Source organism: Lepisosteus oculatus, chromosome 6 (genome assembly GCF_040954835.1).
Source record: "Lepisosteus oculatus isolate fLepOcu1 chromosome 6, fLepOcu1.hap2, whole genome shotgun sequence".
Taxonomy (NCBI): domain Eukaryota; kingdom Metazoa; phylum Chordata; class Actinopteri; order Semionotiformes; family Lepisosteidae; genus Lepisosteus; species Lepisosteus oculatus.
In genome coordinates, this window is record NC_090701.1 from 25,571,115 (window position 1) to 25,715,293 (window position 144,179).

Consider the following 144,179-nt stretch of genomic DNA (forward strand, 5'->3'; position numbering starts at 1 on the left):
GGGATCTATACAGTTACCATTTACAGGGATGAAGTCGTACAGCTGCTTAGGTGGTGTCATAGCAATAACCTGGACTTGAACGTAAAGAAAACAAAAGAGCTAATAGTGGACTTTCGGAGACACAGGCCACACACTCACAGCTCACTCAGAATTGATGGAACGGAAGTGGAAATAGTCAGCAGCTTTAGGTTTTTGGGAACTCACTTCTCTAAAGATCTAACCTGGACTGTGAACACTGACTCCATCATGAAGAAGGCTCAGCAGCGCCTTTATTTCTTGAGGTGCCTCAAGCGATGGTTGATGCCAATACATGTGTTGGTGAACTTCTACCGCTGCACCATCGAGATCATCCTCACCAACGGGATCACCGTATGGTATGGCAACACCTCTTCGCAAGAAAGAAAGACACTGCAGAGAATGGTCAATATGGCCAGAAGATCATCAGCTGCGGTCTCACCGAGATTAAACAGCTCTATGATTTAAACCAACCATTAAACCATCTACCTCTTTATGATTTCTTATCTATTGCACATCTCCAGTCATTGTTTACACGTCTGTATTGTTTACATTCAAACCGTCTACATGTTTACTTGCACATTGTCTACTGTTTGTTTGTATATTGTCTTGATGCACTGTTTGCACTTTGTTTTGTTTTTTACACTTGTTTTACAATCGACTTTCTGTAAGTAAGAATTCCATTGTACCAGTACCGGTTACATATGGCAATTAAGTTCAAGTATACATGCCAAATCTAACAGTTGGCGTAAAAAGCGTGCCCAGAATCTTTTATTTTCATTTCTTCTAACCATAGAACATTCTTCCTCTTGTCATTCAGATGTTGTTGCTTCTTCTTTGTAACCATATTATGAATGTTACTTTGAATCTGACATTTTGTATCCTGAAGATGCTAGTTTGTATTGGCAATGTCTTCCCGTTGCCTTTGGAATTGTGGTTCTTGTCTGAAGTACTTCTTGGACAACCTGTGGTGGTAAGGTTACACTTTTGACCTCTTCCTGTCATAATTGTGACAATACTGATAGCCCTGCATTTATTAATAATGGCCACTACATTGAGAAAAAGTAGCGTTTTGTTGATTCTTCTACAACCATCCACAACTAGTTGATGAATTTCTATTCACTGACTGTAACCATGATGATGCTGCTACTACTGAATTTCTTCTATGCGGTACCTCCTTTTATATCACCAGGAAACAATAAACTTTTAGATGCCTCAGTAGTTCCAAAAGTTGGATTTTATCCATGTGTGAAGAAATGTGGCGGTGACCCCAAATTTCTGAAATCCAATTAATTGTTTATGTTAAACATGACTTTGCTCTATCCAATGCCATTACAACTACAATATAACATTTTTAGATTTGTGATAGCAAGACACATGAATGTGTCTGACATGATGAAATAGTTGTTACTGCCATTACTGCCTTACAGTGTTTGGGCCCTGGATTCAAATCCAGACCTGATGTGCTATCTGTGTGGAGTTTGTATGGTCTCTCCAGGTGCTCTGGTTTCCTCCCACAGTCCCTATCGAAAAAGCATTATCACATCAAACTTAACACTAAAAAAGTTTGTGTCTAGTTATGATGGTTGTTAGCATGAAACATTTAAATTAAATTAGAAATGCTGAAAGAAAGTGTAAAGCAAAAGAGGTGAATAAACCACATTTACAGTTACTTTGTCAAAGCATGAAAATGAAAGAATTTGATTTTGGGTTGTAGAATTATATGAAGCTTTTCAGACTCAAGCATTAATGCACCAGACTGCGTTCAATTTCAAGTGTTAATGGGGAGGAGACATGAATACATGAATGTTTCTTATTATTTTTATTAGATCCTGGGATACCCTAATGAAGTGTGAAAAGGGTCTAAGAACTCTAGTACCGTTCTGCATGTTTCTGACTAATTCAGGGATTTTGCCATTGTGAATAAAGTTGTTCAAATGTATTAAGGTATTCAGAAAGTGTTTGACACTTTGTATTACCTATTCATTATTCAGCCAGTTGACTGACTGCACCTACAAATTGTATGATGTCTTCCACACTACTTTGCTAATGAACTGTTCATTAAAGCTAGACAACTAAAACCCTAATTTTCCTGCCTGCTTGAAGCTGTCTTTTTTTACTTAGTAGTACGTAGTAGCCCTGTACAGTTATGTTTGATCTAAAAAGCCTTTATCTTTCCAATAACAACGGTCATTTATTTATAGTTAATGATGTACATAAATTAAACTCCAATGTGCATGTACAGTAACCATATTTGATAACAGATTAATATTAAATGCATAAAACAGTAAGATGTTTTCACAGTACTGCTCAAAGGACTGAGACACACAGCTCAGCATTGTTTTACATCCTTGTTGTTCACACTGACCATGCCATCCTGCAACACTTATTTATTTATCTTTTCCCTGTGCAGTATTATGTCTTTCTACTCATCATGATCATGCATTGTGATTTACATATTTCCATATGCACCAGCTGTATATTTTGATATGCATCATTATAATGATATAATGCATAATGATATGCAACTACTACAGTATATAGTACCTTTCAGCAAATATATAAAATATCATTTTTTCATTTTAAAAATGTCTAAGGAATAAGGAGATGTTTTTAAGAAAACAGCAACTGAAAAGAAGTAGTGCATTTTGAAAACATAATCAAAGATCCTGCTTTGCCTGATTGTAAGTGAAGATTATTTCTATGTGTACAGTTTAAGTTATTTGTTACCTACAGTATTATTACTTGATATCAGAGAAAGGTGTTTCTAGAAATGTTTTGTCAGGGTTGCTTTTCTTAGGAAATCCCTTTTTTGTGTTATGTTGTCAGAGTACATATACATTTTCAAAAGTATAATTTTAGGTTGACTATTAAGCTTTTTCATGCCAGCAGCAGATGGGGATACAGAACACCTAGTTCTGGTGATTGGGCTGAAGCGTCATTCAGTGGGAGTTAAGGACAAAGAAGGCGTTCTGCTGGATACAGTCATTTATCTGTATATGTATATTCAGAAATATACTTCTGAATTTCTAAATATCTAAATTCAGACAAATTTCAGCACTTCTACAGAACCACTTTGTGGCATCCATAAAACAGATTCCTTAATCACATCTGAGAATCACATGATGTATGGAGAACTTGGCAGTGAAGCAACAAATGCTTCAACTGTGACCTTGCAGTTGAGCTTCAGACGTTTGTTTATTAACTCTGCGTGTTGCAAAGATTATTCTTGTTTAAATAAGAAAAGCAAATGTTGCTTTTCTGTTTACATTATGCAAATATTTTTCGATAATTCTTATGTGGATTGTATCTGAGTGTCTCTGCCATATTTTCAGCCACCTGTGAAGACTGAGCATCATTTTTATTTTAAATGATGCATTTGCAAATCCCATTAGCATAACATCTTCACAAATGATACATGACACTAAATATCATCATTAATTCTTTATAGCAGCTTTCCAATATGGCATAACATACATGAACATTCATAATAATTTAGAATTTATGTTTATTACATTTCATTTTTATCATGGCAATGTTACAACATTATGGGTTATTATGTGTTCTTATTTTATGGCCTTTGGAAAAGGGCAATAAAAGATTATTTCAGTCTCTTAAAACGTGCTATTTAACTTTCAAGTAATTATGTAGGCCAATACTTCCTATAGTTCAGACGTTTTAAAATTATTTTATTATTCAAAAAGGAGTTATTGAGAAATCATCATTGGGGCCTCTTTTTGATACTTGTGATGCACCCATGCGATACAGGATTTGCCTATGAATCCAAGCCATTGTTGCTCTGTAGTGACCATTGTATTGTATAGCTGATGTGCCTACTGGCCCACAAGATACCAGTTGTGAGTCAGGAATCAAGCGACCCATACTAAACGTTCTCACAGGAATCCACTGCCCTGCACACATTGAAGTAAAGTTATGAAAATGTTGTTTTGAAAATCTATGAACATATGTTGTAAAGGAGCACAGTTTAATAGAGGCATGGCATATACTGAAGGTGGAATACAACTTGGGCACAAGGAATACAGGCACACATATATGACATGAGACACATGGATATAGATTGTGGTCCATTGCTGCAAGATATTAACACTACAGGGATTTGTTAAAGTACAAAGCAAATGTATACTTTCCCTTTACATTAAAATAAAAGTCTGTATGGATGTTTAACCTTTGATTGTTCAGTTGTATTGAAATTTGCTGGATTTCTATATAAAATTCCTGAAATGGAGATTTGACAACAGAAGCAGTTTCACAGGTCCCCTTTTAAGTAATTTAAATACTGTCCCTTACAATTGTCCTCTACTATTGTGTTCTATCTCACCACCTTGTAACAAACAAGCTGGATGGATTTTCAAATTAAGGAAAATTATTTTATGTTTCTGCCTAGGGGGCAGTACAGTAATACATTGTAGGTCAATGTTATATTTTGGTATATACTAATAAATATGTAAATGTTGATTTAAAAAAAGCAGTGTGTGGAATGGGACACAAAGAATCCCTGTGAAAAAGACATACAGTAGAAAATAAAATGCATGTCATTTTCACAGCCTTTCAACGTGCTGAGCCTAAGTGTCATTGAGCAATGTAGCTGCCCTTCAGCAGGGGTGGTTCACTCTCTGCATCTCTACCCAACGTAGCCGTGTTTACCAGCTCTGTGATTAGGCCCCTGCACCCTCACACAGTGACTGACTGGTTTTCCCAGGAATAGATTGAGAGTGTGCTGGGACTGGAGGCATGGTGCTTCATTTTCTCAAACTTGCACTCGCTGCTCCTGAATGCTCTTGCTTTCTTTTCTTTCCCCAACCTAAATAATATATTTAATTTCTTCTTTGAAGAGGTACTCACAACTTTCAGAGGAGAGGCGAGTAACCTTTTTTCTCATGACTTCCTGGAGATGTTGACATCACATTTTGTTACATAAGACACAGTTGTATTGATTTATTCAGTTCTGGTCTATCTCAATGGATTTGTTTTATTCATTTTTTGATCATTCCAATAAATAAGTTATGTAAGCATCTGTTTGATGATAATGATAGTAACAATAAAAATGCTTACAATAGGGGTTCATGAACCATGTGTTATTTTTTAGGTTGGCATATGATAATAAGAAACAATTCCATAAACAAAGTTACAAAAATAAAGCAATGAGGTTATGCATTACACTCTGCAATAACAAACAAAAACAATGTAAATCAAGGCAGAAAATGGGATGAAGAACCAGAAAATGGGAAAGCTAATAAATATGTAACTTTAATCAATACAGTATGTCTAACACATATTGATTAAGGAATGTGTGATCATATTATCTCAAGTATTAAAAACAGTGAAATAGTGAAAACAGTTTATATAGCTTTACAATCCAGGCATGCAGGGCCATAAAATCATATCTTATTGACCTAAACAAGACATACTGTAAACGGCCTGGAAACTATGGGCAGAATTTGAAGTGTTTTCCTAGCTACAGGTGAGCTCACAGGCCACTAAATATGTTCAAAGGGAGTTTTGTGGTTTATTCTAGTTAATTATCTTCTTGATAAATCATTAGAAGCTTCGAACATGGAAACACAAGATAAAAAGACAAGTGAGGTAGACATAGGAAGGAGGAACTTGCATAGGGAGAAAAAGAAGGACAACAGAGAACCTGAGAGACATGTAGAAAAAAAATTACCAGCTTCCACGTCATGTGAGAGGACTTTGTTCCAATCAGTCTTGGAGATTACATTTTGGCAAAGTAACGCAAATCTTGTTATAGAGAGCTTGCTGCCCTATTTATTTTCAGAAATTTCCTTTATTGAACAAACCTGAAGCTCAAAATGTTTTCTCTTAATCTAGTGATGCATTTTTAGTACAAGGAGATACTCATTCAGTCTTGGGCATCCCCAGCCAGCAGCTATATCACAACTGGCAACCAACTGAGCGTAAGCATTATTATTATTGTTGTTGTTGTTGTTGTTGTTATCCATGTTGAAGGAGGGGGCCCTGAGTCTTGAGTTTTTAGTCTTGAGTTTTCTTTTATTCAGGAGTTCAGGTTACAGGGGTAGGATTCTGAACATAGGCCTCTGAGATACATTGCTATGTACTGTAACATGTAATGTTGTGTATTATTTAACATTTTTTGTTGTTTAGTTTTTGTTATTTAATTATGAATAAATATTTTTGTCTTGTTGATCATGTTTGTCCTGAATTTATTACCAGAGCTGTACTAGAAAATATAAAGAACTCACATGCCTCAATTTCTTTCCTACCACTCTGGTTTATTTATACATTTTTCTGCCCTTCCTATTTTGTAACAGTATGATCAGTTATCATCACAAACACATTTTTCATGCTGCTTTTAACAGCTTATAGTTTGTAAACCTTTGTTACCATTATTTTATAAATCACTCTCTCTTCCAGAAAAGATCTGCCTTCCAGGCCCCTTTAGTATACAGTATCTTACACTTCTAACAGAGGTGTATAAAATATAATGAACGATTTAAGCTCTTTTGATTTCCCGAGCTCCCCAGCTTCCAGTTCAGAAACAATTTCCAAGAAACTATGAGTTATCTCAGGGCTATAAGAGGATGTAAAAGCAAGTCCTAGAGTTAAGACAGATTTCTTAATTCCTTATGGGATTAAAAGTAAATGTGCTTTATAGATGACATGTAGTAATTGTGTTTCTACAATCGAGACAACAACACAATCTCTAGTACAGTAAACAATTTAAAGGTGCCACTACTTCAGGAGCAATGAGGTCTGATTCTCTCATTGTCCCACAAGAAAGGTTATGAATGAAAAGGCCATATGGTTCATCCAAGTAGCTATTTAATCCATGGATCACATTCAGCAGTTTTTTGAAAGAAGTAATAGTAACATTTTGACATCATGGCTGGGTAGTTTATTTAACACTGTCCCTACCCTTCATGTAAAGAAAGGCTTCAGTTGTCAGTTTTAAATGCAGTTCCCCTTAATATTACTTGCCTCATGTGGATTGTGTTTCATTTTGTATTTATTTCTTCAAATTTGGAATCAAATTCATGACTTTGGGAATTTGGTATACTTGAATCAGGTCCTCTCATAATGTTTTCTTTTGTGAAAGTATAACATTAGTTAAGTAGAGCATTCCTTTGAGGTCAGGAATGTACCTGGTTTCTCTAGCCTGGACTGATTCCAGAGAAGAAATATATTTTTCTGTCATAAGAGACAGAATTATGAATGAAGTGAATGAATGACAAAATTCTGAAAAGAATGATATTGAGAAGAGAAACAAAAATCTGATGTCAAGGATTGACATTAGTTTGTCTGCAAAAGACCAATTCAACGTATTTTTTCAAACTCACATCACAAAATCAGTTGGCTCACTGAGAATGTTTTGATTGCTGTCCTTCACTTCCAGTTCCTCCTGATGTCACCCCCCTTGGAGCTCCAATGCAACTGCCCTCCTGGAGCTGCTCCTCATCCCCTCTTCACTGCCCTTATCTTCTCTACCCTTCTCTCTGAGTTTGCAGTCCTAACCTGGTTCACTCTCCGATCTACTTCTCTTTCTGCCCATTTCATCATTAGGCATCCAAACAACTGCACCTTCAGCCCCAGCAGTATTTTCATTCTCTCTCTTTTCCTTCCCCAGTCCTCTCTTTCGTTTGTCCCATTCAGCCCTCCTGGCTACTGATACTTGCTCCACCCACTTCTTGGGCCTGAATGCAAATTGTCAGTCTACATCAGGTCCCAGTGCACACTGAGCCCTGGACTTCTTGGCTGCATCCCAGGCAGCTAAAGTGATAGGTTCCCTTCTTTCTGACCTCTGGCATCTAATTAGATGCGGTATCGGCCTCTGACTTTCTTCCCCAAACTGTTCTGCCATTAGCACCAGTGGTCTACCAGTTTCCTGCTCCCATTTGGATGCCTGTCTCAGTTCAGTGGTTCTTCTCCTACCTTCCTGTATCAATGGAGGCATTGTGCTCCTCTTGACTCTAGCTCTGCAACCCTACCTTCAGCTCGGGCCATCGCCTACATGAATCATTGAAATCATCATGGACCTCATCGCCTGTTCAGCAGGAGCCAAGAAGGTTGCAGATGCCTGCTTCCTCTGCCGACCTTTTACATTTCTCCCTGTATGCTTCACAACAGAAAACAGAAGTCATAGTCCAGTTTCTCTTCCTCTGTAGGCTGTGCCATCTTCTCATATTACTTCTCCAGAGCATCATAATTGCCAGGTTTGATCCCTTGAGCACTGTTCCTATAAAGTCAGGAGTTTACAGTATGTCAAATCCCTAGAAACAAATGTTGGTAGAAACATTCTACTAGCACCATGCTAGGTGGGTGTCAGCATTTGATCTGATATATTTAATTACTGATTTGGTTTTTAAATACTGTAAATGGATATATTTATACAATCAGCACTTATGATAAAATGTATTGATACAGATTTGATTTGACTGATCCAAAGGAAATAAACCCAAGTATAGGCCACTTTTTCCTTTATTGATAAACCTTTAAGTGTTTACATAGAAAAATGACAATGCAAAGAAAACATGAAAAGGTCTAGGTTAGCCCTTAACAGACCTTAACTTCACATACTCTTTTTTCTGTAGTGACATTCAAAATGTAAATACTGACCTGCTTCCCACATTAAGAGCTTTTACACAGAAATGCATGTTCTGCCTGATTGGACATCTGATAAAAAACATCCAGGTGCTGTAGCTCCTTGATAATCAAAAAATATTTTTTGAAAATGCCAAGATCATATACAGATCTCACACCCTCCTTTTGTGAAACATCAACATGACCAAATGTGAACTTAATTTATATCCATGTTTAATTGTTTTTTGTTTTAAACGTTTTTGAGGTGTCAAACATCTTTTTGCTATTACTGTTGTGAACATCACAACCTATGATTTAACAAAAAGCTGTTCTAAATGACAAATTATTTACATTCCTGTTTGATAAATCAAAATATTGCACAGTTTTATTAAATGGATGTTCTTTTTTCATCTTATTGCTATTTTAGTTATTATTGTATTTTCACTCTTAAATTAATCTCTTCTTAAATCCAATTTATACATTGTTCTGGTCCTTGTTGCATTGTTGAGCATTAATTTGTTCAAAAGATTGACTTTCAGGATTTTGAATATTCATATCAAGTCCCCTAGTCAAGTCCCAGTGCATCAGAACAGTGATCTCTGTTCTAGTAAAGAGGTTCAACTGTTTCGTAGTGATTGTATGTGAGTGACAAGTTTATTGGTTGGCAGATGAATTAAATTACAGTGTGCTGTCAAATTCTTCCCCATATTTCCAAGGCTAATTGCCAGAATAATGTTTATTATTTCCAATTCCAGGAAGTCTTGTAACACCTCTCCAAAGCTCAGATTCTGGTTTGAAATGGATAAGTCTGCTGTTGGAGTTCAGAATTTTAGAATGTCTTTGATATCCTATCTTGCTGCAAATTACTGAAGAATGTATTTCTATAGAATGTATTAACAATTGTACAATTTCTCATAATGGTATCACTTCAGTTAGATACTATACAAGTAGTTTTACTTACTGGAAGATATGGCCTTTGAACTCCATTTTAATTAAGAGTGTTCACACAATACATAAACAATAATAAATCTTGAAGTTGATTGATGATGAAATCTGTGTCAACCAGTGCCTATCACAATATTCCATTAATTAAAAACTGTTTGCCCTTGAGCCAAACCTTGATGTAAAAATACAATGTTTACGTTTTTGTCACAAAGCATTTTTTAAGGACCCTGTGCAGACGGCAGAATCCAGAGGGGAGTGAGACAAACACGGGGAAAAAAAGACTAGGCTGGAAGAAGAACAGGGGGGCGTGTGAATGGTGTGCTGGTGCTCGGGAGGGGGTGGGCGTGGTCCATGGCAAACAAGTCCAAAGGGAGTCCGTAGGAAAATCCAGGGAATGCAAATGTCCAGAGCAGGGTGGTCCATCCATGACAGAGACATGACAAAGTTAAAAGCTGAAGTGTTGGGGGAATAAAAAGGGGTAATGGGGCCAGGCGCTCCAAGCCGCAGACCCAGATGGTCAGGACACCATTGCGAAGCCTATGCAGTCAAGCCTCTCCTGGACTCACTGGTAGGCAGGCTTCCGGCGTCCATCTTCAAAAGCTGAGCCTGGAATGGTTGGGGGCATCTGGCTTTTGTAGAGAAAAACAGGAAGCTGGAACAGGAGGCAGGTGCAAAAATCAAGATAAACAAGGAAAAGTTGGAGTGTCCTTAAGAGGAGGGGCTTACAATCGTGACATTTTTTTTTAATGAGTTGAATAAAATTGCAAAAAAAGGGTACCTATGTCTCACACCTAAAGAATGTGTTTTTTTTAAGGTTTTCAGGCTGAATTCTGAAGTACACTAACATACAGTTACTGCCTCACAAAGCTGTAAGGACCTTTAGACTACTGTACCCTTTTTGTACTAGTGACATATGTTTTACATTATAAAGTGACATTTTGCATTTAAAATGAGATAGAGCATGGGCCATTTCATTAATAGTGATTTTTTATTACAAATTTAGTATTTATGTTTTAGTTAGGGGTCTATGGCCACAGATTCAGTCAAATGATTTACTTTGTTGGTTACTTTTAGTTTGTAATGTGAAACCTCATCATACTTGGGCTGAAATGGATAGAACTTCTGTCTATGTATAGTTATGGTGGTAGAATTCTAGCAACCATTCCTTAAAAGAACAAACTCTCGCTACAGAGTCTTTAAGTTAAGTTGGTTTTGAACCGTGCAGTATGTGTTTTAGTCACTACTAGTCAAATTCTTCATTATTTATCAATTTATTCACCTGAAAACATTCAGAACAGAGATGTTATAAATCTTTGAGGCCAAATGCATGACTTAAAAACCTTTTTTAACAGGAGGCTACTGGTTTAAATAATATTCTCATGATGAGTCTCCTGGCCAAGTTACAAAACTTTCTCTGTTGTCAGTGATTCTGCAGAAGTAGAAAATAGGAGCATCTGTTAAGCGACACCTATTAAAAAGCACTTCCATGCTTTATCTTCTGTTGTTTTTTAGCAATAAAGTCCTGTCTCAAGGTCACCATAGAAAAATAAAAAAATCTTTTAAAAAGTTTTGTGAACTTCATGACCACTAGCTTTGAAATCTGACCAGGTGGATTCTAATTTCTTAGTCAGTAATTTATGTATTCTAATCAATACAAAAAGATGAAGAAATTTAGAATGATAGTGTACTTTATATTTTAATAATTGATGTTAACTCACCTGGCTGGGGAAATGACAACTTCCAAAACCATCTCACTTGCAAGGAATGAACCAGGTAGATGCTGCATGAGTGAAGATGGGCTGCTAGACAAGATACAGAGTTGTATCTGTGTCAGACAGGTGCGTATTTATACCAAAGAATGTGGAAGTGCGAAATTACAGTTTGACCTTTTCACAAGTTTCCGTTTTCATGAATAAATTGGTCAAGAAATAAAAACAAACAACAGCTGCCATTACATACGGGAATAAAGTTTACTTTTTTTAATTAAATTAGATTTCATGTTTTGACACTCCATTGGCATCTCTGCATGTAGTTAGGCAGACCTCTTGCATGGTTGAAGTCTGTATAAAGTTAAATTGTAGCTTTAACTTAAAAATAATCTACCTGAGGACTTAGGTTAGTGTCAAAATGATGTAAAATGGAAGTATCTTCTTAGACTTCAAAATCTAAAAATCTCATAGAATTTCTGCATCATTCTGGACACCTATTGTTTAGTCTAAGTGCTGAATCTGTGGGTGCTACGTAACCAGATTCAAAGATATCCCAAATCACTATTTTACAAAAATGTCAAGAACTAAAAATAAATAGAGGTTCAGAGTTAGAGGGGGGAAATGTCTAACTCCACCATTTTCACATTTTTGCCACCATAGTGTCAGTCCATTGCAGGGTTGACACACAGACACAGATAACAAATTCCAACTTCTTAACAACTACAGGCCTGTCTCAAAAGTCCCATTTCTATCTATACGTCTTGAGAGAATAGTTGGGGCCCAAATTCAATCATATCTGGATTCAAATAATGTACTTGAGAAACTTCAGTCTGGTTTCTGCCCAGGCCACAGCACTGAAACTGCATTAACAAGAGGAGCAAAGGATATTCTGTTAGCTCCTGACATGGGGAAATGCAACAGTGCTTATGCTTCTAGATCTTAGTGCTGCCTTTGACACGGTTGACCACTCTGTTTTGTTACACAGGCTTGAGTTTGAGGCTGGCTTATCTGGAACCGTTCTTACGTGGTTTACTTCATATTTAACTAATCATTTTCATTATGTTTAAATATCTAATAATTGTACTGCTTTGTCAATGTCACTAGTTCAATTTGGGGTACCCCAGGGATCAGTGCTGGGACCAATATTGTTCTCTCTACATGCTGCTGCTAGGTAGGATAATACGAAAACATAATATTAACTTTCATTCATATGCTGATGACACTCAAATATACATTTCATTTACACCAAACGACAACTCTTCTATTATCACTTTAGTTAACTGCATTAATAACTTGGATGTGTGAACACTTTTTGTTACTGAACTCTAAGAAAACTGAGGTTCTGTTGTTTGGAGGCAACAATACTGATAGGACTACTATAACTTCAGCACTTAACTCAGAGGATTTAAAAATGTGCCTCAAAGACTCAGCACTTAACATAGGCATCATATTAGACACAAGGCTCTCATTTAACTTTCATGTTAAAACAGTATCTAAAACATGCTTCCTGCAGTTAAGAAATATTGCAAAACTAAGGCAGTTTCTCTCTACTCAAGACACAGAGAAATTAATACATGCTCTTGTATACAGCAGGTTAGAGTACTACAATGCCCTACTTTCAGGGAGCACCCATCACTCTTTCAACCCCTTCCAGCGAATTCAGAATGCAGCAGCTAGAATTGTTACTAGGAGCAGAAAGTACAACCATATAACCCCCATACTTAGTTCTTTTCATTGGCTTCCTGTCAGGCACAGGGCGGACTTCAAAATTATTACCATCCAAGTCGCCTGCTTAGATCACAGAATGCAGGTCTTCTTCATATTTCACGCATTAATAAAATAACAGTTGGTGGTAAAGCCTTTAGTTGTAGGGCCCCTAGTTTATGGAACGGTCTCCCACCCCATATTCGGGATGCCAAGTAAATCTCAGTATTCAAATCCAGACTGAAGACCTATTACTTCAGCCTAGCCTACTCACACTTTACATTATAGCCGGCTGCTGGTGCTGCTGTACAGGCCACTGTGTGTCTCTGTTGGCCCACCAAGTAGATAGTTTGGTGTTCTGACCAAACTATCCTATTCTCCTCCCCACATGGCCGGATTGCACCCGGGCTAGGCATCATCTGTTGGATGCTGGATCACTGCCATGGATCCAAGAAGGACATCGTGGATATAGCTATTGTTCGGAGGAATCTTCTGGTCTACAGAGATCTGCATGGAGTACTGACATACAGAAGACAGGATGGATGGATGGATTAATACCGTCCATTAATGGAGGGTATGGATTAAAACCATTTTTTTAATTATATAATGTTAGCATGCCCAAAGGGGTTGGGCAACCAGTTGACCTTGGACCCCTAGAGGTTTTTGGTTCCTTTCCTCTTTTGTCTTCTGGTCTTCTGCTCTGTATTGACAAAATATATGGTCACTTGCATTTTTAAGCACCTTGGGGCAACCTTGTTGTGAAAGGCACTATATAAAAATAAATTGAATTGAATTGAATAATTAAACCTCTGTGCCTGAATTATTACTTTTTTCATCAGAGCTGTGCCAGAGAACAAAGAACTTTGGTGCCTCTAATCATAACTGTATTTTTGGCAAAATAATTTACAACTTGGGGGTTATGATTATTTAATTGGTTAATTCACTTGGTCATTTTCTGATATTCTCTATTTTCATAACCACTAGTTGTAACAATACATACTGACATCGTTACCTATCAAATCAAGTATGCTAATTTCAAAGGTGCCCAGTTCATTGACAGATACTTATAGGTTTTGAAAGTTGGAAATTAAGAAAGGTAGAAAATGTAGATTTTCTGCAACTAAATGTTATTATTAAACAGTGATAATTAAAATTAAATAATCAGCTGTCCTGTGATCAAAGCACACTACACAGGAAGAAATGGGTTTAATGTGCTTTTCCACTTCTTGTCCATCACTAATGGCCACCTGCAGGGCACAGTACAAAGCTCATGTATGATTCCTTTTTAAAGAGTTGATCAGGAGGAAATCAAACACTAATCTCGCCTGCAGCTATCTAATCGTTTCTAGTTCTCCTGCTTGCACATTTTATTTTGCTTGATACCATTCATCGCTTGCTCTCATAACAGTTAGACCTGACCCTGCTACTCTCTGGGGCTCCCTTCTTATTCAACGAGTCAAAGAAAACCAAACCTGAACACACTCCACTGATTCAGTAAAGGCTAATTTCTCCTGGAGTTCAAACTCCCCAGAACTCCAAATCAAATCTGCTCTCTTTCCTACCCAGCTACATGCTCTTCTCATTCTTTTCTCCATTGCCTTTTATGTCTTTGTTTGGTCCCCACAGCAACTGCCATCAATTCTTCTGCACTCTCTCTGCCTCACCAACCAATATCTATTCCTATAGCAGTCACATCAGTCTGCTCGCAACTCTTCCAGCAGCTTCATCTCTTTACCGTCTTCAGTCCTGCAAATCATCTCATTCCAGGCCAGCCTCAGCCTCAGCCTTCACTTGTCATTGAAAAACAAACTTTCCAGAGTCACCATGCCATCTTTCTTTCTCTCTTGGCTCATCTTGATGACATTGCCAATGCATGGGACTCCAGGACAACAGAGTATCCACAACTGCCTCCTGTCCTCTCTAAACCCATCTTCTTCATTCTCTTTTCATCCCCTTTTTCTTTATCAAATGCTGTACCCTCCCGCCTTTGGCCCCAGCAATGTCTTCCATGTTTTTAACCCTTTCCCCTCCCCTCTGCAACTCTTTCCTCTGTCCTGCAGGAGCCTGCCTGGCAGCTGATGCCAACTCCACCTGGTGGTTAAGCTGTGATCTTGCTCCTCCAAGCATCCAGGTCCTGGCTCAGGCAGTGGCTGTAATGTCACCGTGCATCTTACATGGTGCAGTATCAACCCCCAGCTTTCTCCACCAGCCTGTTTACCATGACTCCCAGTGTCCTGGATTCCTGCCTACAGGAGAAATAGTAAGATGACCCTTGGCTATGAAATGGCTATAGTTTTTTTGGGACTCCCCATTGGTATTTTGAAATCTATATCACCACTATTCTTTGGGGGGGCTGTATGCAGACTCATTTGGGCATGACAAAACTACTGAAATATTAAGTGCTCTTATTATTTAATCAGTTGTTCTTCCCTGTAGTGTTTAGAGATCAAACACAACAAAACAAGACACCAATTTTGAGCTTATTTTGTTAAATATTTTATATGAAATAGGAAAGTAATCAATGGGCAATATTTAAGAACATGTTGTGACATTACTTTAAACCTTATTTCTTTTTAAACGTCCTTTTGCTATTTTTCATGTTTGTGTCTGATGTGTTGATATGTGATCGTGTCACTCAGAAATGGACAAAACTACAGGAATGTCTCTTCGAGAAAACTCTCAACTGGTTACTGAATTAATGTAATAACAAAATGTTCAACATGGTTTGACTTCAGACTCCCTTACCTCCCTCTCTGCCCACATTATTTTTCCTCTATTCTTTTGTCTCATCACATTTGAACCACAAAACAACCAGAATGGTGTCACCGCAAATTCCAGGCAGTGCTGCCTTGAAGCTCTTCTCACTGGGAGAAACTGTCTTACAAAAAGCTAGACTATTTTGGCATTGATAGCTGTGCTGTTTGCAATTAGTCTGGGAGGAAACCTCAGCATCAAGCTGATCCCCACATAAATCTTTGAAGACAGAAGTGAGTGCCTGAAGGGTGGACAGACTGGACAGATGGATACTCGCAGCTAGAACAGATTGCAGAAAGAAGAGGTACAAACTAATGTCATTTGCTTTAGACCTGGAAACTAGGTTTTATAAGATTCTGTGAAAACGAATATCTCAAAGTAGCAAGTAATCTTTGAAAAATAATGTAATGGTTTTATTAAACCCATATTCATATTATATTCATATCCATATTAAATTTATATTTCATGATTTAATTAAATTGATATGAAAAATAAATGCAAACTGCTGTTAATTGCTTTAATGATTATTAACACACTGGACAGTATATGACCATTGCTGGAAAAAAGAAAAATAAACATAATATCCCATTCCTAATATTGATTACACCTTATGTCCATGGGACAATTGAGAATATAAAATAAGTAACAATCAAGAGGAGGCCATTTAGCCTGTCTTAATTGTACTGAGGACCTTATGATTTTCTTTGAAGGTGTATCTTCAAAGAAGCCAGGGAATGAACTTCAACAACACAGACAGTAGCTTGTCCCAGACCTCCACAGCCCTCTGTTAATAAAAGGGCTGAGAGCAGGAGGTTCCTAGCAGTAAGGACAACAGAAATGTCACTTGGTGAGGGCCCAGAAGTAATGTAACGTGGAGTTGTGTATCCTGTTACCCCGATGAGGGGGTTAGTGTGATCACCACTCTCAGAGTAGAGAGCGTGTAAGGAACCCAAAAGAGCTTATAAAGGGGTGTGACAGGGGAGATTGGGAGCCTGACCATGCCCAATGCAGCGTCAACTACCCCCATGGCACCACAACATCTCTAAGGTTCCTTTGAATGTATGGCCTTATAGACTTGATTGGCTGGCATCTTGTCCTACCAGCTTGTGCTCTTCCAGGATAGGCCGTATGTTGCTACAAATATTAAGAGGAATAAGTGGCTTAGAAATCATTCAACATTTTCCAGAAAATCAAATATGAAAAACTCTCTCTTTCCTAGCATTAATCCCGCATCAGCAGGCTCCGCTTGTCGGCACACCAGTCTCCATTTGGTGGTTTGAACCAAATCTTTGAGCTGACATTGCCATTAGCAGCGACTGAGAAATACTCCAACCGGCGCATCGTTCCGCCTGCCATCGGAGTGGGAAAGGGGAGGGAGGGAGGAGAACAAAGTAATGTAGCCAATTCATAGAGGGGGATTATTAGGAGCCAATGGGAAATTTGGCCAGGATGCCGGGGTTACCCCTCCGCTTTTCAAGAAACACAGAGAGTCAGGACCTCGGTTTTATGTCTCATCCAAAGGACAGCACTTATTTACAATATGGTGTCCCCATCACTATACTGGGGCATTAGGACCCACCTAGACTGCAGGGTGAGCGCCCCCTCCTGGCCCCACTAACACCTCTTCCAGCAGCAACCTTAGTTTTCCCCAGGAGGTCTCCCAACCAGGTACTGACCAGGCTCACAGCTGCTTAGCTTCAGTGGGTTGCCAGTTGTGAGTTGCAGGGTGATATGGCTGCTGGCCCAAATATGAAAAACATCATATCTAAATTATATTAAATCATTAGAACAATGCTAATGGACTACAAGATAAAAAGAGAGTAGCAATTCATGCCAATTGTATTGAATTTCTCTTGTTAAAAGGGGATCTGCAGGTTCCATGTTGCTGTAGTAACTACGATCACTGCTGATGATAAATGTCTAGGCAGGACTATGCACAATATCAATAACAATAAATTACAGTGAATGGAACACGTGCTGTACTTAGTCCTGCTGACAACAAGCTTGTTTCGAGCAAGTCATGTTTTGTTCTGATATAAAAGTAGAATACTGTCACGCCCCACACTCTCCCTCGCAAACGACGTTACATTCCCGGAACCTCTGTTTCCCAATCTCATCCCTGATTGAACCCAGCACATTCTCACATGCATCAGATTCCTCAAATTCTCACTCCCTAACCAATCATCCAATCACACCCCTTTCCTTTCAGTATTTAAACCCCCTTCGCACACCTTCCCATGCTCACTATTGAGAAGCCTATCTTAGTATTCTCCAGTGTGTGTTTCCTAACCTTTTGACTGATCTCCCGTTATGAATCTTCTGCTTCCGCCTCTTGACCTCGCCTTCTGGATTTTGCCTTTGAATTGTTTTGAATATCTCTCGTTACCGGACCCTCTGCCTCCCTTATCGACCCAGCCTTTGGATTTTGTCTTTTGGATTGTCCCTTTGCTACTCTGTGTCCTGTGGGATTCCGGTCACGCATAAGGATCCTCCTATTCCATGTATTGGTTCCCTGACAAATACCAGATAACAAAACTGCACATCACTGTGTAAAGTTCCTACAGTTCTGGTGTTGTGTGCACATATAGGCTATTTAACCTGCTATGGTATTTTATGGTACTGTATGTTATACTGGCTATGGTTTTATATTATATGGCAACCTGCTACAATTTCAGGGTAGCGATCACTGTTTTGTTGTGTTGTAGAGCAGTAGCTTTGAAAAAGTAAAAAATGCATCTAGTTTTACAAAAGCAAAATCTTAATTATTGCAAGCCAATGGCAATGTTGACCAATGGCTCACACCTTTCGTGTGCTCCTTGCTCACCCAAAGACTAAGGAAAGCCTTAAGGAAAAGTCATTTCCTTGAATTCTTTTAGTGAGAACATGTATTGATTTAATGGCAGGATCAAGTGCTGCTGTTAGCTGAAAGCTTATGTTCTGGCAGAAATCCCATTCGGACAAAGAGTCTGATCCTCTGTGAGTAAACCCATAAACCAGCAGAAGACATATTGAAGTGTAAGATCAGGGAAATATTTACATCATCTTACTGCTGATGAAAATGGAAGACTGTTGTCACTGACATTCCCGCATGCAACATTGATTTTGTGCATTTCATCCAATCTTCTGATTCCTGTAATTTCACCTATCAAGGTGGTTATGTACTGTGTAAACATTGCCAAACCATACTTAAATCCACCAAAACTACATTTCAATTAACCAAAAAATAAATACATTGTCTGGGTTTTTTTTGGAAGGTGCAGAACCACCTTTCCAGGTTTCACGGGTCTGTATTTTGAGAACACTATTATATTGTATATTTTTCCTAACATATTCAATGCTTGAAACGGTAGTAATTAAGAGCTATTTAAATTAATAAGTTGATTAAATTAAGTAATTAAGAGCTGGTATAAAGGAGTATTATTTATGTTCATCATTATATATCCTGAATATTGCAGCATGTTAAATGTCCATAAATGAAAGAAATGATCTGAGCTGAGCACAGTGCAGTCTAAAGAAAATTTAGATGCAAATTCTGATGCTAGGAGAAAGTATTAGAAAGATTGTTCAGAAAAAATATTATATTGCCACAGGAGAAAGATGGCAATAATAATCTATAACCTGTTGCATGTCAGTTCTAGGTGATGAAATTGCACAGGAAAGTGATATGAAGTATTGATAGGAAATGTAAGATAAAGACGTAAAGATCTGTAAGAAACAGATTGCTGTGGGCGTCAGGTCTCATATTTTGGTGTGACTAATTTTGTGGACAGCTGACAGCACACACAATAGTTGGCATAATATGAAAAGTCATGGATGCAGGAAACATCCAAATAGGTTATTCATAAATAGAAAACTTGGTTACAAATTCAAATTTGTATTTTTTTGATTGACTAATGTACAGAACATGAGTACATTAATTTCTTTATATTCTCAGAATATTTCAGATCTGTACTCAAATATTCAGGATAGAGTTCTATAAATTCCATATACTGTATTGCATTGCACAATTCTTTCAATGTTGCAAAGTTATCTGAAGTAGCCTGAAACATTTGCTATTGTAAAATGCTGTCATAAAGGTTATTGAAGGTATTGCTTAGCATAAAAGAATGAGAAAAGAAAATAGCATTGAGATATTAGTAATAGTATGCAAACTAGCTTTATAATAAGACCTTTTGTTAAATAGCTTTGTACAGATTAATGACATGAAGATGCACCTTTATTTTTTTTTGTAAGTCTGAAAGGTGTGTAGAGCAAAGGTTTAGAGCATACCGATCCATTTTGTTAAGGAATAACTTTTAGTTCTTGCCAAACAGCTTTGGGATGATGGATGCTCCACTGTCTGTCATGTGTGAATATTGGGCAAGTACTTGTCCTTCTGTTGAAAAGAGACATGGCTTTACTGCACTGGGAGTTTGTAGTTAGCCAAAGAAATTATATGTATCTCTAGTTCATCTTAAAGGGGCAAAAGATTCCATTCAGCTTGGTACGGACAGAGCAAACCTGAATTGCCATAGGTTTCTTTTATATAATGTAGTGACTAACCTATGATCCATTCTAAAACTACTAACTAACAATTGTTCTTTATCCTGTCTTTCTCATCCTAGTTATTGTCTAACTTATTTTAGTAATTCATGTTGTTGGACAAGAATTTACCACAGATAAATTAATCTTTTTAAATTAAAATTTTAATCTGAAATTTTAAAAAAAATGTCTAGGTCTCCTAGATTTCTTTAAGCATAGCAATCAATGAGACTAACTATAATAATCACCACATGAACAGTGACAAAAAGTTGTAAAATGTTAACATCCCAGTGACAATTTTAAGAAATATGGAATAATGCTAAAAATGCTATTATTTTGCTCTTATGAGCTCTGCTATCCATGCAGATATACTGTAGCACATTGCTCTCTCTTTTCTACTTTGTAAGCTATCACCCAATAAATGACAGTAAACAACATCATGTGAGTTGTATGCTGTTTGTTAAACAGCCTTTACTGATGTACCAGTCTTTCTGCATCATACTATCATGCACGTTAGATTAATCTCTAAAATGATCCTCTTTGGCAAAACACAGACTTAAACAGCACCATGTATAATAAAATCATTTGTAGGTCTTTTTCCCTTCTAGAGCTAAATGCTGCATAATCCATCAACCTGTCTCTTATATAAGATCATTCCTTTATGAAATGTCCTCAGAAGTCCCCATTAACTTCTGTAAACAAGCAATCTAATTTCACTTTTCCTTCCTCCTGCCAGTCACTCCAGCTTTATCTCCCCCTGTATTTCTCATGCATAAATGGGTCATTGTTCCAATTGTTCTTCTTCTCATGAATGTCCTGCATGAAATGTAGAATTGTATATTTTTGTTATTTTCTTATTGCATGTTATTGCATTATTATTTTGTTATTGCATTTTCCATTTCAAGCTAAATTTAAATTGATATGTTAGGAATTCTCTCATCTCCTTAGTGATTTGTTTAGTCTGATGCAGATTTATACATGGTTTGACTGTGCACACTCAGACTCATTTTACTGCCAGAATGGCTCTCCCTACCTCCTTTAATATCAAATTCTGCCAAAGTCCAGCTGTCTCTCACTCACGTTTCGAACAAGAGTCCTCATCCCAGAGCTGTCTGTGACTCACTATCTTCTTCACAGCTTTTAGTATTCAAACAAATGATACTAATCCACTGAAGGACACACACACCCACATGCAATTTAGAGACGTCAGTTCACCTGGACAGCATGCCCCGGTCCTTGTGAGGAAACTGGATTCTCCTAAGAAAATCTCATGCAAATGTTATGACACAGGTATGTTCCACACAAAGTTAAGGACTCTGGTGCTGTGAAACAACGGTACCACTGTGTCTATTTAATGTCTGATTTATTTCAGCAAAGGTAATATGCAAATGTATTCAAAGAAAATTACTAAATTCTATTTCCAACAATGCATTCTGGGATAAATAAAATAGTTACAAAAGTATTTACTCAGTTTGACTTCATAATTGTATTTGTACAATTTGTCATTAGTAATTCAACAATGAGACATGATTTAAAGAAGAGGAATAGTTTTGCATGGTACTGTGTAAAAGAGAATAAAAGTAATTGAAGTTAAATCATTTTTTTTGGTCTTTAGATAATCAGTTCAAATAAAAGCCTTGTTTAGTATTGATTTTTTATATATATAATTAATCTTTTTTTTCATCTTTAGGCTATTAAACCTATTTTTAAAAATTCTGCACATCCTCCCATTCATTCTCTGACCACTTTATACAGTTTAGGACATGATTCCAGTCCATTGCAAGACAAAAACGTACACACACCTAGGACCAAGTTTTCCAGAAGCCTGATAACCTAACAGTATTTCTTTGGACTGTGAGAGGGAACTGGAGCACCCAGAGGAAACTACTGTGAACATGGAGAGAACAGATACACAAATAGCATCCCAGGTTTACAACTGGAACTCAGGGCCTCAGCACTGCGAGGCAGCAATACTAACCAAGGCACCATTGTGCCACCCTGGATTCTGAACAACAGACAATTTTTCATCATATGGTCTGAGAAGCTACAGTAAGTGGCTTTTACATTTTGACTATGATGGAAAATATTTCCCAGTGGCTACAACAGTTCATTGATCCTGTCTGTTTTGTTAAAGCCTTCTTTTATTTTGCCCTTTACAATGGATATAAAGTCAAATACACATTCTGAAGTATTGCTCAGTTGTTCAAGTAAAAAACATTTGCTGTATGGAGAAAAAGTGAACAAAACGGCCTTGTCCTTTACAAAATGGCCTTGTACTTGCACATTTTCAATAGACTTTACCCCACAGGTGTATACATTAACGTTGGGTGTCTAAATTTGTAATTTCATCTGTAACATTAATCATTTTGTTATTCTCTTTAGTTTTTATTTGATGATTTATCACATAATTAAGGAATGTAAGGTCTTCACCAGAATCCATAGGACGTATCAATATCTGTGGTACATCAGCTGATCGGGGCAGAACCTATCCAGGTTTCTGTGGTGGTAAAACAGATGGGAAAGCATGTGACTCCCCATTGCTGGTGGAGAATCTGGGGTACAATACAGGGATGCAAATGTAGTGCCTCTCACAGAGAGTGGAACTCACAACCCACCAAATAGCAGTCTAGGGACATATGCATTTTAGTTCACTGATCTCCTTTACCAGAATGGGAGCTGCAAAAATTATTTATTAATGCCTAATTCAAGCAGTTACATTTAAAAAGGTTTGCCTATATGCCTGGCTGGGAGGGGATTGTCCCTTTCTTTTGGTGTGAGGATGGTCACAATGTTATGTTTGTTTTGTCTGTTCAGACACATGGTGCACCAGGAGGCTGAACATTAGGGTGTGTTTGCATAACAAGACGTCTCCTGTTTGTCTCATCTGGCATTATTGCCTTACCCATGTATTGAGTGCCTACTGTAGTGTGCTCTCTGAAGGCACCAGTTCTGTAGGGTTTGGACATTTACTGGGACAATTATTAATTGTAGCAGTAAATCACAAAATTGATTCTTTTGATGACTTTAGAATCCAACCATGCGATATAACTCAAACAACGCACACACACAGGTACTAATACACGAGAATACATTTATTAATACATAGAATATGCATGTAAAACTAACAGATCTTATTGAGAGGTTATCAGAATACAAAAGGTACATATTCAGTCAGTTACAAAGAGTTACATATATCAAGAGGACATTCGTTCAGTATATCATTCATTTAGACCGTTTCGTAATTGAACTTGGTTACAACTTCTACATTAAATACTCAAAACAAGTACATAACTCTTAGGAATTAAATTGATATCAACTGGTTGGGATAACAATTGAATTCTCGAGCTGTAATGCATTGAAGTTGAATACTCATCCAATCTCTTGGGATTCAGATCTCCTGCGGACTCAAAGAAACAGTTGCAGGCTGTTGCTATCCAATCCGCGCTCTCTGGCTCCGTGCCAGGCTGTGCTGTGCAGCTTGCGACGGTGCGCTGCTGATGCTCACTGACTGGCTAGTTAGGGCTGGCTTTAACTAGCAAAGTTTGTGCACAGGAGAAAAGATGACTGTGGGTCCCAGCAAGTCAGGAAGAGGACCGGTTCGTTCCTGATGAAGCGCTAGTTCTGAATACTGATTCAGCTGTCCACAGTTCTGACCTGTTCATGAGGCTTGCTGCTGGTGCTAACCTCGGGTGGATCCTCGGGTTACTCTCTGGAAACCTCAGCTCTAGACTCTTAGAACAGAGGAAAGTTCTGGCACTTGGAGACACTGGCCGTTCCGTGGTTGTCCGGCCTGAGTCTCAGGATGGTCAGGAGGCGCTCTGCGAGAATGTCCTGCCCTTGGGAGCCTTCTGCTCCTGGGCCGTCCTGCCCTGGAATTCTCCTTTGAATTCCCTTCAGAATTGTCCACAGAATTCTCCACTACAGGCTCTCTGTGTTGCCTGTTTTTACCTGGAGGAACCTCAGCTCATTGATTGGCTGAAAGTTCCATGGGCATCAGAGTCCCACGTGGGTTACTCGGCCCTACCAGTCACTGATTGTTTGATCAAGGTGAGATATGAGTCACTTACTCCTGATACTTAGGAATGCAGTCCAGATGTCCATCTGGCACTCCCTAGACAGATAGGCGCCAATGGATGACCATTGATCATGATAGCCAGGCTTAGCTAAGTGCATCCCCCTTTGGGAGCTGTCCCTTATCAAAAGAAAACATCTTTAAATCAGCCTGCATGAATAGTTTCTCTGTGGCTGCACCACAGAGATGAACAGAGAGATGGGGCCTCATTTGGGAAAGCCCAGCAACACTTAATTCTGTCTTATTAACAAGCATTGCCGCTACACTACTCATCTGTTATGAACTTTGCTAAATCCCAAATAGTAGTAATTTACTTTATAGTAAATTAGGTACTTTATAAATTGTGTTCCATCTCAACAAAAAGCTTACTACAGTAAGATACTGTTACACAATAATTAATGACCAACCTATGTATAATACCCACAGTACCATAATATGTTAGCAACATAAGAAAGGTTTCAAATAAGAGAAGACCATTCTGCCTATTTAGCCCATTTAGTTAAAAGTTAATTGATCTAAGGATCTCATCCAGCTGTTTCTTGAAAGAATTTAGGTCTGGGAATCTTGCTTAAATTCGAAAACACTTATCTGAATGCAATTCTTACAAATTTGTAAATGAGCCATTTTAAACAATTGTTAATTATTACTTATTAGATATAGATATATATAAGATATAGTTAGTTGATGATTTTTGTACTGTATGCCTAGTACGAAACATTTATCTTCCATAATATTAAGGTTGCATGCTTTCCATTGGTGAAAAGTTGTGGGTCTTTTAATTTGTTCAAACATTATTTTAATTTACCAGTGCATTTTGGGGAGTTATATTGAATACTTTACAAAAATATATTTTTGTTTTATCCGAATCCTCCTGTTGTTAACGAAACAGCTCTTAACTAATACAGATTAAAATGGTCATAAATGCATTATTTATCCAAGTGGTACAATGCTTTACTGGGTGTATCACATTTATCCAGTGTAAGTACACATTCTTCAAGTTAGTGTCACTGCTTTCCTTAAACCTGGTCTTCCTTCCCATGACCCAGTCTGTGTTAACAATAGATAATGACTGAGAAGAATTACTGTACTAAGATAAATCAAATGCAATTTATGTTTTAAACCTACACTCTACAAAATTAATATTTAATGCTAACTATTGTATTTTCCCTTGCAGTCAGCCTATGAAATTTAAATAAACACTGTCTGAAACAAGAAATATGTTTTAAATATACTGTACCCAGTTACTTAATTTTATTGTGGTTAGCACAATATATGCAGTGCAAATCTGTCTTCATCTTTCACAAGAAAACGTTTGGCAAATGAAAGTGTTCAAGAATTGCACACTTATAAACCAAGTTTAAATATCAGGGTACATGTGGTAGCTATGGACTTTTTCAAAATGCAGGTCAAGTGATCAAATACTCAGTGATCATGCACTGGATGTGCTTTAATTTCCCAACAAGCTGGCACAAACTACTTCAGATATCACAGAACCACCATTTTATAATTCTTGGGTTAGAATGCTGACCATAATGTCAAGGTCACATTCAGGATTTCCACATACCAAAACCAGTCACACAGCTGGACAGAACAAGACAGCTGGATTGGTACAGTATCTCATTCCTCTATAATTATATATGTATAAATTATAAATGTCTGACAGGAAATTATTAATAAAACACCTTAATAAAATAATTTCTACGAATTGAGTTGAATTCTGTGCAACACCTCTGCAGACTCAATATGAATTGACAAACTGTAGGACGTGGAGGTGCACAAACTACCTTTTCACACAAAACATTGGGGAGTATCAGTTTCTTTATTAGTTTAAGAGTTTCTTTACTTTGAGTACATAGAATCATTGTGTCCGAGTAGAGTAGAGTTTTGCCTTTAACAGTATTGATTAGTTACATTTAATCTAATTTATTCAGAATTTCATTCATTAAAAAGTCTTATATTGAAAGACACAGGAAATATCTTCTTCATCCGATGACACATTTACTTCAATTTTCTTCAGTCAGTGGACACATATGACAAAGCAACAGCATTGGGGGTTATGCAGGTTTAGGAGAAATTGAATGTTTTCAATTGGATTTGATGTATTTCAACTACTTTTGCAAATAGATGAACTAACAAATGAAATTTTCCCTGCTAGTATCAACTGTGAAGAGGATTTATTGGAATGAAAATAGTTTGGTTACATTAACAAACCTGTGCTTCTGAGGATTCACTGCCTTATAAAAGTGCCTTGATATTACAGATGCTGCTTTTAATGCTAATGTGTAGTAGTTTCTTAGATTGTAATAAATGTGTTAGAGAGACAAATTGCATTAGACCCATTCCCCTCACTTTCAAAAGGAATGAGCCAGAGAGCTGCTGCAAGGGTGAAGATGGGGCGGCAAGAGAGCAGTGCAGAGTGCAAGTTCAGAAAGCAAAATTTATATGGTACTTCCTCCTGAATTTCTAAAAAGAATACGAATAAAAATAAGAATAATGTGATATTACTTCTTAAACTTCTTCTCTGTACCAGTAATACAGATGATTGAAGAGAAGAAGTTTTTAAAGACACTGAAACTGCTTAACTGTTTTGCTAGTGAGGCAATGCTAGAATAAATTCTCTGGAGCCGAACAGCCTGTTCATCAGTTCAACAGCATGGTCAACAAGCTCCAGATTATGCCCTTGAAATTTCTATCATTCAAGGAAGTCAATCTCTTAGACATGTGAAAAGCAGTCACACACAAGCCTGCCAAAGCTGCTACAGTGACTAAGTTGCTCCTTTGCGCAATTGGTTTCTCAAGTTAGGATGCATTTACGTCTTCGATTGTGACACAGGCAGTTTTATGTCTTCCTAAGCAAAGACCCCCCCAAATGCTTGCCACAGATGGTAGAAAGACTACTTTAGCAAACTTGCTGGGTTCTTGGAAAGGTGGCAACTGCAAATCCGAATAAACAGATAAGCCTATTATGTAAATACCCAGTCTGTTCACAACATCAAGTGTGTGGGTCCTAATCTGTTTATTTTTATACAACCGCAGTGAATTCTATTTTTATTCACAGGCCACCCTGAAGGGGTAATTTGTTTCTGTAATGCTTAACCATTAAGAAGAATGTCAGTCTGTTTGACATGTGAGATTATTGTATGGTTACGTTTGCTATTGTGTAACATTATTAAAGAGAGAAGAGTACCGAGGGGATAAAAACAAAATACTACAAAGAACTAAGACCAGAAGCTCCTAGCTGACTAGTTTGTTTTTTGGAAGAAGGCAGTTCCTCCACAGATGGCTATTTAAATGTCAATGTGGCAGTGATGAGTCAAGTGGGAAACTAAAATACTCCTTGTATGGCACCATTGGCATGCTTTTATATGGAGCACTCTGAATTCAGGGATTGAGATTATTATTTTGATAATGGTTCCAGGGGCATCTTTAACAAGATCTAGTTAGATCTTGGAAGGTACAGTGAAAATGCAGGGAGCTGTGTAAGAGACAGCTTGACTTACTGTATGTGCCAAAAGGCTACAGATGAGTTTAGAAGTACTGTACAAGAACAGGGAGGGTGTACAGGGTTTTCCACCACACTGTGAGTGCTATAAACTAGGACATTAACAACTGTACAATTAGTTGCAAGTCCAGTCCTGTCAGGTTTTATGAGTGAGAGGGCAATTTTTTATTTTTTTATCTTAGTCTAGGGAGTGTTTCATAATGAACATACAGGTACAGTATGTGCTGCACTTAAAAACAAAGTGAAAATCATCCCAACTGTCTCATAAGACTATTTAATGCTATCAGATAGCATATTTTTTAGTTTCTGTCATCCAATATTTGGTATGACTTTCTTGTACTCTAGTTTGAAGCATCAGAAAAATGTTCCATTAACAAGGAAAACAACAACAGTAAAACTTCAATAAAGCCTTTTATATTCTCTACAAAATCTCACAAGGTAGTGTAAGCAAATGCTGGTAACACAAGTTAGAGTCCCTAACTCATTATTGAAAGCAAAGACTGGGAACTGAGCCAGGACGGTCTGGCTCACCAGCAGATGAAATGTCAGCTCCGTAAAGTAGGACTCTCTTTAGTCAACAGACACTCCTATATATCTGACATCTATGTGTTTGAATCAGCTGATCAGAATGCAAAAAAAATTGCTAACAAGGAGCCTATTTGGCCAATTGGTCGGTAGTAATTAATTAATCCAAGGACTGCATCCATCATTTTCTTGAAAGAAGCTACAGTGTCAGCTTTAACAACACGGCTGAATAGATTGTTCCATGCTCCCACCATCATTTGTGTAAATAGCATCTCCTGTTCTTGGTTAAAAATGCACTTCAAGTGGTTAGAATTACTGCTTTGCAGTGCTGGGTACCTGGGTTCAATTGTTGGGGTGCAATCTGTGCAGAGTTTGTATGTTCACGTGGGTCTCCTCTGGGTGCTCCTGTTTCCTCCTACACTATAAACACACATGTAGGTTAATTGGCTTCTGGGAAAACCAGCCCTGGTGTGAATGTGCCTGTTTTGTGTCTGTGTGAGCTCTGCAATGGACTGGCTTCCCAGGGTGTTTCCTGTCTTGCACCTGTTGTCACAAAGCATTTTTTTTTCTGGACCCTATGCAGACAGCACAATCTGGAGAGGAGTGAGAAAACACGGGGAAAAAGGTGAGGATAGGGACTGGAAGGAAAACAGGGGGCGTGCCCAAGGTGCGCTGGTGTTCAGGGGGGGGTGTCCGAGGCAAACAAGTCCAAGGGAGTCAATTAGCAAATCCAAGACTGAGCAAAAGTCCAAACCCAGGTGATCCATCCTGACAAGACAAATGGAGTTAAAAGCTAGAGTGGGATCCAGCGAATAAAAGGGGAGTAACGGGACCAGACGCTCCCAGTCCTGGACCCAGAAGGTCAGGACACCGTTGTGAAGCCTATGCCTTTGTGTCGCTCCTGGACTTGCAGGTAGGCGGGCTTCTGGGCTTGCAGGTGTCCATCTTCCAAAGCTGAGCCCAGATTGTCAGGAACGTCTGGCTTTTATCAGATAAGATAAGATCACTTTATTAGCCATATACAACTTCTTGCATTAAGAATTTATCTTTTCACATACCTCAACTTGCTCTCCATGAGACACACAGATGGGAAGAGAGAAGCTCATGCTAAGAGCACAAAGTCAGCACCCCCTGGAACAGCTAAGGTTAAAGGTCTTGGTCAGGGGCCCAATGGAGTAGGATTCCTCTGCCAGCTGCAGGATTTGAACCAGCAACCTTCCAACCACAGGTGCAGATCCTTAGCCACAGTACTACTGCACCACCTTTTTTTTAAGATAGCTTTTATAGCACGGGGAGCAGGATAGGGAAATAAACACTAAACAAGGAAGGGTTGGAGCGTCCTTAAGAGGAGGGGTTAACGATCGTGATACCTGCTGCTTGCAAGGATAGGCTCCAGCTCCCCAACAATCCTGTATTGGATACTTTAAGTTCGAAATTATACTTATATCATGTTCTCTTAAGGTTTAATGTTCAAGACTAGACTGTCAGTAAGGGACATTCCTTTGGGCCCAGGAATGCATTTGATTTTTGTCTCTAGAGCAGCAGTATCTTTGTTACAAAATTTTACATAATGTTCTAAATGAGGTATTATTAGTGTATTTTAAAATTCTTTGGACTTACATGTACTCAAATTTCATTTACCAAGTTTTTGCCAAGCTCATGATTTTCTCAAAGCCTTTTTGTAAATCTCTTACAGTTTTTACGTGTTTCCCACTCTCCCTCTGTCTGTGTCATTTGCAAATTATCTAGTTTTCTAACAATACCAGAATCTGAATAGGTGCTTAGGATAGAAATCTACATAAACATAGATCATGAAGAGCAACGGTCTTCTGAAACAAATCATCATGGTATAAAACTGCTTCTACTGATCCAACTACATGTCCTTTAACACAACCTGTTGTTTCCTGTAGTTTAATCATTTTCAATATTTGTGCATACACTGCTGCACATTGATTTTCTCACATTTTACATGGACTTTAATTATTCTTAGGATTCGTTTTTTTGTGGGATCTTATTAAAAGCTTTTTTGAAATATAATTATATCATGCCATGTGCTTTATTGGTATCAACAGTCCTAGTTAGTTGTTCAAAGAGCTCTTATAAATTACAGCAGGTAAATTAAACCTTCCTTTATTTTGGAAATATTCTTCTAGTTCAGGTCTTACAATTCTTTGAATAACTTTACTAACAGAAATAAGCTTAAAATTTGTCTTTTCAGTTACAGTATGTCTCCCTTTTAATAAATTAGTGTCTGATGAATATGTTTGATGGACGTGTTTCCAAATCTCCAAGCTGTGGATACAGTACAACTTATTGACGGCTGAAATAGTTAGAGGTCTGTGAATTGCATCTTTCATTTCCATTATGCAGCTGGGAAAATAAGTCTTGACAATTTACTCATTTTGATGCAATCCTAGTCCCTGTAGCACCTCAATGTAAGTTAAGATAAAATTCTTCAATACTAATGGGGCTTCTTCTATAACCTGAGGTATGTTATTGATAGTTTGTTTCTTGAAAATCTGTTTGAAATACTCATTTTTTTCATCTCATAATATGAATCCCATATCGTCTCTGTTTTCTTTAACTTTTCTGTTACTGTAATAAAATGGAAGAAATTATCTTCTTTTTTGTCTTCCTCTTGCAGTTCTCATGTACTGTATTTATTTAAGCTACTGTATACCTGGAGCTTGGCATACTCTTTTTACATTATCTGAACACTTTTTTTAATTTTCCATTAAATCCCACACATCTATTATCTAAAAAGCTCCCTGACAGGGTTGTGGCACCCTACAGCCTATGCAAGACAGGTCCGCTCTCACATAACCTCCAGACCTCTCAGGGCAAGGAGGAGTTTTAGGGACTTCTAGCACTTTAGGACCAAATAAACCCCAATAAACGTCTTCCATCCTCCACGTCCCAAACACTGTCAACATGCAAAAAAGTTGAAGATTCTGTGAAGCGAATTACCCTGTGATATGATTGCTTCCCGTGTTAAATAAAGTGTCCAAGAAACTTACAAATTAACAGTAAATGTATTCTTAGATATTATTGTTGAATATTCTATTCTGATGCAATCTTCACACCCTGCAACAATCAACAACAATGTCTTTTCTTTAGAATCAGTATCTGGGGGAGCAACCCATCAGCCATCAGGCATGAATAGAGTGATTCTGCAGCACTTGCCCCAGCAGTGGCTTCTTCACCCTTCCACTTCACACTGTACATTCAGCACACATGGTCTCACAGAGTGAAAAGAAGCCATTGCATCACATGGAAACAACTGGTTGAGATGGTGATAGTAATCACAGAGAGAACCATCATAAATAAAAGATAGAGGTTATGTTTTTATTCTTTAAATTCAAGGCATTCAATCCAAAATATATGTGTTACAACAACATAAAATATCAAATTTATTTTTCTTTGCATTTGCCTGTATTCAGCAGTCTTCCAGAGAAGCATCATCCAAATCCGTAAGCAGGTTACTTGAGACTATTCAGATGTGTCTGGTCAGTGGTTGAAGAGCATGGTGATATTGATTAATTAAGCCAATTACTTGCTAATTTAAATTTTTTACACTGATCCCTTGGGTTCTAACTGCTGAGGCAATCTCTCTAAAAAGATTTCCCTTTATTTGAAAGAGCTGTAACTTAAAAACCCAATCAGTATATCTGATTAATAAACCCAATCAGTATACAGTATCTTCATTTGGTGAGAGAAAACCAGATCTGCTGTTGGAATTCAATGTGAACATGGAAGAACATGCAAACTCCATTCAGAAGTAACTGCAGCCAGAGCTAACTGCTATGCTACCATGCTGCTCCTCCATTAAACCTTTTAGACCTTATAATCCTAGGCTTTGACACTGGATAATCGGATCACATTGTTCTGTGAAAGGAGATAACAAAAGTATTCAAAAATGAAATCAGACTTTTTTAACTCACTAGGTGTTCAAGGTATCAGAAATTCTTCAAGATATTAACATCCTACTGGTGTCAGAAAATGAATACAGTATGTGCAGAAAACTATTAAATTAAATGAAAATGAAAGTATGTTAGTGAAAAAATTGTAGCTGCACTTATTTAACAAAATGTCACTTGTACCAAATAGCAAACACTTGTTATTCAAAATTTGTACATGTGGCCTTAAACAAACGTATTGTAAGTATTTAATTACTGACTTCTTTTTAAGGACTTAAAATTCAAAATACCTTTCTTTTAACTTACGAAACCAGTTCCTAAAACAATTTAAATACTTATATTTGGGCAATATTGAAGTTAGATTTGTAGTTAAACAACAAACATATTTGCTTTTCTGTACAGTAAGTAAGCAGAATGTAGGATACAGGGCGAGATGCCAGTACAACCATTCTGAATCAAGAGCAGATGCAATTATTACTTCAAAGCAATATTTCAGGACGAGGTCTGGAGTTTTGGCAGAAGCAGACAGTGGGAGGAAATGGATGTACAGTAGCATGGCAACATCCTCCGCTCAAGATTTGAGAAGAGGAAATAATTAGGAAACTGAAATGAAAGGCAAAAGACAAAGTGTCCTCACTTTAAACTGATGGCAAGACAATCACAACAGAGACTCCAGTATTGGACTGGGAAGTCACCATTTCCAAACCACAAATCCTTTTGCACCTGTTTCTATATGTTATTGATTCCTTTAAAACATCCAAATCTATCTGTTCATCTACCTGGTTGTCTGGCTGTAAGTTTGTTTACGTCTGTCTTTCAATCTGCTTGTTTATTTGTTTTAATTTACTGCTATTCATTGTAGCTATTTTATTTAGTTCTATGCAAAATGAGTTAATTCCATATTCCATATGAATATGTTGTTAATAAACAAATCAATTAATAAAATATTTTAAATTTCATCTTAAAAATACAAAATTGGTTTATTGCTGGAAATAAATTAGTGTTTTAAAGTTACAGTCCTTTTTATGTCCATGTGATGCAATGGCTTCTTTTCACTCTGTGAGACCATGTGTGCTGAATGTACAGTGTGAAGTGGAAGGGTGAAGAAGCCACTGCTGGGGCAAGTGCTGCAGAATCACTCTATTCATGCCTGATGGCTGATGGGTTGCTCCCGCAGATACTGATTCTAAAGAAAAGACATTGTTGTTGATTGTTGCAGGGTGTGAAGATTGCATCAGAATAGAATATTCAACAATAATATCTAAGAATACATTTACTGTTAATTTGTAAGTTTCTTGGACACTTTATTTAACACGGGAAGCAATCATATCACAGGGTAATTCGCTTCACACAATCTTCGACTTTTTTGCATGTTGACGGTTTTACAATACCTAATCTGTTACAAAATGGGTAAATATGCTCAATGTTAAATTATTTGTAGTATAAATTATTTGTAATACTACACGTAGAGAAGATGTGAACAACATCATTCTTGGAGTGCTGTGATGTCTGCAGGCTTTCATTCCACCCTAGCCTGTCTAATTACGGGCTGAACTGGATCAACTACTTTTCCGCAGTTGTTTGGGAGTTTGGAGATGGACTTGGAGGATAGAAGACTGCTTGAGCTGCCAGATCCAGCATCCAGCATCCAGCATCCAGGACCAGGACCAGGACCAATAGATTTTCATGATAATTAACAGGCATAAAGTAAAAGCAAAGTCACTATAATGTTGCAAATAGATGTGAATTATAAAGATTATACTTTATAATACACTTTAATAATTACTAAAAGTGCTAGTGTCATTTCTAGCTACACAATTAAAACAGCAGATCAGATCAGTCCTGCTGTCATGAAGACCAAGGAGCTGCCTGTGGAACTTCGAGATTAAGTTTTTAGGAGGAAAAAAGCTGGAGAAGGTTATAAAAAGATTGGCAAAGCTTTGAACCTTCCTTGGGGCACCATGAAATCCATTGTAACAAAATGGAAAAATCATGGCACAACCCAGACACTACTAAGATCAGGCCGTCCTACCAAATTGAGCAACTGGACAAGATGAGCAATTGTCAGAGAAGTGACGAAGAGGCCAGCTACAACACTGACAGAGTTGCAGAGCTGTTTGGCTGAAATGGGAGAAACTGCCCTGACATCAACAATCTCTTCAGCACTTTGCAGATTTGGCGTCTTTGGGAGAGTGGGTAGATGGAGTTTGTTAAAAGCCAAGTGACAAAACCTGAGACCTTTTGGAAGAAACTTTTGTGGTCTGATGAGACTAAAGTTGAGCTCTTTGGCCTGAAAGCAAAGCGCTATGTTTGGCACAAACCAAATACAGCCCAACACCCAGGTTACACCATCCCTACCGTCAAGAATGGTGGTGGCAGCATCATGCTTTTCAGCAGGAGGAACTGGAAAGCTTGTTACCATCAAGGGCAACATGGATGAAGCGAAATCCAGGTAGATCCTTGAGGAGAACCTGTTTCAGCAGTCAGCCAGAGATCTGCGTTTAGGGCAAAGATTCATTTTCCAGCAGGACAATGACCCAAAGCACAGGCAAAAACTATCAAGGAATGGCTTGAAAAAAAGAAGGTTAGTATTCTTGAATCTCCCAGCCAAGTCTCCCAGACTTAAATCCACTTGAAAATCTGTGGTGTGACCTGAAAATTGCTGTCCACTGATGCTCGCCATCTAATTTGTCAGAGTTGGAGAAAATTTGCATTGAAGAACAGACACAAAATCCACAATCTAAATGTACAAAGCTCATACAGACATACCCAAGAAGACTCGCTGCTGTAATTGCTGCTAAAGGACTATGTACAAAGTATTGACTCGGGGGGCAGGGGGGTGAATACTTTTTGTAAATGAGAAGTGTAAGTCTTACATTCTGGAGAAATGAATGTTCTTGAATAAAAAATATTTTTTATTCATAAATGTGTTGAATTTATAGTTTTATTGAAGGGTTTAAAAATTATTTCAATGTGTTAAAATTTGGAGGTACAACAGGAACAAAATATGAAAAAATTCAAGGGGGAGAATACAGTACTTTCTGAAGGCACTGTATATATTACATACTTGTATATTAATTGGCTTTTGGACAATTGGTGCCAGGTGTGAATGTGTTCATCTCTGTGTCTGTGCCCTGTGATGGACTAGTGTCCCATCCAGGGTGTATCCTGCCTTGAGCCCGTTGCTTGTGGGCTCCAGTTCCCCTGTATCATGCTCGTAAATCCCTCCTCTTAAGGACGCTCCAGCCCTTCCTAGTTTTGTAATTATCTCCTGCACCTGCCTCCGGTTCCTGCCCCTGTCCTATAAAAGCCAGGCGTTTCTGCCAATCTGGGCTCAGCTTTGGAAGATGGAAGTCTGCCTACCTGTGAGTCCAGAAGCAACTTGACGGCATCGGTTTCGCAGCGGTGTCCTGACCTTCTGGGTCCGGGACCGGAGCATCTGGTCCCGTTACCCCTCTTCTATTCCCCGACCCTTTGCCGGGTCCTGCTCCGGCTTTTAACTCTGTTTGTCTGTGGCCGGATGGATCTCCTGGTTTAGGACATTGGAACACTCTTAGATTTGCTACGGAATCCTTTGGACTAGTTTGCCTCGGACACGCCCCCCTGAACACCAGTGCACCTTGGACATGCCCCCTGTTTTCCTTCCAGCCCCTTTGCATGCTTTTTTCCCTTTGTTTTTCTCACTCCTCTCCAGATTGTGTTGTCTGCATAGGGTCCTGAAAGAACACTTCGTTACACCCTGCAACCATGAATTGGATAAGGGCTTATAAAATCAATGAATGGATATTAATCAATATTATACTATGTCTCTTATGTTTTAGCAATTGGCACCTTGTATTGGCACTTAAAAAAAATGTTTGGATTATTTAGTTGTTTGTTTGGCCCAAACAAAACAGCTTTATGTAATTAGCTGTAATCTGTCCTGTACTGTACTTGAGAAGACTGGATTTAAAGTACTATTTTAATATCTCTCTAAAATAATATATTAATATTTGTGGAGCTGCAGGATAAAAAAAATACTTCAGCAGGTTTCCATGGTTACAACAGAATGGGTTACAGTCTGTTTGGTTCGCAGGGAAAAGAGAATTAATATTTCCTTAAACAGAGGTATCCAATACTGGTCCTTGACAACCCATGTGTCTGCAGGTTTTCTCGGTTTCTTTTAAACAGCAACACATGAAGAGCTGGGAGAAGTCAAGTGTTGTCTAGTATTGGCACTTGTTTCGAGAAAAGTCAAATTGATCCAGTTAATCTAGTAACCAGCTGGTATAGCTCTTTAAAAGCTGAGCTGGAATGAAAACCCACAGACACAGCAGCCCTTCAGTACTAGAACTGATGAGTCCTGCACCCTTGCCCTACGACACCCCTGTCATTCCAGTTCAATGAAAAAAATGTTAGTTAGCATTAGTGAAATTATTAACAAATAAATGTAATCTCTAGCACAGACATGCAATAAGTAAGTCTATAAAATAAAAAGGTTCATATTTATTAAACAAGGGTATTTCTTTTAGAAAAGCCATTAATAAACCAAACACATAGAAGGAAGATCTTTAATGCATGGCTTCTGCCAAGACTTTTCAGCTCTGATTTCGAGTTCCTAAGGAGAATGTATCAATGTCCATCAAACTCTGAAGCCTCTGAAGCCTAGTTTCAATATTATGAACTGACATTGGACAATACATCACTTTGTTCTTTTTCATTTTACTTTTCCAAGGATGTGGCCTTTATGAGTGTTGGTCTCTGAAATGACATTCTAAGAGTAACAAAACAGGCAGAATATTATATACAGTAACATAAAAAGTACTCTAGATTGCCATTAACCTTTTAAGTAATGATTAAGTTACTAAAAGTGTTTGATATTTTTCTCCTAAATGTGAAATATGATATGAATTTGGTAATTTTTTCTATTTATACAACAATCTGAATAAGTAAAGACAAGTAAAGACTTCACTGTCCTGTCTTCTGGCTTCACACCCCAGATATAACTGTGCAAAAGCCTCTTGATTTTCATAACATGGAGCCACAAAGCCTAACACAGAGGGAGACCAAATCAGATTAATTGCATCAATAATATTTTACTTATCTATGTTGATAATCTTTTTCTATAGATACACTATTCATTAGATGGATAGATACTTTATTGATTACTAATTACTAATTACTAAGTACATTACTAATAGTGTCTGTGTTGTAAGTCAAACAATTCTATTGTATTTGTTAAGGTTTGGTTTCATTTTCAACTCTAGTTTTGATTTATCTACTTTGGTTAAACATGATAAATTAGAGCAAGTTAAGTAAGGGATTACTAGTTGTCAAACATAGAATCATTTATGATTATTATATTAGGGCTTCTGTAAAGAAGTTTTATCTTTTATTCTGAATTAATTCTGAATATTCTGAATTGGAAAATACAAATCCAGCAGCAAAATCTATGTCAGCGGAAATATTAAAAAAGTGTGTTCGACAAAGACTTTGAGCATGATTTTCTTTTATTGGCAAATTGCCTTTCTAATTCATTTGCTGTGTAATGGGCAGTTTGCCTATACAGTAGTTTGCCCAAAGAAGAAATAGAGACCTCCTTTACAAATACCCCCACTTACTGGAAAGCTGTTTACTTGAAACTGAACATAATGGATAATGAAAAATGAGACTGTCAGTGTGCTTGCAGAGCCTGGCTTGAGCTTTTTAAGTCTGTTATTGTTCTTCAGAGATGCCTCTTCTTGCCATATGATAAGAATACTCACAATTTGTTTGTGGTGGGTGAAAGGGAAGCTAGAGTGCTTAGAGGGATTAAGTTAACAGCTAGTTCACGATTGGGTTACATCATTATCCAGCCCTGCTCAGCATTGCCAACTAGCGACAAGACAATTGGCTGAGCAATCTCAGGGCTGTGTCAGCCCAAATCACTCAGGGGATTTCTATGTTTGTTGTACAACTTATTTTAGCTACACCCCTGTGTCTGAGTTCAAGTCTCTGCTGCAGACACTGGATTAAGGTACATTATGCCAGTGGCTCCAGTCCACCCAACTGTATAAGTGAGGACCAGCTTTCAAGAGACTAATGTCTCACCCAGGGGGAAAGTCATGTGCTCTCAACTGATTAATCAGGACGAGCTCTAGACATATGAGCCACTTTGCTCTTGTACAGATGTTGCGTTGTTAATATGGCATGATCATGATGAATACAAATGCTATCCATGAATTGCCAACTGAGTTTTGCTTATATGTATATTGGGTCAACATGTTTGCACCTGTCTTGCTGCAGTTCTCTTCCACCATTTGCTCGTGGGTCCAATCCATTGTTGATTTTACTTGTTTTACTTGTTTCTCTAATGTTGTAATTAGTTGTCTCCTTTTACAAGACTGGTCATCTCTGTCAGTCTTCTGTCTCTGCCATCTCTGTCAATTCTAGTCAGTAATTTAAACACTGTGTTGACTAGTACTTTGGATAAACTCTCCCCCCTTAAAAACTTGTTTAGTTTCCCACAATCATATTCATGGCATACACATGACGTAAAACAATTGGCCTTCTGGTACACACAATGTAGCTGTAGTATATATAGCTGTAGTGACAGTATAAGTAGCTATTGCTGCAAGTCTACAGAGCTGTTCTGTCTTCTGAGAGATCCTTGTATATCTCAAATTTAATCAGAACTGGACTAGTTAATCGTAAAGTGCTCTACTCTAAAGTTTATTGAAACCCCTGACAACTCTGAACTTTTACCCCTGACCTCTGTCTTACATTTTTGTGATTCTTTCAATCCAAAATTGATCCAATACATCTAAAATTATCTGTAACAAGCCTTAGTCTTAGTCTGATTCAGATAACTACTTGAGCCTTAACTTTTCCATTGACATTCCCTCCGTACCAGAGTTTTCTGAATTTAGTTTAGTTAATGCAGATCAACTTAATAAATCATTAACAGCTGCTAAACAACTTATTGCCTCTTTACTGAGAGCTTACCTGCCAGACATCTTCCCATTAATTGTCAACATCATCAACAGTTCCCTTTCCAAGGGTGTGGTCCCTATTTCTTTAAGGAACCTGCATCAATCACTCCTATACCAAAAGGCCTGGCTTGTAGTCTGATATAATAATGAACTACAGACAAATTTCTAATTTACTATTCCTATGTAGCACATCAATTACAGGTTCAAATGATAACTAATGATCTGTTTGAACCTTTCAAGCCCAGTTTTCACTCCAGTCATAGCACTGGAACTTGTCAGGGTTGTGAATGATTTTCTTTTTGTGTCTAATTTGGGGGCTATGAGTATCCTTTACCTTAGTGCAGTTTTTTGATACAGTAAATCATTCAGTGTTGCTCAATCGGTTGTAAACATTCTTCTCTATAAATGGTACTGTCTTTAACTGGTTCTGCTCACATTTGATCTACAGGCAGCATTTTCCCTTGGTCCTCATAATTCTCCCATGATCCATTTAATCACATTGTGTCACATCGTTCAGTCTTGGGCCTGTTGGTTTTTATTATTTATATTGCTCTTCTTGGTAAGTTAACATGCAAACATTGTTTTCAGATGTTAAGCAGATGATCGTCAGATTTACGTTAAAATCTCTTCCCCCTCGATCTCCTGCCTCCATCACTTATTCACTTATCTCCTGTTTGTGAGACATCAAGCTGTGGTTTACATTAATTTTTGTGACGCTAAATAGTAACCAAACAGAAATTTACTGGTGGGCAGCAAATATTAGCTGGATGTTGGAGAATTTCACTATCATGGTGGATGGCTTCCTCATTCAGGCATCAGCTGTTGTCAGGAATATGGGAGTCACACTTGATCCTCTCCTGTTTTTTTAACCCCATGTAAAAAATGTGATTAATACATCTTTTTTTCACCTTAGAAAAATTGCCCGCATTAGGAAATTTCCATCAATGTCCGATGCTGAGTGCTTGACTCATGCATTTACAGTATAACATCAAGGCTTGATTTTGCTATTCTAACAGTCTTCTCAACAAGTTGCCCAATATTTCCAAAACCCTGCAGCTAGAATAACTCACACTAGAGCTTTGTAGCATATCACTCCTTCACTTAAGTGTCTTCATTGGTTACCTATAAAGTCACATGTCCAATATAAGATTTTATTATTGACTTGTACGGCTCCAAGCAATCTAGTTCCATCATACTGTACACCTCTGAAGCCCTCCTTGTTTAAACTCCCTCTTGGAAGCTCCATTCAGTTGAAGGTGGTGCTTTGCTCATTGTACCCAGGACTAAATCTCAGACTTCTGGTGTCTGTGTTTTTTTTTGTAACTGCCCCTCTGACTCTTGACTCTCTTGAACTCTCTTTTAAAATCAAAGCTCACCTTTTTGTGATTGCCCTTCATTATAACTTTTATGTTCTTGTTGATTTTTCCTTTACTTTTATTGTCCTTTTTTGTCTTTTTCTTTATCTACGTGTACAGCGTCTTTGGGTTGGAAAAGGCATTTAATGAATACAGGTCATTATTATTATTCTCTATTGGCAGATATTTTCTGTGTTAATGGCCTGCTATACAGTATATGTCCTTAAGAAAGTGCTCGTTTCCTGGTAGTTACATGCTCTCCGTAACAGATGTTCCTCATATTTATGGAAGAGGACAAGGGAACTTGATTTAATGTCTCTTTATCTTTGTTGTGTCCTGCTAAATGTAATTTCTTTAACACATTTTTTTTAGAGTTAAAGAGACGCACAAGTCCATGATTTGACATTACAGTACTCTTCCAGAGCAGAGACACTCAGTTAAGCAAACCCATCGGTAATTCAGACAACCACCAGTCAAAGACATGCCCTGTGCTCAGTATCCTGAGCAGAGTTGCAACATGTTGAGAACCAGATTGTCCATAAAAAGACTTTGGGCTTAATAAATTATATTTTTCACACTGTGTCTGGATTTAATACAATTCAATAGGTTGAGGTTTTCTGATCACTCTCAAAAATTAGTTGGTGCAGACTAATTGACAAGACTTCAAAAGCTGAAAAAAACTCAGATAAGATACTTTGAAGGTTTTTAAGTTTGGGATTCATGAGCTGAAGCCTTTAAAGAGCTGACCATTATGCTGACTCATATGCTGTATGAACAGTATGAACACCTTCATGTAAGGTAAAATCCTGAGAGGAATATTGACCATTGTGGGTGAACTGTACACTTGCAAGATACATTCCTCAAAAAAACATGTGACAAAAAGAATTACATCTAATTGTATACCATTGCTGGGAATTTCAAAAGAAGGTAAGAACTCCTATTAACTGGGTAATGGTTTGATGGTTTTAATTATTGAATTTAATACACATTTCAAAACAAAAATCAAGTTCAAATTCGATTTTATTGTCATATGTACTGAGTACAAGACAAATGACATAACACGACATAAAAGATAATATAACATTGACATATAGTAGACAACTCTTGGAGACAGGAACATGTTAGCAGCTATAGTTTTAAACATGTTTAAAAATGCCTACCTTCTATTTCAAAATGTAGAATTTAATCGAACCCAGGAATATTCTTAAAATTACATTGTGATTTGGGGGGCATGTGATGTTCCTCTTCATTGCGTTCAGGTCTTGTGGAACACATTTTCCTCTTTAATCAGAATAAATTTTTCACCCTCATTAGAAGCCAGAATACGAGTTACTATCCTGCGCATTTTATGCAGTGGTTACGTACTGTATTATTGTGGCATCCCGCCCCCGAAAGCGGTCTGTCTGGGAGACTCTGAACACTGACCTCTTTCCTTTCTATTTGCAGACTCGTTTCCCCTCTCCGCTCCTCAGTACATACGGGGCGTTTCCCTTTCTCTCTATCGAGCCAAACCCCCCAGCTGAGCAGTAGCAGTCGTTTAGTCTCTGTCCCCTTTTTTTCCTATCTGCCTCTCCTCCTTCAGTTACTAGCACGTCCATGTACCTGAAAAGGGCAATAAAACTAGTTGAGATGCAGTTACCGTCTCCTGCCTCTCTTACTATCCTGCTGCTTGTGCAAGGGGAAACCAGGAGAGATCCGCTACATTACGTTAGATATCAGACATCACTCAAGGAGACATATTCTCCTTTCCTTAATGTCATGGAGGAGGGAGTTGTCTGATATTTACAAGCCATGTCATTTTGAAAGCTCGATGCCTATTTTTAAATCTCTCTATAGATATCTGCAGATTTCCAGACATTACTAGTGGATCACATAATCTGATATTTGTTTTTCAGTGATATTTATATTTCCACTGCCAATCGCTAGAATGAATGAATGTCAAGTACAGTTAAAATAAAGTATTGTATAGATATAAAAAACAAAAAATATTAAAAGCAAATTCACTCATCAAACATTGTGTTTTCGGATAATGGGTGTAATATTGCAGGTATGCCTGATTATTCATTGTGTTTTCAGGTTTGTGTTCTGTATGGAAAGGGTTGGATAAATCAATGGAATCACACAAAAAAGTAAAATCCTCTTAGGTTAATTTCATATTTTATTTTTAACAGTTCCATTCAACGTGTATTCTTACGTATTAGGCTTAGAAATAGCCATTGATTATCGAGTGGCCGCTCTACTAATAACACTGGTTTAGCAACAATGACATTGATAGTCACTGCCCTCTAGTGGGCTTTGTCTGCAAATTCTAGTTTGGTCTTCGACTTCGAACAGCATGAGCTCTGGCTTTGTTGAGTCAGTCCGTTAACAATAAAAACCTAGGATAAGTATTTGCTGTCAATGACTGGTCTACTGTATTTACCAGAAGGCTCTAGTATAATCTAATTTAATGTTAGGTGCACACGAAATCTCAGGTAATCTTACATGCACGCGAAAAAGGAAAGGAAACGAAACGTTACAGGCTCCTTTGTCACATTATCACATTATCATAAACATTGTCTACCATTAATATGTATTACATTGAATACATGATACTAATGTTGTCTCATATTAATATGTAATAATATATTATGCGTTATATGTATTGATACTCCTATATAACACACTAGTCTTTAACGTCAAATAAATAAGATACACTGAAAGAACCATAGATACTATGACTATAACCATAATGTCCTAGCAAAATGACAAATCAATGTCTGCACATACATACTGTGTATACCTCTATTGTACACATAGCTACCGTCAAACATGTAGAAAGCATACATGTAGAGTAGATAGGCTTAAGGTTATTTTAATAAATCATCATTATAATAATAATTAAAAATCAGGCACCTAACCTATATTTGTGATGATGATGTCAGGAGTTCTATTGTATTTTGCTGATACAATGCATGTCTGAAGACTGTTCGATTTCCCCCTCTCCCGGACCTATATAGGTTGGCGTACGATCCCAGATTCCATGACGCCGAGCGCAGCGCAGTCCAGAAAGGGAGTGTTATCATATGCGGCTCTGCTGGGGGTTCAGGAAAGCGCAGGCGCTGTAGCTAGAGCACTGGTTGAAAATGACCAGCTATTCTGCTGAGTGAAGGAAGCTAAATGTGACTGATCACAGCATCAAATCTGCAACGGCTGAAACAAAACAGTCAACGGACAAAAAAAAAAAGCATCTGCTCTTCTCCACTGGATGTTTTCTGTCGACGAATTTGATCATCCGGGAAGCTATATCCCTCGGCCAATGTTTTTGTCCTTCTGAAACACGGGGATTTACTTCGTTTCTCTTTGTTTATTGTTCTTTTTTATTTTACATTAACACGGGTCATTATGATTTGTTTAACATTCCGTAATAGAAGACGCTTGAATTGTATATATCCAGGGGCGTTTTGCTTGCAATTCATGCTGTGGATTTTATGTGCCGTTTGCGGAGAGGAGCAGCCGTTCAGTGTGGAGGTAAGGGGAAATGATATAATTTACAGTGGTAACCGTCTTGCGAGTCCCAGAAAGGATCTTTGTATATGCTGTCTTATAGGCATTGCCTCATGCAGACGAAAAACACATTTGATTTCCAGTGCTGTATTTCGTGCACTAAAATACAGCCACACCAGTCCCCGTTTAAGTGCGATACTGAATGATTTCATCTTGGATTTCGAATACAATACAAAAATACAGTACACAATATAGGTTGTAGCTTGTCAGATACATCCCTGTTTTTTAAACCTGGCAAAAATTGAAAGTTGTTATATGTTCTAATGGTATAATGTGTTAAATCCAAAGTATTTTTTAAATATAAATCCGGATCTTTATACCTTCCAATAGCTTACTATACAGTCGTTAATCGTTACTATACGTGAATGACAAAAATCATTTGACATGTATTAAAATATGTGTATGTTCCTCATCTTTACATTTTAGCGCCAATGTATAGTAGTTCAAGTACTTACTGAGGCTGTGAGGTTTAGGACTTTTCAAGTTGGATGTGTTTTCGAGAAACTGTAATATCATTCTTATGACCTTACTGAAATGTGTTTTACTCTGTTGTTCGGCAGCTTGTATTATTCTGTGCTGCTGGGTAAGGTGTTAAGGTTAAGGTGAGAAACGGCGCAAAGTACAGTCCTATACTTTATTTTCAGTTTGATAGTAAACTAAGAAATACAAGAATTTCATTGGAGAAAGGTTTCACTGTACAGTTTTACAGGTAAAGGTTTATAGTAGTGTGCAATGCAGGATCACTATAATCTTCTGGATATTCACATTAGTATTTTGGGGAACAGGCATTCATTCACTCCTCAGTTATTCAGTCCTCAATACTTTTTACGCTGTGGAAACGTACGTAAGCAGCCTTATCAAAGAGTCTGCTGACAAACTTCAGAAAAACGAAATAGAACGGCATTTGATAAAGTTACGATCTTTTCTTGTGCTTAACAACTACAAACCAGGAGGGAAGTATATTTTATAACACCTAACAAAAACGAAGCACATTTTAAAACTCCCCACTTCTCCTGTATGATTGAAGTCGTATAGGTTACTTAAAAAATGGGCTGCTGAGTAAAACATGTCGTGGAGCTAACACAGAATTGACTGTACAATAAATGGTTCAAAGGAAGATTACCACAATATTGAACAGTTTAAAACCAAAAAAGCAATACCTCTTTATAATAGGCTTTATAATACACAGTACATCACAAAACTTAAAAATGAAAGCAGAGCATAATTCAAGGGAATTCAAGGGTTAATGATGATTATGTTTTTTTTCCAGATAAATTGAAGCTGTGTTTTAGGGAAAAAAATGTACACTTAGCAATGCTTATTCCTGATCAAATTGTTTAAAATACGATGTACGATACGATGTTTACCAAGCTCATGGAGATTTTGTATAATTTTACTTGTGTAGTTTAATTTTCTCTTTCAGTTATATTTTAAAAAACAAATTCAGTTTTAAATATGTAAAAAAATTTACCACTTTTTGGGAAAAGGTAAAATCGTTCATCAATAGAGACGGCCTTCCACAGGTCTCCTGGTAAATTTGTCGATCTGTGGTTGTTAACAACTTCCTCTTTTTCACGATGAGAAGATTTTTTTTTTAATGTGGGAAAAGAACTTCTCATTTGCGCCCGTCACATAAGTGCTGAGCTATCGGCAGAAGAATAATTGTGCTAATTGCACTGTCCGCTGCATGCGCAGTGACAGGCGTTGGAATGATTTACTGTACATTATTAGTATACTGCTCCTCAGCGTCAGCTCCTGATCTTCAACCAGCTACAGTATGTCACATTTTCTCATTTTGGCCATACCAGTGAATAAAAAGAACAGAAGTTAGATATAATCTTCACCATGATCTTTTTAATTGATGTAATTTACCTTTATCATCCATTGTATAACTTGTGTCCACCAAGCATTGTTTAATACAAATAATAAAAATACTAAGATTGTATTGGTCGTTTGAGTAATTGTGTCTCTGTGTTCTTAACAAGGTTTGGCATTGAAATTTAAGAATTAAGACATCTTTGGCTTATGACATTAACTCCAGCCTTGGAATCTAAGTAAGCTAATGAGTAAATGAGAATATTTATGTAATTCAATAATAAATTAACAAATTAATTTCCTGCTTTCACAGAAGGGGGTTTTATTTCTCAAACCTCTCTTATTGTAAAAATAACCACACCAGCTGATTAGCACGTTAACTGTTCTGTCATTATTGCTGCTTTTCATGATCTGGCTTTGTTTATTCTGCATCAGATGAGCCCTTACTGTGTCATTGCTGAATCTGAAGGATTACTGAAGGAAAAGGACGGTTCAAGTGGCACAGGAACTTCACTGAGCAAAACCTTGCCAGTGATTGGTTGAGAAAAGGTCACAAACCCCAGGAGTGAACCATTTGCTAGGTTATCTATGTTAAGCTGCGACATAGCGCTCAACTGTATTATTTTTCTTTTGATGAAATTTCACCTGCCTTGTACAACTGGGGGCCCTAAATTGTTTTCTTCGTTTTCTGTGGTCACATATATTTAATTTTGATTAATATAATGTGGACATAGTTTTATTTTTTCCATTTGTATTAGTTCTTTTTGGAGGCAGGAGAAAAGCTTTTTTCTGACATCTATAGCTGTATTGTTGACAAACAGGTCATTAACATTGCTGTGCTAAGATAGAAACAAGATTTGCATTACAAATTAAAAAGGTTTATACTGGGACTGTTACATAACTTTGTTTTGGGCAAAATAGTTTGTAAATGGAAATAACTTTTTTTTAACTGGGACCTTTTGGAGACATGGGATTTATAGGCAGGTTGTTGTTATCTACAAATTTGAATTATTTTATGGAAATTACTTGTGTCAAGGCCCTAGGCTTCCTTATCCCATCACATTTCCATTTCAGAATTGCTGAAGCTTGTGAGAATGAAAAAAACAACACCAAGAACATCATCAAAAATGTGAAAAGCTTGCTCTTGACCAGAGCATTGCTATGTTTGTTCTCATAGTCTGCTTAGTAGTCTGCTTAGTATACTCCAAGGCACGGCAAAGACTCCACTGAGTTATTTGTAACAGATACTGTATATAAAATACGCTTAAATAAGATTGCTACCATTTCAGCAGTGAAATGTTTGCTGTAAAAGTCAATTTTGAATTTTTGGAGCTTTATATAAAATACATAGTGAATATGTCATACAGCAGAGACAATGTTGTGTTTTTCTTATACCACCTCAGTCTGGATTCTTGATCTAAAAATCTTAGGATTATTAGATAAAATATTAGGATTAGAGAATTTAAATAACAAAATACTATTAGTAAGTGTGTCATCAAAGGTCAGATAGTTCATAGGTGTTAACAAAGCAACTGGTTAAAAAAAACTCCATTTGAAATGTACAACCCTAAATGCACTTAGCCAAAAGCATCAAGAGTTAATCAGGCATTTGGCAGTGTTTGAAGTCAGGGAACCATGCCAAACATCTATCCATTTATCAGAAAGCCACTTGTGCTGGTGAGAGTACATGCCTTGCTGTTACACAGGATGGGTTGTCAGTTCATTGTTGGTCCATGAGGATTTAGAATAGACAAGTTAGAAAACCCTATCAACCAAAGTCAGCATGTCTTTGGAGATGCAATAAAAGTGGAGTTGCTAGAGACCATTCAAACTCCACACAGAAGGGAATAAAATCCAGGATTCCAGAGCTCCTCTGTGCCTCCCTACTGTATATCCCAACACATAAAACTATCAACAAGGTGTAGTAGTGCTTGTAGACAGTTGGGTGTCACTTTTCCATGTGGACAGGTATTTCCAGGAGGGTGACTGTGGATGCTGTGGGGGGTTCATTCATTTGAATTTTCACTTCCTTACATAATCTGCTGTGTATTGTGGTTTGCTGGTGCATCAAGGCAGCTGTGTATCACCCAAATGGGTGTTCTGTTCTTTATTAAAGTGCTTTGAGTAGCATTGGGATGAAAAGCACTATGTAGAAATGTAACATATTATTAAAAGTGATAGTCATCATGGTTAAGGTTCCGGGCCTCATGGTAAGAGATATTAGAGGTCTTTATTTTGTTCTATACAGTACATAAGCAGTATGGACAGTCACTGGTCTGCTGGCAGCATTGCAAACATTCATATGTAGCAAGAGCAGCACACAACCAATCTGAGTGTCAGGCCAGATGATGAGTATCTTCAGAAAACAACAGTGCATGCTGCTTCTGGGGCTGAAGATAGATTTTATAGCTTAAGAGCTGTGATTCCAGTTCCTGGATTGTATCCCATTTTACTTACAACTGCAGCTACAGTCAAATTCGGTCAACAAGTAAAACTCCATTGTTACGCAGCGTCTTTCAGGACCCTATGCAGACGAGACAATCCGGAAGGGAGTGAACATGCACAGCGGGGAGACGAGGAACTGGGCTGGTAGAGGAACTGGGGGGGGGGCGTGACGAAGGTGCTCCGGGGGGCGTGGTCCAGGCGAACAGTCCAAAAGGGAGTCCAAAGGGAAGTCCAGTGCAGGCGAAGGTCCAGAGCCGGGTGATAAATCCAAGACGAACAAAACAAAGTTAAAAGCCGGAGCGGAATCTGGCGAGGGGTTGTAGACAGACATGACAAAGTTAAAAACCGGAACGGGATCCGGGCGAAGGGTCGGGGGAACGGAACCAGGCGCTCCAGGTCCCGGGCTCAGGCTTGGGCTCAGCTGGTTCAGGACACCTAGGAGGTGAATGCCACCCGAGCCGCAGACATAGGTGATTGGTGAGCTTCCGGGCGTCCGTATTCCAATGCAGAGTGAGCGTCTGACTTTTAAAGGTGGGCTGGAACAGGGAGCAGGTGCACAAAATCAACTAAAAAGTGAACAAGCTGGAGCGCCCTTAAAGGGGAGGGACTACTGTCTTGACATCCATAAACCCACTTTAATGAATAAAATAGATTAAACATTCAGCTGTGACTGTCTCACTGTCTCTTTATTCAAACTCATACTGCTTTGGCTTAAGCAAAGGCTGAAAATTGTTAGTAATGTCATATTAGCTGAAAAAATGTGATATGTCTCACTAATTTTAGAACAAAAGAAAGACTAGTTTTTGTGAGTGCAATTCACATTTTTTAATTTACTTTTTACCTAATTTACCCAATTTACTTTTACCTTTCTTTATTGTTTTGTTTTTTCCTCAAGTGCAAATACGTGGCAGACTGGATAAAGGAGCCTGAGACATTAAATGTCCTCTAATTAAATTTAGCAGTTGGAGTAGTGTCTTAACAGTGCCTTACACCCTTGGTTCCAGAGCAGTGACAGTGTGTTTGTCTCTGTGGGTTTCACCTTTCCCAGCATTAGTAAACAATCACATGAACTTGCGGTAAACCGAACAACATTCATTTTAAACTCAGTCTCTCAGATAGAAAAAAACACGTTTCTGAAATAATATTATATAACAGCACCTACCGCTGTGTCTCTTACATCATCTTTGTGGTTTTGTGAATCTTTAGGACTTTGCAGTATAGTCCTACAGTATATGCATGTTCAACAGAACCAAAATTGTCAACATTGGACATCCAGCATTACATTCACCTTTTTCAATTTATCTAGCTGCAGAACATTTTATGAACCTAGATTGTTGCCATTGCTTTCATTGAGAAAGTAACAATAGACATAATTTAAAAACTGATCACATTACTGTTGTAATTTCCAAATGCTAAGGCCAGGCTAAATAATTGAAACCTGGTGCTGGCATGCCAGTGGAACATGGTCTGTGTGGGAAGAGGGCCAACAGCAACCTCTCCTAAAGACTTTTAAATTAACAGGACTCTGTTTATTTGTGCAATCCCACCAACTCTTTTAATTTATCAGCAGCATTACTGGCCAGTTCCTCATGTTTATCAGAGAAAAATAAATACTAAAAATTTGTACAAACATTGCAAAATTAAGTCAGTTACACAAAGCTAAAAATTATTAATGCAAGCCTTGCAGTTTTTCTCTTCCGCTCTGTTTTTCTTTCCCTAAAACATTGCCATGTTAGAAAGCGCATTTAACACAGTTTTGGAGAATATATGCTTTCTGAATGCACCCTTTTAATGTTGTTTTCTTCAGTTTTCTACAGTGCTCAGACCAGAGCAGAGAGCTAATATGTCAATATTAAGCCAGTGATAGACTAGTGTTTTGTCCAGGGTGTAGTCAAAACTACCACACTAGCCACACTAGTAATGTTACTAACCAGTTAAAAGAATGCAAAAATTTCTATCAAGTTAGGCACAATAATTTAAAAAGGAGGAAATCAAAACAGCCCAATATTTCAGTTTCAGCAATATTGTTTTTAGTTTTTAGTGAAAGAGCAAACACGAAAACATAGTGCAGTGAGAAAGAAAAGAGGTGCAGAGTTACCACTCTACCCTTGTCCTCACACAAACTGTTTAACGGTTAAACTTGGGTAATGTGCTCTCAGAGAAAACGGCTACACAATTTAAGTACAGTAAAGAGCAGCAGGCTCTGTTGCCATGGCGACCTTGGCATTTCCCTGCTGCCTGTAGGTGCAGCACAGAGGTGCACCCTGTTGAATTATTTAGCCTTGGTGAGAGAAAAAATATAGCAACAGTCTCCCAGAGCGTAATTGATCTGAGAAACTAGATGACGTAAAGGGGTCTTTGCTGGTGTCACATTCCGGGCTTTCATCTGTTAATGGAGACCTTTTGGCACCAATCTGTGTGTGGGAATTTCTTACAGACCAGTTTTTCAAAGAATTTTGATCTCGACAGGCTAAACATTTTGCAGCAAGTTTCACCTTTTTATTGCAGAGCAGCCACACACATCTGAAGACAGGAATTTAGAAATTAAAAGCAGTTTAAAAAGACAACAGTACCTCATCATCAGTAGTAACATTTGTATATTTAATGACTTGATAATCACTTTGTTATTGCTAATGTAGTATTGTTATAGTTTAATAGAAGGCTTTTCACTTGGTAAAATATAGTTCATACAGTTGGACTGTGTAGAAACTGTGTGGTGCTTAATATTCAAGGTCAGATGGAGATTACTTAGCTCTGGGTCCTGAGTTTGATTCTGTGATATCCTGCATATTTTCTCTTTGTGCATGTTTGTTTTTGCTGGGTGTTATGAACTTTAAAACTGTACTGTATTTATGTTGAGTGGTACGGTGGTGCAGTGGTTGTTGCCTTGCAGTGTTGGGGCCCTGGGTTCAATTCTGGACCTGGGATGCTATCTGTTTGAAGTTTGTATGTTCTCACTCTATTTGTGTGGGCTTCCTCTGGGTGCTCCAGTTTGTTGCTACTGTCCAAAAATGGATTGGTAGGGTAATTGCTCTACTTGCTGGGATAGACTCCAACTCCTCTCCATCCTTGTATTGTATTTGTGTATTGGTGCACCCAAGGTGAGGTCAGTTAGAACATGGATGGATATATTGATGTCTTAGGTTTTTAACAAGGTTTTGTCTTCTTTATCATTTTGGTTTCAAATTGAATTCTGTGATGCAGACTTCACTTTGTTCCTGACCCCTGTGGTCCACCTTGACCCATGTTGTTGCTCCAGGTTGATGTCTTTTCAGAGAATAGCTTGGTTTGTCTCTTTCATTATTGCTCATCTCACTCCTGAAAACAAGTGGGTTTGGATGTTTTGTCATGTAAATTCTTGCATTAATGGCATCTAATTGTGGACAGAAACTAGATACCTTGATACCTGATATGACTGCTGCTTAGTCCTAGACCTCCCCCAGGACAGGTTGCTAACTTATTATTGCAAGTTTATTTTGTCCTGGATTCATCTGAGGGATGACCAAATAATGTAAGATGTTAACAGATATGATTCCACCCCATCCTTTATGTACATAGTGGATTATGTTCATCTGAGAATAGATTAACAGATATATAGATATTAAATACCATTTTCCTTTCTCTATATTATGGAAATGTCCAATCAGAACACTGGAGGAGCCAGAACAGTCTTTTCATTCTACCAATCTATGGTTCTTGAGATATGATCTTCAGTTACTTATACTATACATCTCAGATTCAGTATTTCACATTTACCCTAGGTATAGCTACTTTGGGAAGTAGACAAATGTTGTGTCTGTATAAATAAAGCTCTCTGTCAGGTAAATTACGTAACGACAAGATTTATTCTAAATCCCATCCACTCATAGCTACAGTACAAAAGAAAATAATCTCCCTTCCTGTGCTGCAGCTGTTCTATTCATTGTTGTGAAGAGTTCCTTTTTGGCACCTACGCCTTGAAGATACTTAGGTTTAAACATAGTCCTACATTGCAGAGAAGCTATTTAAGGCTGTACTGTAGCTCAAAGGATGAATGTGCTACCTGTACTTCATAATTATGATTCAGTGTTCAAGGACATGAGAAAGCATAAAAACTTTCCTTGTTAGATCATTGTCCTCTGAGAACTGTGCCATCTGTTTTGGTTTTAAGAATGCTAAGTACCATGACAAAAGTGAATGAAATGGTAGGGGTATTTTCAGATAAGGGAAACTAATGTGAGAAATGTGGCAAAGTCCTTCTGACTACTGTATACAAACCCACATTGTCTCTGAAAGAGTACATCCTACTGCACCCAGGGAATTCTATTAATTTCAGTTTTTCATCAGTAGGGAGAACCATGCAGCTTTAAAGATTAAAAGAGACAACACTATTTATTACTTAAAAGCTACTGTTACTTCAAAGAGGGTTAAAATGTTCAGTGCTTCTGTTCTGGGAGATGCCATAGTTTAAACGTGATTTCTGGTGCTCTTTTTCAATTTGTGAACAAAAGGACAGTTTCTTGTAAAAGGCAGATGAAAGACTTCTGCAATATTGCTCATTATCATTACTGTGGGCTTCTATTCCAAATGTTTGGCCTTTTGATAAATTCTATTATCTCAGCTAATTTAATTAAATGAAGCAGCCTACATGTTCAGTACTACCATTTCTTTAATGCTTTCATTTAAATTCTACTATAGTATTAGACCTGGATTATATAAAAACTCCAATCTAATCTCAGGTTGTATCTACAAACTCAGTACTCAATGGTAGAATTGAATTGGATCATGCAAAAGTTACCAAAAGCTGTTACCTATTGACCTACTAATACTTAGCAGTTAAGTTGAAGTCCTGAAAAAACATGGCTCTTGATCTTTGGATTTGATCTGAATAGTTTGTTAGCACAGCACCCCAGTTTATTTTATAGATCCCTTTTCAGCTGTGTGCACAATTATTATAAGAATCTTTAGAATAATCACCAATTTCACCAGTAGCCTTTGCTCAGATATTTTTAGCACAGTATCAACACAAAATAGTTTGAGTAACTTTCTGCAGCAATGTTGTGCAGGGGAACTAGGCACTGTAATCAGTGGCATTTAAAGCAAATTGTTCTCTTCTGCGAAAATGATCTAAAATCCCTGGTTATTTTGAGAGTCAGAGGAAAGTTGAATACAATCCTGTAACTAGTTAATTCTGGAACAGTGGAAGTTAAAAAGATCTGAGAAGGCCATTCTCAAGTGCAACAGGATGAAATATCCATTACCGTGTTTAAAGTCTCTTGAAGCTGAAGGTTATTTGTTTGCCAGACATTTTCCGCCACTGGAAGATGCATTGCAAGTACAGTACTGTATATGGACAATTGTCATCTTGCCATTCATGATGGAGCTGATGTGCCAGTCATCTGTTTTTTTATTGGATTCATCCAATTGCAGTTTGACAAGGAAAGGCTTGCAAAGAAGATGTTATTTAAGTTTATGCAAAAATGAGCTTTTATTACAAGTTTGTCAGATGTCTAGAGGGTGTCAGACCCAAAGCCTTAGAGACAACATCTTGATAAAACAAATGTGTAACAGTTTAGTTTTGTGGAAAATCATGTCAAGCTGACAATATAGCTTTCTACAAAAACTTCTCAATTTGCTGTTAATTGTTTGTCTGTGTATATTCATTTTTGTGTTGTTTGACATCTGAGTTTGCATAAAAAATACTGTATTTTGCACAGCTTGAACACTGTCACGGCAGGTATAGTCTCTTACACGGGCTATGAAGGGTGTTGATTAGCTTGCAGCAAGATATTGGGACTAGGAACCAACCTTTGTCTAGTTTTATAAATTTGGCTAATTCACATTCACATACTAGCATTAGCTATTTAATAACACAATTTACATACATTATACTTCTGGAAAATATGCTTTTTTTCTAAATCACTGATGTATTTTTTCTAATAAATAAAAAATAGGAATAAATAAAACAGGAGTTCTACAGCTTATAGTATGAATACCTTTATGACAGCCCATGTAATTAAAAGACAAAAACAAAAAAGAAAGCATAGAAAAACATTAAATACTGTAGAACCACATATAAAAGTAATTTGATGATCATTACAGAAAGCTTCAGAAAATATTTAGAAAAATATAATTTTACACAATTTACAGATGTGCGTAATGCCATTTTGATAAATGTTATTTTGCTGAAAATGTTTAGATATTCTTATAAATTAAATTGCGTTCTGCAGATGCAGTGGTTTTTGCAATACTGTGACAGGAATTCATTGCAAGACTACTGTAATTCTTTGGCTAAGAGCTACAAAGCATTACTTCTAATCCCAGTATCCAGTGGTATATTTATTCCTGCTATACATTTTTCACAATAATCGCTTCTTTATTTTGTCCTCCAGATACTAATCGAAATGTGTTGACAGCAACGTAACACATCCAGGGTTTTGATACAATAAAAGCTCCCTTGTCATTCAACAATGGGAATTGAAGGTCCAATCAAACAGAACAGCAGTGTTTGTCAAGGACTGGGGGTGAAAAGTGGTTGAATTGTAATACGGCAGCAAGACACATTTTTCTTCATTCAGCTTTGAATGTGGAAGTGATGAGAAAGGCTGATCTTACAAGTTCCCTAGTGAGTTATAATTCCGGGCTTATAGATAAATTGTTTCATTGCAAAATAGATCTATGTGTCCTGGAAATTATAAAGCAGTGATTAAAGTAATAGTAATTAAAGTAATGGCAGTTATTAATGAAAATGGGCTAACATTTGGTCACAAGTTCAAATAAAATCAAACTGAGCTAAGTGTTCAAGAAGGAATTGTGACATCCTTTGTGCTACTGAAGCGCACTACCCTGCAAAAGGGATTTCAGATCTGTTGTTACTAAAATTTCTGTTTCATTTCATCACTATACAGATGTTATGACTGCCCTGGCTTCAACATTGTCAGAGCCCAATAGTATCCCCAGATAGAACTATGGATGTTAAGCAGAATGTAAGCTGTAAAAGAAACACAAAAAAATATTTTTTCTTTCAGGTGAGTGATATTTTTATAGAGTTATAGCTGCTTTATAACTGCTGCTTGAGCTTTTCTTAACATTTAAGCTTTTCTGGCAGACTTAAGAAGACACGAAGAAGAAAAATATGAAGGGGGGTCATCTGGTCTAATTTTGCATTACAACTACCAAGGTTAGAAACCTTCCTGACAAAACTTAAAATGTAAAGGTTCCCTGACAGATGATAACACATTAACTGACGCTCTTTCCTATCTATATTTGTCTGTGATGACTAGGTAAAATCACAACTTTTGTTTCTCCTTCTAATATATCTTTAAAATCAATGTCAATTAATTTTATGTGGGTTCAAATATGAACTTTTGGCAATATTTCATACCAAAATAGTCCTGGAGGCAACACTAAAAGCTTAATCTTTCCTAAATCAGGGCAGTCAAAAACTGTGAATCTTTTCCATTTGAAAGGATGTAGTTTTGAAATTAATGTGATACTAGTTTTTTACTAACTTTAAACTGAATGTTTAAAATATCCTGAGGGTCAAAAGAAACGTATTGCCTATAACAGCAACAAATTCGCAAACCTATTGTTACGAAATATTAAAAAGTAGTAGGACTAACATTATATTTGAACAAACATGATAAAGGTAAATTCATTGAACTGATGAACATTCTTCACTATATTAAATATTTAATATTAGTATTTGTCATCTGTGGTCTACTGAGAAAGTCACAGGCTAGTAGTATGAGTCTCCATCAGGGGAAGCAAGTGAGGTCCCAGGAATTGGTTTTAGTGCAGCACCATGCAGATAGGATGCTGTCAGTCATTACAAGTTCTGTAGCATGAAGAGGTACATGCGCAGACCATCACATGTGAACCTCCACACTTTTTGCTCTGTTGTACATACCAATTAGTATGTTGTTCTTACATTAATACTTCAGATTCACTGATGTCCATTAGGGTGGTCAACACTTACTGTAACCTCACTGAAAATGAGGTGAAAAAGGCGTTGTGCTGATTCTGAGTGGATAGTTTTTTGTGTTCTTTTTTTATTTTAACCAGGCTTGACATTCAGTATCACCAGGCTTGACATTCAACACGTCCAATAAACTCTCACTAATGGGAATTTTTTTTATTTTAGCAAACTGACTTGAGAGGATTAGAGTCAGTCACGAATGATTAATTAATCAAAATGATGCCAAAAACATTTAATCAATATCCAAAACATAACATGAATAATTAAATGTACTTTATAAGTTTCTTTTTATGCTCAGTATTGTTTGATCTGTAAGGCTTGCAGATTCTTACCTGGCTCCTAGAAGCCTAGGCTCAAATTGAGATATGTGTGATATATTTAACTTCTTTTCAGGAACCTTGATCATATTGATGCATGCTTATAATATACATACAGTATGAAGAAAGGTAGCATACTGCATACAACATATTATAAAACTTAAGCATGATGGGACAAGATTCTGTTTAACATATTTTATGTTCTCTACAGATATAACAACTCCATGGGTGTCTTTAGCTTGTTTTCTTAACACATTGTGTGGGTGTTTAGAGCACTAACTTACTTTGGTGGCTGAAGTAGAATCTCCCATCTGGGCTGTGGTCAATCACAATCACCCTTAGACACAAGGAATTATTTTCTGAAACTGAGAAACCCAGCTGGGAAAAATTATTTCTGTAACACCTAGCTTTAACAATAAATGCGAAGAATGAGATTTTTAATAATGCAAAGGTTGATCATTTAAGTACATTAAAAATCAATAGGAATAACTATAAATGCAATTGTTTACGGTAAAATGTGTGTGTCTGGAAATCATTAGTCAAGTATACAAATGAATGAAGATTCTGAATTAAAAACTGAACTCAGTATCAATGATTAGCTACAGTGATTAGCTATACAATAAACAACATATTCCACTTGAGTAGTTTAAACATGTAATAGAATATAAGTAGCCTGCTTCTCATTTATAGAATATTATTTGCAACCCCTAATGCTTTACTTAAAATACTCTGTTTTGTTTATCATGATGACTAGCTTTTCTCACAAAGTGACATATTACAAGTGATCACAATGTGAGCTATCTGAGCTCTCATAGCACCAGGAAAAAAATGACTTAATGATGACTGGATAAGGGGAACTAATAAATGCAAAACTGTCATTGACCACTTTGCAAGGTTATCAGAGTAACCAGAGCACTGAAGGGTCAATGCTGGTATTCACACCAGGTACTGTTTGAGGTACTGTATGGGCATACAGTATGTGTTGTTGTGGTGCATGTCTGTTCAGAGAGTATATGTGTGGAGACAGTAGAGGGAATATTTATTTTTAGTCTCTGCTTTGGCTTAATTCTATGTTTTTTTTTTCTTTTTTAATTTAAGAATATTCCCAAATCAGATGTGAAATAAGAACAATCATGTTAACTTACTGTACACAGTCCTGTCCTGTGTGTCTGTCAATTTGCAGGTTTATACTTATACTGTACTTCGCTTTTGACTAAAGGCATAAAATAGGCAAAAAGGAATGAAATGAAATTCACATAGTCACTTTACTTCATGTACATTTGTGTGTTCCTACCAGTGCTATACTATTGAATCGTACACATTTGTGATTTGAAAACATTTGATTGAGTGTGTTTAATCATATTAACTGAAGAAATGTAGAGAAATGTAGAGGCTAAAGACACTAATATCTGAATTGTTTCATTTGTACTTGACAGATTGATACATTTGAAAGATGAAGGTCGATTTAAAAAAACAATACATTCATGTGTTTTTTCTTAAGAAATTGTATCATACTTTAAAATAATCCTTAGCCTTGGTGTTAAGATTGCTAGAAGACTTTTCCATTTTCATTCAAGCAAAGCTCCTTAATTGAAGTAATTAATACATTAATATGTAAATATCAATGTTGTATTGAGACCTCAACTGGAAAACATCTAATAGGCCATGGCTATTCATAAAGAAGGCTCTTCATAAAAATAGGAGTGAAGCCTATTACATGCCACCAGTAGGAGATGGGATACCACTGGACATCTCTGCAATAATTTATTTTAAACTTACATTCTGACTCAAAGTATTTTTTCAGGTTTTTCAATAATCCACACATAATGTAACTTTAACTCTTTAGAGTCTTTTTATTTGCCTTTTTAGACCTATTTAAAACCTACAGTATATAAAGGCATTTAACAGGACGCAGTTAAAGGGAGTTACCTAGAAGCTGCGGCTATTTTTCTGTCTACAGATGTTTGAAAAAAGATCACATGAAAGAAACAAGATTATCAGCTTGAAATTAGATTTAATAAGTCTTCTCTTAACTAGTGGGTGATTAAAAAAGATTTGCATTACAAAAGAGAATTTCTCCAGTGAAATCACCTAATATATTCTGATATGAAAAAAGTGGTTTTGTTCAAAGTGTAAAACCCCAGCCCCTGTGTTTCTCATGTCTTTGCAGGCCTGGTTACAGAGATATGGCTATCTCCCCCCTACTGACCCCCGAATGTCTGTCTTGCGCTCAGCACAGACCATGCAGTCTGCTATCGCTGCCATGCAGCGTCTTTACGGCCTCAACGTCACGGGGACACTGGACCAAAACACAATAGAGTAAGTAGCCATCCCAGCTGTTCATGCTTCATTACACGTCTGCATGCATAGCAGGAGGTTTTCTTAATTGCCTGCCTGCAGGTCATTAGTGTTTGCATGATCTCATGCACTGCACACTTGAAGACATGTATTCATTGGTGCATGACATCGTTACTGTACAAGACAGATGCCAGAAAAGCGATTGCCATAATCTGGAAATACTGAACCCCCACAGAGTTGTGTACGACAATATACACACGGCATGAGCTGACTGTTCTCTACAAGAGATCTGCCAGTGGTACAGAGAGTTCTGTGTGTAATTTAGGTCTTATTAAGTCTTGATAAATATAATATAAAGCTATATTGTGTTATATGTACATGCAATATTACATAACAGATGTTAGTCTTCAGTATAAATAATAACAACGTCAGTCATGGAGGAAGAGAAATCAATGACAAGGAAAATTCTAGTTAGAAATTAAAAAACTAAAATACAGGTTGGAAGCTGCAAAGCATTAAGAGAATATTCAGAAAATACCAGAAAACCCCGGAGTGCACTACTAACAGTTAGCCACAGGCTTCATAATAAGACTCTGATTGTACTCATATACAGTATCAGTTCTTTATAAATATATGTGATATAGTGTACTGTAAATAGCCTGTTTTGTAATACAATTATGAAGTATTCTTAACTAGTTCTACTTAATAAGCTCTATTTTATTTGTTAGAATGTATCCCAGTTAACATGGACAACATGAGACATTGGCCTGAGTGAGATCTGATATATATATATACTGTATGATATAGCACTAGAAAATAATTGTGTTCGTGAATTAGAATGGACAATTTATATAGTAAATGCAGAATGTTGAATATTGACAGTTGACCATCTTGCAGGGTTGTCCGGGGTTCATGTGACCACAGTACTGAGGGGGTTCTTCATGTGGCCATTCACATGTACCTGTACAGATCTGTACTGTGGCATTAGTTAGTTGTGTTCCTAAATCCACAGTAATAGCAGTAGAGAACTGGACAGGGCATTGTGTGATAGGTAGAAGCCCTTGGTCAGCTGCACAGTAATGACCCTTGTTTCTGGTCAGAATGGTAGTGCGAATCACCCAAACAGCCTTTGTGTGCATCCTGAATTTCACTTTCAGTTGATTTTGATTGTCATTTTGTATTGCAAAATGAATCCTGGGGGAAATACTTTGCATTTAAAATGTAGAGTAGTTCAATATATTTTGAAAATAGCAGGTTTTAGCAGAGACTATCCAATTACTGTTAATCCCCCTCACTCTCCTTTTAATTACTATAGAGAGCTAGGCTGAAAATGGGGAGTGAGGCTGGGCTTATCTACACTGTACACTGCATATGAAATAAATCTAGTTGATACCCCCTTTTCTTAACTATTTTAATTCTTGTTTTGTTTTTTTTTCCTTTTGCTTCTGTAATATGATGTAGTGATATCACCTTGAGGTGAGACATTATCTTTTATTGTGTGTTTTATTTTTGTAATATTCTGTAAATTGTGTGCTATGACCAGAGATGATGATCTGATTATCCTTAGTATAATTGGGCTGAATACCCCCTGGTATAGTGCTATAACTGGAAAGCAACGTTTTAGCAAACATTTATCATCAATTCCATCTAAAGATCAAATTTAAACTTGTATACAATAATAATACCATGACATACAGGTATCCAGGATCCAGGATAAGTTATAATGATGGTTATAGCCCTTGTTAGACTCCAGCTGCAGACCAATATATTGGATGACGCTGGTCCCCTGTATATTAAGTGTCACTTAACTATTGCATCTTGGCTGCCTATGTCTAGGATAAGGGAAGCTGTCATTAACAAATTTTTGACATAAATGTAATAAAAATCGTATGACATAAATAAAAGCTTTCAGATGCCATGTGACAGTGCAAATCTGTAACCGGATATTGTAAAAACGCAACAGAGGATCGGACAGTTGTTTCAAGTGGGGTTTTATAACTTTCTGCAGAAAATCAGGGTATTTTTTCCATTTCACAATTATTTTACACATGACTCTAAAAAGAAAATCTTACATTTTCAGATTTTTACTAATGCTGCCATTTCTGTGTGTGAGTTCTGATTGGTAATAAGTAAATGTAATGATTGAACAGCAGTGGGAAAAGCCAGCTAACAGCAGACAGTCTCACTGCAGAAAAGAAATGCGTTCTTCCCTCCTGCCATGTGGTGCTAAGGCAGGAGAAAAAGCTGCCAGGCTTCAAATCAGTGCATTTGACCTTCACAGCTGGATGAAGAAACCTCGGTGTGGTGTGCCAGACCAGCCAGGAGGAGCATCCAAGTTCAATGTGCGAAGAAGGCGGTATGCTCTCACAGGACAGAAGTGGCCACACAAGTATATCACTTACAGGTAAGGGATAATCTCTTGCATTGTATTGTAGGTGAGGGGACAGCAATGGCTGTGAATTTAAATTATAGATGAGGGTTAGAATGAAGGGCAGCAGAGTGGTACATTGCTGCCTTGCATCTCCAGGGCCTGGGGTTCAATCCTGGACCTGCCTGGAGTTTGTTTTCTCTGGATTCGTATTGGTTTCCTTTAGATACTCTAGTTTCCTCACACAGTCCAAAAACATACTGGTAGCTTAACTGGGTTCTGGGAAAATTGGCCCTGCCATGAGTGTGTGCCCTGGATGGACTGGTGTCCCATCCTGGATGTTTTTTTGCTTTGGGCTAGTTGTCAGGTTGGGCTCTGGTTTCCCCGGAACCCTGGATTGAATGAAGCAGTTAGAAAATGTATGGATGGCATAGGGTTTAGAATCAGCAATAAGAGGCCGCACAGGAAAGGAAAATTTTAGGAACTGGATTTGTTACAATGCATACTGTATGTCATTTATAATCCATGAACAATAAATACTTGTATTTTTAGTTAGACTGAATACTGTGCTCTCCAATTCTTCAGTAAAATTGCCAAATGTATACTTTACTTTTCTATCTTACCTCATGAAATGGAAATAGAGAAAAAATCAGTTCTCAATAGCACTTGGCAGAACATGATTGATCTTGTTCAATGTAATTGTCCCAGAGGTTTGGCAACAAATGGAGGTACAGGTGTCATCCTGTCTGCTTCCGTCCGGGTGTCAAAGCAGCCTTTTTGCCTATCAGACTTCTGCAACTCCCAGGACTGAGCTTCACCTTTGAACTGTGGGTTTTATACAGCTGTGGTCAACAATTAATTATTTATGACAGCTTCATTACAACTCAACTAACATAGCACATTAATAACTACTGTTTTCCTAAGATTGACTTTATTTGTTTAAAACTGGCCTTTGAGCATGTGGTCTGAAGAGTCCAGAATACATTTTATTTTTCATATTTGGATAGTCATTTTACATCTAATTATTTTTTTCTAACACATATCTTGCTTTTAGAAGATTAACCAGCTGCTGTGATTCATTTGCAGGATATCCAACTTTTTAGTGAGGTCATCCATTGCAAGCACTTCAGGCAACAGTCGGATGTTGCCTGTGAAAAAAAAATGTCTCCATCCATCAATCATCAATATCTCAGAGACACTCTTTTTAGACACATTCAAATATAGTGAAAAGAAGAAGCAATTTTAATACAGAGAAATAATATAGTACAGAGAAATAAATAATGTTTTAATATGGAAAAAGAATATCATTTTTTTTTATTGTTCTAGATAATCAAATTCTGACATCCCTTAATGACTATTTTGTATCTGTTATCTTATGGAACTGAGCAGATCGGATTTAAGAGCTTTCTTTTAGGTTGTCTTGTACACATTTATCTAACCAATGGGTAAAATGAGGAGCTCCTCAATTGTATTGTAGAAGCACGCTGATATTGTCCATGAGAGCTCAAAAGTGATGAAAAACATAATCTTTAGTTGGACATCACTTTGTGTATTTCGAATGTCATTCACAAAGACATCAGGAGTCAGGGTGCCTTTCTCATCTTTATCTCTATGAAACAGCAGCTTTGAACTACAACAGGATGCTGGCTGATTATAAAATATCCAATTTCCTTTTCCCCTGGATTCATGATTTTTGAATGTACCTGTGTCTGAGTATGAAAATGTGGCTATACGACGTGCAGGTTGTAAAGCCGAGGGAGCTTAAGTGTTATCCTAAATAGCCAAAAGATTAATAAAGTGCCTCCATGGCTAATGTCTCCAGGGAAATAAAGGGAAGGAATTAAACCTGTACATGAGCAGAGGTGACACATTCATTTTCAATCCCATTAACACTTTCAGAGAAGAAGTGAAAGGGTCCTGTCTAATTCAGCTTTGATTGATGACAGTGGCAATAGACGATAAGGATTTAACAAGTTATTCAAATTCTGGCCTCTTTTAATTCTATCACAGGCTCACCTTTTCAAATAAAATGTAAATCAGTGAAGGGCTGGCAATCAATGATGGATTGCTGACTAAAGAGTGTGCTAAAAACTAGATTTCCATTTCTTGTAAGCTGCTGGTGGTAGATAAAAACCAAATGTTAAAGTTCAGCAAAGCTGCTTGGATTGAGTTTTTCGAAGGAAACTTTGTTATGTGTTTCATCCTTTTTATAGTATACGGCACAACTGTTGATTTTAAATCCTCTGATTTGAAAAGGGAGGAAAGAACCTCTGTGCCTAATTCTAAACTAGTTTTTCTCAGCTGTTTCTGAACATTTCAAATTCACTCTTTCTGCAGTTTAGAGATTATTTTTTAAGACATTTTTAAATTCATTGCACTGAGTGTCATTCAGAGAACCAGAACGAGAATGAATAAGACATTGATTCACATACTTTTAAAAGACATTTCCACAGACCATTTTTAGATTAGATTAGTGCTTGAAACAGTTTTCTATGCTTTAAATCCCTCAATAGAAGTGCAGTCACTGGCATATGCAGAATATTTTAAGGAGCCGTGCAGCAATGAACAGTAAGCTCCACTGTCTGGTTATTAAATTGAAGTAGACCAATATTTAAAACATTAATTTCTTTGCCTAGACTTATTTTAAATTTCTGTATTTTAAAATGTGTTAGTTGAGTGTTTGAGAATATACATGAGGTGTTTGCCAATACGTCTGAATTGAAAACAAAAAGTGCTGTTTGAGGGAACTGTGGAATAAGGTGGCAGCTCATTTGCTGCTTGTTTCACTGTGAACAGGCTTTAAAATCAACCAAGCACAACCCAAATCCTTCCTAAGCAGTCGACTGTTAATAATCCTAATTGCAAAATAAAATTTCCCCAGAAGAAATCTTGCTTCCTCTGAGATCCTACCGTGCTTAATTTACAGCCATGCCAGGGAAATTCTGCTCATTAAACAAGATACATGCTGTAGCTGGGGAAACCACAAGAGACACACTTCCTTTTCTTGAGGACTGCGAGGAAGTGCTTGCAGGGCTTGTTGTGGTCCTTATCTTAGTCCTTAAGGCAGCGGCAGGAGAATATGCTGCAGCCACCTGATTCACAGACTAAAGTATCATGACAGATCCAAAAGTTGATATTCCTGTCTATTTGTATGTTTGTGTCAATGACAGGGACATTAATGCTGGAAAGTTTCACAAAGGGATTTACTGTTTTTTTAATATCCAGTGTGTGATATTATTCCTGTATCTTTTCTATCCTTGGATGAGAAGCCCTTATATTGATATACAATGGTGAACACCTTTTTGTTCATTCTAAAATGTATTAATCTATAAAACAATTTTGGTAAATGAAAAGGAAAAATTTGCGATATTTTAAGCATTCAATCACCTGCCAACAGTATCTTAACTTTATAAATGTTTCCTTCATCAAAACAATGACATTCACCTTCCTCTTATGGTTTGCGTACTCCTGAAACGCAAATACAGCAGTGACATTTTTTACTTACAGCATTGAACAATATTTACCTGACTGTGTGGTGTTTGCTTTGCCTTTTCTATGTTTTGTCTGTGTAGCATAAAGAACGTCACTCCCAAAGTGGGCGCAGAAGAGACTCACGATGCCATCCGCCGTGCCTTTGACGTCTGGCAGAATGTCACTCCGCTGAGGTTCGAGGCCGTCCCTTACAACACTCTGGAGAACGGAAAGAGGGACGTGGACATTACAATTATATTTGCATCTGGTTTCCACGGTGACAGCTCTCCGTTTGATGGAGAGGGAGGGTTTCTGGCACACGCATACTTCCCAGGACCCGGGATTGGTGGAGACACTCACTTTGACTCGGATGAGCCGTGGACTTTAGGAAACCCCAATCATGATGGTGAGATTTTATTAAATGTCCTTGGAATTATTGATACAGTTATCGCTTCATTGAGTCCAAAACATGGAAAATATATTGGAATATTATTGGAAAATATTGGAAAAATATTAATAATGTGCATACAAGAACATCCTTGAACAACAAAGTTCAGACACCTTGAAAAATCATTTACTACAAAAGGGTTCCTGAAATTATGTAATTTAAAGAACCATCTACAGTTGCACTTGTGGTGTTTTTATCATCAGTAAAGCCACTGATCTCTTATATTCTCAGTATTTTCAGTTATTAAAAATGATCTGTCAGCTGTTTGCAGAGTAGCCTTTTGAAGTTAACACTTTTACAGTTGTGGATGCTGTGTTGCATTGTTGAGAACTTTCCTGGAATTTTATCAAAGAAGATCCAGGAGAGGTATTCTCATTCACTCAGTAAGGTCTTTATTCATATTGCAATATAGGAAAAAGCCATCACCCCATCTGTGCAGAGAAGTGAAAGCTGATTCAAAAGCAAGCAGGGAGAACCCTTGTTTTATATTTTTTTTAAGCTGATGCAACACTTCAAGGACAGGCAAAGCAGTAATTTTCCATTCCTTAGGACAAAACAGATTACATCATAAAAACGAAAGAAGAAGCACCAATATATTTTTTTTCAAAGCTTATCAGTTACCTTTGGCTAATCTAATAACCCAGACAGTACAAACTGTGTTGATACACTGTCTTCTAAAAGTAACCTAGACAGTGCGTACTTTGTTAACACACTGTCTTCTAAAAATCTGCACGTAGCACAGCAGTTACATCCTTGTTATATATTTTCCTAAAACTCTCTACATTTTAAGAATTAATTTACTTATTAGATTTCCATTTCAGAACAGATAGTCACTCTCCAAAACATCTTTTGGTTCATGAGAAATGAAACTACAGGACCTCCCAGTGGGATTTGCCTTGAAAGTGCTGGCAGGCTGACAGCTCACCCAGCCTGATTTTGGAGTAGTTAGTCTCATGGTATCAAATCAGTAGAGGACTGTAGGGGTGGGGTGGAAGTCATGGTTATGATCTGACTATAAGGTCAGAAATGAGGATATACATTTTAAAGAAAATGTATATAAAGAAATGAGGATATACTTTTGAAACAGTATCTTTGGTTGTGCTCTTGACCAAAGTTTCATAATGTTTTGTATCCCTGCATTTTTGTTGGACAATAGCAAGCAAAAAAGTAGAATTATACTGTATATGACACCTGAAGAAGGCTCCATGGCCGAAACGTTGTATTTTCTTTCTCTCTTTTCAGCATGGAATAAACCTATTAGTTGTTCCGAATTATGTTATACAGTATGACTTTGTTGCTGCAAGTAAGTTTGCTTGTTTGTAACATTCCTAAAAATATTATTATGTTTTTATTTTTCTAGATATTAAATTACATATGTACTATATGTAGTTTATGTATCATGAGGAGTGAAGTTTACTTTACCAATTGAGTTTATGAATTACATGAAATTCAATTAAATCAGACAATATGAATGAATGTTTGTTTAGTATTGACATAAATTATTCATATTTTCTGATCAAATAAAATTTCATCGCTTGCATTGAGCACCTCATGAATGTGACCTATGTGTCCTATAATCCTTTGCAAATGTGGTGTATCAAGAGAAATAGGCCATGAAATAAGGTTGTCAGTCATCCTCACTTTAAACACGTGGCAGTTTTAAATACCAGATTACACTCTTGTGACCTTTAAGTGGATGTTTTCCCTAATTTCTGCCTGTGAAGGTGCTAAAAATCATTGTGGCATCCTCACAGCAGCATCCCTAATCTATTTTCCTGGGCAGAATGGAGCAATTAAGCAACTGCTGCTCCAGCGGGCCTGAACAGGGAACCTGGGCTGAATTTAAACCCTGTAGTATCAGCTGAAAGCAGACAGCCTGATCTGGAGGAGAGAGAAACATAGTATTGCAAGCTTTGTGAGAGGTCAGATAGTGCCAACAGAAAAACTACTGGGAAAGAAAGTACAACAATACTAAAACATTTTAAAACTTTTGAAACCAATAATTCTGACAGTCAGCCCTATGTAAGATCAATAGCCCTTTCTCAAACACAATATCTGCGAAACTATGCAGTATACAATTTGTGTAACGTTTTTTCTCCATCTTCAATAAGGAAGGCTGTGAAAAACTGTAACAGTGAGGAGACATCTGAAGGCTAAAGCTACAGCCAGATGCAAGGTTCATTCTAAACTCTGTCACTCACTGTCACTTTTCTGTAAGCCATTCTCCTGCTAAGTTCCTTTGCCTTTTTCCCTCGCACTTGTCAATTGACTATTATTAAATTTCCCTTTTCCCATTCCTGCTATCAGGTAGCTGGTAACAGCCTATCCCGTGCCCCTGCTGTAACGCTTCTGTGGCAGGACAGGTCAAAGCAGCCTGAGGGGGTGAGGTGCTGCCCTCCCAGATGACTGTGGTTTCACATGCACTGCCAGCCTGTGGCTGCTCTTGGTTCAGTGCTCAGTTAAGTTACCATGCAGTTTAATCTTTCTTCTTGCCAATGTGCTGTGGAAGGTACCATCCCCAATGTGCCTTAGTCTTACTGCTGGTCACTCTGACAGGGGCAAGCCTTGTTTATTAAGCAAAACTTGCTTATAAAAAAAAGTAGGTCAGGGCTTTAATGTATAACCATTTTGACAGTGATATAGAGTCCATAGAAACGAATAGGTCACCTTTAACAGTGCTTCCAGATTGGAACCCAGATATCCTAGCACTGGGTTTTTGTCTCTTCCTGCACTACTTTTCTGCTTCATCAAAAGCCCCAGATGAAATCAGAACTAGACAGCAGAAGTTTCTGAAATGGAGGGAAAGGAATAAACAAACATGCTTAAAAGTATAGCTGCACGGGGAGTTGGTGAGGTCTTTCAGGACGCTTGACCAAAGAATCATGGTTATGGTCCTAAGGTGGATCTCATGCTGCGCAGCCATCTGTGTAATTGGCAGCAGCATGTGCTGTGGGTTTAAGCTGTCCAGTTCCCAGGTTATATTGCAGAACCAGAAGCATCCTGTGACTTAATCCATTGTCAATAGTTTCTTAATGCTGCTAGTTGTAGTAGCTACAGTAAGAGTGTTAGAATAATTATAAAAGTAGAAAGGTAGCAGTGCTGATAGCATGTATTCTACAAATAAAGTCAGATCATCTCAGAACAATGATTCATTTAGAATATTTTTCAGTAGAGTCTTTTTGTAAATGTCATCGACGAGTATTCATACTTTACTTCTGCTCTGAGAAAAATGGCATTTTAGGGCTGGGATCTTGTCTTTCCTCTTCAAAAAGTCTTCTGGATAAGAAAGCAGGCCAGAATAGAAGGCGATTATACGCTGATTGCTTATAACAGGGGACGGCAACCTTTCAGAAGGATGCCAAGAGTTAGCACTGTTGTTATGGATTTTCATGACATTTATATTTTTTTAACGTGTGAAAAGCAGTCCACAGTCCATCTCCTGAAGCACATTCACAAACTGCTTAAGCTTCAAGCAGATTTAGAAACAGGAATATTCACTATCCTCACCACTGTAGTCAACACATTATTAATTTCATAATTTAAAATCGTGACACAATGATTTTACTAATGAATAATACAATGAAAATATAACCTACATTCCTTTCAAAAAATATTTTCTTGATATTATTTCTCTTTCCTCTAAATGATTAATAAAACTTACTGTAGCTGTATCTTCCCCTGTAATTGTGACATGCATGGGTTTAAGGCAGCACAGCTCTTCTCAAATTCCATCTGAGTCACATCGTGTTACATCGTTTATATCACACACTCATCAAGCGCAACACTAAATGCTTTTACTTCTTTTAATGCCGATGTCCGTTGTTTGTTAACGTTTTCAGCCATTTCACTTATTTGTCTCTCTATTGATCTTGCAGACACAGGTAATTTTCAAAGACTCAGCCTTGTCTGTGATTGTCATGCCTGTCATGTCATGTCATCCTTGAAGTGTTTGTCGTGTGGCAAATACTGCTCTCACAACACGGAGCACAAACAGCATGGCTTTTATGTTCAGTATCCATATTCATCTATCTAAAAGGGCTGAAATGAGTGAACATCTAAATTTTGATTCTTAGCAATCACCGTTTTGTCCAAAATGTTTGACTTTACACTTAGGTGTGGTTGTGGCACAGACCACGAGCTTTCCTGTTAAAACAATAACATATATTATAGCACTGCAAAAAATAATGTTGTGTAACAACCAAGTAAATCATTTTTTCTATGCCTAAGAATCTTTATAGGTAGCATATTGTAGAGAATTACAACAGGCAAGCATAGTTTTTTATCATTTTTTAGACTTAATTTCTTTGTGGTTTTATTAGACTTTTATTTTGCCATCAAACATTTCTTTGCATGCCAATAATGGCACATACAGTATGCAGAAGGTTACCGATCCTAGGCTTAAAGCTTGCCCTGTACTTTGGAACACACATTGACTAAAGCCTGGAACACTAGTGGAGTTTTGCATGAGCTCTGTTTGTTTTAGTACAAAATGGCAGATTCTGAAAACAAGACAGTTTTTCGACTTGAAAGAACAAGTTTGCATGATGTGGCCATTCTTGATGGCCCCAGAGTTATGCTAGTACTCTCCATGTGTGTAGTAATGTGATGTACTTAATGTAAAGAATATGATGAAAATATGTGTTGTATTTTCAGTATCTTGATGAATATTTTATGGTCCTGGAAGCTACATCACTTTCATGTGAATGATGTACTGTAGAAACTCTCAAGAGATGACTAAGCTGTCATCTTCCAAAGGATTACACATACAGTATGCAGTTCTTTTTTTTTCCTTTACAGTAATACAGAGGCCAGAAAAAACATTACTCCCTTAAATAACATTTTAAAAATACAGAAGGCATGCCTCATCTTAGGGGAAGAGTTATGTGTTATGTCCATCATGCCTTGTGATCCTGGGTCTCAGTAGTTTTGAGCCTTCTCTTGATGATGTTTATCAGAGGCCAAGTAGTTGTAGCCAGATGCAGTGAACCCTGAGATTGGATGTCCAGCAGTGATATGTTGTGAATGCAGAAACTAGAACAACAAAAAAGACACTCAAAAGAAATACAGTGAACAGTAGTCATTTGAGGTAAACTGAACAACAGCGTGATCAGGTTCTAGGTGCAGTATAGACCTTTGTATTCCAGACAGGAGAGCCCAGTGTGTAAGAGCTGAAGGAGCTGCAGGATCAGATCACTGCCTCACTGTTTTATTAAGTACCCTAGAGTCTGTGCTGGCTGTTGTGCTCAGTCTTGCAGAGCCAGTTGGCTCAAGTCCTTAAACCAGGCTGCCTTTGGGATTTGCTCTTCCCTTGCCTGTCCAAGAAAATGCTTCTTTGCCTGGAGTAATCAAGACCTGAGAGCCTCAGTGTGTCCCAAGGTAGTAAAGACCCTCTTTTCTATTGCTGTTAGAAGGTAGAAATGTAATTCACAGATCAATGATCACCTGGCTTTTTTGTAATAAAGTTTTTGTCATTGTGCTTGTTTACACCTGAAAGCTAATTCTTACAACTGTTTTGCATTGCTGCAGCTCCATAAGAATGATACCTATAAGAATTAAAAGGTCCGTAAAAATATAGAATGTTTTGAAGATGGATGGATGGGTGACTTCAATTAATCATACTGCTGTTTAGTGTGGATTTGCTCTCAGTAGTTTGGTGTTTGTCTTGGAGAGTATTCATGAAGATGCAGCGATGATATGTGTTGTTACAACTAGGAAGTCTCAATGCTTCTCGGATCTAGAAATAATGGAATGGTGTTGCCGAACTGTAGGGGGTCTGAAAGACATAAATCAAAAATAATTTTCTGGTCTACTTTAGTTAATTGAATTCTTGGTAAATCATTAAGGGTCATCTGTAGTCTATGATCACAGGATAAAAGACCAGTAGCTGAAACAGAAAGAGAGGCAGAACACACAAAAGAGAGAAGGAGGAGCAAGAGACAGGGAAAGGAGCAGAAGTGAGAGGACCTTGTTAGAATGACCCTTATTTAACATTATATTTAACCAGATTCTGGTTAAATATTTGAATATTGTTTAAGAGAGCTTGCCATTTTATTTGAGAAAACTGATTTCCTTTATAAAGAATCATCAGGTTAAAAACGTTCTTTCCTGGTTAGTGAATACTGTATATTTGTTTAATAAGCAACTATTGTATATTCCCATTTTCTTTGGAGCATTCAGATTTGTAGGAAGGGAGATGGGTTGGATTCTGTTTTATTTAGAATGCAGGTTTATCTCTCTTGTGACCTGTTGGTCAGGACTTAGGCCACCAAAATACGTTGTTTGAAAATAGAGTAACTTGTGTGTTTTATGTTATGTTGTGCATTAGTTTGTGATATTTTTATGACATATTTATTTATCCCAATTTTCCTTAATTTATTACTGTTTGCCAGAGCTGTACTAGAAAAAAAAATGTGGGTGCCTCTACCTATACTCTGTATTACATTTTCTTAACCCTTTATCTGGTCCAGCATGCACAGATTGACTGTAACTGTGCAGAAATTGAGCTCTTATGTCACAAGACATTTTATCTTTACAGGTTTTAATTTCAACATTTGGCAGTTCAATACATTTTTGATTAATTTTGTCTTTGTTCCATTTTTAATTCTAAAATTACAGTATATATTATACAGTATACAGTATGTATATATATTTCTCTTTCAGGACTTTAATAATTGAACAAGGTCTAGTATTTTCATGAGGGATGTTCCACTCTCAGTCAGAGAAAGGACAGACTTTTGTCAGTTATAACAGTTTCACCACCTTCTACACCCATAGTGTAGGTTAAAAGTCGCCCTTTTGCTCAATAGAGAGCATTTCTAGCTGTTTTATTTTATGTGTGCCACACTCTTAACTTAAAGCAAACTCAGAAGTGATTCAGATGTCCTTGTTGGCTATTTATAACTCTTTGAGTCTGATAGGCAGAAGGAGGATTTTATCCATTGATAAGAGCGTACTGCCTTTTAACTCCTAACCACAGCTATTTATTTTCTGTCTAAACCTGATCATTATCATTGTAGTTGCACCAAGCTGAAGACAGCCCAGTGCATTTGAAATTACCTGTTTTGAAACAGGTCCAGTTGAAGCAGAAGAAATGTATTTTTAATAGTGATTGTAACTCATTCAGTATCTATTTTATATAGTGTGTCAAGGGCAGAGAAAGATTGAGTGACTGTGGCTAAAAATATTTCTTTGTCCACTATAACCTCCCTAATACCAGTTTAGATTAAATTCATAGTTATTACAGCCTTCGTAGCAAACAAGGAACATGGATGAAGTAACTCTTCTTTGAAAATAGCTGTTTCCTCAGAAAAGGAATATTCAGTCTTGTATACAGTATGCATTTCTTAGTTTCTTCTTCCGCATATGATTGTATCAAAATCTTATTCCAGCCACAAGGTGTTACTTTGGTTTTGCCAAGACATTCTTGTCAAGAAAGGTCCCATCATTTCTAGATATTAACACATTTTATCTCTTGAAGTGTACAGGTATGTGATGCTGAAAACCGTTGTGAAGAAAAAACATAATTGTCCATAAACTATGATTTATAACATGCAGCTCAGAAGACACAGATGCAGAATTATAATCAAACAACTGTGCCTAATTTCCAGAGCTGACAAAAGCAGCACTTTTATGTTTCCCATTCTGACTTCTTTGGTTCCAGAGGTGGAGTTAAGAAGATCTTTCTGTCAAGCTACTATCTCTTTAAACAATATGACCCTACTGACAAACAAAAGTCTTTTGTGTTTACTTTATTATTTATATTTGTGTTTTCTGAATGAAATTTTATTCAGTTTTAGATTCCTAAAACTTATAAGCTTTAGAGCTATTTTATCCATGTTAATTTGTGTTTTTTATAATTCTTTTTGCCTGCCATTAGGCAAAGTAAAGAATAACATTTGAAGTATTCACTGTTCCACAAGCTTTTAACCACAATGAGATTCAAATTTGAAATATAAACATCCTTCTAAAAATATAATGGGTGTAAAGATGACATTCAGTCTGTTTAAGAAACTTAGTCTGGAGAAAAACTTTGAACACATGAACACAAGCAATTATGAAGGGAATAATAGAGGCTTTTCAGTTTTCTGTGAGAGTTCACTGAGCAGCAACATAAATAAATTGCTAACATATTATCCATAATAACATTTTGGTATGTTTTGTGGTCTAATCTTTACATTTCTTTAATATTTAAATTTTAAATACTTTTGTTTCTCTTTTGTATTGTGACTGTCAATGTACTTATTACCTAACCAAAGCTCAGGTTAAAATAAAAGCACTGACCAAATTCGGATGCCAAACCCAGCATTTATAGCAGCTATTCACTCAGCTTTTATCATCAAGGTATTTGCCCCTTGAAGGGTCCATTCGATACTGGGTTTGGATTTAGTGGTTGTTTAATAGGACATAGTTTAGAGCCTGTGTGCCATGTTCACAGAACACTTTCAGCTGTGAATCCTATATTGAATGTGAACTAGTAAAGGAACAAATTTTACAAAGCTGTATTTGAATGCTTTTGAGTGAAAGAAATGGAACCTTCATTTAGCTTACCTGTCTGTGGCAATGCACTCAAAACTACCAGGATTTACGCTTCTAAATTGAACCATGAACTTGACTGTTTTGTTAGTGAAAGGAAAATACAGTTCTTGCATTTCTACTACGGGGTGAAGGCTTCATTTTTTCAGACTATAAATGATTCATTCAGGGCTGGCTTACATTGAAAAGAAGGTCAACTAAATCCCAGTATGGAAATGATATACTGTAAAATCTCATTGAGGCCATTGGAGTAAATATTTTGGTAAAAATAATGCATGGAAACTAATAATAGTAAATATAATAATTTCTTGGACTGTATGTTCTGCAAGACTGGGTCACAGAAAATATATATCTGGCTGATCTTCTTAGATCAAATCCCCAGAGACATGTCCCCTGTGAGCAAATCTCTGTTTTTTCAAGCCTTCAGTTAATGATCTCTTGACCCAGACAATTTAACGAAAAACAAACAAAACCCCAGACAGCTCGCAGACTCTAATAACAGGGGAGAAAATAAGGCAGAACAAAAATAAAATTTAACATACAGCAGTTGGAGGAACATCGAAACAAAGAAAGACAGCAGAGGTTTACAAAGGGCAAAAGAAATACCAAAATGAAAAGGGAATTTCTGGTTTCATAGCTTTTTGCCGCTCATTGTGTTGTATATTGCCAGCACTTTATTGGAAAAATAATACATGTTTCCAACTTGTCCACAGCCTGATTGGTTTAGCCACATGGCAGAATTCTTTTCTGGATGTCAAAACATAAGTGTCAAATTGTTTTGTGAGGATTCCAAGTTTGGTGAGGCTTTTTTCTGGTTCTTTTGTTTAACATCCTACAGAAGGAGAGCATAATGCCATTAATTGCAGAACTAGAACCCAATGAAACCCAAGTACAGTACTTAGAGCTGAAAGGCTTGTAGACCTTTTGGGTTTCTTCTACAACCTTGACTTTTTTCCTTTCCTCTCTTGATAATGTACTTTTCTGGGCTTTTAAAGTCTTATGTATAGCAACTAATGTTCATGAAAAAAAATCTAAATATGATGTGACTGTGATCAGCAAATTAGATTATTATTTTTTTTTTCTTACAAGAGATGTCAACAGCACAGGTAGAATCTTAATTCCTCTCAACTGCAACTTAATTGCTGCTGCCTATTGGGCACTTTCAGTTTCATTATGTTTTAATAAATAAGCAACACCTTGGCAATGTTATTTAATAATGATGTTATCAATAATTTGAGATCTCTCTCAGTCAACTTTTTGGCTAAAGTTTGGAATGCTTTGCAAATGCAATAGCTTTGAGAATGTACAGTAGTACTCATTTGTAGCTCATTTTGAAACTTTCTCTTCCGGTTTATTAATTGTAAAACAGCTAATTCAGTAACTTTTGATTGATCACTATTTTGATTTTCCTCAGTAATTAAGCCTTTGGTATTAGACATGAAAACATGCAGAATGTATGCTAATATTGTTGATATTATATGTATGTTAATGTTATTGTTTAATATTTTGATTCAGCAATCTCTTGTGGACTAATTGCTTCTAAGGTTTTTTAATCTTTACCTATAAATCTATTTTTTAATTTGAATAAAATATGAGTCTTGTACTGTATTGCTTTGCAGCTAGAGAATATTTTGGAACACCTATCTATGAATTTAATGGTGAAACACTAGGATTTCATCCTAGAACACATATTTTCCAGAAGTTAAAATCGCAGTAATTTAACTAATCTCTTAATTCGTAATGTTTTTAAGATATCTTTCGGTAACAATATGGCTATACTACTGTTATGTTCTCATTACTGTTCCGACCTCAGTTTTGCGCAGTGTTTTGTATTTCTCATCACTTCTACATTTAGACAATGTAGGGAAACAATATAAAGATATACAGAATGTAGTGGTATACAGTATATATAGTTTAAAGTGTACAATTTAAATCCTATATTAAAATTGTGCAATGCGCTGGTTCGTTTTCGACACAATACAAAAAAGATATTGATGTTCTGGAATCAGTCCACAGCTCAACCACTTACATTCTAAGGAACAAGTAATAGGTTTATTCCATGTTGAAAAGAGAAAAAAGAAAACACAACTTTTCGGCTGTGGAGCCTTCTTCAGGTGTGAGCTCCATGGCCGAAACGTTGTGTTTTCTTTCTTCTCTGTTCTCTGTTCAGCATGGAACATTTACTTGTTCCTTTGCAGCCTACACATGCTGACCCAGCTTACCCACTTGAAGTACTTACATTCTAATATTACAAAGAAAGTCCTACTCTGACATGCTTAAAGGACTTCATATTTCTGGACTTTGAAGAGACCTCATGCAAGTATTAAAAATCCTCAAAGTCCCTGATAAAGTCAATCCAATGGACGTCAACAAAATCAAGAGTGAAACATGAACTTTAGGGCAAGTTGAAAATCCGGGACACTTGAAAATGTGGAACAGGGGAAGGTCCTTTACACCAAGGAATCTGGAATCTGGAACAATCTACAGTACTCAGCCATATTGTAGAAGCTGATAACATCAACACTTCTTTAGAGTGAGGTCTTTGCAGTGCTTTAAACCAAACTATCTTGAGTGGTCATATACTGTAGTCTTCTCCGTTTTGCACCCTGACTTGTGTTCCTATTTCAAACACACTTGCAGAGATGTTTCCAGTTTTTAGTCTTGGCTTTATTTTTAATAGTGCTGTGACATCAGGATTGATATTTCTTATGTTCTTATGTGGTGCTTTTTTATAGCTGCAAGTTTTGAGAAAATCATCAGCACTAAGAGAGGAGTTTACCAATGGACTTCCCCTATTTGACTGAATAATCATAAGAGTGACAACAATTTATTGTTCCTTTGTTGGGTTTTATGGGCTCTGTATGAGTTTTATACAACAGAGCAAACACTGAAGTAAACTGCAGTAACTGATGATGTGGCTTTATGAAGCTCTGCCTGATTTCTGCGGTCAGCCACTCTCAATCTTAGCCCAGATCATGACCCAATGTGCACATGGAGCTTTTTTTGCAACAAACCTAATTTGGTTCAAAAGAGTAATACATTTAAAATCAAGGGCTTGCAAACTTAATTATAAGCTATAGGACTCTTTAGAAATATTGGCTAAGATTCCTGTGATTATAAAAACATGCATGGAAGACTTTGTGATTCCCAGAGTATGCCTTGCTCAGCTGTAGTTGTGTGCATTACATCTAAGGCTTTCTTTATTTGAATTGTTTTCTGTGAAAGTCCATGATAATACCAAAGTGGAGTGAAACTCAATGAAATCGTGGTGAATGTCTTTTAAAAGTTGAAAGGGGCATGGTAAAGAATTAATGAAGCCATACAAAACCGTAGCAAAGCAAAGTATATGCATGGCATTTTTATGGAAAACATCTGAAATTTGTAATGTTTATTTGTTGTGGCAAATGTTAATAAGACAAACATTCACTAAATGTGCAGAATATGAGTCTTGGTGTAATTCCAGTAATTCATCAAGTGCATAGTTATTACTGAACCAATCTAATGCCTGCACTGTTTGGCTGTACATATCAAGCTGTCATAGCTGAGATAGAATTTATGATAATTCTGACTGCTTTCTTTTTTGTTTGTTCTTCTGTAGGTAATGACTTGTTTCTGGTGGCAGTTCATGAGCTGGGTCATGCTCTTGGCCTTGAACACTCCAATGATCCCACTGCTATTATGGCCCCATTCTACCAGTACATGGATACTGAGAACTTCAAACTGCCTTATGACGACCTACAGGGAATACAGAAGATATATGGTATGAAATCAGATGTAATTGCATCATGCAGCATAAAGCTGATCTGTGTGGGTGCTGATTAATGGTAATCAGTACACCCTCTATCTAAAGCTGATCTTCATCCAAAAGCTCCAGGGACTTTCAGTCACCATGGAAACACTGCTTGTGTTTGTCCTCAGGGAATGCACAATGTATTCAGGTTCTGGAATTGTTTTTTCAAATAATTGTGCATTAAGGTACCTCATCCGAGTCACAGCCTTTCAGACTTTTCAAGTCTGACCTTCTGACTTCTCATATAGCTTTGTTCTATTTCTTTTTAAAATAATTGTCATATGGGCTTTTTCAAGTGTGGAAACAATTGTCAGTTTCTACCATGTCTACCTCTTCTTCATCTTTTCCCTCTATTTTTTTATTTTCCATGCCTTTGCTTTCATTTCATCTGTCTCCTTTCTTCCTTCATTTTTATTCTTGAATAGTAAGCAAAAATATCAGGTTTTAAAACCCATTCTCATAATTTTGGAAAAGAATCCAGAATTGCTCTTTTTCTAACTGTAAAAGTTCAGACACATTTTGTACCTGAAAATAGGGTGGAGCTGCAGAGGATTGCAACTAAACATTCCACAAGCAGCATTATCTCAAGGAATTGGCTATACAGTATGTGTGGACGCATGTTTCTTATAAATAGTCACTGATACTTTGACCGTGAAACACCAAGATCTTAGGTTGAGATCATTTGAAACATTGTGAAGAAATTGGGATTTAAAACTTTTGATTAAATCTTACAGTTTTAAAAATTACAGTTTAGGTTAAAATAATTATTTCGTATTCTGATTAACAGCCTCGGTTGTGGCTGCGCCTACTGCTGGTAAGAAGGAAGGCATATTTTTCTTCCATAGTGATTGGAAGAACTGGCCAAACGGGTTAGACTGAGTGATGTAGATGTTACTATAGGGTAAAAGTGGGAGCTACTGTAGGCGTGCCATCATTTGGAGTAAAATTAGGTTGAGAAAGCATCATAACATCTGGGTGGTCTGTTTGCCACATCTAGTCCCTTTAAAAGTGATGGTTTTATGTGCAGATTTCCCTGCTGTGCTACCAATCACAGGGGATCTTTTTCACCTCAAAATGCTTGTTCTTCACAGTTCTGAAAAAGGGTGACAGTGTTTAATTAAACCCCAAATAAGCCTGAATTTCAGTTTAGTCTCTTATTTAACCAGACAAGTCTAATGAGAACAAGTTGTCAAGTATTTTGAAGAATGAAGTGAACTACCTGTTCAAAAGCACAACCACAGCATCAGGGCTAAGATTTAAACCCACAACCCTCCTGATCACAGTCCTTATTACTACTGCATACTGTACCTCTGCCCTTTGTGGCTTTAGTTATCAATTATACTTGATCCTTATGTTTAGAATATTGAACATTCTTACAGGCTCTTTATGCACCAGTGTTTTCTTCTTTTTACCATGAGCAATAGTTTAATTTAGCCCCCCTTAACCAGAAAAGTATGAATCATCGAACAACAGCACAAGTAAATCTGGCCCATGGTGTGTAATGGGCTGCAGCCTAGTTAAATCAAAGTGTGTTTGTGTTTTCCTACGACAGCCCTTGGCTGATGGTCACTTTTCACGACTTCAACTTGGCTAGATAGGTAGCAACGCTGTTGATGAAAGGCACTGGAAATAGTGTAAAGACTGGAGATGACTTAGACCAAAGAACCTCAGCTGCCCAGGCAAAGAGGGGAAAAAATAAAGGAAGGGGGTGGGGAAGGGATAGATATTTAGATACTGTTTCTGCAACAAAATCTCTGTGAGCTGAATAGTATGGCATTGGATTGCCAGAATAGTATTGATCGAGCATGGGCAATGTTTGTTTTGTCCCTTTTATTCATCTCTGCAGAAGACTATTAAAACATTCCACTGAGCTTTACCCAGAATAGCACAACACTTTGAATGCAATTGGTGCAACACCATTTGAGAGCACCATCTCATCACGCTGTACATTTGGGATAGCTCATAAATATGTTCTCGCTGCGGTTTTAATGATTTAGTTTCTCTACTTAGTGGAGGACGGACAGCTATTGTGTACTTTTTCCTTTGTTACATACAGTAATATCATTTGAAGTGCAGATTGCTTTTTTAGCAGCTTTTATTGTGGTTAAAGAGACATAAATCAATCAGTGAATGTATTGCAGTTTTAGTTTTTATGATCAGTACAGAGAAAAGAATAGCACTACAGTCAGTATAGAAATGCAATGAGCAGAGAGGATTCTGACTTGGCAGATTATTGTGCATCAGACATGCAGTTTGAATGCCTGAGTTACATAATCATTGATTTAATAAAATAAACAGTAGAGATTAGCCAGCTATTTGGGTCAGTAATTGGTTGTAATGTCTTTGAATTTTTGGCTCAGGATGAAGTGATTTGTAATAATTTTGTCCACTCAAGCTATAAATATATATTTCCTCTCTAGCAGGGATTAGTCTTGAGTGTTTTTTTCTAAATATGATTAAAGCTCTATCATTTTTTACTGGAAGTGGAAAGATATGATTAACAACCTGTTATTTTACTGTTAAAAAAACAGCACTGCTCTATGTCATTGTTTTTGTGTTTTAAACAGATACATAATATAGTTTATTCTGAATGGTCTGGATTTACCGCATACATTTAGTAACGTTTTTAATTATTCATTAACTGAAAAATTAAAATTGTAATTTATTAAACAACTAATGTATTAATTTCAAAGTAATTGCGAATCTATTCCTTTTTCAATGAAAAAATGTTAGTATTAATGCTGCAGAAAACAGTTTAAGCCATGAAAAGATTGAAAATGTTTATTGGATTGTGGCATCATGCTTCTGCACATAAAAGATGGAAACTAATATTACTGAACAAATGTAAATTTGTTTAAATATATACTGTAGTTTACTTTTACAACATAAAGTGTGACACCTTTCCTTCTGAAAAGGGTGAACTTAAAAGGCCCACTTGTCTTTTCTCAGTGTTTTTCAGCCTTTATCTTACATCCCACCATCCCTTACATTTTGAAACAATTTTGTGAAATGGATGGTATTGCAGGAAACCACAGAAACATATACTGTATGCAGTATCATTTTATTGCAGGTTATCTAATAAGAACCCCAACCAGGCAGTAACACCCCCTTCTGTTAAGAACTTGGGAAGAGAAACAACAATTGATCCAGCACCTCCAGTAATTCTGGAGTTGGCAATCACTGATCTAGCTGGTCTTCTGAATGATTCCTCCTTGAATAGTTCTCAAGATCAACAGAGGTGTCTGGTTCAATCTTATCTATGCACTCAGTTTCTTAATTGAACTAATTGATTAATTATTCAACTATGTTATTTTAAAAATCAAAGGGTTACATATATTTTTGAAAATCTGCAAGGGATTGGATGTCCAGTGGAACTGCTCTGAGAAACATCCCCACTGTTCTGAGAAGACAGGTTTTGTAGTCATACTTGTCACGGAAGCCAAATCGGTCTCCTGTGGAGGGTGATGTTTTAGACCCTATGCGAAGTGGCGATTCCAGAAAAAGGACCATAGACAGGGTTCAGGAACGACACATGGGGTTTATTGGTGCTCACAGTGAAGTAGGGAGGTTCGTGCAGACTTGCGGGGAAAATCCGTAGGCAAACATATCCAAGGAAGTTCAAAGGGAAGTCCATAAGTCCATTGCTGGGAGATCAATCAGGAGACACAGACGAACAGGAACACAGACAAGACAAGATGAGAATCCAGGAAATAGGGGGCTCCCCTTCCAAGCCCCGGGCTCAGTGGGTCGGAGAGCATAAATAGGCCTATGCCCTCAAGCCACGGATATGGGGTGACCTGGTACTAGGCGGGCCATCGAGCTACCATGTACCAAAGCTGAGCTCCAAAGGCAGGAAGGGGTAAATTTAAGTAGGAAAACTAAAACAAGGCACACCAGGAAATAATGCAGGTAATAATTCAATGGACTAACATATGGAGGTTGGAGTGCCCCCTGGAGGAGAGGATGGTGACAGTAACAATACTGTGGTATTACTTTAGAGAGTGTAAGAAATGATATATGCTTGAGCATGAAATACACTCGGCAAACGTTATGCTTTCCATGCAAAAAACCTCCTGTCCCAGAGCCATCAACATGTTCACAACTGTCCCCTGATGCTTTGGGAAATTAGTGTCTATTATATTACACTGCAGCAGCTGCCTGCTATCCCACAGCAAACCTTGGATTCTGTTACACTGTACTTCAAAAAGGATATTGTAGACTTAGAAGGAGTTCAAAGAAGAGCAGCAAGAATGCTGCCTCATCTCAGGGGATTGTCATATACAAACAGGTTAAGAGAAGTATAGAACAAAGGAGAGTGAGATAAGATTTTATCTAAACTTATAAACTCTTAGCGGTATCAATAAAGTCATCTCAAGAGATTATTTCATACTCAATTGTGTAACACGGACACAAGGTCAAGGTGGAAAATAGGAAACACTTCTTTAGGCAGAGAGCTCTGGGTATCTGGACCAGGTTTTCCAGCAGCTGTTTAAGGCTAGACTCTGTGCTCTTTTAAGAAATAGCAGGATGGATATTTAGATTCACTTACCTACTAAACTACCAGATGTGAAAGATGAGCTGAATGGCCTCTTCTCATTTGCAATATCATATGTTGCTTTCTCAATCACAGCTTTTAGTCACAACTTGGATATGATTATGCTCTATGGTCCTGTGACATCAGAATTTCAGACATAGGTTGAATTTTCATAAACTAAGAGTGCATAATTTAAGAAGGCTTAGAAAAGGTAGTACATTTATTAAAATGTGATTAATTATATATTGTGATATTTAATATTTTTGGTTAAATGTGTGCCTAGAGTACCTGGATATGAATTTACTTCTATAGCAATTATTACATTATTCTTTGAATGAAGTCAACTACTTTTGAAAGCATTATGAATGATACTGTGATCTGTTTAGACAGAATTCTCTGCTTGGTTTAAATTTCTTTTTTCATTGTCATTGTACTTTTGCAATTGGTAATTGTATCCATTGGTCATTATGCATTGATGAATTATGAAAAGAAAGAATGAGACATAATAAGTACTTTCTTTCTAAAGTTTTCTCTTAATCAGTAGTGATTTCCTTGACCTGGTAAGCCTACACTATTACAGCTGTCACTATTCTGCTAATGGAATAGCTGCCAAGCCTCACCCTCCCCATTATGTAGCAAGGACTTTGAGGGAAGTGAAGGGGTTAAGTATGTGACTCTGTGTTGTCAGACAAAAGTGAAAGGATGCAGGAAGACCATGGCTTTATTTTCTCCAGGGAGCAGTGTGTGAAGCAAGGCAAGGTAGCACTTGAGCTGAGTCAGCAGGGACAGAAGAGTTAGTGTGTCATTTACACTCTACACATCTCTACACATCTCTACAGGAGATTTGGTGAACAGGTGCAGGATTTATTGTTTCCACTATGAAAAATCGCTGAGTACCGGTACATTCTCAACAGCAAAAGTTTGTGCAGTGGTCCCTCAATAAAACAGAATTGCACAGTAAGAAATTCTGCTTCATAATTCCTGAAATAATTCCTGTTTATCTCATAACAATCAACTCATTTTCCAGTGTTAGATAAACTGCAGGGTTCCTTTATCCATATGGAAAACACAAGCAGTACCTAAATGAACCCACTGATCGAAAGTTAAGACGTACTGTAGTGTGCATACAGTATTTAAGACAGTTGTCTGACAGGCCTTCTTTTATGTTTCTTGCTATTTTCAGGTCCACCTGAAAAGGTTCCCCAGCCTACGCAGCCCCTCCCTACTGCCCCACCCCCACGCTCCCACCCTCCCTCTGACCCCCGAAAACACGACCGGCAGACCCGACCCCCAAGACTCCCCACAGGAGACAGACCCTCGTACCCCAGTGCCAAGCCGAACATCTGTGATGGCAGCTTCAACACATTGGCTATTCTGCGGCGAGAGATGTTTGTCTTCAAGGTAGGAGGGATGTAGAAACCATTCTCAATGTGATTACATTCTTACCATACAGTGGCATACCCACACACATTAGTGGAAACTAATAGTGTCACCATCAGGACATTTTAGTGTCATTTAGTGTCATAAGATGCTTTTCTTCCATTAGAGACTGTTACTGAAAACAACACTTTGATTATGTTTTTAATAAAGGTTATCTGTTTTTGTTCAGTGCTTTCCCTTCTATTCTTCTTATTTCACTTTCCCAGAATGGGACGTCTATATGAGGGTAGTACAGGAGGATTAAGGAATAGGTTAATATGTTTTTCAGTATGTGTAGGTTCACTTAATATTTTGTGTGGGCTAGCTTCATCCACACGTCTGCTGACTCGCTGGTGTAGACCATCATCACTGATGGTCCCTCTTTACATAAGCATTTCATATTTTTCTTTAAGATTCTCTAGCTCACCAGTTATCTCAGGAGATTTAACATTCCCTTTTGCAGTCATGTTTTTCATTCTGAAAGGTTTCTAAAAATGTAGACTGTAAATATGAAAGGAACTCATACATTATTAATGATATTTAAGTCAAGGTGGACTACATTAGAGTACTGTGACTACAACACCTTAACTATTATCCATCTGCTTAGAAGAACGATATGCTTTTTTATGCCCTTTTAATCTTTGAAAGTTATATCATGATTTTAGAGAGATTGAAAGTAGGTGAAATGTGAAGGTTCAGGAAATTCATTTCAGGAAAAGTGCCCGAGTCTGTTAGCAGCTCTGTGACCCCGGTCAGACTTTGAATTTCCTCATCCCAAAGCCAGAGCAACAAAACCCCCTCTTCTGCAGTCTGGCTGGAGTGATCAGGCAGCCGAAAGAAAATGACTTTTCAAGAAACAAAAATACAGGAAATTTGAAAGCCTATTAATCTGATTGTGTAACTGAAGCATGGACTGATAGACTTTCCACTTCTTATTTATCAGATATGTTTCAGATGGCTGGCAAAGGGACATGCAGTCTGTGAATCATATGTTTGTTATATAAGAGGTTATCTGTCCTTTGTCTGAAACTCCCACATATTGCTTTTCTTTCTCTTATGACATTTTAATCTCACATTTACCAAGCAGCAATAAGTCAGTGACAGTCCACGCCTACGTTCAGCAGAAAGTATGCTATTCCTAAAGTTGTCTTGCTTAACGACAAGAATGAAAATAAGATTACGTTTAAGATTAACTATCTAATGTGAAATCTGCAGCAAAAGTGAGCACATTAGTTAACATTGGAAAAGCCCTGAGTTGGAGTTAAGGGTCTACTACAGTACATGTCACTTAGTGTGAACAAGGGAACTCAGGCCTCCTCTTGCTACAGTGGCAGTTTTGTACATTTTTGACAAAGATAGAAAGAAGTCTTTCTCCTTACCTATGTTTTCCTAATCAGTTGAGCACACCAAAGGCAAACCTTCAAAAGGTGTTCAGTAATATCAACAGTGCAGCTTTGTCTGTAGTTATATTGTGCATCATTGCGCTTCCCTTTACAGACGATTTGATGTTTGTTAAAATATAATTCGTCATTTAACACATTTGAATTATATACATACCTCTGAATATATAATTTAACCATAGAAAGAAAACTGCTCAATCTGAAGTCTGTCTACTCTGTTTGAAATTGTCCCCATCTGGGGCTCTAGCATTAGACTGAAAGGAAATGGAGACTGTAAGTGCATACAAAGGTCAATTGAAATGAGGACCTATGAAATAACCTAAGAGATTAAAAGGGTAGAAAATGGAACAGACCTCTATTGGTTTGTTACATAAACAGTGTCTGACATCTTTTCAGTTTGAAGGAGGACTTTTCTTCAAAGTGCTAACATTTAATTTAATTGAGGCCACATTGTAATGAAAGTTAAAAGGATTAAAAGGAAAAGAAACACTGAGCTAGAGGCTTAATTAAAAAAACACTTTGCTTTTACTACAGCCAAGCCTTTTTAACAGATTAAATTGTAACATTTAGTTAGATTAATGGATTAATACACAATAAAGTAAAGACTTAGACCCCTTTATTGCCTCAAACAAAACAGATTTCAAAAATTCCTCTGGTGGCAGCCTTCTTCATTCAGATTCAGTGGCAGATTCAGTGACTTTCCTTTCCATATATTTCACACATGCATCCCATGAAGTGAAAAATTTCATAAATAAACCTTTGATTCTTAGTTAGGAATGTTCACTTATTAAAGGCAAAAGGCCGTTTGACTTGTCAACATCCACTGCAAGGGGCTATGTTCTAAAAAGAAAGACAGCCTTTCATTTGATATACAGTGTTACCATATAGTACATTTCAGCTGGTTTATCTGGTTCATACAGTGTGTACCATTACAGATCTTCAGATTTTATATATATATAGTATTATTGTACAACATGTTTTATTACAAAGCAAGAGGTAGGAATGTATCAATGGATTAAATCAAGTATTTCCATTCATATCCAGGAATTTATACTGCCATAGTGGGACTGAAAGACATACCAATGTACTGTAGTTGCAAAAGAATGAAAGATTCCTTAGAAAAGGGGAATTTACATTCAATACAGAGTGAATGGTTCCCTGAGTAGGATGCTGATGACATAAGCGATGATGAAAAACCTTATACTTGGAATGCTTTATAATTTAGGTTTTGTATACAACGTGCGTCACCAGAAAAGTGTATTGTTGCAAACATTTCTTTTTCTTGGAAGGTAGTAATTAATAATTTGCCAGACACCTTTGTTTTACGCCTTTCATTTGTTGGAGCAGGAAACACTGTGTTTTGAACTCATGCAAGTAGATGGCTTGTCATGGCAGCCAGATTTAAAACCCATAGAAACCACTTTCCTTCCTAATCCTGAGGACAGACTTAGTGCAGACAATGTGAATTCTGAGTGTTGCTGCTGTGTGAGAAGAAAGTCTGGAAAGCTGAAGCTGCAACAGCAGTAGTAACAGCTTGTGCACAAAATGTATGCAATACCACGTTATAGTTATCACCAAGTTTAATTAAACCTGTCTGTAATGAATGCAGATGGTCAAGTATAAGTACTGTATATGCAATTTTTGGTTTAATCCAAAAGAGAGTAGATAATACAGCTGTTGCACAGTATGTACTGAGGAGGTGAGGGATTACTCAGGCAGTCTGAATAGCATGCAGATTTTATTTTTGGAGATGCAATGGATTTAATGTTAATGATCCTTAATGGTGAAGGCTTTGTGAACATGGTTTATCCCTTTACTAAGGCCTCAAATGCCAACAAAGGTTTCCTTTTCATTTTTTAAATGGTTTAATTACTCAGATATAAAATATTGTGATTGTATGATTGGGTTGTTTTCCGGGGGTTTTCAGTAACTGCATCGTTTCATGTTCGCTGCAGCTCTTCGTGCCCCTATCAGTGCCTCTTCTTCCTCTCTCAACACAAGTTTGATGTTTAGATGGTTTGTCACTCAATTCCTAGTTGTTATCACTCATTTCTATTTTCAGCAGCATAACCTGGCAAAGTGTTTTAGTTTCCCCCTGGGCTTTTTCCTTTATGCATGTGTTATTTTAATTGTGAGCACCAAGTAAAGTCACTCACATATCTTTTCACAAGCAAGCTGTTCTCATCTCACAGTTACAGTGTGCATGTTCTCAGAGGTTCCCCATGGGACTGATTGTGACACTTTGGTAAGCACAAGCCCAAGGTCTTACAGCCCTGTACAAAGTTAGCACATTTAAACCATTTCAATACATTGGCTTTCACAAATCCAGGTGCAAATACTGTACTGATTGAAATAGTGTATCCATTCTGTTCTAAACTCACAGAAGAGTCACAAAAGAACAATATACCTAATTTCTGTTGAGTATTTTAGTACATTCAATCTTCTTACAGTGTTGAAAATAAACATGAACACTTCAGTATACTAATGTGTATAGTAACCACTGAAGACTTGCCATTGACAGCTACATAATAATTTAGCAGAAAGAGTCTTTGTAGAAATGTCTTCATTTTTCCATTTGTATTTCCACAGCTTATGGAATTATTTCTATTCATACATTACAGTTTCAATTTTGAGCATAAATGTTTTTAGTAATGTAATAAAATGTAATAAAATATAGTACACATTCTGTTTTTTGCTTTTAAATGACTGACATACAGTACAGTATATACGCAAAAGCACCTGAAACCCTGTTTCTGTCTACTCAACAGAGAGGTTGAGATACTATTTTCATAAAAGAAGATTTCAGATCCTGAGACCTGCTGATTTTTTAAATTATTCTCCTATCCTTCTCTGCTAGTGCCACTTAAGAGGTTGAACAAGTAATTTGTCAGTCACTTAGTTTTGCTTTGTACATTATTTCTGTTAAATATTGCTATTGTGTTGCTTTTTCTTTTTTGATGCTTACAAAATCTGTAAAGACAGAGGACTGAATACTATTAGAACAGCTAGCCAAATCCACCTATTTTATAGATGTTCTGAACAAAAGTTTGAAGGTTTGTCTTGACTCCAGAAAAAAAGCTGAACTCAGCTGATTAGTTATAACTTTTAACATCTGGTTGTTTAAAAGCAAAAGCAGCTTTTAAAATGGGTTTCTAAGAAGTGCAATAGGAATGTGTTACATGGGGTTGCATTTTTATCTCTATATACGGTATGTGTTGTTTTCCACCTTTTTTGTGAGTTACTGTACAAGGGACTGAAAACATAATGCTGGCCTTAAATGAGACTCATTGCTACTTATCTCTAAGGAATATCTTCAGAAACTGTAAAGTAATCCAGTATGAAAAACAAATAAGACCAAATAAGAAAATGCAATTTTAAAACAAAACATTATTTGGAGGTACTGTAAAACAAGGAACAGAATAAAAAGCCTGAACATTGATATCACTAACAATTAAAATTCTAACTTAGCTTAGTTTTGTAGAAAGTTTAAGAAATTAGTTTGAGTTTGAGGGAGACATTGTTTCTAATAAAAGACAATTCCCTAAATGCAGTTAGCACAGTGGTCAGATGGTGTAGGCCAGGTGACACAGGCAGGGGAAATGCATGGCATGTAGAGGACACCTTTCTTGGATTCCTGTATTTTCTCTCCAACAGAAACATTACAAAAAAGTGAAAACTAAAGTTTTAGTCCAATTAAGTGGCAAGTGTTCTGTTCTGAGCTGTTTGGTTGGGTTTCTGTGTGTTAGCAGTGGATGGCGTGTATTTGTAATTTGAAGCATATTTATTTCATTTTTATACCATAAGGAATTAGTATGACCTCAAATTTCATATAATAATCTGTTTTCGGTTAGTTTGCAGGCTGTCCAAAGAAAAAAGAAACTAATGGCTGTCAGTGTAGTGCTAGGCTTTAGCATCTGGCTTCTGGAAGTGACATGAGAGTGGGAGCTCCTCTACAAAAATCTGCAAAAGTGATGACTTTTCAATATACTGTACTACAATCTTACTGTTACTACGTGAAGTGAGTGTGCAATATCTATAAAGAGGGTGGAGTGACTCTTTCTGATCCAGAATGATTTTTGCAGCTGGATTTCACATTTCCTGTGAGTCTTGGCAGGAATTTGATATCTTGAGCTGGGCTGGAAAAATGACACGCCTTAGTCTTTAATGTCCACGTTTTTTCTTTGTTGGCTTTGTTGGCTCTTGAAGTACATCACATATTTAACCAGTTTCCTCCATCATCTCCCTTTGCTCTTCCACTTGCATGGGAGAGAGTGTTATGGGGAGTTTTCTACTTTAGTTTCCAGCCTTGGCTTGGATTTGGATTTGCTTTAAAGTTCTCTGGAGAAAAGACTGCTATTTATTTTGTATCAAGTCAAAGCACCACCCATCCAGAGGCAGCTGTGAATTATTTAGTGAGGTTTGCATGCAAAGCACAGCTCAGCCAGGGCACTCCGTTTTCCTCAAGGCCCAGTAAATCTCCTGGGTTATGCAAAAGGCTCTGTACTCAGCGAGACTAACTGAATGTCTGTGACAGACTCCTTGCTGTTGAACACCCAGACAAGAAAGGAGTGTTTCTGGTGATTTTATTCCTGAAAGTGGCATAGCACTGTTATTTCCCCTATTTTTTTTCTAGAGAAACTTTCTTTTCTAGCCTGCATTGATGATGCCATATCATCATTGGGTAGTCACATAGAGACAATAGCAAAGAGAAAGCCTGCTTCAAGTAATGTATATTGACGTTAAAGGCAGTTCTAAATCCATTTCTGAACAGGAATGTGTTCCTATGTAAAGAGAAGTCACCAATGTCTAATTCATTCCATGATCTGTTTTTTGGTGTACTGCATGTCACTCTTTAAAGTACTGCAGGGATGAGATCTTGATGTTTTTTGAGAAGGATGGTGTCTTGGAACAGTATTTGAATAGCGGTTTCTGTTTTGTTTTTAGGATCAGTGGTTCTGGAGAGTGAGGGACAATGCTGTGATGCCTGGCTACCCCATGCAAATTGCCTACTTCTGGAGGGGTTTGCCTCCTAAGATTGACGCAGTGTATGAAAACAGCGAGGGAAAGTTTGTGTTCTTCAAAGGTAAGAGCAAGTATGCAAACCTATCATGTTTTTCAAGGCAATACTTTGAAGATTCTCATTTTGAGAACATCAAGAGAAGAATTAAAATATTAATATGACAACTAGTAATAACCATGTTATTTTAGCTTTAATCAAGTGATTGGGGTTACTGTAGAGATTCTTAACATTATAGACTGGCTTTACTTCTGAATAACTGAGATTTTATTAACCAAATCCACTAGAATATAATCCATACATTTACAATCTACAGTAAAGATTGTAATAATAATCCATACATACAATTTACACTAAGTATTAAGATGTCAAGGCTGGAGTACTGAAATCTGTTGATTTCAAATGTAAATAGATGGCATTACTTTGTGGTGTTACCGGATTATTATTACTGAGCTACGTCATTCACACTTATCAGCATTCAAGTTATTGACAAACCATTTTAAGAGCAGATTCCTCACACGTATTTGTATATATTTGTACATTCATGCTAATAAAAACCTACTGTATACATTTACTGCACACCTTTCTTTCCTACTTCAAGCATTTAGGCGAAGTGTTTACTTCAAGCATTTACTCAGAGGAGTAAAGTTCAGCATCAGACTCTAAGAGGCATCTTTCCCCATTATTTCTGACTCTGAAATCCTTGTGCTTGTTCAGTTACCCCTGTAGGCTCACTTTCTTTGTATTTTAAGTAACAGGATTTATCTTCAGTAGACTATAACAATGATTAATGTCAAAGGCTAATCTGGGACCTGTTGTCTAGCCGGATCAAATATGGCTGTTAATCTCTATAAAAATGGTTCCTATGGTCAATATTAGTGAGTATATGAGGAGAATAAGTGGTTTATGTGTGGGAGAAAAATCCTAACTTTAATTTCACCATAATCCAGCATAGATCAAAATACCTTTTAATAACATGCCTAAATCCATTGCTTTGCTACTCTTGGACCTGCATCTTTTAAAATCACGCAGTCACAGCAAAATGAGTGTGAACGTCCCCTTATGGAGTTAGAATTTTTTTTTTAATAATTCTTGAATTCAAATATTTTAATGTTTTAGATCTGCAAAGTATTATTTATTTATGATTCCAACTGTTAGGTGAACATACTTCTTAAATATATTTATACTCTGAAAAAGTAAATAAATGCAATATACTATACAGTAGTTTCTTGAGAAAAATATATGCACACTTCTCTAAAATAATGGTCATACTGTAGATTATATACCAGACACATTCCTTGAAATCTCACTAAAGTAGGCTAGGTGGAATTTTAGGATTAATAAAGAAAGGGGCATAAATTGAACCCTAATGTGATGTAGAGTTCCATTTTATTTTTTATAATCACTTTCATTGTTTGCCAGTTTATTAGAAAGTTATCTTCCCAACTGGGCCAGTTCTATTTAAACAGCTGTTCTTCAAGGCCTGCCCAGACAGTGTGTGCAGTTCTCCTGGTTGTGTGAGGACTTTCTGGCTGTTTTTTGGGATATCTCTCCAGTGTTATATTAAATCTATGTTGGAAAAAAATCCACAGACAGGAGTAACCTAGTTTTCTTTTCTTCTCTGAAAATAAGGGTCTGTTTCTTAATCCTTTTGATGAGTACGTTTTCAGAAGTGCTTCAGTGTTTTGTTTCTCCTCTACTTCCAACATGAATATAAGCATGGCCTACTTTTAGAAAAACAGAAATGGGGTTTTGCAGAAAAATGTGATTAAAAAGCTAGAAACCATGCTCAATAAAACCTGAAAGTTTGTTATGACTTATGTTGCTAAAGATGTACTGTAATAATAAGATCTCTTGGACAGAATCTTGCTGACCAGATGTGCAGGGTGAGCACTAGCTGAGCACACCACATGATATTATGGAGTTCCTCGCCGCCCACCTGGCCTCACATAGTAGTTACAGTATTTACAGTGAAAATATACATAAACTGGTTCAAAAATGATCCTCAGGAATGCTCCAAACATTTGTCTGGATAAAGGTGATGCTGTCTACCCTTTACTTTAGAGGGTTTCATGCCTCCTGAGGATCTGGGGACTCCTAGGAACACAAAATATCAAAGCTGTCTCTTAGTCGAATGTGAAAGCTTTCCTGCACTTTCACTTTGCTTTGTTCAGCAGATCACAGAAGCTTAAGAGGTTTTTTGGTTTAGGAGAACTTGTATACAGTCCCCTATACTTTCACCAGCAATGTCTTGCCTGTTTAAAAATGTACCAAATGGGGAAGCATTTCCTTCGTTGCTAGAATTAGAAGTTTACCATTTACTGATTTGTGAACATTTCTGTTGTTCTCTATAACCGCATGACCACATAAGGATAAAACACCTTTTTTATTGTTTTTTACTCTCAAAGTAGGCTACTAGAATTCCCCAGATATCCAGATATGGGCTGTGAAAATAATTTTACCTTATTAGTTCACTTTATAGAACCAAACTCGTCAAAAAATACTGTAATTGTACTGAGGAAGCTTCAGCATGATATGGAATAATTCCATTCTACAGTACACTCTGAAAGTCTGAAATGTTAGCGTCTCATCTGCTATTAGAAAAATATTATCAATAACTATTGTATTTCTTATTATTTCGCACACAAGTCTGGCACAGATCTTGCTCAAATTGTTGTTACTCAGTTAGGAACTCTAGCAACTCCAGGGAATTTACAGTACTGTGTATTTTGACAACAGAAATATCAATATGTCAATTTTGTAACAAACTACATTCTTATATAATGTTCACTGTACTGACTCTTGATGGGTCATTATGATTATATGATGTATAAATCAGATATTATTATGAATATTTATAATCATGATTCACACTCTTTTAGGTAACAAATTCTGGGTGTTTAAGGATACAACTCTTCAGCCCACTTACCCTCAAGATTTGTCAAAGTTTGGAAAGGGAATGCCAAGCCAGGGTATAGAGACCGCTGTCTGGTGGGAGGATGTGGCCAAGACCTATTTCTTCAAAGGTGACAGGTCTGTATTGAAATCTCACAAAAAAACAGTCTTTCTAGGGTTTCCTGTCAAACTATAGGTTAGGGCACTTTTTATGTGTTCCTTGAAAATATGGATGGTGTGTTTTTGTGCTACTGCACCATGGAAAAATCCTGCAATTAGAAAAGTGGGACACAATGGAGAATACCAGTTTTAGAAAAAAATGTTTGACCTCACAGATATCAGTGACTTGTGTTACTGAGCTTGGGGCCTAAATGACTTGAGAGATGAAGCTGGAACAGCTGAGGCAGTTTAATCTTACTGTTAACTGGGGACTGCAATGGGGTGTTAACGTGTTGCTGCTCGTTGTGCTGTACAGGTACTGGAGGTACAATGAAGATATGAGAGCGATGGACCCTGGCTACCCAAAGCCCATCACTGTGTGGAAAGGAATCCCAGACTCTCCTCAGGGTGCTTTTGTCGATAAAGTTAATGGTACGATTTGCTGTCCTTTGTAGGATGTAGCTCATTGGTAGAAGTAAGGGATCAGGTAGAATAAAGAATGAAGATTATAATAATTATAATGATAATAATAAGATTAGAATGAAGATTCTAGGTCATACCAGGGACATCTGATGCTAATTTTAATTTTTCATTTGTTATGTATTTTGTTTTGTTATTGTTTTGTTTTGTTTATTAAATTACATTGGAAACCCAGTCAGGATTATTTGGATTTAAGTAATCTGGAAGGCTACACAATTACACAGTTACACAATCTACACAATTCAAATTTTACAGTGAAAATTTCTACAGACAATTAGGCCTCTGACATTAACCCAGTAGAGAGTTATATTGCAGATATTCTGTGATTCATGAGGAAAGTAAGGGTAGTGAATAGAGAAACATTCAACAGTAAGAGCTTGGACTGAGGAAGTACAGTACAGTGTGCTGGTATAAATCTGGAAGACAGTCTCCTAGGTCTATGAGTGCCTGTGAGGTCTGTGAGTGCCTATAGCTAGACACAGGCTAAAATGCTGGGACAGGACATTCTGAGAGGCAACATTCACAAGCACAGCAGGACCTCTAGACTGACAGGAAGGAAGCTGGCACCATATGTTCTACTATCACTGCCAGTTTTTCCAATGGTGCACAGACATTCATCTAAGCTTGAAGGGTGTCTCAATTTCTTTAAGAAATAATTTGGACAGTGACACCTGAAAGAGTTACTAGCATAAACTGACATTTTCAAAATTGTAGTAGACTAAATTGCCTTATATTGTCTGCAATTAATGTAAATTACATTACATGACCTCTTTTTTCTGCATGCTATCGGATTCATAGCGTTCATAGGATACATGTCTTACTTATGTTGACAGAAATGCTGGTGAATTCTTCTGTTTATAAGATAGTTGCTATAATATTTTATAATTATTTTATATGACTTTCCAGCCCTATCCCAGTTTACCTTAGCCACTACCACAGCTCTTTCTTTTTCAAGAGATTTCACATGACTTTTAAGCTTTATTTTCACTTGTGCCATACAATGAATTCTAAGAAAATGCTACATTGTGGATGATGTCCGTAAATGAATATATAAATACGTACACTTTATTGAGTTAACAAAAGAAGGAAAACAATATTGTGTATATTGTGTAAATGTTGTGTCTATTAATATTAAAATAGAATGACCAGACATTCAACTAACTGCATTTTGTCTCCATCCTTTACTAATCCAGGGTTCACATACTTCTATAAAGGAAAAGAGTACTGGAAATTCAACAACCAAAATCTCCGCGTGGAGCCAGGCTATCCCAGATCCATTCTCAAGGACTTTATGGGCTGCGACGACTCAGCAGAGAGGGAGACAGAGCAGCACCACCCGCAGGACGATGTGGACATTGTCATCAAGCTGGATAACACAGCCAGCACTGTGAAGGCCATTGCTATTGTCATACCTTGCATACTGGCCCTGTGTCTGCTGGTGCTGGTCTACACCATCTTTCAGTTTAAAAGGAAAGGCACTCCCCGCCACATACTGTACTGCAAACGCTCAATGCAGGAGTGGGTGTGACTGACGGCGGGTTTCCATGGCAGTGGAGTATCTTGAAACATAACCTGCGAACTACAGCACTGCCCACACCTAGTGGCGGAGCAGGAATTTGCCTTTCCTGACGGGGGCTGATGTATTATTCCCCCCATCTGCTATGTGCATCTCTACAGGGAAGGTTTTCAGGTTGGACTCTTCCATGATGCACAGTTTCCTCCGTCACATCAGATCTTTCTTTGGCAAAACCATTTACTATCTAGGTCTTACTCCCTCTGCACGCTCAAAGCCCTAGTAAACTTGCTGGAGTTAACAAGTTAACAAATTTTTATTTTATCTTTTGATTTTCTAAATAATTTATTTCTATGGACGTTTTCTATACCCTTTTAAACATCTTACTTCTGAAGAGGAAAACACCCAGACCAAAAAAAAGCTTTCTCTCCAAAGAGGATCGCTTTCTTCTTTTTTTTTTCTCTCTCTCTCCACTGCTCTTGATCCTTCGCAACGAGTAGGAGTTGGGAACTTTGACTGTTGTGGCAGTCTGTCTCAAAACAGGGGCCAAAATCCTTTGCAATATTTTTAACCGCCTTAATTATACTTCTTGTTTTCTTGTGTTTTGTATACTGCTTTGTTTGTTCATTCGAAGAGCTGATGGTCCAAATTCATAGCCATGTTCTTTCTTTACTGTTTGCTCGCTCCATAGGCATTGGTTTACAAATTGCCAAAGCCCAGGCATCATGGTCTGCCTGCCATGAAAAAGGGAAAATCAGCCTGTTATTTAAAATGAAGTGTATCCATGAAGAAGGAAATTAAATCTGTTCACATTGCAAAGAAGCCATTAAGTTGAGTATTGTGTTATTGGAACTCTTTCTGTCTTTGTTGAAGGAATATGGAAGGTCTAAGACAGGTTAATGTCTTTAACAAGTCTTGTCTTTGAATTTCTGCCCAGTTAAAACAGTTAAGCAAGTTATTCAAGTTTGCTTGAAATGGACATCCTTTGTGGCATTCTAAGAGCTGGGCTATTAGAAAGTTTTCAAGGCTTTCTTTTTTAAGGTCAATCCTGACCACAGGCCTCTAGCATGTTTCAGCTTCTCTCTGCCAGAATCCAAATTGTGTTGGTTCAGCCAGTCTCATTCAGTCTCTGGGTCTTAGCCTTTTTTTTCATGCTTAAGTGCATGAAAGCTTCACATGTAGCTTGGACTGACCTCTTATAAAATGTAAAAAGAAAGTGAAAAAGGAATACCGCGTGGAATGATCATAACTCATTTTAAACAGGTTGCAGGTGTTGCTAAATGTTTATTCCATTCATCTGGACTATTGTTCTGCCTTGTGGCATGCAGCTTGTAGTCGTGCCTACAGCATCTGCAAAGACTCAGTGTCCAAACTGTTCTGTACTCCTTATTTTTGCTTCTTCATGATTTCTTTTCTTAGTAGAAACAAAATTGAAAAAACAAATATCAAGGTTTACGTGATACATTGTGTAAGTCTTTGATTATAGCAAAGGGAATCTTGTTTCTTTCAGTTTGGTCACTGTAATCTTAAAAATGCAACTTAACAACTTATTTCATTGCTGTGTGACAGGCAACGTCCGAATGTCTGTCTGTTTTTCAAAGGTATGGGGGACTTGGGGATTTATGGGGACTAAATGTAAGATTCAGAACTGACCCTACAATGGAAAGTTCTAAGAAAATAAATAAATTGATCCATACATGAATGAAATGCCTTGAACCTCTTTGCTTGTTGTACTGTATAACAGATAATGCTGAGTATTGATGACGTCAAAGACATTTAAAAGATTTAAGAAGGTTTTTCTGATGCATTCAGTATTCTTTATGCTTGCTTTTTGGCTTTGTAGAAGCTAGAAATCTAAACCATTCCTGGTTTTCTTGAGAGACTATTGCCTAAGCAGCATGCACATCAACTTTTGTAAAGATTATAGTAGTCTTTTAGCTCCACAGAATACAAGTTTACAGACATCTCCTTTTTAAGTGCAGTCACTTTTCACAGATTGGTAATATTTCATTTGAAATTTTCTAAGATAATTCACGTGAATTTTTCCATGAGTTGTTCAGATATTTTTTATACTTACCTGTAACTTTGTTTCAGGGTATAAGAATTGGGTGGTACAGTGGCTGGCATGGCTGCCTTGCAGCACAGGGGTCCTGGGTTCAATTCCAGACCAGGGGTCCTGTCTGTATGGTGTTTGTGTGGGTTTCCGCTGGGTGTTCTGGTTCCTCCCACAGTCAAAACACATAGTGGTAGGTTAATTGACTTCTGGGAAAATAAGCATCTAGGTGTGTATGTTTGTGTCTGTGTGTGCCCTGTAATGGACTGGTGTCCTGTCCAAGTTGTATCTGGCTTTGCAGCTGCTGATTGACCTGAAGTGGTTAGAAAACTGATGGATGTTATTAGGAATTTGTTACTTTGTTATTTGTTGATACATTACTTACTTTATCCTCTACAGTTGCATTCAAACCTAGAAGATTAAATAAGGGACAGATTTTTTTAAAATAATTATTTTGTCTGTGGTGATGACATGTCTACATCACGTGATGTCTGACATGTATAGGAACAGTTACGTGGCACATTTTATAATCCAGTGCAGTCAGAGAGCTAGAAAATATCTAGCAACCTAATATTCTTATTTATTCACCAAAAGCTTTTATTAAAATTTGTGGTATGAATGAAGAATTCAAATAAGAGACAAGGCAATGTGAGAGGATTGTAAAGTGATATAAAATGTAACCCGAAATGGCCAGATTCTTTACAAAGTGGGCAAAAATGAACCGTATACTTTGAATGGGAATTACTTTTCTGAAGGTTAGTCCTAGGTACTTAATTTCAGCATTATTCAAATCTATATTTTGAATGTTAGTCCAGAAAATAAGCAATGTAAATACATTTGCTAAAAAAGATATATCCTGCATTGATGTTGATAATAACCAATCTGATGTCTTTTGACAGAGCATAAAATATTTGATAAATCCAGTATGTAAGACTATATTTGTATTTTTCATTTAAGACTCAGACTGCAGGTCATTCACTGAACAAACTGACCTAACAACTAACAAATGCAAAACCAAAATTTTCTCTCAAGGCTGTGATTATTTATACAATTCAGGTGCTCTGTGGTACTGTAGGTAGTAGGCTCTACTTTTCCTCTGAAAATTAGGGTAATTTAAATGAATGCATGCTCATATGGTATATTGCTTCTAGGAATATTTGCAGTGTCCAGAGATGCCTCATGTTAGGTGTTGAAGTAGTGGTGCTAAAAATACACTTGACAGATATGAATAAGGGTATTCATTTGGTGCGTTCCTTTTGTTTTTCCCCTTTTGTTTTTCCCCTTGATTCAGACTCACTGACTACATTGAAACGCACACTAGAAGAGGTAAATATGTTTCCACTCTGCACAAAAAGTTACAGCGCAATGCTAAATTGTTGTGCAAAAGATAATAGATCTTTTTAATGGGTCTGAACCACTGAACAGCTGCTGCGTCAGTTTTTATAGGACTAGAAAAGGCCAGAGAGACAACAAGAGTGAGCTGATACAGTTACCTTTCACATCGCCGAAAATGTCAATTTCATGGCTTTGTAATTAGGGATACTCTCTGTCTCTCTGTGTGGCATAACATCACGATCCTGAATTCTCAATCACCCCCTGCCTCATAGCAAGTATTGACTCAAGGGTTATGCAGTGATCAGTATGTGTTTCTTATTTTATATTTATTTCACCTTTTGGGTGGGAAAGGCAATTCATATTGTCTCTGTCTTAATACAGGGGAGGGAAGAATGTTTTTTGTACTATTTTTCATTGTATGTACTCATCATCTCTGTTTCATTGTGTTGTATTTAAGGAAAATCATCCTGTCAATAAATGGATCTACACATATTTCAGGTTTCTTTGTTTTGTTCATTTAGGGTATTAACATGCAAAGACATGTTTGCAGTTATTTACAGGAGGACATATACAGTAATTTCCCAGTATTGCTTTGTTTCATATGGAAATATTACCATCCGATATCTGATATGATTATTTCCTAAATTGTATATTTAATGATATGCCTTCTGCGTATATTGAATATGTATTCATTTTAGAATATTTTAGTTATTCTGTTAAGTGAATTACTGTAGTTCATTTGACTCACAGGAGACCAAAGCATGTGACTGTAGATCTGTGTATGTGTATACCCCTTCTACCACAGCATATGTCATTCATTTCACAATTTCATATGAGGTTATGCTACAGTACCTATAGAAAATCGACTCTCTCGTGATTTCAGGAGAATTTCAAAAGTTCCTGTACTGTAGAATTTCAAAGCAAAGACTCAACCATGAGCACCAAGGAGCTTACAAAAGAACTCCAGGGACAAAGTTGTGGAAAGGCACAGATCTGAGAATGGGTATGAGAAAATTTTAAAGGCCTTAAATACAGTATCCCTTGGAGCACAGTCAAAACAATTATTAAGAAGTGGTCTCCTGCCTAGATCAGGCTATTTTTCCAAACTTGATGACCAGGCAAGGAGACTGATCAGAGAGGCTACCAAGTGGCTAATGGCAATTTTGACAGTGCTAGAGGATTTGTGCCCATAACTGGTCAAAGTGTGAATGTGACAACAATATCGTAAGCACTCCACAGATCTAGCCTGTATAGCACATTGGTATATCACCAAAATAACACCATCCCTACTATGAAGCATGCTTGTGGCACCATTTTATTATGAGGATTGGCCAGGACTGGGGCATTTGTCAGGATAAAACTAATCAAAATATGGAAAAGTCCTTAAAGAAAACCTAAAGCTGAAACTTGAAAAGACGTTCACCTTTCAGCATGACAACGATCTGAATTACACAGTCAAAGCAATACTAGAGTATCTAAGAAACAAAAAGATAAATGTCCTTGAATAGTCCAGTCAGAGCCCCAAACTAAATCCAATCAAACAATTGTGGCATGATTTAAAGATCGCTTTCCGTCAATGTTCTATAGTAACTATCTGCAAATGTCTCTGCAAATTCCAGCACATCCAGAATTTTCACCTTCTCTTTTCTGTTGCTACTCCACTATTCCAATATTTCCACTGGATCCCTGTAACTGTTCTCACTGTTGCCGTGCCACTCAATGTATCTTCAGTCTTTTATCTCTACCTATGCCTCTCCTCACCCTTCTTATTCCTCCACTTCTGTGCCCACTCTCCATTTCTCCTACATGTATATCTATTTCCCACCTGCCCAAAGCTCACTTTGTTAGCTGTGAACTACATCCTGTAATAACTCTTCATCATCCCATCACTTTCAATAATCACTTATCCACATCCATGGAGCCTACAGCATATCTACACTGGTCCATCACAGGGCACACACAGACACACACATGCACACTTACTCACACTAGAGTCATTTTTTCAGAAGTCAACTAACCTACCAGCATGTCCTTGGATTGTCGGAGGAAACCAGAACACCCGGTTGAAACCCACCTAAACACGGGGAGAACATACAAACTCCTGCAGGTAGCACCCCAGGTCCAGAATTACCAGGGCCTCAGTCCTGCGCCACCATACACAATTCTCTTGAGCTTGATTTGACTCAAGGAACAAAAGGAAGCGATGTCAGCTACACACCTTGAAGTAAATCTTGTTTCCAGACACATTAGATCTTAGGGTGGCACTGGGAGATGAAACCTACCTAAATTGCACAGCTGTTTCTCTAAAATTGCTGCCATTAATCATGATACTGAGTACAACTTTCATTGCCTACAGCTCTGTTTTTACTCTTCTTACTAACAATCTGGTTGTTCAGTCCACATTCCTCATTTCAGGGCTCTGGCTAGAGCCATAACGTGACAGCAACAGAGAGAGATTGCTCTTTTTCTTATGAAAGAGTCACGTCACGAACCAGTTGTCTATTTTGTATCCCTGAATCTCAATATAAAGTGTTATATGCCTTTAAATGTGTGATCTATCTATTAACAGAAAATTCACATCTTTAATCTAATTTTAAGCATATACAGTAGGTCCAGGTTAACCTGTTTTGGAAGGAGGGAAACAATTTCAGACTGCAATTAATGGAGTTTTAAACAGAAATTCTGGAGGACAATCGTACCCAGTTCTCCCAACCTGCCATACTATAAATATCATACTTCCTGGCTTCTTTACAACCATAATTTTCTTTAATACCTCTCAACAATACTTTTTCACTCTGTTGAATGCATGATATAGTAAGCATGCAATTAATGAATTAATATCAGTCAAAGGAAGAAATTAGAGCAGATCAGTGATGTGTGCTATTCTTGTATTGTAAGTTCTAAACATTTGCAAGGGTTTGCTGCGAATAGCCAAATTCAAATCTAACAAAGTCCACACCTATACCATCACCTTATGTAATACAGTATTGTAATGCTCGCACATGAGTAAGTGCAGTTTCAAGCTCCTGCAACACCATGGCCGTTTGTCAACAGCCAAACCAATCTTCCAATCAGCCTGGGCCCTTGGCAACATGGTTGGGCAGGCTATCAGTGCAATCGGCATGTAATTAATAGCACTTACCTTGTTTCTAGAAAGGCATTTATTCTAACTTCAGTGGCATTGCAGTGCTCAGTCTTAGCAAGTGCTTCCTAGACTTGGAGCTTCTCTACTGTATTGAATTTTCCCTGGTTCTTACTCTTGTTAGTTCCCCCGACTACACTTCTTGGATCTTCCTAATGCTTTGGTGTGTATTACCAAGTATGACCCAGGTAGCCTGTGTCGAAAACTCTTCAGTGATACGACCTCTTGCCTGCTTGACTATCCATTCGGATCTTCCCCTGGTGCTTATGTTTATTCCACAACAGGTGCTATCTCTGTAGTGCTATGTCTACAGATGCTATATCTTTTATGTGACATTATCAGAGAAAAAAAACTGGACCTGTGCTTAACTGAAACCTGACACACACAAAACGATGGATTGCTGTTTAACCAACTAGTCCCTCCTGGGTATGGTTTGTTTGACCTTCCGCGTCTCTCTAACAGAGGCGGGGCATCATTGTTATTTACACAGTTTATAGACCACCAAAATCCAGCAAAGTCTTCTTAGGTGAATCTGCTGATTTACTCTCATTTTTATGCCTTAAGCTTAAAAGGATCCTTATTCTAGGGGACTTTAATATACACATTTACTCAAGGTATTCCAGTCTGGCTAAAGACTTTCTTTCTCTATTGGGATGTTTTCATCTTTGTTTGTACCAATACACATAAAAAAGGACACACCCTAGACTTAATCATTGCAAATGACTCTTTTGTCTCCCACTGCTCTTCCCTTGATCTAGACCTCTCTGACCACTTAGCTATTCTCTTCAATCTGGAATTACCTGTTTTCTAACACTTCCACCTAATGCTCTGTAAATTTCCACAACTGGCGATCAATTGATCACCCAAGGTTTGCAAATTCTGTTCTGTCCTCTTGTTTCTCTTCCTCTGACCTTCTAGAGGAAAAAATACAGTTACGTGACAGTGCTCTTTTATCTACCCTTGACACCTTTGGTCTTTTAAAAACTCGAACCATCTCCTTCTCTCGCCCTACCCCCTAGTACAATGATATCTGTGATCTATGAAGGCAGCCTCCAGCAAACTTGAGCATAGGTGGTGTTTTTCTGGCCTAAATGTACACTATCAGGCTTGGAGAGATTACTGAATATAAGGTTACAGTAGAGTCTGCTAGATCAATGTACTTCTCTCACATCATTGAAAATTGCCATAACAACCCCAGACATCTTTTCTCCACAATCAACAGCTTGCTAAAGCCAAACTGTCCCACCACATTACCTGCCTTATCGCAACTTTGCAACACATTCTTAGATTTCTTTAGCTCCAAGATCAGCAACATCTGTCATCACATTCTCTCCACTATGCATATCATTTCCATACCGCCTCCCTCCTTATCCAACTTTTTTGGTTCTCTTTTCTCCAACCTATCTCTTCTTGACCCAGCATCCCTCAATAAACTAGTTACACACATAAAACCCACCACATCTATTTTAGATCCCATTCCCATCACTTTATTTCAGTCCTCTTTCTCTTCTCTTTGTCCCATTGTTCTCGATATTATAAATGAATCCTTGAGCACTGGTGTTGTACCAACAGTCCTCAAGACTGCTGCCATTACCCCCATGCCAAAAAGCCTAACATGGCTCTCAACAATCTTAAAAATTTTCGACCCATCTCCAACTTACCCTTTCTTGCAAAAATTCTAGAACGTGCTTTCACATTTCAGTTGCATAACCACCTCATAGCAAATAACCTTTTCAAATCTGGCTTCTGTCAACTTCAGAGCACAGAAACTGTCCTGGTCAAAGTCACTAATGATCTTCTGAGAGCTTCTGATTCTGGTTATCTTTCTATTCTCATCCTTCTTGATCTAAGTGCTGCTTTTGATAATGTTGACCATGACATCTTACTTTCTCATCTTGGAGTTTTTGACACTGCTCTCAAATGGTTTTAGTCTTACCTCACTGAATGCTGTCAATTTGTCTCTCTTAATGGGTACAGGTCTGAAATTGGTCTTGTTAAGTCTGGTGTTCATCAGGGCTCAGTACTGGGCCCTTTGCTCTTCAGCATTTACATGTTTCCACTTGGTCAGCTTTTAAGATCACATGGCCTCAGCAATCATTTCTATGCTGATGATACTCAAATATACATCCTTACCAAAACTGACACTGATGTGGCTGTCTCTATAACATCTATTTTTCACCTCAGAAATATAGTTAGACTACGCCCTATGCTATCACTAACTGTGGCTGAAAAGCTGATTAAAACATTTGTGTAGCAAAAGGCACTAGAGCACTTGTTACTATACAAAAAGATCACGTTGAGATGCTGGATAGTCCTTAGGTAGGGAGCACAGAGTGATTTAGGCTTATCAGCTCCATTGGATTCATCTGACAATCCTAGTCTGTTGCACAGCTAATTTAAAAGTTGCACTTGAGAACTTTCGGCTTGGATTCTTCCCGCTCTGCTCTTCGTCCTTCCAAAACCCCATTGGCCGAATCTTGAATAAGGTAATTTGAGAATGTTTAATATACAGATGTAGAAACCCAACTGTCACGATTATAGTCCCCCCTCCTTAAGGGTGCTCCAGCCCTTTCACTTGAGACTTTATTCTGTGCACCTGATTCCCATTCCCAGCCCACCTTAAAAGCCAGGCGCTGACGCTCATCCGGGCTCTGCATCTGATTTACATATCATGCGAGTCCGGGACCTGGAAGCGCCTGGTCCCGTTAAGGTTTTAACCTCTGTTCCCGTTCCTGTTCCCCGTCCGCCGGTTCCGACCCGGCCTTCGTGGTTTTTAATTTTTTGTTCTGATGGATCTCCTGGTTTTGGACTTACCCTTGTGTTTTGGATATTCCCTAAGGACTACTCTTTTGGATTGTTCGCCTCGGCCACACCTTCCCCGTGCACCAGCGCACCTTGGACGCCCCCTTGTCTTCAGCCCCGTATTCCTGCATGACGTTTCCCCAGTGTTTCCCCACTCCGTCGGATTGTGTCGTCCGCATAGGGTCCGGAAAGAACTGTTCGTTACACCAACTCTGTAATCCTGATAGTGGAATAAAGCCAACTACTAAATCCATCTGAAATTTTTTGGATCTTGTCTGAGAAGTTCTTTAAAGTTCTTTAGTTCTTTAATCAAGCAACAACACTAGTAAGGGACACAAAGTTAGCATGTCCTATGGTGTATTCAGATTTTCAGGCTTTTAAGCAGAAGCCATTCAGGGAAATGTGTGCAACTAGACTGACAACTGGTTTAAAATACTAAACAGTACAGATAAGGTGTCAATATTCAAACTGTGGTAATATCTTTAGTGGAATACCACATGGATCTGAACTAGGACCAATGTTCTTCCTAATTTACATTAATGATCTTGATGCTGGTTTAGTTAGTAAACTAGTCATGTTTGCAAATACCAAATTAGTAGAACTAAAAAAGCAAGAAATTAAACTAAAATAGATTTAGCTAAAATCTAAGACTGCTCAATCACATGGCATTTGATGCTTAATGCAAAGACATACAGAGCTTTGTGGCTGAGAAAATGTTAGACTATATAATCAAAAATGTACATTTCAAATCAAGGGATGTTATGTTAAAATTCCTCAATGCAATAGCTAGGCCTCATATAGAATATTGAGTACAATAACTAGAAAGATATGGTTGCTCTGGAATCTGGTTAGAGAAGAGAGGAAATGGAATGCCCTACTGTACCTTGAAATGCTGAAAGAACCGAACATTGATACAATTATTCAAGAGAACACTAATAGGGAAACTTGAACCACAGGTGGAACCAACACAAAATTGAATTTAAAACTGGGGGTATATCTTTGTAGGAGCATGGAACAAGCTTCTCAGCCATGTGACTGAGGCAAGTACTTTAACTTCTTTCAAGAAATGGATAGAAGACATTCTTGTACATTCTCAATAAGCTACTAAGTACCAAACAAGCTATGTGGGGTGAATGGCCTCCTGTCTATTGTAAGCCTTCTAATGTTTATACAGTATGTTCTTATAAGATTAGTCTGTGTACAAAGAAGAATATGGCACTAAACATCTTTTGACAGATAACGACTGTATAACTGATCACCCATACATTTACAGAACATGCATGTACCATACATCTACATTGTGGTTTTGCTAGAGGGAAGGGTCCTTTCCAATACTTTTGATTTCTATCAGCTGTGGGAAATCCAAATGACAGACAGCTAGTGACATGACCGAGGTTTGAATCCATGATCATAGACTGCAAATGCAAGCAAGCTTCTTTACTGGATGAGCCACTTTGGGGAATCTGACTACGTAAGACAGAACTAAGGCCCATTGTATCTAGAAACGTATAAGAGGAAGATGGACTGTATAGCCCACCTAACAGCACCAGCCTCCACCATTGCAATACTGTATTATGTACTAGTGTAGATGTAGATATACAGCATCATTTAAGTGGATGTACTATACTTTACTTACTGTATAGTGTTCTTATAGTACTATTCTTCTTTAAAGTATTCCTTGTCTTCACTTTCTGCAAAATAGAAGTAAAAGCAAACAAAGGAAACCATTATTCTTGAGATGGTGGGAGTTAACTAATAGGTGTTAACACTTAAAAACCTTTTTCCTTTCTCACACTTTTCATCCCTGCAGTTCAAGATTTAGGTTAGGACTATGACAATTTTAGTTGGCAGGCATGTGTCCGATTTGCTTTGACTCCAGTTCCATCTTTTTAAACAGTTTCCAAAGGAAAACTGTTTGTGATTTCTAACATGAGAACCTATACTGTGAGATTGGTGATTCATCAACAAGCTATGAGAAGCTGAGAGGTTTGCTCAAAACCATAGATTAATGATAATGGAAATACTGTACTGTAGTAATAAAGGACATAGCAATATTCTGTTACATTAAACATATAGAGGTATTTTTTCATATAATTATCCCTATAGCTTCATACATACACGTCTTTTTAATTGTTAGAAATATACTATTAGACTTAGAAATAGTATGATGTACCGTTGAACAATGGCTTCCTTATGACGGTGCAAGAATCAGTTCATCCAGCTACAGTTTCCTGAATCACTGCACAAAGAAGAAAATTGCTGGAAAGCTGACTTCACAGTATTTCAATTGCTATAAACATGACAATGTTGAATAATAGTATAAATGTGGAGGACATATTTAAATTATGTGAACATTAGCAAAGGGTTTCTTCTTTGCCTTGTTGAAGCAATATTTTTTAAATATGACTCCTATACCACTGCAGACTGAAAAAATAAAAACTTGTATTCATTTGTTTTGACAGGTTTTTTTAATATAAACTTTGTATCAGCTTTGTTCTTTACACACTTCAGTTTTCTTTGCTTCACCTTTCAGTTAAATTTGAAGCTTGGTCTTCAGTTTTTAATAATAGTGTTATCCAAAAAATCTTTAGTCCAAGATTTTTTACATAGAATCCCAATAGATGGGTGAGCATACAGACCATGTATTTACTTCACTAAAAAGTCATTGGCTCAGGAAAGTACTTGTATGTCTGACATAACCATGCAAATGAATGCCAGACAACACAGAAAGCGTTTACTTCAGTATGCATACATAGACACAGAAGAGAGCAGTTTCAGTGTCACCATATGTGACCTTTTAGTTTTCAGGTTTTCAGCATTTTAGCAACAACACATCTTTAAAACAAACAAGCTCCAGACATTCATATTATCAGGGGATTCGAAAGGAAACATAATTCAGGAAATGTTCTGCACTTAAAATAGTTTGTCTGCTAATGATATGGGCACATTTTTTCTCTGTGCCATAAAAGCACAATAGGGGCCTTCCTTCTGCTTAATTTCACTGCCCCATACAGATTATCTTCTTATCTAGCTATGGCATTTAGCAAGCATCACTCATGGCTTTACTAATGTGAACACTACTATTATGTTTGCATGTACAAATTCCCAAACTAAATACAACTTAGAAAGGAAACATAAAGTTAATGTATGTTATTTGGTGCAACCTGTACATCTCAAATATCAATGTTATTGTTTGTTTTACTTAATCAGCTTTATACAGTAATATAAATGAAAAAGGATCACAAAGGTGTCCCTGTTCACCATTCTGGTTGACCAGTGGAGCACTGGTTTTGAACTGGTTTGAACATTTAGATCCCAAAGGAAAAGCGCCACATAGAGATCCAGCAGATATAGCAGAAACATTGTTTTTCTTTGTAGGTCTCCTCACCCAGGTCTGACTAGGAACAACTACAGTTAGCAAAACATTGAGGGCACAATCACAGATTTTCAGACATTAAAATATAAGATATTTTAGAGTGATGCACTTTGATGCACTTGTTACATAACAAATGGAGATCGCTGCATATTTCCATGAAGTGCTATTTCACATCAAAACAAAAATACAAAAACAGTCCAGCAGCTTCTGTAGAAATGCTATTGTGACTTGTCTGAGTCGCATCAAGGTGCCCTGAAGGAAAAGACATGCTGGACTTGAACTTGTCAGAGAGTGGGCAATACAAACAGCAGGCACAAATCCCAAACATCTGTAGAAACACGTGGGGATGTAGAATCACGTATTTTTCAGAGTTCCACGACTCCTACTGCTTAAGAAGATAAATATAATGATACCCATCAAAACCTGCCAGACTCAAAATTCTTTAGATTTGAATTACTAAATTGTATGGATATATTTTCTAAAAAATGTTGGTAACAAACAGTTTAACAGATTTACCTCTGTGTCTCTGGTTGTAATAAATTTAGAATTTCCTTTTTTCTGTAGAAGCTTTTCTTCTTTTGTTATCTTGCTTATGTGACAGCACCAAACAATAGGGACTCAGACAAACTCTGATAGTGATGAGCACTGGTGTTTAAACAAAGAAATCAGAAAATGTTTTTTTTTTGTCAATGCTAATTATGGCTGGAGATTTAGATAACGTTCTGGTACCTTTAATGGGATTTTTCTTTTTAAATTGTGTTTTTCATTCTTTGCGTCTCTGGAGTAATTAAGTGATTTCTGCTTAATTAAATGGATTGGAACAAGAGGAGAAGCTGTCACAGGTCCTCTGCCTTAATACTAACCCTCAGAAGAAAAAAAGAGACATGCTGTGTGGTAACTAAAGCTGCTGTCTAAGGTCTTGTCATTTAGAAAAAATAATCAGAAGAGAAGAGCTTGAAATGTTTAAACCTGGGATGTGAAATGCCTGCCTCAAAGCACATTTCTTCAGGTTCAATTTTATCTCTATAGGAAACAACATATATGTAGCATAAAGAAGTAATTAGGATACCAGTCAGCCAGCCCCATATGTTCTGTCATTTTTCAAGGAAATCTGACACCTACAGTATGTTGTTAGTTGTGTGTGGTGTGAAAGTAAAAAGGAACAGTATAATGGTTGTAGGTGAGTAGATCATATTTAGATGGGTTCAAGGGCCCACAATGAGTTCACCTAGTGGGGTGGGTAACCTGTCTGTTACACAGGAGAACAAAAGTGGACAAGATTAGAATTTGACTTCCTCCCAAACTTGTGTTTAAACGTTTTATTTGTGAAATTAGCTGTGATGACATGTGGCTTCTAGGGCTCAGAGACCTGTGAACTGACACGTGCTTGCCAAGACTCTACAAGAGGAATGGGACAGAAACTCACAAGACAGCATCATGGATTTAAAATATGAGCCATAGGTGTATGGATGGAATTTCTCCCAGTGAAGGCCAAACACGGTGGCCTATTTCTTTGATGTTCAGTGTGAATGCAAAATCTTCTTCTTCCATATGATTAATGTTTGTGGTATATTATTAGTAAGAGATAGTCATAAGTCAGATATTGAAAGATGTTAGTAAAACAGGCATAAGGGCATAATAAAATATTCATCTATATTCACCCTTGACCTTCTCAACACCAAATTGTTAAAATCCACATTACTGGAACCTTATTACATTAGTAGCTAAATATCCTCAAATTACATTGAAATCCTCACTTCTTTGAGTAGTCTAAACAGAAACAGAAAAAGTACAGTGATGCTTATATCCACATGTGAATCAAATTAAAACAGAAAACACTGCCATGCGTTAATTAAATTGAGCTCTTAGACCTACAGTATATTCAAAATTATGCTTGATCTTTAGTGTTTCAGTAAGGGATGGAATTAAAACAAAATATGAATCCCGGTCTTAAGCAAAACAGTATATGAAAAGAAGAAATTTAATTACAGTCTTTAATGCACAATAAACATTTAATTGGCATTGAATTTCATTTTCACAGCTCTATGTCATTTATAGTCCAATGATGTGTGACTGTTCTTCTATGAAGTTACTGAAATTAACCATAAGGAAATTGTTACCAAAAAAACATCCAATCTACTTTAAATCCTCCCTCTGGGTTCATTTAAATAAGACATTAAGCACGATAATGCAGCTACTCTGTGACCATGAAAGAATGGCTTGACTTTCTAAGAAAGTCATTTTCTGAATGTAGAACCCTTCCTGAATGTTCATTGCCACTATTATTTTTTTAACGTTAATTAACCTTTCAGAACTTAATTATACAGAAAAAGTGCTAGTGAAATAAAAGGCACACTAATTATTTTCAGAGTTAGGCAAGTATTATCTGTATTCTATTGGCTTCATAAATTTACCGACACGCCAGTGGAAAAATTCCAAAATGTTCAGCTTAAGTAAAGTTGAAAAGTTAATTTATTTCAATTGGTGCAGTTCTGGAAAGTCAATGGATTAAAACAGAGGTAAAGCATTTGATCTTCCTAGCTGCCATCTTTTTAATGGCTGCTGTTAATGTTCAAATGCAGACAGGCACAGCAGAATTCATGAGAAGTGTGTTCAGAATACTGTAAAAATGAATTTCTTAAACAAAAATTGGACTACATCAGGATGGATACACCTTCTAAATCCTAGCAATTTTGGAACAATATATCTTGGATTTATCCTCTCCACCTTTACTACCTCTGTCCTAAAAGATACCCTACTTGATGTGTCTATTTTATCTTTGGCTTTGGAGGTTTTTTCCTTTACCCTCATGACTAGTCTGCCCTGTCAGTATGCTTGAAAGCCCCTATCCATCCACACACATAAAGCTCCTGTACCTTTTGGGAATGAGTCATCTCTCTGGAAGTGCTCTGCATAACCCTGGGGTCAGCATGAATGTGATTATAGTATGAATGTTCACATAGTGTGTAAAGATAAGTCCTTTTCAGTCTGTAAACAGTGCCCTGTAAAAGTACTTACTCTCACCTTCAGAGAAGTTAAACTTCAGTACAAACTGCAATGAAAAATAAAAAACTAAAATAGGTTGATTGGATATTAAATATTCAATTAAGTAAAAGTATTAGATCGTCCATCCATTTTCTTACCACTTTATCCAATACAAGAGTGCAGCAGTAGCGTATTAGATTTGTTGCACAAAATTACATTTGCAAGTCACACAATTAGTTGAATAGCCGTTAACTCTTTGATATAATAGTAATGATTTCCATACAAATCAATCACCTCATTTCTTAATGGTCAATAAATGTATAGAAATTTTCAGATTTCTAATCATTTCGAATCATTTAAGATTACTAAGATTAAGTTGCGCGAACAAGGTGAGTTGTGGCTGTCGATCTGTAATCAAAGAATCATTAGAGCCACTCACCTTTTCATTGAATGGTGCAAGCACTTCTCAAGCTCCAGAAAATGTCTATTACTTGCATTTTGTACCCATATGCACTAGATGTTCTTCCCATGAATCAAACAACCAGCCTCCCTTCTTTTTTCCTGAAAGTCCCTGAGGAGAACCTACATTACTTAATAGCAGTTCTACACCCTTATCAGCCGAGTCGGGGCTGCTGCGTGCGATTGCGAGATGGAGAGAGGGCTCTCTACATGTTGCACCTCACCTCGCACAGCCCCCTTCTTTAATGTCAGGCAATGGGCATGCCCCACTCTCCTCCACCTTATCTTTTCAGCAGCCATATCACCCTGCAACTCAGAACCTGCAACCCACTGAAGTTAAGAAGGTGTGAGCATGGATGGGAGACCTCCAGGGAAAAATGAAGGTTGCTGCTGGAAGAGGTGTTAGTGGGGCCAGTAGGGGGTGGTTACCTTGCGGTCTGTGTGGGTCCTTATATAGTGATGGGGCACTACACTGTAAAAAGGCACCGTCCTTCAGATGAAATGTAAAACTGAGGTCCTGTCTCTATGGTAATTAAAAATCCCAGGGTGTTTCATGAAAAGAGTAGGGGTGTAACCCCGGTGTCTTGGCCAAATTTCCCATTTGCCTTTACCAATCATGGCCTCCTAATATTCCCCATGTATGAACTAAAGGGAGTCCCCATTACCTTTAAAGAGCTTTGAATGGAGTGTCCAGAAAAGTGCTACTGTATATAAGTGTAAGGAAATTATTAGCAGTAGTTCTAGTATCCAAAACATGGGTCCTAGTAGCACAAAGTTGATTAACTTCAACATTTTCATTACAACCTTAATTCTTTTTTAAGTTTTTGTATTTTGTTATACTAATAAATTAACTTTTTGTTAAGGTATTTTTTACAATGTTAGCATTTATATTCTGCATTGGTGTGTCTGGTAACCCAACTAGTCCATTCTCTTTTGGGCTAGAACTGTCTCATTTAGATACTGTAGATAGATCAGCCTAGAGCTACCTACTGTATCTATGAATTATGGGAATTAATATTAATTAGCTGTTAGCTCTTGCCAATTCACAATGCTTGTAAAAGCACAAGTTTCTGTTGACTTCTACCTTTTTATTTGCATATATGCAAACTTCATTATTACATTTTCATCTGATCTTGTCAGATCCCGGAAGCTCAGCAAGACTGAACCTGGCCAGTACAGGTAACCCTAAGTATAAAGAACTAATAGGGGGAACGGGTCTCCATTAGTGCCGAATGGACATCCATCCCAAAAACACATTATTATATAAGAATATATTTACGATACATATACTTTTGGATCTTTTGACAGTTTTTTTTAAAGTAATTGCAATCAATGAAAATTGTTCCTGGTATTTTCATAATTATATAAATATACATGTGCATGTGCCTTAAATATACTGCTTAAAATTTGTTGAAACATACGAAACAAACAACACCCATTGTACTGTAAGCAACTGACCTAACCCTATAGGACACTGAATTTGAAATCTATGCAGCATTTATTTTTATATTGTTTGTTTTTTTTGTGGAATTTATAGATCTTCTTTACATATTCTTTATTTGAGTAATTTTAGTAATTTTAGTGTATTTTTTTAAATTATTGTTTTTAAAAAATGAGTAAAAGATATGAAACATAAACAACACCCATCCATCCCTTTTCTAACTGCTTCATCCAATTTAGAATTGCAGGAGAACCAGAGCTTATCTCAGCAAGCATTGAGCACAAAGCAGGATGCCAGTCCATCACAGGGCACACACTCTCACACCAGGGTCAATTTTCCCAGAAGCCATTTAACCTACAAGTACTGTATGTCTTTGGATGTGGGATGAAACCAGTGCACCCAGAAAAAACCCATGCAAACAGCTCCGGGATTTAACCAAGGAGCCTCAGCACTGCGAGACAGCAATGATTACAACTTCACCACCGTGACTCCCACAAATAACACCCATCATAAGCAATTCAGTATTTCAGGGAAAGACCCATATTTACAGACTTAATCCTGCTTTTGTTGATTTTGTTTGTTAAATCTGGACTCCATTAAAATGAAGTCCATTAGACCAAGAGTTCACTGTACTGGGATGAGAGAAATAGTCAAAACCAGGTTGCTGCTGTAAGTAGTGCCAGAGGAAGATTGCAGTATGTGACTTTTCTGTCTAGACCATAATTTCTACAACAATGTCTCAGTATTTTGACCAGGGACACTGTGGTATAGGAAGTGTTATTCTGATGAGTCATTAAACGGAGGTGCTGAGTACTTGATCATTAAACACTGAATGAGTAGGCGTGTTAACTCCTGTCTTCTTGCAAAATTATCTTTGGGCTTATACAATCTGGCCTCTCTAAAGTTCTTTCTTAGTTCAACTTGTGAAAAAAATCTAACTTCTCGGCCTCATTTGCTACTGTATGTACTGTAGTAGCATTTATGGCACACAATAGCTACTGTTTGTTACCCAGATGGCTGTGCACTGCAGTGGTAAATTATGTAGTTCCCCTTCTACATGTAAAGTGCTCCTTTGATCTATTTGTAAAAGAGATCCTTTGGAGCGAAAACCACTAGAATACAAAATATAAGAAAGTCAAAGTTTTTTGAGTTTTTGGTACTTTGAGCGGAGTCTCCAGAAAGTGTTTTATAATTGTAACGAATTCTTATTGTTAAAGGTAATTAAGATTAATGCCATATTTCATAGCAACTGTTTGCTCTTATCTATCTGTCCACCTATCATTTAACACCGGAGAAGTGCATTGCCATAATAATACCTTTTCCAAGAGTGCCATTGCCAAGGTATTTTAGGGGAAATCCAAAATGAAATCATGGTTTTATAACTGTTCTTAAAAGGGTCTAGGAAAAAGAAACAGTTTGATGTATTCCACACAATGTGCATAATTTTCCCCTTAGATATCCAAGTTTTTTGTAACTTGGAAGAAAAGTTGTGTATTTAGTATTGCCTTTAAAGCAAAACTAGATTAATAAAGAAACTTGCTTTTGTCCCCATTAAAAAGTAACAAAAACCTGTTCAAGTTTATAGCAAGACATTCTTTCACACGCACAAAAAGACAGCACAAACATGCCCTGTACTCTTAATGTCAATATTCAGAAAAACTCACAAGGGGGCCCCCTGGGATGTGAACTTTATCACAGAGCCCCTCACTTTATAACAAGGCCTCAATTTATCCAGAGTTCAGTTACCCCACAAAGTCCCTCAATGTGATGAGGGGTCAAGGTGGAGAACTGAATGACCAAAAATAACTTCTTAAGCAGCTGGGTTTATGGCAGGGTAATTTAGTTGTGTGCAGACACTCACTACGTGGCCTGGATACATATACAAAAGGTTTATTATATGTGACTGGATTCTACAGTTTACTGAAAACCAGATGACCTGTAGAGTTCATGTAGTCATGTATATATTTTAAGTAAGATGCAGAGTTTGGAAAATTGCTCAAGACAGGGTTAGTCAGTATTCCTTGCACATACAGCATGTTTCCCGTTAGTTTGAAGAGAAGAAGGGTGACTAAAAAAATTCAAACACCTGGCAGCCAGATACCTATATCATTTCTTTCACTTAATACATAGGTCCAACGTATGAGTGAGAGAGTGCCTTAGACAGACAGAGGTCAAGAGACAAAAAGATAAAGAAAACGGGTTTACTCCAAATTACCAAACTATTTGAGACACTATCAATGAACAAAATACTTAGGCAAACTAAGGAATTGTCAAAGGTGACCCATGACCTCTCTTCCCAAGGTCTCTCTTCCCAGGGCTTCGAAACGTGATTTCAAACCTATGATAAATAGGTTTATCATAGGTTACATTTCCACACATATGTGATCATTTAGGAACCATAGGAACCCTAAAGTCATTTGACTAATGTCTTTGAGCAAGCAACAGCTGCAATGAACACAGACTGTTTATGATATGGTATATTTAGATTTTCAGAGGGTTATTGATAAAGTCCTTAAAAAAAGTCCAATTCATGGAAATGCATGTACTGTACGTGTATCAAGAACAGAGTAAAATACAGGAAAAAGCCAGTACAAGGTAAGCGGTGAATGCTAAAACTGAGACGCTTTAAAGCTTTATTACTGTACTGTACAGTATGCCCACTGTTCCTTCTGAGTTATGTCATTGCTGTATGTACTGAAATAGTCAGTAAAGTGGTGGATGCTGCACATTGGTGGTGGAAGGGGGGAGGGGATGCCCCATTACCTGTAAAGCGCTTTGAGTGGAGTGTCCAGAAAAGTGCTATATACCTGTAAGTGTAATCAATTATTATAATTATAACAACAACAACAACAACAACAACAACAACAACAACAACAACAACAATAATAATAATAATAATAATAATAACAATAATAATAATAATAATAATAATAATAATAATAATAATAATAATAATAATACTTATCATTATTATCATTATTATAAAGTAGTTTGCAGGTTACACAAAATTAGGAACATTAACAAGCACAAAACTAATGTTTTGTGTAAACAAGTGTTCGGTGTTACACGCTAGTAGGAAAACCAGAAATTACAAATATAAAATATATAAAATAAGTGGCGTGTTGCGTTTAAAATGTACAGTGCATTAGTAAGCCTAGTAAGACCGTATTCAGAATTTTGAGCACCAAGGAAGCCAGGTACACTCCTGGGCTCAAAGAATTATCTTACTCTGACAGACTAAAAGAACTGAATCTTTGTAAATTAACAAAATTTTGAATTTTACTTCAAACATCTAGTAAAATTCAATTAGATGCTTGTCTTGTTGTTGACAGTACCTAAGCAATAAATGTTTGATGTTGGAAGTTGTCTGTTATTTATTTAATTGAATGCTTTGCTAAAAGCAGGAACGTCAACAGGATACCTGTCTTTACAATTAAGGTAAAAGCTGCTATTCTGAATCAGGGTTTATGGCTCTGCAGATGCATGCAATCAATTTCAATTAGTTTTCTAGAGGACTCAGACTTCTGATAAATATATTGTCTAGTTAGGCTACACTCTTATAGCCTGTAAGATGGGAGAAAACAAAAACTGGCCACACAATTCACTGGCGCTTTAGTACTGTATCTCTGAAAGGAACCAGCAGTAATAAGATTGGTAACAGCAGTAATGTTAATGAAGAGACAAGGTGTTATATCTTCCTTCAGTATCTGTTTGCTGGAACTGTCAGATACCGTCCATAGTTTCCTTGAACAGTGTCGGATGGCTTATACATTCACTGCTTGTCATATTTTGAAATAATTTTAAAAGAGGCTCCAGAAATCTCACATATGACATACTGTATTTTCTATCCTCATCCATCTTCCCTCTTCCAAGGAATTTATACACAATTTCTTTTGCCAGTGGAAAAAAAAACAATTACCTTATATCTTATTTTATCTTTGGGTCAACTTCTAAAAATGTTCTGAATAGAAAATGATTGGTTGGAGATCAACACAGTCATATAACCCTCACTTATAAGTATGAGCCAGGACACTTGATGAAAGGATGATTTGGGGCTGGAGGTGCAAGAAATGTGCAGGCAACACCTTGTTCAGCCAGTGAACTTCTATGCTCTTGGAAGCAGAAGTGCAAGATTAGTATTTGACCTCCGCTTGAACTTCTGGTCAAAAACACCAAATAAACCTAGTGTATGTACTGTACTGTATGTAGAGACACACATATTCCACACATAACAAAAATGTATCATGCCACACAACTAAAATGAAACAGAAAGTATCTATAAGTATTAGAGTTATCAATATATTTTGGATTTCATTGCTAATTATTGACATTTATCACAATTGATTTCTGTCACCTTATGATTATTTTTGTAAGAATTAAATGCTAAAAGTAAACTGGACATTTTTGATTCAAAGGATACATTGAAAATGATTACAATTTAGGAAAACAGCAATAATCCGAAATACGGCAGTGAAAGAAAGAAGGAAAAATTATAATAAAAATAGCAGATCTAAAACCTCAGGCCAGCCTGAGTCTCTACAGGGGATTAGCACTAACCTCAGATTAGAAGTAATGTTGAAGAAAACTAGTCAAGCCCAAAAGAGAAGTGAAACTGACAGCCTTGCATAACCTCATGTTTGCAGTGCATTTATGTGGGTCAAAACAATCTCAGCACAGCTAACAAGAAGCTTCTGTTTAAAACCTGCTTAACCTCATGATGACATCACACGCTATGTAATATGCAACTTCTTTATTACGTCACAAATTTCTCTCTTTATGTTACTTTACTGTAGTTTAGCATTTTGTACCCAAATAAAGTGATTATTATGCTAGAACAAATGATGACTGCTGATCAAGAATATTGCAATTAGGTCTGCTATGGACATATTTACTCCCCCAAACAAAGCCGCATCCATCTTTGAGATCAAGAGACATAGCTCAGAATTTGGATGGCCATAGTAAATGGTAAATGATAGATTTTTCTTTAAAAAAAACAGTTTACAAAGAAAAACAAGTAAAAAACCAATGTTGAATCAAACAAAGCAATGAAAGTAATGTCACTGTTCATGAGTACTCCCATTTATAAATGCAGGCAGAAATAGATTGACTCACATTGCTTTACAACATAAAATTCTACCACAGTGAGTAAGTGCTCTTATTGCAAGCCGGAAAAGTATTTGATTGCAAAGTGGCAGTATAAAATCAGATTCATGTACAGTAGCAACATTCTAAGGGCTAAACAGAGCAGTATGTGGGGGGTACAGTAAGAATAAAGTACTGTAGCAATTGAGGGTTTTTGTATCTGTTTTCTTAGAAAGAAGAACAGATTGCAGCTGACTGGAAACAGTTTTGTCATGTGCTCCCATCAGATGCAAAATATATTGTGATTGTGTCTGAGCCCCTTGAAGAAAAGGACAATCTTAAAACCATTTGAGGGCAGTAGACTATTTTGACTGCTAGGTCCTAGGTCTGGTAGATTACCTAGATATGCCTTAGGGATATGATATTATCCGTAATGTTTGTTCTCTTCCTCCACAAGTTGTATTTCCTTTCGTCCTACTCCTAAAACTAGAAGCAATGGGACATACACAACTCAGATTTTCTGTTACCGTTTTCAAAAAATGTTTTACAAAGCTACAAAAAGATGTCACTTATGGAATTTTACATACAACCATATAATGCTATGTAGCAAAGCATAGTACTTGTGGAATAAAATATGCTAAAGGGTTCTGGAACACTTATTCTCTTTCTAGTGCCATGTGGGAGGTTCATGCTAGCTCTTTTCTCCCACACTTTGTGTGATGTATAAAATGCATGATATACTTAGCTTAAATGATATCTAGCCAGCTGTTTTGCCTCCATCTTTTATGATAATTTTGCTGCATAGTTATGGGTTATTGTGCATTTCTGTACAGTGCTAAAGTGTCACTTGGGAGATTTAGACCATCATTATAATCCACTATTCACTCTTTTCACAACAGAACATCTGTGGCATTTTTTAGTCAACCTCCAAGCACAGAATCAAGAAGGCAAGCCCATTTCCCCAAATATTCATTAACACCATTTACAGTCAGTTAAATTGTGCCTCTTTTTAGTGTTCTCTCACTCACAATCCAAACTAGGCACAGCACTAAAAAACTGATAAATTCCATCCCTTAACTCTGGTAGCGTTCTACAGTCTCCAGTGTGAGCAACACAGGTATTAAATTACATTACTGAGCTGAGGAGTCAGGTCTGTGATTTTTTGATACAACAGAGTTTTAACATTTTTCAACAGGCATGATTGCCAAAGTCCAATTACACTGAATATTTCATGAACATAAACACACTTGGGTGCTTTCAAAGTGGGTATTAACTTCAAATATTTAACTGCTCATGTTTCTTCTTTGGGTAGGCTTCATTCTGAGCTATGCATCATCTTTTTACTGCTGTAATTGAAAATTAGAATAAACACAGCCACTAGCTTTTTATACTGTCTTTCATTACATTTCTGAAAAATAATAAATGCTTTCATAAAATATTGTGAAATCTCTACAAAGCAAAATGCAAGGCATTTTAAAGAAAACGTCTTCTCTGCTACAGTCCAGAAAACATGGGTCCAAAAGCAGACTGAAATCATTAATTTTGTAGCACATATGTGCCAAACATTGGAGCTCTTCCTAATTATCATGTTGAGAAATTTGTTACATTAATGGTGTAGTTAATTTCTTGCCTGATTGATTGTATTGGTCATACAACAGACTTCCCTGAGGTCTTGTTATTACACTTATTGCTGCCAAACAATTCTACTGTAGCTCTACAATAACAGACAAAACAGCACCAATGTACTGACATCTTTGGATTCCAGTCATTCTCAGTTTGATTTGTATTCGTTCTACAAATGCTGCTGGCCTATCATCATCAGGTGCCACTTATGACTTTACAAATGATCCTGTCTTTGTTATTAAACAGCCCCGTGGTTTTAAGAATAGGAATCAGAATAGGAATAATCCATTTTCAGAAATTGCTTTGTCCTTTGAGAATCAAGGTGCTATGGAATGTGGACTGGCAGGCACAGGACACAAGCCAGACTACACTGGATAGGTCACTAGTGTATAAATAGAGACAGTTATATATTTTTAAAAGGAAAAAAAAAGAAGAGCATCTCAAAGATGCCCCAGATCACAGTCAAACCCAGGAACTGACAACTTTGAGGCAGCTACATTAACTCCCACACCTCTGTACCGCCAAGATTAGGATAACGATGATGATTAAACTTTGTTGAAGAATAACTAATATGGCTTGGAATAGGATAAATACTGTCACCAAATCACTTAATAAGAACGTTAAAAAGTGTTTATATGTACGTGAAGTGTTTGCAATGTTTAACCTTGCAAATAATAACATTGGTTTTGAGTCTGACAATGTCACTAAATCAGTGCTGAGAAATGCAATTACTTTCTTACAATCAAATTCACTGTGCAAATCTTGTAATATCTATTTACTGTCCATTAATATTGGATGAGGGACACAGTTTAAGAGCTTGAGTCTCCATTAATTCCACTACAAAAGTTGCATTATTATGAGGGGTATAGCATTGTCTAGTGTCACTAATTTGTGTCAGTAACACTTTTTTACACTTTATATATCTTCTGGACACTCCACTCAAAGTGTTTTACAGGTAATGGGGACTCCCCCTCACCATCGCCAATGTGCAGCATCCACCTGAATGCTCACCACACATCAGCTATCAGTGCGGAGGAGAGCAAAGTAATGAAGCCAATTAATTGATGGGAAGTATAAGGAGTCCATGATTGGTAAAGGCCAATTGGAAATTTGGCCAGGACGCTGGAGTTACACAAAGTAAGCTTTTGACACACCTAGTGTCCGAATATTGACAGTACATGTTTTAAGTTATTTTTCTCACCCCTTATACATTAAAAGAAAGATCAGAAACGTCTGTATAATGTTGAAGTTCAGAATCATGAAAAAATGAAAAAATAAGTTTAAAAAATCACTTATTGTTTAGCATTATTGTATTCTTCACATTAAATTAGAATGGGATTATTATATCTACAGTATTATAATAAATACCCAAAGTACAAAATTGTCTGTGGTGCAGTCCCACTTGTGCACTGTACTTCCTGGATAGAGTTCGGAGTGCCACAACTCTTACAGGAAGAAAAGACTTTCAGAGAAAAGATAGGATAAGTGACAACACAACACACTATTAGGTCTTTAAAGCCTGAATGCAAAAAAAATAAGAAAGAAATTGAGAGAAATTAGACTTCCAAAACTTAATAGAATCGATAGTATTCACCAAAACATCAACTTGGTGAATAATTGTATAAATATACAGTAGTAAAATTAAGTATATGGCAATAGATATTATACAGTACAATTCTATCAATATTTTTTTAAAGTCTTATTTCTCTCAATTTTTTCTTAATTTTTTGCATTCAGGCTTTAAAGGCACACTATTCCGCTAATTCATTAATAACCACTTTTGAATGATTTCTTTACTCCTCACAAGGGGAAAGATTTATAACTGCCTCGTGTATTATTGAAAGCCATAGCTGTCAATGATTTAGTATCCAATGGTATTCTTGAATTTCCAGAGCTGCATTCGGTTACTAGAGCAAACGGTACACACAGAAAATTTGGTAAAATACCCACAGAAGATAATGCATTGACACGTACTATGAAGGATCACCCAGTGTCATTTGAGCTACAGATTTAAATACTTTATAAGTACTGTGTATCTTAGCAAAAATAATATCATTGTGAAAAAAGCTAATTTTAAAGATCCCAAAGATTTAAAGTTGAATTAAGAACCAACTATGGCAAACACAGATGGTAGTGCTTTGATACTTGTGATATCTTTACAAGACACATTTACCACAATTGCTTCTTGTTTCTAGGCAACTGTGTTTGAAATCTACATTTTAGATGGCTGGGATCTTTTTGGAAATTGGTCATGTTTTCACATTGGTACTATTTTTTTACATTTTGTTACTCTTTTCTGAACTTTATATAAAATAAAAATGTTGGGAAGAAATCAGTTTAATGATTAAATAATAGTACAGGAACTTCTGGCTTACCAGAAATCTCTGCTGTAGATCCCCTCCATGAACCCCAACACTACTAATACAGCAACTGGCACAATTTATGAAGGTGACTACTGACTCATCCATATAGCCAAGCTGATTAAGATTTTATGTTCTAAAGATTATATGTTCTTTAATCTTTATTTAATTAAATGCAAACGTATTACCTCTTGGGGTATTAACTGGACTTCCCAAATTGTGTTACATTAATGATGTATTGCTGGAGCAGAATGCAGTTGTAACCTGAGCTTGAATCCATCTTTTCTAATCCCCATGAACACCATTGTAACATTATGAAACCTACAGCTATTTATGACAAAAGTAAGACTAATTGGTCTTATAGTTTCCTGATTCCAAACTGTTCCGTACTTTGTGGATTGCTGTTACTGTACATTTGCAAATGTCCAATCCGGGGGTACTTCTGCAATCTAAGAGAGCATTGAAATATCCTAGGGACCTACAGGTACAGTACTGTATGTGTAACATCAATCATTTCCTTAAGGACGTTTGATAAAAGTCATATCATCAGCAATCAATTTTCAGACACTGGGGATTTATTTTTAAGTGTCTTAGCCTTAAAGTGCCTTAAACCCTTTAAGTGTCTTAACCGTAGTATCAGTTATGCTAAAATTACCCAGTACTGTTGGTTGATGTCATTGATGTCTTCTATTGTAACACCTGAGTGTGAAATCCATTTGTATACTTCTGTATATCTTTACTTTCCTTTGTTACAAACCCCATATTATTTTCCAAACAACAACCATTTTTGCTGTTTCTTTACTTTTCTAGTACCGAAAAAGAATGTTTTGCATGATTTTTGCTTGAATTGCAATATGGTATTTCTAATACCTATTTTCAGTTGTGCCTGTAGCTTAACTGAAATCTTAGACTATTTTTTGCAGTCTGTACAGTGCTCTCTTCCATTTTTTCTTAATATCTCCATTAAACCATTAAGGGCATAGTTTCCTGACCATAGGAATGAACAGATACAGTATAGGCATTAATTCATTTTGACCCTTTAACATTATGTTTTTGAAGTATAACCCCTGTCAGTGTTCATCACTAATCAATCAAATTTCCAGTGGAGGAGGGTAAGAAACATCTATTTTGCCTTTCATATTTCTTTTTATCAAGTGACAGCATATTATTGTAATGCTTCAGGGTTCACGTGGGCGCCCTCCCCGCTGCAGCATCAGTCAGCCCCCCACCGTTGGGGACTCTAACTCGGGCCTCCAGCGTCACTCATCAGGGACCCAGCCTCTTGAGCCAAAGGGAAACCTCCCCTCAGCCCGGCGACTGCAGTCCCTGCTATTCACAGGGAAGGGCGGTGACGTCACCGCTCTGGTAAGCCAACTCTAGTAAGCAATGGAGGCCATATGCATTACACTATATTTTCCTTTATGGTAAAAAAAACAGCATGATTCCATGCTTTGCTTTCAATCCACAAATTAAAGAAGCTTTTTAGTTTCTTCTGTTATTAATAATAGAATCATTACCACTGCCATTCATACTCTTGCCACCCATTGTTACAATACGGTATTTAGATCAGTAATGTTTCAGATTAATAGAAGATACAATATATCAAGCACAGCTATAACACAGATTTACAGTATACGTATGAAGGCTGGACAAGACTGATGCCAGTAAAGAGAATCCACCGGCATTCCGTGCGTGCTGCTACTTGCCGTGTTACTTGACGCCTGTGACCACTGTAGTTGCTACAGTACACACTCGATAGTTCTATATTCAGCATGCGTCGTTGTTTTGTTGTGTTTCGATTTCTAGCCAACAAAAGCACGCTCTATAGGAAAAATAACTGTACCATAACTGTTAAATAAAATTACTAAATATCTTTGTAACCCATCCCAAGGCAAACAAAGGATAAGTATTTAATATTTGACGTATTTTAACACTAAATTTTACTTATGGAAAATGCGGAAAACATGAGTAAAGAATTAAGACAATAATTAAGTTCCTTTTAATTAAGAATAATTAAAATAAAGAAAAATATGTAGCTTGTTAGATTAGCAATACGACGTTGTTTTATTATTATGTTCACCACATGTTACTGTATATTAAAAATTAAAAATACTGCACTCCACAGTTCATGTTTAAATGTACAGTAATAGGTAAGCAAAACCCCTATGTTTACTACCCTTTAATGTACCCTGTTACTGCCATCAGGGCTGGCCCAATGTTTTTGGCAGCCCTAGGCAAGACCGTGGAAAGGGGCTCTTCCAATAAAATAAATAAATTATATAACTAAAAAACTTTCATTAACCAACTTTTAAAAACATGAGTAACTTGTTAACAAGAATACAAGGCACATTTTACAAAGAAGACGTATTTAAATGTTGAAAGTAATAAAAGGAGCGTTAATAGCAATAAATAAAGATAAACAACATTTCTGTTACTTCCAAATTTTACCAAATCATAATTTACAAATTACTGCATTGTAACTTCTGTAGAAAGGAATTCCAGAATCAAATATGAAAAAACTTAAGAAATAACAAACAAGTGTGGTGAGATCAATAAGGCTGGGCAGATCGAAACTTCTTGTTAAGAAAATGCTCTGCAAATCAATTTGCCTAGATTTTCGACCTTGGGTATGTTTTAATCAACTTGAGCTCCAAAAAAAGCTCCCCTCTGCTCCTGCCGCTGTGATTGGGAGAGAGATTGCAGTCCAAATTTCACAATACCCCCATTTAATGAAAAACGGTTTTGTTTTTTGTTTTTGTTTGGTTCGAAAATGTGGCTTGTCTACTGCTCACTAGTGGACCTGAGAGACTAAAAACTAAATGAAAATATAAATTATTAAATTATTACGCATGTTGTGCATAATTACAATGACTTAATTTGGTCTGTTTTGAGATCGCTTATCCCTCTTTGTTGCACTCCAGAAACATTACGTACTCGATTATGACTGGTCATGTTTTTGATTGGGCGTCCATTAGGATAATCCACAGCAGCAACAAAAAGAGCCACTAATGGGAAGTTTTCCCTCACATTTGAACATGCAGATTAAAAATATGTTGAGTTACTCATCAAGGGGGTCCCCTCCTCGATGGGTCCCCTCCCCAAGGCAGTCTAGTTCTACTTCAGTCTACTACAGTACTTCATACAAAGACCCACCCTGACAGAACACTAACGTGAATGTCAAGATAGCATTTAATGCCCCTGGGCAGTCTGGGCATATTACAGCAGCAGTAATGATAATGTTGTGACTGTGGGGAAGCTGAGTTTCGGCAAGGCTTGCAGCATTTGTACTTACAGTACTACCTTTACTTAGAAGGTTTGGAACAATATATATTAATTTGCTGTATTTACTGTATGTAACATAGAAGACAGATGGTAAAAGGGTGTTCCTAGTGTTTCTGACTTACTTAGGTTAATTAACTTCACTATAAACAGTAACAAGTGTATTCCTGGAGTGGTCATTAATCCAATTTCATTAAGAAGGGACCACAACATAAAAGGAGCAGATAAACAGGAAAAGGAAAGAGAGCAAGAGGAGTTCATCATCATTATCTTCAAAGCTGTGATTGTAAGAATTCCAGACTGGGAACCAGATTCTGTCCAGGCAACCCAAGCATTAAGCATGCTAGATTATGAACTATTTTTAAAGAAAACATATTGCTTAATATAAATATTAAATAAAATATTTATTTTAAGAAATTTTGTTTTCCTATGATGTGGAATCCTCAAGCTAAAAATGTCTCTCCTACTGTATGTTGGCGATGTATTATTTTCCATTCATTATGGGCATCTTTGTTTTAGAGAGGGAGTTTTATTCCTGAGTAGGATAGTGTATTAATTTGTATTCCGCAAATAAATAATCAGTAACAATATACAACAATTAAACTTTTCTACTGTATATGCATCTGTTAACTTTAATCTCCAATGGCTCTCAAGCAGTTAAAAAATTGTTGGATGGAATATTCACTTAAATTATATACAGTAAATTTCTAAAATGAAGTACATATATGAATGTCAGAATATCTCAATCAGCTTGATTTCTTTTGTTGGAAACAAAGATTAAATGTCACAATGTATTTTCTGTTACAGAGATCTATTGTTTGAAATGTCATCACAATGGAAATAAAAAACAATGAAAGACAGTTTTGTTTTGACACGAAAACATGATTTTTAAAACAGAAATGAGTAGTATAATGAGACTCATATTGAACTTAATAAGCCCTCGGCTCTTTTTTTATTTTGTTATCAACCAAGTAAAACCAAAAATGGATGGTTTGCAAAAGTCTTGCATAAAAAAGTGAGAGAAGAAAGGAAAATAAAGTTGTTATTATGGCAATTTATTTTATGACAGGTACTGGTATAATTCACATCTCATCTATTACCACAATCCATACTGTACACTGTTAATTGTGCAAAATTCTGGCATTTTGTCCCCTACTTTCTGTAACTTGGTCTTACAGTAACTTGGTCGTACTTACGGTCCCTTTGTCTCTGAAACTAGGACATTAAAATTAGTCAACAGGCTTTTGGCAGAGTATATCTATTGTTATAATACTTATATATTATACCATATGTACCATTCAAATAATATATCCTTAAATGTTTTTTTCAATTGTCTGGCTACCAGTCCTGGGTGTATCCTGCCTTGCGTCCATTGCTTGCAGGGATAGGTTACAGCTCTGGCTTGACCCTGAATTGGATAAAGCATTTAAAAATGGATGGATGGAAGTATCTCTTCTATGTTTACAAAGTGCTTTTTATCCTGATGGTGGCAGTTCACATATTCCAGTGAATTAGCACATTAACCCCCACCGTTACGAAGGGAATATTTAATTTCACTTGCTGTAAAAACAATGCTGAATGGTGAATAATGTTTCATAAGTTCTAGAGTAAGTTTGAAAAGTAATTGAATAATTTTCAAATTATTCAATATTACAAGTCATTATTTAAGCAGGTAATACTCAAAGAATATACAGTAGTTGGTGACAAAATGTTTTATTTTAAAAATAAGAAGGTCAAGTTCTAATGTCACCCACCCTGTTCTCTTGTGAATATTTATAGACGCAGTATTTCTGACATTGTTTCTGACTTTTTATAGATATTTCTTATTTATAAACATAGGTTACCAAAAGCTTTCTAAACATTTTTAGTTATGATCAACTAAGTCAAGAGTGCTATGTGCAGTAAAGGATATTGTCAGTAATTTGGTTTGCAACTGTGTATAAAGCATCAGAGACTGGTACAGTAGAAACAGCTTACAGAACAAGCTACTGTATGTAGAATTACACAATATTAATATTAATAATCTCAGTATTCTAAATAGCTTTGTTACATACATGTGCTTTGCATTCCCCAGACAGGCCTTAAAGGAAAAAATCAACCATGCTATGATTAAACACATACTGTAACTCCAGAGAACATTTCCCAGCTGCATTCAGAATTATCACTTGGTTCAATTTAATGACAGCATAATGTTTTTTTTTTTTTATTCTAAGCAATTATTTACTATCTGTGTGACGGATGTTGTGGTTCATACAATTCAGGGAAAATACACATCTCCTTTTTTTAATATCTGTTCTTAACAGTTTTTCTTACAATTGTATACAGTATACATATCTTGTACTTCTATGGTCTGCAGAGTTCAGATCTGACTGTAACCTAGGTAGTGGTCAGGAGGTTTGCTGATGTGAACTGTGCTTATCAGAGAGGTTCTTTAAGAGCTGTGCAAACCACCAGGCATCAAAACACAAAACAGAATAAAAGACACATTCAAATTTTCCATACAGACTGGCATAACAGTTATTATATGAATCAAATCATTTAATGAGTCAGGGTTATTTTGGTTTCTTCTAGATCTTTCCATGCCACCCAGCCATTGATCCACTGAGGCTTTTTCCCTCTCTTGTCAGAGCCACATCTCTCTTGAGGTGTTAAAACACAGTGAATAACGTTCATGCTTTTAGAAGGGGAAGTAACGTACAAAGAGTTCTGACAATAGAGAGTTTAAATCACAGAGAACAGAACATTTGTTGTAATTAATATTTTTACTTGAAAATATACTGTGAGATGTAAGGATAATTGAAAAAATCACAAAGCAAGTAAAAGGTTTTATGAATCAAATATTCTACAAATAGTGGATGAGAAATATATATATAATACATACAGTAGCAATTACAGTACACCGTTTAACAGATGCTAACATCAAGGTTATCCTTCATCATACTAATTTATCTTTAAAATACTAGTCTATTTTTGCAGAACAGAGCTCTGAAATCATGTTTTATTATCATTGAGAAGCAGGTTGGAAATATTATCAAAGGTTAAATTGTCTTTAGATATGTTTTAAAAAGTCATTGTCAGTCTATATTTACCTCTTACCATTTACCTAAAATGTAGTCAAGGGCTGTGATTCTACCCGTAATAACATATCAATTCTGATAGTGATATATAGTGCTTAGTTAAGACACTGAATATTAAAAATGATAAGCACTCTGAGCTGTATTCCCAGGGGTACATCCATCATTCTTTGTCCTTGAAGCCATGGCAAATGCAGTGCAATTAGTGTGATTTTTACCTGTGGTAAAGGCAGTAATCATTTTCATCCCTTTATATTCTACTTCTAAAATGCATATGCTAGCATCACAAACCATTATTAAATCAAATGGAACAGTGCTTAAACTGTTTTAAATTAAATATTTTTTTAAATTCATAAAGACTCTCAAGAACATTTTAATGTATGTACAATTTAATGTAAAAGTTAAGAGAAGTTATACATTTATATTACCATTGCTTCATAAATAAAGGTCTATTCAGATAGAAAAGTGGGTGAGCCTCTGAACTCATTAACTCATTAACTGTTAACTCATTAACTCATTAAGCCCATGCTGAAATAAAGTCATGATTTAAAAAACAGCCACACATTTTCTATGTAGCTTGCTTCTTTTCTATACTTTAACAGAGAAACCTTGTTCTCAGACACAAACAAGAATGTGACTTCAGTGAATGTGTCTTGCTTATCATTGATACTCATCATGATTATCACTCTGTTACCTCCATTCCTTCAAAATTATATCTTGATAGCTAGGCTTTTAAATAATATCCTAACAAAGAATCCTTTGATTAAGCAAGCAGGCTCATTCTAATATTTGCATCCCTATGTCATGCAGGATGGCTGAACTCACATGCACACACATTAAATTGAATTTTCAAGGCACCTGCCTCGATGCTCAGATATGACTCCAAGCTTTTTTTTTTAGCTTTTCTAATATAGCATGCCATGTTTCTAGATTCGAGCTTGCGCTCTTCTTAATGTAGAAATTCACTACAGCCTAAAATTCTATCTTCTCACGTGATCCAGTAGCTTTCTATTTCAGCAGGTGTGTTGGATTGTAGACAACAGGCTCTTTGGAATGAAAACCAGCCAATGTTCTCTGTAGCCTTTAAGAGATTTTCTTGGTCAATTAAAACTCAGCTGGAGCCTCTAGGATACATTTCTTATTTCTAAACAAATCTGGAGTATGGATGCCAGTAGAGAACACATCATGAATCTCCAACGTGAAATATTTTCAGCTGTTTCAACAAAAGGTCATAAAGCATGTCCCACTTACCAATCTCATATTTGTAAAATCTGTATGTTGGACATATGTAGGCTAAATCCTGTATATTGATGTCACATTTGATTCTGTTTTTGTTGCTTTTATAATGGGTATTAAAACTGCCAGCCCATCACAAGGCTCACACACATTCACTTTAAAGACACCTGTTTACTCAACCAGCATGTCCTTGAAAGGTGGGAGGAAACCAGAGCAAATGGAGAACATGCAATGGGTGAACATGCAAACTCCACATAGAGGACATCTGTTTAGATTCGAACCCAGGACCTGTGTTCAATCTAAAATGAGCTTGTGCACAACTGTGCAGGAACCTTTAAGATCCCACACACAAATCAAAAGCTGCACATCAATTAAGAAAGTAACAGCTTCATTTTACCATAGATTAGTGCAGGGGGTTTTCAGACCTGAATCAGAGAAAAAGTCAAATAAGGAAAAAAGACAGTATACCACAACTTGTCGATTATCATGAGTTTCCTTAATATTGAAATTGAGCTATGCATATCCCCATTACAAAGCAGAACCACTCACTTATCAAGAGGTATCAAGGGGGCCTAAACTGGGGAAGATGTTCAATGGAGCAATAAAGTGACATTGACGTTAGACATCAGTGATGATGTGACTAACCCTTTACTCTTCAGTTTACAATGCTAGCAAATATCAGTATCACTGATACTGATACTGATACAAATATCAGTATTAGTACTACTGTAGTTTCTTTGTTTTTTTAACCGCAAATCCAAACTATTGTACTGCTGACATATAGTATGTGTTCAGTTACTGAGTAATCCATATGATTCAGAACCACTTGAAACTCATGTGTGGGTCTCCTTACTTCAAAAATCATAATCCTATGTAATTGAATCCAGTGCATTTATGTCAAAAGAAGACTTCCTTTTTGAGAAATCCAAATGCTTGTAGGCATCCTCTCACAAGGCACCAGTAAATGTAGGGGTTTTGTGCATTTACTGGGACAATTATTAATTGTAGCAGTAAGTCACAAAATGATTCTTTGATGGCTATTAGAAGACCAACCTTGCGGGATAACAGCAACGCATACACACGAATACTATTACACGTAAATACATTTATTAATGCATAAAATGTGCATATATACATAACAGATCTTATCGTGAGGATTAGCAGAATACAAAAGGTATATATTCAATCACGAAGAGTTACAAACCAAGAAGGACATGCATTCAGCATTCAGTATTTCATTCATTTAGACCATTTCGTAAATGAACTTGGATTACAAGTTCTACACTAGATACTCAAAAGCAAGTACATCACTCATCGGAGTTAAATTGATACTGTATCAACTGGGGTTGAGGTAACAAATGAATTCTCGAGTTGTAATGCAGAATGTTGAATACTCATCCAATCTCTGCGGATTCAGATCTCCTGCAGTCGTAAAGAAAACTATGGCAGGCTGTTGCTGTGTCCAATCGGTGCTCTCTGGCCCGGTGCCAAGCAGTTGTGGTTCGGCGTGAGAGAAGTGGGAGAGATTCCGACCCAGCAGGATAACAGCTCTGGCTTACTAGCAGAGTAGTGCACAGGAGAAAAGTGACTGCGGGTCCAAGCAGGTCACACTCTTTAGACAGGAAGAAGACCGGTTTGTTCCTGATGTAGCGCGAGTCCTGAATCCTGAGATTCAGCTGTCCACAGTTCTGACCGTAGTTCACTTGTTGATCAGGTGAGCTTTCGCGGTGGGTTCACGAGGCTTGCTGCTGGGCTAACCTCGGGTGGATCCTTTGGTTACGCACTGGCAACCTCCGTTCTCGACTCTTAGAACAAAGGAAAGTCCTGGCACTCGGACACACTGGCCGTTACGTGGTTGTCTGAGCTGAATCTGAGGATGTCCAGGAGGCACTCTGAGGGACTGTGCTGCCTGTTTTACCTGGAGGAACTACGGTCGTTCATTGGTTAATAATAATAATTGCTTACACTTATATAGCGCTTTTCTGGACACTCCACTCAAAGCGTTTTTACAGGTAATGGGGACTCCCCTCCAACACCACCAATGTGCAGCATCCACCTGGATGATGCGACGGCAGCCATAGTGCGGCAGAACACTCACCACACATCAGCTATTAGTGGGGAGGAGAGCAGAGTAATGAAGCCGATTCATAGAGGGGGTGATTGATAAAGGCCATGATTGATAAAGGCCGACGGGAAATTTGGCCAGAACGCCGGGGTACACCCCTACTCTTTTCGAGAAACGCCCTGGGATTTTTAATGACCACAGAGAGTCAGGACCTCGGTTTTACGTCTCATCCGAAGAACGGCGCCTGTTTACAGTATAGTGTCCCCGTCACTACACTGGGGCATTAGGACCCACATGAGCCGCAGGGTGAGCGCCCCCTACTGGCCCCACTAACACCTCTTCCAGCAGCAACCTTAGTTTTTCCCAGGAGGTCCCACCTCCAGGTACTGACCAGTCTCACACCTGCTTAACTCCAGTTGGGTTGCCAGTTGTGAATTGCAGGGTGGCTGCTTGAAAGTGGTTGAAAGTTTCATGGGCATCCGGGACCCACGTGGGGTTAACCTGCCCTACAAGTTCCTGATTGGCTGATGATGAGTAACAACGCACTCTGACCTTAGGGTTGTAAACATCTTTGAATGAGTCTCTTCCTTGGAATCTCCTAGACAGTAAGGCGCCAGAGATGACCATTCATTAGGGTGGCTGATGTGTCTCAGCTTTGGGAGTTGTTCCTTATCAGGACACTCTATCAGCTACAAAAACACCTTAATTGTGAACCAAATGGAATGGCCTCTCTTTACCCAGCACCACTGAGATGAAGGAGAGAGGGACTGGCAAGGGAGCAGCAAACTTAATTCCTGTATTTTTAATAAGCCTTGCCGCTGCATGCTCATAACTCTTAGAGTCAAATAGAATAATATGTGTTATATTAATGAAACTTGAACAACTTACTGATGTATGTGACACTTCCTAGGCTGTCCGGGGCCATATCCCAATTTCTACAGCGGTCACCAATGCCTTTGTATGCTATATCTGCTGTACTGTGGGGTAACTATAGCAGTACAAAGTATTATACAATTTTATGAGATAAATTTTAAAATGTATGGTCTAAGCAAATATAGAATGAATTACATTGAATTAATTTGAATTGCTGGAACCTAGCAATATTATGTGATGTTCAAGAATTTGGGTCATGAGCTACTGCAGATGAGAGCTACTGTTGTTTCAAGAGTGCATTTTATGTGAAAAGTTTTATTAAAGTGCCACAGTTGTATATCCATGATACCCCACATGATACCCTACATTTCTCATAATGTATTCTGAACTCAAGTATTCACGACACTCCAGACTTCTAAATATTCAGAGTTATTGTATCATGATGACTCTGCAAACTCTCCATGCTTGAGTTGCCAAGTGTGGTTTAATTACGGAATAAAGATATTCGAGTAAAGCTCCTTAGTGCCATGTCTTTGCAATACTAATTATAAAAATGAAAAATATTAGATCTAATCTTATTTAGCAACACAGAAAGTAGTTTGGTCCTACTATTTATTTGCAATTTAAATTAAATACTTAATTGAAAACTTGTCTCTCCACTGCAAGCAACTCGTAATTTCAAGGTCTATAAACCCTAAAGGATGTGTATGGTATATTCATCAGGACACTGCAGTTCCTAAACACACACAATATGGTAATTAGCACAAATACTTGTAATTGGACTGTGTTTGAGTAAAATGTTAATTATTTCACAAGTTTGTAAAAAATGATTTGATGTTAAACAATGTTGGGAAGTGTGAACAGCATGAGGTTAAAAAAAACTAGGAAGCAAGTTTAGAGGCAAGTGGTTTGTGAAAAACGAACATTAAGCTTCACTGAAAAAAGCATTCTAACAGACACTCACTCAATCCACAGCAATTTAACACTGAAAATAATTAATGGAAATGTTTGTACTTTTGTCCAAAACCACTATTTACTGGTATTAAATGGAAAAGTTAAGAAAAGAAGGTTATTCAACCCATCTTTTACCACATGAGGAGATCCACACCCTCTGCAGTTTAGTAATGCAGACTCACTGTCTTACATCCAGAATTCAAAGAGAGAAAAAAATACCTCAATACTGAAATCCAAATCACAGTGCAAGGTATTCCTCATTCTGGGAGTAACTCAACAGGAATGGCTATCTTCTCCTAGACTCGGATTAGGAAGGACCCTTGACAGAAAAGCACGGAATTGAGTGCTCCCATGTTAGAGACGGCAAGAAGCCAAAATCTTTGTTATAGATAGTGGGAACAGCTGGAACAGATAAGGGCTCTGAGACAAGGACCCACATCAGTCAGTGAGGCAGGTCCATGGTGGACTAACAGCTCTGAGGAGCATTATTAAGCAAGGAGCACAACCAGCACAACCAGCAGAAATGTAATCTAAAGGAGACTGCCAGCTGCACAATTGTCACAGGAGTCCAATTGTCCAGCCATGACAGCACCACATCTACACTCCACAAAAAGAGTCTCCTTCTCTACAGGTGGAGTAATGTTGTGTGAGACTATACAGCACTCAGTTAATACTGTATTATGAGTCCCTTATATAAAGTAGAGGGACATCAGGATTGAGTCTAGGGAGAGAAACCAGCTGTCACAATTGTAATCCCTCCTCTTAAGGGCACTCTGGCTCTTTCACATTTTAGTTGATCATGTGCACCTGCCTCCAATCCAGCTCCTCCTTATAAGCCAAACACCCACTCTATTCCGGGCTCTGCATTGGAAGATGGACGCCCAGAGGCCTGCCTACCACCAAGTTGCCCTACACTCGCGCTTGAGGGTACAGGCCTCCTATCTGCGTCCTAACCCAGCTGAGTCCAGGGCTCAGAGCGCTTGGTCCCATTATCCCCATTTTTATTCCCTCTCCCTTCACCGGATCCCGTTCCAGTTTTTAACTTTGTCTTGTTTTGTCTCATCTGGATTACCCAGTTTTGGGCTCTTGGACTTCGCCCCGGATTTCCCTCTGGACTCCCTTGGACTTGTTTGCCTTGGTCACGCCCCCCGAGCACCAATTCACTATCGTCACGCCCCCCTGTTCATCAACCTGCCCAGTCCCTCGTCGTCTCCTCCCTCTGTCTGTTTCACTCCCTTCTGGATTCTCCCGTCTGCATAGGGTCCTGATCTATGATTCGTAAAACCAGCTACAGAAACTGGGCAGTGATAGAGCTCAATCCAGAGAGCTTATCATGAATGAGGTTAAGTTTCAGATAGTTCTACATTTTTACCTCAAGTGTCAGAGAGAGAAAGGTGCTAGGGAAGTGAGAGAAAAAGCAAACCCCTCCCGAATGATGGTGGGTAGCAATAGAAAAGGCTTGTCGCTGTAAGGGAAAAATTAAGGTGGATGAAAAAACTAAAATCCCCCTAAGATAATGAGAGGTGGGTAGTAGAGATAGGCATATAACTCCTGGCCATAAACAGTCAATAATGCACCCTGCCTGGGGACATGAAAGCAGCAATTACTTATCCTATAATGAGTCAGCAGAGCAGTGGACGTATAAAAAAGTCCAGACTGCCTTGTGGTGTAAAGAGCAGAGTTCTGGAAAGGTTAGGCATCTGGCACTGGAGGTGAAGTAGATATACCTCGGACATACGAAGTGCTGGAATGCAAGGGTATGCAATCTCATAGCAGGGTACTGAGCTGTCCAGAGCCGATGATTAAAAAGCCTGATGTCAGGTCAATTATGACACATCACAAAAGTTAATGTAGGCAAGGTACTACCAGACAGGTGACTAGGTGACTGCTAGTTACTATTGTATCTGTGCTACAGTACATTCAATCATTAAATCTGTTTTTTTTAAGTATTCTAAGAAATTGACTTAACAACAAAGAGTACTATGGGATAGTGGAGAAAATGAATGGCAACAGTTCAAAAAGCTTCAAGCACATAACGGACTTTTCCCTTTTCCCAAGAGTAAGTAAATCAAAGGCTAGAAAGCACTGGCCCAAATAGTTAAATAATTATGGTAGGGATGATATACAGGAAGGAAAATGAAATATTTATAAATTCAAATATAAAGAATATTTGCAAGATTTGAAAGAAGTTTATGTGATAACGTTCCTCACCTCATAAAAGATCAATTCTAAAAAATACAGGTGACCGCCATTCAATGAAATTAATGTACTGTACATACATTAATGTATAAATTAACAATAAACAAGTACATATATATATATACAGATAGTACAGAGTGAATGCTTAAATTGGGGAGATGGAACAAGTGAGGTAACAAGGGGATCTATACCATGACCACTGCTTCTCCTGATGTCCAGTATTGTACTGTAATATCTATTATCTAGATTATATTATAATGAGTAATATATTCAAGTTTCCAAATACCAAATTAGTAGTATTACCTATATCTGAAGAAGCAGCACAGAAAATTCAAAAAGATTTAGATAGAACGTAAGATGAAAAATTTCTGCCAGATGATATTTAAGAGGGACAAGAGTCAAACTGTTGCATAGATTTAGAGAAAACATGAATACTATAAAAACAAAATTGAAAACACAGAGTTTGAAGACACTTGAAAAATTAACCAATGAATAGATAATACTTTATAAATCCCATAGGGAAACTGATGTCCTAACATCATTATACCACTACTATACCACTAGTAAGACCTCAATTACAATATTGTGTGCAATTTGGCTTAGCATTTTACAAAAGATACTGTCATCTCAGAACCAGTTCAAAGAAGATCAAACACAAACTGTACATTAGATACATTCCCATGCTGGAATAAATGTCATACTCTGACAAGCTGAACTAAGCAAGGACAAGCAAGAACTGAATCTTTTTAGCATTGAATAGAGAAGATTATGAAGATACATGATTCAATTCAGAGTCCTCTGGGACAAAGTTAACCCTATTGATTTCTTCATAATTAGCAGTAAATCACAACCAGAGGACACTATGGAAACTATGGTTTTCATGATTGTTTCATATTTCACATTGGGGATGTGCTTTTAAACAGGAGGTGCTTTTTACACAGAGAGTTGTTGAATCATGGAACAAGTTACCCAGCCATATTTCTGAAATTGAAACCTGATTCCTTTTGAGAAACAGCTGGGTTAGATGCTGGGGTCAATTTATTACGAATTACCATATGAGCTATAAAAGTCAAATGCAAACGTTATGTGCTTTTTTCTAGTTCCAACAGAAAAATGTTTAGCCCAATATTTTAATAAATACAAAGATACTATAACGTTTAACACAAAATTCCATCAACAATAGTGATTATACTAATTATGCCAGTCCGAGGAAGTCATTCTGTCATTTTTTTTCTCTGCTTTAAAAAGGCTCAACTAATTGAGCATTATTAAAATCTTTAATTATAAATTGTGCAAGAGGAAATTCTCCTTGCAGTAATCAGCAAAGAACATTTATCAGAGGATCAGACCCATGGCTGTTTTATTAGTCACCAATGAAAGCTTCTGACATTCATTTTTGTCCCTTTGGCACATACTGACATCACCGATAAGCCACAAACTTCATGGAAAATTATTTTGCTATAATAACTCAGTCCTGAATGCCAATCAAACTGTACCGTTTACTCGAATATAGGAACAATAATAAATCATGGTGCATTCAGACAACATCCCTATAAAAAGCAAATCTTTTTTTTTCTTTAAAAAAGGAGAACCGCTGAGTTTAATAATGGAAATAGAATTTCCATAGATCAATGACATTTTTACCAGCAATACTTAAAAAATCTTTTTAGAAGTAAACTTTTAATTTCAAATTCTAAAAAAGAAAATTTACTTTCTATATTCCAATTTCTAAAAATGGAATAAATAAATTGCATTTACTATCTTATCTTCACATGTCATTAGAAAACCTCATAACTTTAAATTATTAAAGCATTAATTAGTCACTGCATTGATGTTTTGTGTTCACACATCAGGAGCACAACCCTGTTATACTCTAATACTTCACTATCAGGACGTACTGTAATTAGCAAAGATAGGAAGTTAAAGGAAGGCTGAAGCTAAATAACTGAAGCTATTTTTACTTTAATAAAATTAAGGTATCACAGCATTTTCATTTTTCCACTATTTTTCTTAGTTTTATACTTGTGTTTTAGTATTCCATCCCTCAGAGAAAGAAAGGGATGTTTTTCACTAAGCTGCCCTGACATGACTTCTTTCCTGAATTTCTTTTTCCAAACTGTTGCTGCTCTTCCTACTTTTCATCTGATAACCTCTCCAAGTTTAGGAAAAAATAGATCCTATAATCCAACGAGGACTCATTAAGGAAATTAACCAGAACACCCTTTCCTAACAGGCCAGAAAGACACTAAAAAACTTGCTGTATCCACAAGGGCAGACTGAGTGTATACAGTGAGTATAGCTGAATAAAATTTTCCGAAGGAGATGATCCTATTTTCTTTTGGTTTCCAGTCTTGCTGAATTAACAAGAAAACAGAATGTTTGTTTGAGTCTTCCCAAGAAACTCATTTTAAAGAAGACTCAGTTTAACCACACAGACTTCTGAACAGGCACCACATTATTAACATGGGCCGAGGGAAACAATAAACAAGCTACAGAACACTGGGCATTGCAACTGTTTATGAGACAGAACAGGGATGAGAGACTCCATATGCATCTTTATTTAGATTATTTTTAATAAAGAACTACAGCAAATGTATAAATATAAATCAGAAAATGCTTACAAATGCTCTGTAAAAGCAATCACAGTTACACATTTGTATTAAATATACATTATGTACAGTATGCTTCACTTAAAACAGACTGAAACACAGTACTTTTGTTCACATTTAGTTGTTTAGTTAACCAGCATTTTTACAAATTTTCTACTTAAAAAAAGTAACTTAGTACATTATTGCTACCATGAAAATTGTAATATTGTTCATTAGAAATATTTAATGTTTTAAACCATACACTTTAACAGTTTGGAGGAAATAGAGAATAAACCCTTGAAAGTTTTCTAACAGTAAGAAAAATCACGGAATATTTCCTGGAATGTTTTTTAACTCATAAAAAACAAATAACTAATTGTTATTTTTTAAAGTAATTTCAATTGCATTTTTAAATTAAGTCATTGTAAGTCATTATGTTTTAAAGGAAAATCCACACAAATACTAATCTTCACTGGATATGATTTGCCAAAGTCTATATCAAAGTCTGTTTAGCTTCTCTCTCCATGATTTATCATAGTTTCACTAAACTTCACTCTGCTTTCAACAGGAATGCCATAGGCAGGCATATATAAAGGTTAAATACAGGGAATTATTTCTTTACACCAGACTCTGGTGTAGATTTTAAAATTTGTCAAATTTGCCACTGATACAAAAATACAAAAGGGACAGAAAAGGCAGACAGTGTCAGATGTGAGCAGACACCTGGCAAAATATATTTATTGTGGGTAAATGTTCGAAATTATATGCAAGCAACATACAGTAAATGTACATTTTAATTTCAAATGACTACAAGAAGTACAGTAGATGATGAGAAATAACAGGAGTTTGACTCATCTTAAGCATTGAGGAATTAGTGGTTGTGGAGACCAGCAAAAAGCTTGGAGACATAGTTTGGTTGGAAATTTCCATATCCAAACCACAGGAGCTCATCACACCAGAGTTCATCTTGGTTTCTATGGCATTAAGAGGATGAAAGGGCACAGAACTCCTCTCTCTGGGTGGAACATCAGTCCATCTCAGGAATTACACTCCCAGCAATGCTGGACAACAGTTACAATAGCAGCTGGGTGGTCTAGAGCAAATGGGGTACAGTATCTCATTCAAGGGTACAGCAACAGTGTTTGCAGAGGGGATCTGAACCCACAATCCATCAGTGATGAGACCAGAGACTTACCTGCCCCGGATATATATTTTTAAGAGTGTATAATTTAAACCAAGGCATTTTAATTATAAAAACATAGAATAAGGGGGACATGGCTATTCACATAGAGGAGATGAATGTATTTCTCTTGAGTTCCTCACTACATGTAGCAAAATAGATATACAATATGGCCTTTTAAACTCAAAACATTAACTTGTCTATTACTTTAGACAAAATCTGCTTTTCCCAGAACCAAACAACGATGACAAGAAGTACTTTATGAAATCAGAGAGAAGACAAGATGGCAATTTTATCTGGGGAGATGGTGTAGCTGAGGCTAATGTTATCATGGATAAGGAAATGACAAACATCACCAAAATGCTAGACTCTAAACGTGCAGTGAGTTGAGAACCTGTTGCTGCTATAACCAACAAGATGGACGTGATGATTAAGAGAAAGGATGAAGTGGAATAGTGAGTCTCAGACTCGGAGGACAGTAGTGTGACAATGGACAATAGGATACAGGGGCTTGAAGCAGATCTGCGCAAAACACTGGATCATATTGAAGACTTTGAAAAAAGAAGCCTGTGAAAAAATGCTGGGGCAAAGACAAAACATTGAAGGAAACCCATTTGTGTTCTTTGAGAAATGGATACTAGAAACCCTCAGCATGAAATTTATGGAGAATATAATTCAGCTGGAAAGTTGCCACCACACAGGACCCTGACACAGATCTGGAGAAAACATAGCCCCTGAACCCAGGACTGTGCTGTTGAGGCTACACAGCTACCGGGAAGACCTCTACTAGAAGGTAGTGGAAATGGCCAGGACCAAGAAAGAAATCATTCATCAGCAATCTTCCTTATCTGAGTAGATAACAAAAGGCCCACTGAAAGATGAGTCTCTGATAAAGCTTTGGACTATATCAAGGCAGTGAACTGAACGAACATGCTTGCAAAATTTCCGAAGCTTTGCTCCGTTGCATTTAAGTGACTATTATTTATGAGCTATTGCTACAGTATCATAATGTTAGTGTTAAGACATACTGTAAATGGTACCAGTCTGGTATGAAGTCTAATTCTTTTGGCCGGATGTAGGACAGAGAGGTTTAGTGAAATAGTCTATTCCACATGTATTTGTGCACTCCTTGCTTACTTACTTGCTGCCACAGTTAAGTGGCTTGTGGCAACATTTGGGTATCACTTCTCTGTTAATCACATAGAGAAGCTAAACTATCTTGTTTTACTTTTTAATTATTCTAGTTTGAAAGTCTTGCAACCTTATTTTAAGGCCGTTTTTTTAACCCTCTTAACCATTGTTCTGGAGATTATCAGAAGTTTGTTTGTTGTTTCTTTTTCAGACATCTTGGTGAAAGCTCTCCTTTACCTCGTGCATTTGATCACAAATGTAAAATTGTTTTTCCCAAATATTTTTTTCTTAAAAACATGTTTGCAATTGGGGATGTGCGGCTGCTCTGTATTCATAGTTGTGTTGCATTATCAGCTGTTGCTGTATTACAACTTTATTATTAAAATATGCAATTGGAATGTAAAAAGGTTAAAAAAGTTGTTTTATGAAATCAGATAAAATTCATGTGGTTACAGATAATGTACTTAATGATTTTGTGCTCTAAAACTAAAAAAAAGTGGGTAGGTCAAGTCTACTATTCATCATTATCCACCAACAAAAGAGGTGTCATTAGACACCCATGTACTGTACATGTTTCTGCTGTTTCACATCAAGAATAAAATACTGTGTAATTTCTTTTTGTCACAAATGGCAACAAACACACACATTCAACCTGGGAATGCTCACTGACACTGTGCTCTACGTCATGTACCATAAAAGACACTACACATGATTTTTTCCAAAAAGAGGAGTATAACAATAGTATTCCATTGTTAAAGTCAATGCTTCTTTGCACAGGACAATAGTATTGCATATATAATCCAATATACAGTAGGATACATTGTTCATGAATTAACTATTGTGTTTAAGTGCAATAATCTGCACATATAAATGCAAAATTATCTCATATAAACAAGATTTTTTTTCTCAGTGGCGCTAATTAGCTTCTGTATGCTAATGAACCACCATATGAAAGTTCCAAGGCAGTGACCAGCTTCTGTACTGTAATGATCTTATTGATATAGTATATGGAGATTCTCTTACCCAGCTGCTCGAGGTTTCACATTTTAATCCTCATCACACTTAACAGCTTCTTGTGTTGACTACATCCTCCTGCCCAGTCACATGGCCCATCTACTAACAGATATAGATTTTGGTCTAGTCACTCTATCTGAACATGCTTCTGTCACAATAAGCATGTCCCCTGCATGACCAATAGAGATCTCTCTTGTCTAGATTTGAGATTTGAGACTAAATCCATTCAATCTGCTAGATGATAAATTCGCAAAGTTCCTTACTGAGCAAACTAAATTATACTGAGAGAGCCATAACAATGAGGAACAGTATGGAATGCTTAAAAAGCCTACATGTGTGGTACGATCATTTCTTATATGAGTAATAAGAAAAAGGAACACATCTCCAGGAAAATAGCACTTCACAAAAAAATCTTAATTAAAATATTTCAAAGCCTCCAATCTGAGAAGATGTTTACTGAAGTCAAAGAAGCTAGGTGCAGGTTAATAGCTTGTTGACAAAAAAACTGAAATGGACATCCTATCTCCATTTTAGCATCTGTTTTAGAGGGGCAACAATTCCCTCTAGACTTTGAGAATCAACGTGCTATGGAATGTAGACTGGCAGGCAGAGGACACAAGCCAGACTAAACACTGGATAGGTCACTAGTGTATACAGTACATACTGTATAACAGGGGTCAATTAAGAGATACACATTTAAAAAAAAAATTGAGAGAAATGAATAGCGATAAATAGCGATGGTTGGAAAACTATTGTAACGAACAGTTCTTTCCGGACCCTATGCAGACGACACAATCTGACGGAGTGGGGAAACACTAGGGAAACGTCATGCAGGAAAACGGGGCTGAAGACAGGGGGCGTGTCCAGGGTGCGCTGGTGCACGGGGGAGGTGTGGCCGAGGCGAACAATCCAAAAGAGTAGTCCTTAGGGAATATCCAAAAACACACGAGAAAGTCCAAAACCAGGAGATCCATCAGAACAAGGAATTAAAAAAATGAAGGCCGGGTCGGAACAGGAACAGGAACAGGAACAGGAACAGGAACAGGAACAGGAACAGGAACAGGAACAGGGGTTAAAACCTTAACGGGACCAGGCGCTTCCAGATCCCGGACTCGCACGATATGGAAATCAGATGCAGAGCCCGGATGAGCGTCAGCGCCTGGCTTTTAAGGTGGGCTGGGAATGGGAAACAGGTGCACAGAATAAAGTCTTGAGTGAAAGGGCTGGAGCACCCTTAAGGAGGGGGGACTATAATCGTGACAACTATTCTTTCATTGCCTTCAACAGTCTGAGTCTGTAATTGATATTGAGAAATGCAGTACAATTTATTACATAGAACATATACGGTAAACCAAACAGAACTGGCACATCCCCTAACTACCCTAATTGTAAAGCCCATTAGTTCATTAGAATAGAGTAAATATATTAATAAATTAGGAGTGGAAAAAATATCTTTGATCTATGGAGTGCAGATACTGTACAGTAGATCCCTCTTGTCATATGTGCATCTCAGGAGTCACACCTGATCAGCTGCATGATCATAAAGTTGTAATCCAGCCTATTTGATTTTGGAGAAAAAGACAATTATAACGAGGCTGGTGGATAATGAATCTCCTCCCTTGGTTTCTGGGAATTTTTAATAAGAAACGTTATCTCTTTAGAAAAAGGTAAGATTCATCCTAAAAGGTGAGCTGGATAAGTCTTTGAAAGCACTAAGTTAAAAGAGGAGCTTATAATTACACTATAATTATATAATTGATATGTTTTTATGGTATACAATGACATAGTTGTCACTGTACAGTACTTGTTTTTATAAATTTCATTGTTATAGGAAAAAAGTAAAATGCAATGTTCTTACTATGATTACCTTGCAACACCTAATAAACAAATTGCTAAAAATATAGACAATACATTAGCTACACTTTAGGGTTTTGTTTGATTTTGGTCACCACACAGCAAGAATGGAGTTGTTGCTCTGCTGCTTGGTGGTACAAAAGAAACCAGCAAAGATGAATGCCTGTTTGAAAGATAATGTTTAATGTTAAACGCAGCCAGGATTCAGAGCACTTTTTTTTGTAAACAAGATTAGAATGTTGAAACAAGTATTCAAAATCCCAAAAAGTCAGGAGACTTTCTCAACATAGGCAACAATTTAAAGATTCAGGGACACAAATGGAAATTATGTCCATTTTGGTTTTCCAGCTCTACACTTCACTGAAGGTCATCCAGCAAGAATACTTCTGTACTGTTCACACTCTGCCTGTAAAGTATTCCTGGACTCCTCTCCATCCTTTAGCTACACCAATAGGTCCAGTGTTTCTCTGGTGGACTGACTGAGAACATGCTACAGTATGCTTTCTGCTTGTGTTTCTAACTGAAAATATTCCGCTCTTTGTCAAAGTGATTCCAAGGGAAAATCTGGAGATCATCCCTTATCTCCCTCTGCCACAACCTCAGCTGCTGATCCACAAAACCCCTTTGGAATCTGAGAGAAACTGTTTTCTTTGCTGTCCTCCATCTGTCTTTTCTCAGAAAGTGCCTGGATAAGCCAAATCATAGATTCTCCATCCATGCCCTACATTCCTACAGTTCCACCTCTGCACTGGTTAAACACACAAAGTGATTGCCCTTTTCTAGCTTTGTCTGAAGGATGTGGCCACTCCTAAGACTTCCAGATTGTAGCTAACTTCTTTCAATTATTTTAAATCTGAACATTCATTCTCAGCCTGACTGGGTGAAGACCATTACTCTTCACCCTCAGATCTTGGAACAGTTATTTTAATTGTGCATTCTGCAGGCTGTCTGTTTAGCATTCTAGAGAAAAGTGTCTCAAAGAGGTGCATTTTACAACTGCAGAAGGTTTCACATACTGTAGCATCATGCTGATCTTCCAGCTGCTGCAGTAAACAGCTCCAAACAGCTGACAAACAGCTCCTGCATCTTTGTTATTTTGTTCCAGAAGTCGGAGCACATGTAGG

The 144,179-nt window shown here is 37.1% G+C and overlaps 1 protein-coding gene and 1 long non-coding RNA gene across 3 annotated transcripts; one reads left to right on the plus strand and one right to left on the minus strand.

The window, feature by feature from the left end:
* The first annotated feature begins 43,647 nt into the window (after nt 1-43,647).
* Nucleotides 43,648-98,830, plus strand: LOC102687027 (matrix metalloproteinase-16). 2 transcript variants are annotated; one of them, XM_015354534.2, is made up of 11 exons: nt 43,648-44,056; nt 58,797-58,945; nt 60,386-60,400; nt 61,206-61,328; nt 64,865-65,169; nt 77,342-77,503; nt 83,251-83,468; nt 89,831-89,969; nt 92,786-92,936; nt 93,274-93,389; nt 94,631-98,830. In XM_015354534.2, the coding sequence occupies exons 1-11, from the start codon at nt 43,931-43,933 to the stop codon at nt 94,963-94,965; spliced, it is 1,839 nt and encodes a 612-aa protein (XP_015210020.1). In that variant the 5' UTR covers nt 43,648-43,930; the 3' UTR covers nt 94,966-98,830. The 2 variants fall into 2 exon arrangements, with proteins under 2 accessions (XP_015210020.1, XP_006634350.1); XM_006634287.3 differs by lacking the exon at nt 60,386-60,400.
* Nucleotides 98,831-104,315: 5,485 nt separating this feature from the next.
* LOC107078248 (uncharacterized) lies at nt 104,316-117,189 on the minus strand. Its single transcript, XR_001479192.2, has 4 exons — nt 117,101-117,189; nt 106,456-106,521; nt 105,919-105,973; nt 104,316-104,502 (listed from the first exon to the last, which is right to left on the minus strand). It is a non-coding gene; the product is annotated as an uncharacterized lncRNA (long non-coding RNA).
* Between the last annotated feature and the right edge of the window lie 26,990 nt (nt 117,190-144,179).

Bases quoted from the DNA above. Each gene is read 5' to 3' on its own strand.
- LOC102687027 (XM_015354534.2), top strand. From the start codon at position 43,931: ATGATTTGTTTAACATTCCGTAATAGAAGACGCTTGAATTGTATATAT. The intron at 65,170-77,341 runs GTGAGATTTTAT...GTTCTTCTGTAG, and splicing joins AGGAAACCCCAATCATGATG to GTAATGACTTGTTTCTGGTG. The intron at 92,937-93,273 runs GTCTGTATTGAA...TGTGCTGTACAG, and splicing joins TATTTCTTCAAAGGTGACAG to GTACTGGAGGTACAATGAAG.